Here is a 123,672-nt window from a genome sequence, read left to right on the forward strand (position 1 = left end):
ACTGTAAAAACACAATTTGTGTTCTCCTGAATTGCATAACATACTGTAACTATCATACTTAATGTACACAAACAAAACAGGATGCGCACTGATACTGGCTTTCTGTATGTGCAGTGCCAATTGTATTCTTCTCTCTGATTGGTCAGATTATCAATAGATGGGAAACTTGGGCCAATCAGAATAAAGAATAAAGAAAGGGATTTAGCTCCTTTTGGTTGAAATCTGAAATGGAAATAGCGCCTTTTGGTTGAAAGCATAAATTTCATATCACTTTTTTTCATATTTTTTAAAATTTCAAGACCAAAATATGTGATTTGGATACACATGACAGAGGTCTATTCAACTCATGAAAAACATGCAACTTAGTGAAAATTGGATTTAGCGCCTTTTGGTTGCAAGCTCTTCATATACATATGTCCATAGAATGACAAAAAATAAATACATGTAGCGCAGCTGGTAGCGTGTTTGGATTTGAATCCGGAGAGGGTTGGTTCAATTGGTTCAATTCCTGATTTGAGCTCAAACTACCTTTTTGCTCTTACTTTCATTCATATTTCCACAGAATTTCAGCCCAGCTTAAGCTTGCGAACGGCTCCCGCATTCATTCTAAGTTTCGATTTTCGCACCTTTTCGAAGCATTCACACCTAATGTCTGCTGACATTGCATCATCTAGTCGGCTGATAGGAGCAAAACTGTTCAACATGCCTACAGTGGATGACACAAGGTGGCAGGAGTGCCTAATCTAAAGGTTTCCAAAAGAAATACAGCAACATAGCACAGCAACCAGGAAGTGAAAAGGCACAGTCTTGTAGCGTTGTAGAGATTGCACATTGAGGGGGAATTTGACCGCATTCACACGCATGCATACGCACGCCAACGCCTGCACACACACACACAGTTCAGTTGCAAATGTGAAAATTGTAAACAGTTCATGGTGTTATATTTGTAAATAAATTGTTACTTTTATGTAAAACAGAAAAGTTATGCATGTAACTTTTCACTAAAAGCTGGTTTTCTAATGCAGATTACTAAAGAAACCAATTTTGTTTTCTGATGAAAGCTGAGACTCTAACATTTATTTCCGTATATACCATGTCTATGTAGCCCTACAATATAATAGTCTGTGTGTCTTGAAAAATCAGTCGAAATCATCAAAAATGTCTGATACTGAGAGAACCGGCTTTTGAAAAATGGCTGGGATTGAATGAGTTAATGAGATTAATTCTTAGCTATAACACTAAAAACGAATCCAGGTAACTTATCATGTAGGGTTTAGCATCTTTAATGCTAAATCTTTAAATGTTTGGGTGCCCCTTCTCTGGAATTATAATGGCAGCAGAACTGTTGTTGTCGTCCATGAACCAGTTTGAAGCAGAGAGTGACTGTGAGACAGACATTTGTCTATTTGTCTATTAGTCCACACCGTGACACAAAACACTGGGTTGAAGACATGCTGGGACTCACCTGCTGCTTGAAGCTCTTTGGATTCGTTGCAGCCCACCGAGACGGGAAACAGGCATAGCAGAAGCCACAGCATCCCACCGCCTTTCGCACAATCTGTCAATAGTCACAAACAAAACATCAACTGCTCCGATCTCTGCAGGAAAAGTTGGCAACAGCAACATGAGCGCGTCCCCCAGTCATGGGACATATCACAAGGATGCACACCCCTCCTCGTCTGAATGGCCCATTCGCAATGGAGTGTTCAGCTTCCAACATTAATGTAAAACAACAAGTTGGGCACCTACTCGACCCTGTATCAGTCCATGAAGTCCATCTGAATTAAGCGATTATTAAATACATTGTGAGGAATTAATTCACATGTCAATCCAAGTGGACTTTTGGCTTAAATGTCGTGACAATTTGAGCATGGAAATGGGCCTTTCAAGATATCACTATCTCGGGTCTACTTTCAGCCCTACATCCTAGCCTACATCCTAGACTTTTCGTCTCGCCCAAGCTTTAAGCTCCTTCCATTAAAGGGATAGTTCGGATTTTTTGACATGAAGTTGTATGACTCCATAAGCAGTGAAGTCCGTCAACAGCGACTCTTCAGGTCGTATTCCAGTGCTGAGGAAAGTAGTTTCAGCTCGTTGCTGGGGACAGTTAAGTTTGGCTTCTCAAAACAATAATGAATTTGCACCACAAAAATGCATTAGAGCCATTTATGAGGTCTGATTTTTTTCTAGAAGGCATTTTTGTGATGCAAATGTATTGTTTCTTCACTTAACTGTCCCTAGCAACTAGACACCCTTTTTTACATACAGTAATCCCTCATTTATGGTGGTTAATCAGTTGCAGGATTGTTAAAGTATGACTCCTTATTAATGAATGGAATATGTTTGTAGTTTGAGCATAGAAAATATTAGTCTTGATAAGCTTTCCACATAAAAAGTTCCAGCAACCAAGTTGTCACACTGTTTGTCATTTCTTTTGCATGTCCAGTTTATCCAGTCAAAGCTGACTGTCCACTACCAAGCCCTTAAGGAATGTTCCTTCATTCATTTTCTACCGCTTATCCTCAAGAGGGTCGCAGGGGGTGCTGGAGCCTATCCCAGCTGTCTTCGGGCGAGAGGCGGGGTACATCCTGGACTGGTGGCCAGCCAATCACACGGCACATATAGACAAACAACCATTCACACTCACATTCATACCTATGGACAATTTGGAGTCACCAATTAACCTAGCATGTTTTTGGAATGTGGGAGGAAACCGGAGTACCCGGAGAAAACATGCAAACTCCACACATAGATGGCCAAGAGTGGAATCGAACTCGGGTCTCCTAGCTGTGTGGCCTGCACGCTAACCACTCGGTCCGCCATGCAGCCCTCCCATTAAGGAATGTCATTTTCTTAAACATGCATGAATGCTCGTCGCATGCATTTCTCTAAAGGTTCATCTGATAAATTAATGCAGCATCCATACTGGCTGTCTCCGTCTACCCCCACCCTCCGGTCCTGACTGATGCAAAGATATACATCCACATCTTGACATTCCATGCTAAGTAACTGGTAACTTAAAAAAAAGAAAGGTGTGCGTACAAGTTTCACTTTGTTATTAATTAACAGTTTCTGCACATGGTGGCACTGCAAAGCATCGCAGCCCATAATATGACCTGAGGAGGGTCAAAGTATAACCACCCAAGAGTTTTATTGTGCATTAGCTTTATCTAACAAAGATTTAGTCTGCTATGTCACTGCTAAGAAGGGGAGAAAAAGACCCTGAAAGACGCAATGACTACAATCTTCGTCCTGTTCTGCTCTGGTGTCTTCGGAACCGCTGGTGGTGTTGGCTGTTTCTACAAACAACACTTGGAAGTACCAAGTACCAAATACCCACAGGCCAACTTTAATTTATCGGTGAAAAAGTGAAGCGTTCTAATTGAGACCCTCAGGGGTGGTCAGCTGACAGTGCAATGGCGCATTTCAGTACATACATCCTTGCATACGCACATAATCTACAGCAAATGGATGAATGGAGAGTACATGGATGTCATATGCAGACAATGTTCCCTTACAGCAACGGGCCTGAGGCTGAACTGAAGGTACTGTACATTCTATATGGCCCTATGAAATCCGTTTTATGCATTTTACACTTATTTTTTACTAGCATGGCATATCTGCTTTTTGGGTAAGTGAATAAAATGTCCCCCTAATTAAATGCAAAAGTCCTTATATTTATTTATACAAGAGATCAATGGACAATTTTGCGTAGACAACGAACTGTAACACCTGTGCTTGTGATTAATGAAGATGTAGTCACAGATACAATTCCAACTGCGGATATAGCATATAAGATATGTTTTCATGACACTGTTTTTTGTATGACGATCTTGCAAGTGCGTTCTTGTGTTCTGTGTGTGTGGATAAATGTCCAAGATGAGCTGCATTAAAAAATAAACATGCTTCTTGTACTTCCTCTCTTAGAACCTGCATGTCATCATCAGGCACTGCAAAACGTTCCTTACATTAAAACCGTATATAATAATAATAATACAACGTGGTGAGGCTGCATGGCAGCCGAGTGGTTAGCGTGCAGACCTCACAGCTAGGAAACCCGAGTTCAATGCCACCCTCGGCCATCTCTGTGTGGAGTTTGCATGTTTTCCCCGGGCACTCCGGTAGGTTAATTGGCGACTCCAAATTGTCCATAGGCATGCATGTGAGTGTTTGTCTATATGTGCCCTGTGATTGGCTGGCCACCAGCCCAGGCTGTACCCCGCCTCTCACCCGAAGACAGCTGGGATAGGCTCCAGCGACCCTCGTGAGGATAGCGGTAGAAAATGAATGAATGAACAACCTGGTGAAAATATCCTCATTGAACCCGAGTCACACACACAAAACCACACTAACGTGCTAAACTAAGCTAACCCTCGTTGGCTTCCATTCACTCCCCGGGCTGCACGAAAGTTTGTATAAAACACTTTTTCCATTGCTTTTACCATTGGAAAGCTTACGGTGAATTATGCAGTTGGGAATTGGTTCCACGTCAATAGGACTATTTAAGGACTATTAGATAGGTCCTATAAAATAGGACTATTTAAGAGTTATTTGTGAAAAACGCTTTTTCCAATGGCTTCAAACCGGTTTAAAAAATCGCATATCTCCTGAAACAAAAGTTGTAGAGTTGTGCTTGAAACAATTGGAAAGCTTGCGGTGAATTATGCAGGTGGGAATTGGTCCCAAGTCGATAGGACTTACTATTCGAGAGTTATTTGCGAAAATCGCTTTTTCCAATGCCTTCAAACTGGTTTACACCGTTTCAAACAAAAATTCATAAAAAATCGCATATCTCCCGAAACAAAAGTTTTAGTGTTGTGCTTGATACCGTTGGAAAACTTGCGGTAAATTATTAGGTGGGAATTGGTTCCAAGTCGATAGGACTTACCATAAGGGAGTTATTTGTGAAAAACACATTTTCCAATGGATTCAAACCACTTTAGACCAGTTCACACAAAAAAATCTGCTGAAATTGCATATCTCAGGAACTGACAGTCGTAGAGTCGTGCTTGATACCGTTGGAAAGCTTGCATTGAATTATGCAGGTGGGTAGGGGGATATTTGAAAAAAGAAAGGCTTTTTCCAATGGCTTCAAACCATTTTACACCGGTTCAAACAAAAATTCATCAAAAATCGCGTATCTTGGGAACCAAAAGTCATAGCGCTGTGCTTGATATCGTTGGAAAGTTCACGGTAGGATATAAGAATTGCGGAGGTGGGAATTGGGTCCAATTCAAGACTTATCGTTAGGGAGTATTTTGGTTACATATTTTTTGGGTCAGATCAAAGGCATCGCAGTCCCCAAGACTGTCTTTTCTTGTTTATGTCGACGACGGATTGATCTGAGACGGAACCTAAACATGAGAATTTTATTGTACAGCTTATATGGAAATATGAATCAAGGCAACAATTCACTTTTTCTAATGTTGGGGTCAGTCATCAAATTTTAAGTCGGAAAAAATATTGTTTAGGCAATTTTTTTTTGTTTTTTTAACACAGTGGTGGGTCATTTGGAGGGTTAAATTTGTCCTTGCAACACGAGTCAGTCATATGAAAGTTTTTCCTTGAGGGGTCAATTTCTAAGATTGTTCTCATAAGATTCAGGATTTAGCAGCTAAAATAAGAATAACGACCCATCACTTTTCTCTGAAGTCAAACCTCCCAAGTACTGCGGCAAAACTTCTATGTTTTGCTATTAGGACACAGCACTGTCTTGCTTCCTCACAAGAGTGAATCAATGACCACAATCCCAATCCCTAAAACCACGAGTCATGTAACAAAGGCACATCATTGTTACTTTTCGGTTTCAACACCGGAGCAAAACAATTTGATTATTGGACACATGGAAAAACGACAATGAATGGTCTGTCTTTAATAAAGCCCAACTACCAGCTAAGATGGTCCTCCTCAGAACCTAGAACACTGTTGTTGTTGTTTTTGTTTTTAAGAATGAAATATGGTAGTTATTAACACAACAAAATACATCCTTTGGACTGGGGAAGCGTAGCATAGCGGGTGTGCTTCAGTATTGTCAAAATGTTTCTTCAGAGATCTACTATATGAAAACGCAGAACGGATGTGTGTAGCCCCCAGCAGAGATTACATAAATCTCAGAAATGTCTCTAAGGTCATCTGAAAAGCAGCCCCCCCCTAAAAACCTACCAAGACCCCAGGGCAAGAAGCTAGAAACCATCTGAATGTGAATTATGATTATGTAGTTTAAATAGTACAGTAAAGAGGGTTTATTTACTTTATGCTGACAGGCAGTACTACTACATGCAGGAGGTTTTTTTAATAATCTAATATTTATAATAGTTAATATTTATTAATTATATTAATAAAATAAATATAATTTATTAATAATGTAAATATTGATTAATAATAATAAATAATTCACATAAATCATATGCTTTTTGTGACATTGGTGACAGATTTATTATTAATTATTATAAGAGCCATTGCCACGTGACTCATGAGGCAAAAGACACTGATAAAGTGTAGTGTATTGCTAGTCACTCTCAAAAAAGATTTTGTTTTGTTTAAAATTCCAGCTGCAAAACGTTTCATAGGACCATTAATTGCTGATGAGCGCATTCAAACAACGAAAGCGCCTATTTGTGTCATTTGCTCATTATCCACGCGTGGACTCGACTGGTAATTATGGCGAATTAAGCTGTCAACAGCCAATAAAATGCACCCACCTTCCCGGTGAACTATTGGCGCACCGCCCGGGGTCGCTTTCCAGGTACAAATTCCTCCGTCCTACTCCTGCTGCTGGCACTTGCAGGTTGAACTCCCAGCAGGAACGGCTGATGAGTGACGGCTTGTGGGCGTGTCTAGACAACTGCCCCGCCCCTCAGAAGCCACCTGATCCAGCAGTTGATGTGGATGGAGAGAAGCTGCTGTTCAAAGTGCAAAGGCATTGGCAGCTTGCAGCTCCACTTTTGCTTGTATTGGCTCGGGTGGAATATTCTAGAGAGGGAAATTATGATGATGGATTATTATAACATTATGGAGGATGATTCGTTGAAATATTGAATGTTTGGACAAGATGTCAGTATATTTAACAGGGTGGAGGGGGGGGGCATTTGGCCTGCAGCCCTTGTCATATTCTACAAATAGTTCATTCATCTTTGTCACGTGAGCAAAATGTCCTGAATTTTGAATATAGCCTTAAAATTAGATCTCTCAAGCTACTGTTATTTTATTTTTATTTTTTAATTATTTTTTGGGGGGCGGCACGGCGGACAAGTGGTTAGCACACATACCTCCCAGCTAGGAGACCAGGGTTCAATTCCACCCTCGGCCATGTCTGTGTGGAGTTTGCATGTTCTCCCCGTGCATGTGTGGGTTTTCTCTGGGGACTCCGGGTTCCTCCCACATTCCAAAAACATGCTAGGTTAATTGGCGACTCCAAATTGTCCATAGGTATGAATGTGAGTGTGAATGGTTGTTTGTCTATATGTGCCCTGTGATTGGCTGGCCACCAGTCCAGGGTGTACCCCGCCTCTTGGCCCAAGACAGCTGTGATAGGCTCCAGCACCCCCCCAGACACTCATCCTGATGGCTTCTCAGTTGTATTCCAAAATATACTAAATATACAGGCCATATTCATAAAGCGACAAGAACACCGTATAATGATGATAATGAATTCCGGGGCACAGACAGGGCTGCAGCACGGCAGGAGGTGAACATTGAAATGCCTTCAGTGCACGGTTTGAATGTTAGCAACACATTGATTAGCTCCACTGTGTTTTTGTTGGCAGGGACAGACTTACTAATGGCCATGGTCCACTTGATTTCCAACGGCCCCCATCCGTCTCATGAAAACTGATTATTGATTTTTTGCTCATCAATTTAAAGTGGATATTACTGTTTTGGTCTTAATTAATATGCTTAAAGGGGACCTATTATGCTCATTTTCCGGACATTTGTATTGAGTTGTGGACTTCTGTAGAGCAGCTACATACAATAACCAGCACACAAGCTTTATAGTTCTTCCAGAATCTGCACCAGTTGTATTTTTTGGGGGGATTTTGTGGATTTTTTGTGGATTTTCTTCCCGCAAAAACGGTCTGCAGGCATGCCAACTCAGTTGTGGTTGGTCACACTCGCTGCTAAACTAAACTACACTATGATGTACAGTATCTTTTCATAATGTCAGCTTTTAACATACAGCTGTATATGTGTTGGATTCCGAATCCGATCCGGAAGCAGAGACTGGACAGTCAAACGTGTCTTAATGGTAATTTTAGCATTAGGTTTTCTACAGCATTGGTAACGTCTAATGTAGCCGCTAATTGTGGTGGGAAACGGCTATTAGCAACCCCGCTCCTGTATGCAAACGCTTTTGCTCCATGGCTTACATAAAAAAATATAAATAAATAAATTAATTAATTAACATAAATTGTTACTTACTGCTTGCTCTTCTGATTATGCCACACGATCAAGTAACTTTGGAAAAAAGTTAGCTTGTCCAGCTGCGTACATAGTGGCCCATGTTCACTCAACAGTCCTGTGTCAAATGACATTGACAGATTAAAATGCATTTCTTTTGCTGGTAGGGAATCAGGAACTCCTGTGTGAGCCATTGCGAGCAAGTAAACAGCTTCGCCGGCCTACAGCCACTCCCATATAAGGAAGTTCGCCACCCTGTGACATCACAAATGAGCAGTTATCCCACGCCTTCTGAAACCGAGCTTTTTGAGCCATCCCAAACTTCTTTCAGGGCTCACTTCCAAATGTCCAAACCTCATTATCTGAAACTTTGGCATCGTTTAACACGAGAATACAACATTTTAACAACATTCATAGGTCAGAAAAGTGGAAAGAGCATAATAAGTCCCCTTTAAAACTACTTAGAAATGTGCCAAGGGGTAGGGAACCTATGGGTCGGGAGCCAGATGTGGCTCTTTTGTGGACATTGTGGATGTGGACATTTCTTCCATCCATCCATCCATCCATCCATTTTCTATACCGCTTTTATGCTCACAAGGGTTGAGTGGGTATGCTGGAGCCTAAGCTGTCTTCGGGCAAAAGGCGGGGTACACCCTGGACTGGTGGTCAGCCAATCACAGGGCACATATAGACAAACAACCATTCACACTCACATTCATACCTATGGACAATTTGGAGTCGCTAATTAACCTAGCATGTTTTTACCCGGAGAAATCCCAGGCAGGCACGGGAAGAACATGCAAACTCCACACAGAGCAAGCGCATGCTGATAAAATAGTAATATATATTTATTATTTTCCAACTTTGTAAAGTTAGAGAGCATTCTCATGGAAACTGTGACGAATGACAACAGCAACACTTCAGTTGTCTTCACACCAAAGTTGTCTATACTTGTCTAATATTGTGTTAGTCTAAGTCAGGGGTCCCCAAACTACGGCCCGCGGGCCGGATACGGCCGGCCCCACCTTTGGTCCGGCCCCCTGAGCAACACCAGATAAATACCCCTCCCGCCTCCCAGAAAAAAAATCCTTGACTCACCCCGTCAAATAGAGCGGAACAATGGCGAAAAGATTAGGTAAGAGAAAAATTGATTCAGAATGCAGGGTATTTAACCTGCAGTGGACAAACGATTATTTTTTTGTTCAATGCAAAGAAAAACGGTTTGTCTCATCTGTCAAGAGACAGATTTTGTATTTAAAGAATACAATCTGCGCCGACACTATGAATCCCGTCACAAAGACAGGTATGGTAGCTATTTATAGTATGATATTTATTTCATAATTGTGTTGTTAAATATTTCCTGACTTTGTTTTTTCTTTGAAGTCCCCAGAGAGAGTATTTGGTTATTATTTATTCATAATTGTGTTGTTAAATATTTCCTGACTTTGTTTTTTCTTTGAAGTCCCCAGAGAGAGTATTTGGTTATTATTTATTTCACAAATAGTATTATTTATTTTATTAATAGTGTTATTATTTATTTCCGACTTATTTTTTCCGTGAAGATCCCGGAAAGGGTTATTAATATTTGGTTTTGTGTGGTTTTCTGGAAAACAATAAATGTTTATGTTTAGACACCCATGCAATCGTTACATTTTTTGCTACAAACTGACCCCGGCCCCCCATCAGAGCAGGGAAAAGCTATGTGGCCCTCACAGGAAAAAGTTTGGGGGCCCCTGGTCTAAGTGAACAGATTTCTATAAGACACGCGCGTAACTTGGTCAGACTGGACTGGAGTCCGTTTTCTGAAAACTGATTTAACATACCCGCATGACGCAACTGGAAATTCCCCGCCTGTACAAACGTTTACTCAGAACCGGCTGGCGCATTAGGCAACGTAGTAATCCCTCGTTTATTGTTTACCACTCGTTTACCACTTAATTGGTTCCAAATTTCTGCAAAGTAGGATTCATATTTATAAATTGACTATTTTCGTAGTTAGAGCACAAAACATGTTTACCACCTTCTAAGTACGTTTTTGAACATTATTGGAGATTAAATAACATTCATTCATTTTCTACCGTTTATCCTCACGAGGGTCATGGAGGGGGGTGCTGGAGCCTTTCCCAGCTGTCTTCAGGTGAAAACCCACGCATGCACGGGGAGAACATGCAAACTCCACACAGAGATGGCCGAGGGTGGAATTTAACTCGGGTCTTCTAGCTGTGAGGCCTGCATGCTAACCACTAGGCCGCTGTGCAGCCTACATTAAATAACAATGACACTCATATTCATAACAGAAAATAAGCCGTATTACTGACACCTAGTGACCAGTGTAGAATACTACAATTCATCACGTCTTTTGAGTGCATGTTCTGAATGCCTTATGTTTGTATTTTAGTTCAATTTCCATTTCTATACATGAAAATGCTTAATGAAAAAAAACCACAATTTGCTTATATACAGTATGCATTTATGATCATGATTTATTCATGACAAAGTTTGGGCATCTCTGTGTGGAGTTTATGTTCTCCCAGTGCATGTACTAACGGGCACATTCATAATAAGTGGACTTGATTTTACAACCACCAAAGTGCAGGTAAAAAGTCTTTTATGAATAAAGATTGCAGTGCTGGGTGGGAAATCCTTTCGCCTGTGTACCAACCCCCCAAAAATCAGATTTCAAAAAGATGCACCATACAGCTCTACTAACTAATGTTAAGGACTTGCTTGTAGTCATGTCAGTTGGAGTTCTTGTGGTAGAGGGCGCTGTGGCATCAGTATTGTTTGTATGCTCTGTGTTCATCATGAGGCTTCACTTTCACAATTTCACAATTCAGAACATTCATTCATTCATTTTCTACCGCTTATCCTCACTAGGGTTGTGGGGGGTGCTGGAGCCTAATCCCAGCTCTCTTTGGTACAACCAATCACAGGGCACATATAGACAAACAACCATTCACACTCACATTCTGTCACGGTTCGTCATGCAGGTGTTGCGATGCGACCCCAGGATGCAGAGATGAAACGACTGGTGCAGGTAAAAGCTCAGCTTTTATTTCTTTCTTTTTTAAACACGGCGAATGCAGCACTGGCATACGACACGTAGTAAAGGACAAACAATGAACCAACAAAAACAGGACGCACCTGGCTGAACTAAATACAAGAAACAAATTGGAAACAGGTGTGCGTAGAAGAAAGTGTAAAAGTAACGAAACACAGGACAGACAAACACAGGAAGAACTACAAAATAAGAGCATGAAAACCGGAACTAAGGCAAACAACGTGAAAAACAAAACTGTCACACCGGAGGCGATGCAGATTGTGACACATTCATACCTATGGACAATTTGGCGTCGCCAATTAACCTAGCATGTTTTTGGAATGTGGGAGGAAACCGGAGTACCCGGAGAAAACCCACGCATGCACAGGGAGAACATGCAAACTCCAGAACTCCAGAATAGTCCTCCTAATTAGCGTCCATCCAAATGAAGTGAAAAGCTTATGATGATGAGCTCCAGCATTTACGTAGAAAATCTAGCAATTTAACCTCAACCGCGGCCGTTGCCAGCAGACAATAATAATTATTGAATATGAATTCAGGACGTGACATGCATGGAAAAGATGGATTTGTCGCTGTTGTATCTCTGCCTGCACCATGCTTGAAACAGGAAACCTGAGGTAATGCCTTTGCTTGGAGTTGAGAAATCTGCCACTTCCTCCGCAGTGTCACCATCCGATGTCTACTTCCTTCTCAACAGTCACCTGAAAGGTGGTGCTTGTACGGGCCCGTTTAAGGTGGGCAGCGGGCACCTTCTTGGTTTCTTTGCTTGTGAGTCTGATGGTGGACGGGTGGTTGAGAAAGCCCATCATGTCAGTCAGGATACCAACGTTCATAAACCTTTCGTTCATAAGCTGTGACGATGACGTCAATCAACCCAACATGTTCTGCACCAGTGGCGTCATTAGGCCTATTTTGGGGGGGCTTCAGCTAAAATAATAAATAATTTGAAAAATAAATTAGATATTGCTAAATAATAATAATACTAAATAATTTGATATTTTTTATAGTTAAAAAAAATGGAATAGATTTTTTTTTACAAAAAAAGGATGTAATGTTGTTTAAATAATGTTTATGTTTTTTTTATAGATTTTTTTACTAAAAAAATCTCTGACAAATTTCATATAATAGGGCAAAAGCAGGCTAATAAGCAAGCCAATGAGCTGGCTAATACTAGTCTACTGCTACTACTACTAGTAGTAGTAAAAATCAGAAGAAGAAAAATGATGATAGTAATAATAATAGGCTAATTAATAATATAATAAAGATTATGATATAATTTATCACTGTCCACTGGACAGAATGGTTGCAGAGTTTTGCAGTGTAGATTGTGTGTACTTGTGTACATTTAATGGCGGCCTGAAACAAATGAGTATCTCTACTAAATCTGTTATATCCCGGTTCTTGTTTGTTATTTGTTTTTTGTTTTTTTTTTGAATGTCTACCCCCCCACCCCCACCCCCGTCCTCAGAACCTAGTGACGCCCCTGTTGTGCACACAGTGTAGTGGAGTCCACTTCCCTATTTGCCCCAAAGAAAAAGTTGAAGCGTTCTAGCAGGCGTGCATTCACTCTTAAAATCGCTTCTACAGCATCACGCTCAGCATGGGGAACTTGGCAGCCAACGAGGGACTCTCCATCTTTGTCATTGTGAGATTGTTTAATGTTGAATATTCCTTTTTTATACAGCATTCAAACCCAAACCTTTATATGGATATTTCTTTGACTGATGTATGCTGGAGAGTCCTTTTTCTTCAGCTCAGACATGTGCACTAGTTCAACGGGATCATTTATTTCTAAGTCTAATTAGTTCCAGTCGAATTAATCAAAAGATGGAATTGAAAATGGACTGAACAGTCATCAGGTGGACTCAATGTTCTTGTTATTGTGTGCTTAACAGCTTGTTTGGCTCGGGATTAATGCCTTCCTCTTCGTCCACTTCTACATGGCCTTTCTAGTCGATAAGTGGTTCTACACACGAGTGCTGCTCGGGGTGAGTCCGACTTCTCAGCTCATGACTTCTATTTAGTGTTTATATATATATATATATGTGTGTGTGTGTGTATATATGTATTTATATACATATATACACATGTATATACACACACACATATACACACATATATGTATGTGTGTGTGGATATATATATGTATGTACATATATACACACATATATATATACATACACACACATACATACATATATACATACATATATACATACACACATACGTACATACATACAGACTTATATATATATATATAGACACACACATATATGTACATATATATATACACACACACACACATATATATATTTTTATATACACACACACACACACACACACATATATATATATATATACATATATATATAAATATACATACATACAAAACAGGGCAAAAATATTTGCTTTTGTTCCTCAGGACTATTTCTTATGGCGGTTGTTAGAAACTGGGTATCATAACATAGAACAACTGGAGGCAGCGGGGTGTAACAAAATGTAGTTTTGGTAATAGTAGTACGAAGAAATGAGAAGTAATAAATGTAGTAATGATTAGACATGTAGACAATGGTTCAGGACTCTTCTTCCTTGTTCCTCCTGTTTCTTAAAATGGATAATTTTGTTTCAATGTTTGAGTAAATGTAATTTTACCTAAGGTTATATTTATATCCTTTGTTGTGTGCTTCATGCATCAATTTAACTGTTTGAAGGTCTACCAGATCAGCAATAATTATGATTCTAGTATATTAGTATGATAGACACCAAAGAGCATGTGACCAAAGGTTGTGGGAGTGACTTAAACCGTCAAAATAAGGTCATTCTGCAAATTATTGGCCATGACTGCAGTGTTTACCTCCGGGACGACTTCCACGCCTCTCGACCGAAGACAGCTGACAGCTGGGATAGGCTCCAGCACCCGTCCCCCCGCGAACCTCGTGAGGACAAGCGGTAGAAAATGAATGAATGAATGAATAAGCGTGACGGATTAAAAACCTGCGTAGGATTATAGGAGCTGTAGTTTGCCCATTCCAGGACTAAGGAAGTTTCAAAGCATTTTCTATGGGCTGTAGTCCAATTACATTCCAAGTAACAACTGTCTCTTTCAGCACGCTCTGTCATGGGCTCGAGCTCCTGCCGCCTGCCTCAACTTCAACTGCATGCTCATCTTGCTGCCGGTCTGTAGGAATCTACTTTCCTTCCTGCGAGGCTCCATTCAGGTACCAAACCTTACAACTGTCTTCAGGTTCAGGTCCTTGTTCATCTAACTGAATAGGTCCTTAGTTCTGCAGCCGCACAGCTGCTCGCCAACTGGACCGGAACATCACGTTCCACAAGCTGGTGGCTTATATGATTGCCTTTCACACAGGTATTGTCATTGCGATCTGCTCATCGGGCATCTATACTTGTTACCCGTTTGACTTTGACCTGTCCTTGACTTTAAGCCGTGCACATCATTGCACACTTGTTCAACTTTGAGTATTTCATGGATGCTCAGCTAAAACGGAACAGCAGCTTCCTGCCCTTCGTTCTGTCGGAAATTGGCAATGGTGACAATGCGTCCTTCCTCAACCCCATTAGGTCCAATGAAACTGTGAGTCAAGGTTTTGTTTTTTTTTACAGGTGGCCACAGAAAGAGACCACAGTCTGAAACTGTTACTTTGTTGTAGAACCCGACCATCGTCATGTTTACAACCATCGCCGGGGTGACGGGTGTGGTCATCACACTAGCCCTCATCCTTATCATCACTTCTTCAATGGAAGTCATCCGAAGGTCATACTTTGAGGTGTTCTGGTACACGCATCACCTTTTTGTTCTGTTCTTCATTGGACTGGTGTTCCACGGCTTTGGGTAGGAAAGAAACCAGTCCAACAATAACTTCCTCTTGTATTACCTCAATGCTGGTAATCAGTATGTGGCTTTGCGGTTTAGGAGGATCGTACGAGGACAGACACCCGACAGCCTGAACACAAATGACCCACTGGTCTGTGCCGAAAGGTTTGAGGACTGGGGCAGGAACGGGTCAGACTGTGCGGTTCCAAAGTTTGCTGGAAACCCGCCAATGGTATGCCACCAAGTGAACTGACCTTAGTTAGCGTTGTGTGCACAATTCCGTCTCACATTGCATTTCTCCAGACCTGGAAGTGGATTGTGGGGCCCATGATCCTCTATGTATGCGAGAGGCTCCTTCGGATCTATCGATCCCACCAGAAAGTGGTGATCACCAAGGCGAGTGCACTGGTTTAGTAAGAAATGTGAAGTGATGGTAATCTAACCAAATGTGGACCGCAGGTGGTGATGCATCCCTCCAAAACTCTGGAGTTGCAGATGAAGAAGAAAGGTTTTCGCATGGAGGTTGGCCAGTACGTCTTCATCCAATGTCCATCTGTCTCCAGACTGGAATGGCACCCCTTTACCATGACCTCCGCCCCCGAGGAGGACTACTTCAGTGTCCACATCCGTATTGTTGGGGACTGGACTCGGGCTTTGTATGAAGCCTGCGGGGGAGACAAAACTGAGCCTCAGGAGGCCTGGAAACTGCCCAAGTAGGAAATTACTGTTTTTCTTGAAATTGCCACCGATTATGTTTGATTGTTGCCACCAGCAGTTGTTTGATAAGAAATGCAAGGCTTATCTTCACGCCGGGTGGCCTATTGTGTAATTGTTTACCTCTCAGGAGCAGATACAGACTCACGGGTTGATAGCATCCATTAATCAGTACGTTTTCATCTGAGCAGCATCTAAAGGTTTATCTGCTACGATCCTGCTAGAAAATATAACAAATATCCTTCAGGGACCGGAAAATATCCACAATTTGTGTATTGTTAACATGATGAGTCTTCGGAAGTGCAACAAAATGTTCTAAGTTGTGTTTAAGGACTCCATGGACATTTACAGGGTGGCCATCGATGGGCCATTTGGCACTGCCAGCGAGGACGTGTTTCGGTACGAAGTAGTCATGCTAGTGGGGGCGGGAATTGGCGTGACGCCTTTTGCATCCATCCTCAAGTCTGTGTGGTACAAACGCATCCAGGAAAACCAGGATGTCTTTACCAAGAAGGTGAGACCACCTCACATAACATCTGCTATAGTGAAAGATTCCAACCTGTGACTGTTGTACCACACCTACGTTACGAGCACCGCCACTGCAGGTGAACTAGTAGCTTTCTGTGAGAAAAGAAACCAAAATTATCTCCCTAATGGTCCTGTCTAGATCTACTTCTACTGGCTATGCCCGGAGACGCAGGCTTTTGAGTGGTTTGCCGACCTGCTACAGTCGCTGGAGGGACAGATGGCGGAGAAGAACGTGACAGACTTCCTGAGCTACAACATCTACCTCACCCGCTGGAAGGAGGCTGAGGTAGCAAACGCCATGTTTTTTTGGTTTTTCAAGGCAGGAACATTCACTATTGAACTGTTGTTACTCCTAGGCGGCCCACTTCTGGGTGCACCACGAGGCGGAGAACGACCCAATCACAGGGCTCAAGCAGAAGACTCTCTACGGGAAGCCGAACTGGGACACGGAGTTCACCACCATTGCATCAAAGCACCCTGGGTGAGATTACACACTCATCTATCCAGATTTTGGGACGGTCCCATGAATTCACTAGGGTTCTTCCACAGAACCAAAGTCGGAGTCTTCCTGTGCGGGCCGCCACAACTGGGCAAGTCGCTGGAGAAACAGTGTTTGTCACACTCAGAAGCTGACGTCAAGTTCATTTTTAACAAAGAAAACTTTTAACATGGTGGCCAACACAGTCAGCAAATGGGCGTGTCTTCAGACCAGTGGTTCTTCACCTTGTTAGAGGTACCGAACCCCAACAGTTTCGTATGCGCGTTCTCCAAACCCTTCTTTAGTGAAAAATAACATGATCGTTTTCAGAACCAAGACATCCTGTATAGGTTTGTGGCTTTCCGTGATACATGTCAATCCATGTTGTGCATGTCTGACCACATGTCCATAAATTCCCAGCAGCATTGATTGACCCAGAAATGCAGAGATATCCGATATCAGCGATAAATGCAGCAGTGATATCCAAGCAGGGCGTGTCGCCGCCGAACCACTGAGACCGACTCACCGACCCCTTAGGGTCAAGGTTAAGAACCACTGCCTTGGACTTTTACAAAGACCAAGAGTTTCAGGTGGAAGACTGACATTTGCATCCCACCAGAAGTTTTGCAAAAGTGCCGCTGTTGCACAAAAGCGGAGAAATGAACTCTGTGGTACTTTCCACACTGACGTTGTTCTGCTTTAGCAGTGCATCACTAGTCGGTTTCACAACCTTGCTTCTGTTTTTTTTGTTTTCGGTTAGTTGCTTATCCACTCTCATGGTGCATTTTATATATCACAATGTCAAACGGGAAAATATTCACTTCTTCATTTCAATTTGCTATAGAAGATCTACTGTATATTATCAATATCGTTTTGGAAACATTGGAGCCTTCCAAATGTTTTCCACCGAGGGCTGTGTACATAAAAATGTGTGCATTTTGTGATGCTAAAACCAATCCACTGTATTATAGGTGAACATATGCTAAGCTAACTGAACATATAATCGGCATCTAGGTGACAAAGCACTTTTGTGTAATATCTAATAATACATGTTCTTAATAATAACTTATTTTAATTCTTAAATTATATACCAAGGGCCAATACAAAAACAAACACACACAAGCACACAGCTGCATGCAGAAAATGGCACCTGGGCAACAAGTGGTTGTTTCACTTCTGCACTGCACTTCTATGCACATTTCTTGCTGCTTTCGTTTTCATCTTTGTGAGTCACATCGCTATGCAGTTAGAACAATTGTTCTAAATTCCCACGTTGGTATGCTGAAACCGGAGGGGGTCAAAGTGCCAGCCTCACTTTGTGATGTACTGGCACCCTGCATATAGCGTGGCACATATCGACCTACATTACATTGGTTTTCATACATTTATAGCATCTTTATATCACAGAATGCAACAATTTTGCTGTCATTTTTTCTTGATGGAAAAAATGCGAACACCCCTGATCTAAGAAAATTGTCTCGGCTCAACAATGTAGCTAGATAGATCCTTTACTTGTGTAAGAGAAAGGCCCATTTCCAGCAACTGTGCAAAAATGTCATAGTAAGCTTAACCACAAGATACTGGAGAAATAAGTTAAAGAATGAAGCTAAATTACTACAATTGAGATTGAAATTGTAAAAATATTTGCTACAGCCACAGCTATCATTGAATGTATACTGTAGCTCAGTGATTACCAAAGTGGGGTAGGCGAATAAAAATGAAAAAACAATTAGGGCCTAACACTCAAAATTATGACTGCGCCTGAACGCGTCACAGTGTGAGGAGACCGTAAGTTTGAATGATTACTTTGTGCATTAAGAGTGTTTCATCTTGAAGATTTCATTTATATGTACTGTATATTCCAATTAATTAATCCCCGCAGAATTTGAAAATTAGGCTTTATCTGTGGTTGTATGTATTTTTGTATTTCAGATACTATTAAAAAGGGGGCAGTGATTATTTTCGAGTTGGGACACCATGGAAAGATTCCAGTCAGATAATGGACAAGCAGGATTAAAACTAGCAAAGTGCTATCAGTGCTGCTGCAGTATTTTTCTAAAATGGTGCATTCAGGCGCATCACATAACTCCTCTGACACAAGTTGCTGCTGCATTCAGGGAGACTTGTGCACATGCAGATGAAGCCCAAAATAGGTGATATTTACAAAACCAACCACTTGTTGCTCAAACAAGAAGACAATGTTACAAAATGGTCTACTTGTAACAGACATCAACATTAAACCAATCTTTGGACGGATACGCTTTCACATGTTTGTTAAACTCTCCCCTTCAATTTGCTATTAAATGAATATGAAGACTTAGAACCCATAGCCATCCTGAGTGGAATGAAGTGAAGCAGTATCTACTATTACTACTATCAGTGCTCATGTCAAACTTTATCCTAATGTCACCATGCAGAATAAACATTTTTCACTTGGAATTACTTTTACATGAATGAACCAATTAATTATGTATGATATCTCAAGTTAATTAACTAATTAATCAAAGTTTCAGGAGTAGGGGGTACATGGTTTCATGTCAAATGTCTGAAGGGGGTAGGTGACTGTAAAAAGTTTGGGAACCACTGATGTAAATTAGCATAACATGACTGAAAGTTACTTGGCGCTGGTGAGAGGGTATTTGTGTATGTGTACTCACTGTGGACTTGAACAGTAGGGCTGTCAGCACTTTGTCCAGCTTCAGGCCACTTAGTGAAAAATGAAAGGATGCGAGGGCCACTTTGATATTTTGTAAAGCAAGGTACGTACGTATATATACACTGTATTTCAAGGAAAACATCTCCACTTTGGGATATACGTATATAGATGAAAAGGCCTACTTAATGTTAGTATCAACTTCAGTCTACGCTCTTTTGCCCAAATTTTTGCTGCTTGCTGTTTTTTATTTCATTTTATAAATGTAACATTCTTCTTGTAATATTGACTTTATTCCTGTAATATTTCCATAGTACAACTTTTTCCCCAGCCTAATTCTCCAAAAATTACAACTTCATTTGGTTTTGTTTCCCGCATTCTTAAATATATATATATATATATATATATATATATAATTTCCTATATTTCTGTTTTTTCTATTTTTTTCTTTAATATTTTCAACTTTGATTGCACAGTGGATCAGCGGTTAGCATGTTGGCCATGCAGTCAGTAGATGGTGGTGTTTGCATTGCTCCCACATTCCAAAAACATGCTAGGTTAATTAGCGACTCCAAATTGTCCATAGGTATGAATGTGGGTGGGAATGCTTGTCTACGTTTACCTCGCCTCCCATCCAAAGTCAGCTGGGATAGGCTCGAGCATATGCCCATGACACCAAAAGGATTATTCTGTCGAAACACCAATATTTATGTAGTTTAATTTGTAATTGTGACAAATATAGACATTTTTATTTGCACAATCTTTGTCTTTTAACCCACTACTGGTGTCGTATGTGGCGGTGGAATTCTTAGACTATTTTTGGCCGCACCATTGACATACCGCATCATTAAATTAGCTGCCGTAACACATGCTCCTGTCCCAATTAGATACAAACTCCTCCACAAACACTGAACTCACTCAGCTTAATTGGCGATGTATATTGTTTTAATAATTAGACGAGTTGCTCATAAATAGACACGCATTCCTTCTGATGTGTTCAACTCTTCTATAGCGATAGCCTGAAGACAAATTGTAGCTGCAGCATGCAGTCCCATTATTTTTAAAATTCTTTTCAAAATGATACACATAAAAAGCTGCTGCTGTGGGGCATACGGTCACAGCCTCTGTGTGGAAGTGGAACATGGAACATCTGCCACCACGCTACGCGATGGCCACGGCAAACGCACTGACCACACAGTACATGGTGCGGCTTTCCCACCTCACTGTGCAGCTTCCTGCAAACACACGCATGAGTGAGACAACGTGCACGGATCGTTTAAACCAGCCTGGCTGATGCTCCTCAAGTACCGTCCATGGCTGTGTCCCAGTAGCAGGAGTTTGCCGTGTGCAATCCGGCGCCAGTTTTCTGCATCAGGGCACATGTAACTACAGACAAACAATGGCATGTACTGTTTAAATGGAAGATCGTATCGACGGGGTCATTTATTGTATTATTAGACTCTAACTCACCGATGTACTTGTACTGTTTCCCCAGTTTGACCAGCTGTGTGAGGCAACGCTCAACTATAGTGGAAGTCCACTTGTTGACCAAACTTTGATTGTAGTCCTCGTTACCTACTACATTATCAATACACTGAAACACACACACACACAAGTCAGATGACAGCATCATGTAAGAGTCACAGGGTGCATTACATCACAGGCCTACTTTCATCATCTGGGAGTTTCTTATAACAAAACACACAATTGGTTACGTTAACTATGAACTAGTATTTTAATATGTTTGCACAGGACTGTAATGGCTTCGGCAACAATCAACATAGGTACCTCTTTGACAATGCTGTCAGCTTCCTCCGTGTTGAACGAGCCCTGCGAGAAGCAAGATTTAAGATGAGGCAAATATGGGAGTAGTGGAAAAATAGTAGCATCACCGATGGATGTTTACGTGAGCTTTACGTATGAGGAACACAGCAAAAATAATGGAAGGCTGGAGCCCATTATCAGTGTTTAAAAAAACATTCAAATACAATGATCAATCAAATTCTACCGCTTAAATCAGTGTTTTACAATATAAACAGGATTAACAGTTACACCTAACATACTCTTACGTCGATGGCTAGCTAATACTCCCGGTACTGCATGTATGTGGATGGCTAGCCAACAATCCTGGTACTGTATGTATGTGGCTGGCTAGCTAACACTCCTGGTACCGTATGTATGTGGCTGGCTAGCTAGCTAACACTCCTGGTACCGTATGTATGTGGCTGGCTAGCTAACACTCCTGGTACCGTATGTATGTGGCTGGCTAACTAGCACTCCTGGTACTGTATGTAAGTGGATGGCTAGCTAACACTCCTGGTACCGTATGTATGTGGCTGGCTAGCTAACATTCCTGGTACCGCATGGATGTGGATGGCTAGCTAACACTCCTGGTACCGTATGTATGTCGCTGGCTAGCTAACACTCCTCGTACCGCATGTATGTGGATGGCTAGCTTAACACTCCTCGTACTGTATGAATGTGGATGGCTAGCTAACACTCCTAGAACCGTATGGATGTGGATGGCTAGCTAACACTCCTAGTACCGTATGTATATGCATGGCTAGCTAACACTCCTGGTACCGTATGTATGTGGATGGCTAGCCACCACTCCTAGTACCGTATGTATGTGGATGGCTAGCCAACACTCCTAGTACTGTATGTATGTGGCTGGCTAACTAACACTCCTGGTACTGTATGTAAGTGGATGGCTAGCTAACACTCTTGGTACCGTATATATGTGGATGGCTAGCTATCACTCCTAGTACCGTATTGTATGTGGATGGCTAGCTAAATTAGTTCTAATTAACAAGCAAGCCATTAGCTTTCCTACCGTAAGAGAAAAATGAGTGTCAAACACAAACCTCGTTGTGATATTCATCCATCATGTCTTGGGATATGTTAAGTATTTGCTGTTATAGAAATACAAAGACGAAACCGGGGCATTGCCTTCGAATCCAGTCAACGAGATCACGGAAAAGAACAATATGACGAGAACACTTAGAGCAGTGCCATCTATTGGAGAAAAGCCGTATATACCGTATACATGCAGTTTTAAGACACTACTGCGCATGCTCAGTACGTATGCGCGCCATGGTCTGTCAATTAAAGTCTTGCAAGAACTGCAAGCGATGGTTGTTCTGTTGGCCGCCATGATAGTGAGCAGAATCCAAAAGGTATGCATTGAAAACATTCATTCATTCATTCATTTTCTACCGCTTTTCCTCACAAGGGTCGCGGGGGTGCTGGAGCCTATCCCAGCACCCCCGCCAGACTGGTCGCCAGCCAATCACAGGGCACATATAGACAAACAACCATTCACACTCACATTCATACCTAGGGACAATTTGGAGTCGCCAATTAACCTAGCATGTTTTTGGAATGTGGGAGGAAACCGGAGTACCCGGAGAAAACCCACGCATGCACAGGGAGAACATGCAAACTCCACACAGAGGGTGGAATTGAACCCTGGTCTCCTAGCTGTGAGGCCTGCATGCTAACCACTCGACTGCCGTGCAGCCCACATTGAAAACACTGCTCAGCTATTAATTGCTGTGGTCACCCCAATGGGCATCTAAAAAATTGAGCTATCAACTTATGCCTCCCCTATATGAGTGATGGTCTCACCTTGCCCAGCCCAGGGAAAGATTTCTGTCCCCACCAATGTCTATATGTGACCTATTATTGGTTGGTGACCAGTCCAGGGTGTACCCTGCCTTTTGCGATAATACAGCTGGGATAGGCTCCATCATACCTGACAGAACCAATTAACTGAAAAAATGAAAACTGTACACAAATTTAACTTAGCATAATCTGAACTTTGGTTGGTTTTAACATTGTTTATGAATGTACCACTGATATTTAGTATATTAAAGATATGAATCTAAAATCTATCAAAGTGGGCCCTTGCATCTTTATTTTTTCTGTGGAAAAGGCTTGGACACCCCCGATGGACTATGTAATATACCCTGTTACCAAGTTATAATAAATAACACATTGAGCAAAATTTCTTGGAAAACTTTAGTTAGTTGTTTCACTTTTGCTTAAAAGTGCTCAGGTGCTAAAAACCAAAACATTGTCACAACAAATAATGTATAAACCAGGGGTGGGCAAACTTTTTGACTCGCGGGCCGCATTGATATGACAAAATTTACGGGGGGGGGGGGCATACTATATATTTTACACGTAACAGTCCACCTGGTATTATTGTATCTGTAAAATTGTCATGCAATCTGCTATTATTATTTATTATTTTATATTTAAATATTTAAAAAATAATAAAATATTATAATTACAATAAAATTAAAATAATTATTATATTATTATTATGTAAAATATGCAAATATAACAATAATATTATATATAATTAATATAATAATTAGCATTAATATAATAATTATAATAATCATAATAGTTCTAATAATAATTATAATAATCTAATAATAATCGAATAATAATAATACTAATTATTATTATTATTAAGACCAGGGTTCAATTCCACCCTCGGGCATCTCTGTGTGGAGTTTGCATGTTCTCCCCGTGCACGCGTGGGTTTTCTCCGGGTACTCCGGTTTCCTCCCACATTCCAAAAAAACATGCTAGGTTAATTGGCCACTCCAAATTGTCCATAGGTATGAATGTGAATGTGAATGGTTGTTTGTCTATATGTGCCCTGTGATTGGCTGGCGACCAGTCCAGGGTGTACCCCGCCTCTCGCCTGAAGACAGCTGGGATAGGCTCCAGCACCCCCCGCGACCCTCGTGAGGAAAAAGTGGTAGAAAATGAATGAATGATTATTATTATGTGCTTGTGTCCCTTTTTTCAGGAGCACTTTGTAAACAACAGACCATGTCAAAAAACGAAATTGATAAAACCATCATAAGGTTGGCTCAGGCCATGATGCCAGGTTGTATGTTGAGTTTAAATGAAATACTTTGGAAAGATTGGGCGGGCCGTATTCAAACACTTGGCGGGCCGGATGTGGCCCCCGGGCCGTAGTTTGCCCACCCCTGGTATAGACACACACACACACACATACACGCACACACAATGAGGCTCGGCTCCATCCAAACCACACCAGCAACATGTGTACCTTCCTGGTATGCAAGGTGGCTCTGTTGTAGGCCACTTAGAGGGAGAGCGTGATCAGAGCAACTTTAACGGAATAGAAAGATCACAAATGGTCTGAGTTCTCATCAATTTGGCCTCTTGGTATCAGAGGACGCTGCAGGTGCTGGAGCGAGGCCCTTTGCTATTTTCCGGGCTTGTGTGTGAACCAGCATGGGCTTCAGCCAGGGATGGGGGCTGTGTCTGGACCTGCTGTGTCCGAGAGTTGGATAGCCGCCTGAAGAAAGACAGCTGGAACAGACCACAAGGAATTAGTCGACCTTCATACAGTCCAACAATCATTGTATTTTATCTCTGCACCTTTTTGGTGGAGCCTGATTGGCTCTTAGGGAGGATGTCTGCTGTCCCATTGGCTGGTGTGGTGCTGCCATCTGTCTTATCTTCGGCCCCATTAACCTTTGGTGCTGCGTTGACTGGTCTCTTCAGCGAGTCATCTTCATCATGAGCAGATTCTTCGGCCAGCTTGTCAGGACTTTGTACAGATTCCTCCAACCTTTGGGTGGACATGTGCTCTGCATCCTCCTTTTCATCATCCTCCTCCTCCTCCTCACCTTCACTGCTAGTCTGACCAGGTTGTTGGCTGAAATCCTGTAAAAGGGGGTATATTAAAGAACCAAAAACAAGGACAGCATCAGTGTTTTGATGTGGAGCTGGAACTACTATGGGATGGAGAGACTACACACAACAACTACAGAGGGGACTAGAATCGCTAATATGATTGGAGGAAAAAAAAAGTCCCACCTGCTGCTGTAAGCGACCAATCAAAAGTGTTCCCCTGGGAGCATCATTGATGTGGCATTTATTATTATTGCAAGTGGCTACTTTATGAAAAGCATTTCATGCAATGAGAGGAAGGTTTATTGAAAAGAACACAGCAAGTACAGTACATCCATGGTACGTGTATGTTATTTCAGGTTGAGGTACTGAGGTAGAACATTGTCCCAGAACTCCTCAGACTCTCCAGCTGCATGACCTTTGACCCGCGACTTTGGCCCACCATGTTTTTTTGCACTTCTGACATTAGATTTTTTCTTCTTGACAACCTTTTCCTCCTCCTCCTCCTCCCCCTCCTCCTCCTCCTCTTCTTCTTCTTCTTCTTCTTCTTCTTGCTCACTTTCTTGCTCTTCTTCTTCGCTGTCTTCCTCCTCCTCCTCATCTTCCTCTTCTTCACTGTTTTCCTCATCCTCCTCTTCTTCACTCTCTTCCTCCTCGCTCTGCTCTTCGTTTTCAGTCTCCTCCTCCTCTTCCTCGCCTTCTTCACTTTCATTTTCGCTTCCTGCTTCCTCACTATGTTCCTCTTCTTCCTCACCTTCAACGCTGCCTTCTGAAGACGCAGACTCCTCTTCCTCGTCGTCCTCTTCTTCCTCAATGTCCTTGTCATTTTCAGACTCTTCTTCACTTTCAGATTCAAGGCTAGACTCTTCCTCATCTTCCTCCGTCTCTTCTTGGACGCCCCCACCCGGGCTCTCCTCCTCTTCATCCTCACTGTCCCTCTCAGATGTTTTCTCTTCTTCTTCCTCCTCTTGAGCACTTTCGCTTTCTTCCTTGTCATCCGTTCCTGACTTATCTTCTGGCTGAAGAGTGTCGCTGTCATCCGCTTGGCTGACTTTCTCACGACTGGCCTGCTCATCCTCTTCCTCCTCGTCCTCCCCCTCTTCCTCTTCGCTTGCATCTGATCCCTTCTTGTTCTGGTCCTCTCCCTCACTTGCATGTGCACTCGGTCCCGTCTCAGCCTCCTCTTCCTGACTTGCATCCACACTTGGTCCTGTCCCTTTCTGGTCTTCCTCTTCCTCACTTGGTCTTGTCCCTTTCTGGTCCTCTTCCTCACTTGGTCCTTTCCCTTTTTGGACTTCTTCCTCACTTGTTCCTTTCCCTTTCTGGTCTTCCTCACTTGCATCTGCACTTGACCCCTTCTCCACATGGTCTTCCTCTTCCTCACTTGCACCTGCGCTTGTCTGCCCATGCTGGTCTTCCTCCTCCTCATCCTGGGTGCCCGAGTCCTTCATGTTTTGTCTTCCTCTTTGATCGGCTGTCTGACTGTGGGCGACAGGACTGCTGCTGATGCTCTCCGTAGCGTGATGCTTGGCCGACGGGGTGACTCTGTCTGTGGTCGCGTGGCGGCGGCTCTCAGATGGGAAAGGCGAGCTGAATGCCACCACCTCCTGGAGCAACAAAGCCGCTCCAGCAAGCAGGGGTAAACTTTGCGCTTCTTCAGAGTTTTCGGACTTTGGTACTTCCTTTTTGTTTGTCTCATTCTTTGATGCTTTGGGATTTTTGGATTTTGAGTTCTTTCTCCCCCTAGGGCTCGTTTTAAGTGCATCTCTTAAAGTGAAGGCTGGCGACTGACTCGTGACTGTAGTTGGTTTGCTTTGATCGTGCACATGTGTTCCAGAACCCGCTTCACTATCTGTTTGCAGTTTCCTGCCAGCCTTCGACTGCTGACTCCCGAGCTGTTGTCTGGACGGCACCTTCCTGATGTCTCTCACACCCTCCCTCGGCTTAGTGGAGGCTGTGACGTGATTCTCTTTATTCTGCTTGGCCATAATCATCTTTTGAGAGTGAGCGCTTGAGCTCCTGAGAAGCTTGGTGAGTGCCTTTCCATCTTTTAATGGTTTCTCTTTCTGACTCGTTAAAGTCATACCATCCTTACCCTTCTTCTATCCCAGGAACAAGAAAGCAAGAGGATAGAGAAGAGGCATGCATTACAGAGTGAAGAAATTAAGTATACAATAATGGATATCAAGTCCTAATACCTGAAGATATATAAACATCACTACAGGCTCAGCGGTTTGTTAGCATTTTGCTATTCATCTCAAACAACCAAAGACATGGATTCTGCAGAAACCCTCTGCAGGACATATAGCAGGGAGTCTCAATATGCACACTTCCGTACTGATGCTTTTACCTTTTTGAGTGCAGTTAAGCTAAGAAAAATATCAATGCTAAAACCAATAAGTTGAATTGGACCTCCATTAGTGAACTATATTTGTCCTGCGTTGAGGGCCCATTCAACGCTACTTGAAGAAAAAAGGCATATTGTATTTTAGAAAAAAATGTAATGTTAAAGCCAGACATTAATAATAACTAGATAAGGACCTGCATTATTTGTCTCTTGAGGAGAGCCCATTAAACACTGCTTGAGGGAAAAAAAGCAAAAATATGTAACTACGAAACAAATAAAGGTGCAAACCAATACCACTAAGAATAATTAGAATTGCACTTCCACTGTAGAGGGCCCATTCAATGCTACACCGCATTTTGAGATACTGTTTTCATGTCAAGAGTGCTCAAAATGTCCAAATGCGGCCTTGGGGCCATTTTCTTCTTTTTTTATTGGCCTCTGACGTATACAAAAAATACAGCTAACAATAAAAAAACAGCAAAAAGGCGTCATTTTGTAATGTTCAACCAAGTAACACGAATAATAACTAGAATTGGACCTCCATCGAAGGATACTCACTCCTAAATTCCACTGACACAACTTAGAGTCCATAAACATTGGACATGTCCACCATTAAGTGCGAGCTTATCGGGAGTCTGCAACACAAAACGATGGGTTCTAACCATAGTAGTAGTCTAAAAATAGTCTGCTTCCTGCGCATTTATGAACGTGGGTTACGCTGACGTTTTTGTTCATCCTGTCGCGACAGACGTCTTCCACCAGATTTCATGTTGATCTGTGAAACCGGTGGCAGGTTCCAGGTTTTAAAGGTTCTGTATGCAGACCTCAATGGGCCCTGCGTTATGGATGAAGACCTCAAATATGTGAGTTACCTTATGAACTGGAGAAAGTGTGAGGGTTTTATTGCCAGGGTCCATCTTCATCACATGTGTCTATCAGCCCAAAAATAGGGGAAACATTAGCGTAGCCATCACAGTAAACACAATAAATTAGCCATAGGGGCTAGGTTTAAATTTTCTCACCATGTTAAGGAAATTGGTGGTTTCTCCCAAACCTTTCATGCTGTCTGTGTCACTCAGGCTCTCCACAAGGTCGTCAGCCAGTTCTAGACACATACAACATGTTAAAAAATGCTGCATTTGGATCAGGACCGGAGAGAAGAACATTAAAAAAGCAATAAACCATTCTACCACTGTGAGAACATTTGGGTGTATTTTACAGTTATCGACTACTAAACCAGATGAGAAAATGGGTGTGAGGTAATTACCCTTGTGGATTGACCCAGCGTTGCCGTGTTGATGAGCGCTATGGAGCACCTTTCTGGGGGCTAGCTCTGATGAAGGTGGGATGTTGTGGCCGGACACAGGAAGCGGTGGTTGCAGGTCGCCTGATGTGACGGTGCTTAACGTACTGAACATGGTCCCAAACTGGTCCGGTGATCGTTCCTTTGGAGGGTGAGCCAATTGAAAAATCACAAACAAATATGGTGGATCTCAACACATGCAGCATTCACAGTCCTACTAATTTGCAGAAAATAAGAACATTTGCAGTAAAACGTGAAAAGATACATTTCAAGCATAACTTTCACTTTGACATATATTTAGCCAAATGTCTACAACATAAAAAATGGTTTTACATGAAAATATATTTTTCCCCAAATATAACACCATAATGTATTTACAACTTTGCAACTGTGTGTGTGCATGCGTTAAAATGTCCCTTTAATGTGAGACCTCCTTTGAGATGCCTTTTCACTTCCTGGTTGCTGCACAGTGTATTTCAATGGGAAAGTTGTTTGTCTATATGTGCCCTGTGATTGGCCGGCAACCAGTCCAGGGTGTACCCCGGTTCTTGCCTGAAGACAGCTGGAATAGGCTTCAGCACCCGCGCCCCCAACCCTCGTGAGGATGAGAGGTAGAAAATGAATGAATGGATATGCAGGCCATGCTCTTATAAGTTGCACTTCTGCCACCTTGTTGCATCATCACCTCTATGGCTGTCACGCAAACAACATAAAATACAGTCCCTGACAAAAGTCTTGTCGCTTATCCAAGTTGTAGGAACAACAAATAATAACTTGACTTGTAGTTGCTCAATTGGAATCAGAAATGACTTATATGAAAGGCAAAGCCCTCTAGATTATGCTTTTTATATCAAAATAAAGTTTTGTACCATTCATTGAGTTTTATCATTTAATTAGGACATAAAGGTCAGATTTTGCTTGGACAAAAGTCTTGTCGCATACAAAAAAATGTAGAAATAATGCGGGTTCCAACAGGTCTTCTGCAGTATAACCGGCATGGACCCAAGATTCACCCAGAAAACAGTCAAGTTTGGTGGAGGAAAAATCATGGTTTGGGGATACATCCAGTATGGGGGTGTGCGACAGATCTGCAGAGTGGATGGCAACATCAATAGCCTGAAATATCAAGAAATTCTCGCTGCCCATTACATTCCAAACCACAAGAAAGGGCAAATTCTGCAGCAGGATGGCGCTCCTTCTCATACTTCAGCCTCCACATCCAAGTTCCTGAAAGCCAAGAAGGTCAAGGTGCTCCAGGATTGGCCAGCCCAGTCGCCAGACATGAACATTATTGAGCATGTCTGGGGTAAGATGAAGGAGGAGGCTTGGAAGATGAAGCCGAAAAATCCTGATGAACTCTGGAGTCCTGCAAGACTGCTTTCTTGGCCATTCCAGATGACTTCATCAATAAGTTATTTGAGTCATTGCCAAGACGTATGGATGCAGTCCTCCAAGCTCATGGAAGCCATACACAATATTAATTCTTTTTTCCAAGGTACATATTTGTGTATTCAAAATTAAGTATATGTATTATTTCTAAATTTTTTTGTATGCGACAAGACTTTTGTCCAAGCAAAATCTGACCTTTATGTCCTAATTAAATGATAAAACTCAATGAATGGTACAAAACTTTATTTTGATATAAAAAGCATAATCTAGAGGGCTTTGCCTTTCATATAAGTCATTTCTGATTCCAATTGAGCAACTACAAGTCAAGTTATTATTTGTTGTTCCTACAACTTGGATAAGCGACAAGACTTTTGTCAGGGACTGTACGTATATACTATAAATAACAAATTAGTTAATATTTCAAACTTTTTGCTACTAAGATGACATTATTTTTCCTCATATTATGTTATTCTTGGCCGAGTGGTTAGCATGTTGGCCACACAGTCAGGAGATCAGGGAAGACGTGGGTTGCATGTTCTCCCCGTGCATGCGTGGGTTTTCTTCAGGTACTCCGGTTTCCTCCCACATTCCAAAAACATGCTAGGTTAAATGGCGACTCCAAATTGTCCATAGGTATGAATGTGAGTGTGAATGGTTGTCTGTCTATATGTGCCCTGTGATTGGCTGGCCACTAGTCCAGGGTGTACCCCACTCCTGTCCGAAGACAGCTGGGATAGGCTCCAGCAGACCCTAGTGAGGAAAAGTGGCATAGAAAATGGATGGATGATGTTATCCTTATTTCCATTTTTTTTTCTTAACATTTTGGCATTGTTATAAATTTCTTCAGATTTTTCCATTTTTGCTGTTGCCTTTGTTTTTGTGTTGCTACAGGAACAGCGGCAACCTATATATTATATAATTTCAAACGCGGCATATTGAAGAGAGACGGGGGAGGTTTATGAAGCTGAATCTAATCTATTAATTCCAACAGTCACTCTTACTCTAAATGTTGATCTGAAATCAGAGGAGAATATCAATGTCAAGCGTCACGGTAGTGCGCTGTGTTGTCACCCAAAAGTGGAGACCCACTGTACATTACAGGAGGCACACCGTTACAATTCTATGAACGCACCCTCTCCCTCCGGCGAACCCTGGCTGGGACACTCCGCTGCAGGGTGGAGGTGTCTGCAGTGTCCCCCAGTAGCTCCACATACGGTCTCTCCAGGTAATCCTCTGTCACGTCGTCGTCTTCGAGCACAGTGTCGCTGCTCGCATCCCTGGGTCGAGCCAGCACCAGCATGTGACAGCCACCGCAAACAGCCTGCGAGCAGCAGCCTTATGAGGCTTTGCAATGGAAAACATGCATGCAATTGAGAGGGAAGGTGAACACGCCCACCTCCTGGACCTGGTACTTGAGGAAGCGTGGACACAGAGTTGGCTTAAACTGGTTGGTGAAGTTTTCTTCTCCCAGACCTAATTTGCCGTGTCTACCGTCACCAAATGTGTACAGCAGACCACTGTCTGGAAAAAGAAAAAAAAAGCCGACGGGAGTCACTTAAACATCGCCAATGATGACAGTGATGGCAAAAAGAGCAAAGGTGTCATAGACCTGTGATGACGGCTGTGTGATTTTCGCCGCACGCCACTTGGCAGACTCTGCCCTTCTTGAAGTGATCTATTGGGCGCGGTAGCCGTGACTCAAATATGAATGTCCCGTGTCCCAGCTGACCAAACTGACCCAGGCCAAAGGTGTAAACTCCAGTCTCTATTACAGAAGAACACAAAGAGCATGTTTTGGTGTACTAACCACATTACTGTCTTGAGATTTTCCCTACCTGTGATGGCCACTGTGTGCCCGCCACCGCAGGCCACCTGAGTGACGGGATCGGGGATGGTCTTCACCAGCTGAGGGACTCGATGCCGAGACAGCTGGTCTGTTCCCAAACCCAATTTACCACTGTCGCGTTCTCCAAATGTGTACAGTGCTCCATCCGCTGGTGGGTCACACAGATCAGTTTCACAAGACCATGAAAGACAACATCAGATGTTCTGGCTTACCTGTCACATAAGCGGAGTGGTAGTAGCCACAGGATACCCACACGATTTGCTGTCCTGCGCTGACCTCCTGTGGCAAGCAGGTGTGGCTCTCCTTCCCTAAGCCGACTTGACCTTCTGAGTTGTCCCCCCACATGAACAGCTCCCCGCTCTCTGACACAAGCAGATGAACCAAAAAGAGGAAAAAAGCTCCATTGAGTCATTGCAGCCAAAGCTGCCATCAACACCTGACACCCTTGACCTCAAGGGTCTCACCAGTTAGCACAGCTGACGTGTTTGAACCAGCAGCCAGCATTCTGATTGGCCCACAGGATTTGAAGAACTCCAGTCTCTGGAAGGATGTCCTCTCCTCACAGTCACCAAGTCCCAGCTGACCCTCGCTGTTGCCGCCTGCGGCATACACGCATCCCTGAGCTGGAGCAGAAACAAGGACGTGAGATGCGAGGCAAGAAGGTTGAAGAAGATCATGTGATGCTCACCCGTGCAAATGAGCGTATGATTTCTTCCACAGGCTACGAGATTCACCTTTTGTGATTTCAGAGCTGATTGCACACAAACACAGCACAATGAATCGGTGAGATAGCATTACATACATTACATTAAACAGTTCATGGAAGGCAAACCTTTGACACAAGTGGGCTTGTTCACCGTTACTTTGGACCCCAGACCGAGCTGGCCCCAGTTGTTGCTGCCAAACATAAAGAGTTTGCCATTTTCTGTGACGACAAACACAATCACTGTCTAACAAGTAAGTTACAAGGGAATATTGTGTATCGGATGTTAAACAAATGGGTATATGAGCGGGTACCCGTTATTAAGGCGGTGTGTTCGTCCCCACACGCTATTTTCAGAGGAATGTCGTTTTTAAGCCAAAATTTACTAGGAACGTTGTCTGCAAATTTACTCTTTCCAAATGTGAAAACTGCTCCAGAACCTGTAAGACAATGTGAACATAAACAAGAAGGATTTATTTTTAATTTGCGTCGTGAACAAACACATAAAAATAAAAATGCTCTCATCTCTGTATCGGGAAAGCATTTAAATGACAATGAGCATTTTGTATCAACTCAACGTAACGTGAGTGTTATTAGCATGAAATAAGTTAGCGTCAACACGCGGACTGAAGCGGGAACTAACATAACTGTAAGGACGACTTATTCCAAACATTAGATTTTTTTAATGTAGCATTTTATTTACCAGGGATCTCGTCCTCCGCCTCCCCTGCCATCTTTACGGCACTTTAATCCGCTTTGCTCGGTGTCATGGGCGTGTGTCCTCCCTCTTGTTTTGCGACCCGACAACCCGGAAGTAAACACAACATCGCCTTGGCTACAGCCATGGGGACGTTAAAGGGACAGTACAAATTGGAGAAATAGGAAGGAAGCTTTAGCGACAGACTCTTCGGTCACTTTAAAGAAAATACGAGTTTAAGGTTGGCCTACACAAAAGTAGCTTATTTTATTTGTTATTTAAACATATTATTTGTTTTATCTTATTTTTATTTTGTTGTATTCTGTTAAAATGTCGTTTATTTATTTTCAGGTCACTGGTATGGCACAATTATTTCCAAAATCATTACTCTTAACAAGTGTATTTTCATTCATTCATTTTCTACTGCTTATCCTCACGAATGTCATGGGCGTGCTGGAGCCTATCCCAGCTGTCTTCGGGCGAGAGGCCGGGTACAACCTGGACTGGTCGCCAGCCAATCACAGGGCACATGTAGACAAACAACCATTCACACTCAAATTTGGAGTCACCAATTAACCAAGCATGTTTTTGGAATGTGGAAAAAATCCACTCACACACAGGGAGAACATGCAAACCCTACACAGAGATGCCCAAGGGGGAAATCGAACCCAAGTCTCCTAGCTGTGTACAAGTGTATTTAAAACCTCAAATGTTTATTTGTCCTCCTGAAACCCACCAAGGCATTTTTGCTTAATGCAGTTAATGTTTCATCAGTGTAACTGATGCCGTATTGTGACCAGAATACTACATGTGACTTGTCTTGCAATATTTTTTGACTAAAAATATGACATTATGTAGTGTCTTTGAATGATTTTATTGGAAAATGAACACAAATGCACCTTGTGAATCATAGGATTGCACAGAAAGTTGTTGGTGCTCCTTCTGTCGTGTTTTGAGTTTATAATGCATCCTTACATATGGAGGGCAGAGAAGAAGCATGACATTGCATTTTACATGGCGCCCCATTCCGTACAGTGAAAAACATGATTATATGAAAAAAACTTTACTATGAGAAGCTTGAGAAGGTCAAATATTGATTGAGTGTTGCTTTTGGAAGGTGTTCAGTTAATACTCCTCCCCCTCTTCCTCTCCTTCATCCCCGATGGTATCTGTGCCCACCTCTTCGTAGTCCTTTTCCAGGGCGGCCATGTCTTCTCTGGCCTCAGAAAACTCTCCTTCCTCCATCCCCTCGCCAACGTACCAGTGCACAAACGCCCTCTTGGCATACATCAGGTCAAACTTGTGGTCCAGTCGGGCCCAGGCCTCAGCGATGGCGGTGGTGTTGCTCAGCATGCAGACGGCCCTCTGAACCTTGGCCAGGTCTCCTCCGGGAACCACAGTGGGGGGCTGGTAGTTGATGCCCACCTTGAAGCCAGTGGGACACCAGTCCACAAACTGGATGGTGCGTTTGGTTTTAATGGTGGCTATGGCGGAGTTGACATCTTTAGGCACCACGTCACCACGGTACAGTAGGCAGCACGCCATGTACTTGCCATGGCGAGGGTCACATTTGACCATCTGATTGGCTGGTTCAAAGCAGGCATTAGTGATCTCCGCCACAGACAGCTGCTCATGGTATGCTTTCTCTGCTGAGATGACGGGGGCGTAAGTTGCCAGAGGGAAGTGGATGCGTGGGTAGGGCACCAGGTTGGTCTGGAACTCTGTCAGGTCCACATTCAAGGCGCCGTCAAAGCGAAGTGAGGCTGTAATTGAAGAGACAATTTGACCAATAAGCCTGTTGAGGTTGGTGTATGTGGGACGCTCAATGTCCAAGTTTCTCCTGCAAATGTCATAAATGGCTTCATTGTCCACCATGAAAGCACAGTCGGAGTGCTCCAGGGTGGTGTGGGTGGTCAGGATGGAGTTGTATGGCTCCACCACGGCGGTGGACACCTGAGGGGCCGGATAGATGGCAAACTCCAGCTTGGACTTCTTTCCGTAGTCCACTGAGAGACGTTCCATCAAGAGAGACGTGAAGCCAGAGCCGGTTCCTCCTCCAAAGGAGTGGAAGATCAGAAAACCTTGGAGGCCAGTGCACTGGTCAGCCTATGTGGGCAGAGAGCTTCATTTATCTGGAAGTCTAAATCTAATCTAAGTCTAATCTGGACTTACCAGTTTGCGAACCCTGTCCAGAACCAGATCAATGATTTCCTTGCCGATCGTGTAGTGACCACGGGCGTAGTTGTTGGCTGCATCTTCTTTTCCTGTAATCAGCTGCTCAGGGTGGAAGAGCTGGCGGTATGTTCCCGTACGCACTTCATCTAGTCGACATATATGTTACTTTAGGCTTCGTTTTACTCTGAGACTATTCGTGCCAGTCTTGTCTCACCAATGACTGTGGGCTCCAGGTCCACAAAGACCGCCCTAGGAACATGTTTCCCAGCTCCGGTCTCACTGAAGAAGGTGTTGAAAGAGTCGTCTCCTCCTCCGATGGTCTTGTCACTCGGCATCTGGCCGTCTGGCTGGATGCCATGCTCAAGACAGTACAACTCCCAGCATGCATTCCCAATCTGGGCTCCTGCCTGGCCGACGTGGACGGAGATACACTCACGCTGCCAAGAAGGGATTGACAGGTCAAGAAATACCCAGTATACTATAGTTGTATAGTTGTACCCCCTTTTCGCACAGCTCAAGCACTGGAATTAATCTTATTGACTGTGTTGACATCTTACCATAACTCTTGAAGCAGTAGTTTTCTTCTTCACCTGAGATAAGTGCTCGCCTAAAAGCAGCACACTGCTTTATAGTGCAGTGTTTCCTGGCAACAGCACGGCATGTTGTGGTAACCGAAGGATCTGCAGAGGCAAACATTAACGTTGGAAGTGACATAGGAGGAGGGGCACGGAGCAGCAAGAAGTCTGACCTTTGACAATGGTTGTCGTTAGTAACGAGCAATGAGCGGACTTAATGTGAAACACGACACAGAACTACTGCGTCTCCTCATGTTTCACAACCAGTGACGGTATGCAGGGACTGAATTTCTGTCTTGTTAAAAGGACTTCATGATTTGACTGTAAAGGAGAGATGTTTCTTCTTAGGCACACTGATGAACCCAGAATTTGCTTACGGGAACAAAATTGATATCACATTATGGGTGGAAACTGTCTCAATGTCAGCTATATCAACTATATATTTGTTTTTCTGAAAAGTATCAAACTGCAGATGGGTGTAAGGGAGTGATTTTGGAACTACTGTGGAAGGTTGAGCAGAACAAATATCCTTATAGGAAAAGGATGAGCTGCTAATGTTGATCATAAGGAGGAAGTCGCCAATTAACATAGCATGTTTTTAGAATGGGGGAGGAAACCCAGAGAAAACCCACACATGCACGGGGAGAACATGCAGACTCCACACAGAGATGGCCGAGGGTGGGACTGAACTCAGGTTCATAGCTGTGACGTCTAACCACTCAACCTCCTCCCACATTCCAAAAACATGCTCGGTTAATTGGCAACTCCAAATTGTCCATAGGTATGAATGTGAGTGTGAATGGTTGTTTGTCTATATGTGCTCTGTGATTGGCTGGCCACCAGACCAGGGTATACCCCGTCTCTCGCCTGCAGACAGCTGGGATAGGCTCCAGCATACCTGTGACCCTTGTGAGGATAAGCAGTAGAAAATAAATGAATGATTAAAAGATCATGTTGTTACCAGAGCTAGTTTTTTTTTTACTTTGGGGAAGATTGATGAACAAATTGGAGGTCGACTAGCTCCCGGAATTTTTTATGCTTAGAGATTTACTTTATAATGAGTTTTCAAAATAAAAAATGAAATAAATCATGCTCTTTTTTTGGTTGAATATGGTCTATTGGTTAACAAAAATATATATACATATTTAAATTAACATTTTCAGGCATAAAAATGGCTAAATAAACGCCAATACAAATGCAAAGCATTTGGAAGACTCAATGTGAATGTAGTATTCCACACTGGTCACTAGGTGTCAGTAATGTTACATTCATGCCTGTCATGCCTCCATTGGAGGATAGACATGCTTTCACCCTCCCCCAATTTGAAGTACAATTGAGACTGATAATATCTATTTATTTATCTGTACTCTACAGACTGAACTTGCAACTGAAAGCAGCACAATGCAACATAATGTAGAGCTGTAAAGCATACAAGTCAAAAGTCAAATTGTATGTTGAGTGCGACAATTGTTTTTTATGGGACACAGAATTTCTGCCGGCGCCCCTGCCTGACACCCTAATGTTTGTCAATTTTTATCCAAAATGGTAAATCCCAAGTGTAATGAAAAGACAACACAGGCTTCATCCATCTTTAATAACTATTATGTGACTGCTTTATGTAAGTTTTCATCTAAGTGTCCTTAATGCACAATAATAGACACACTGACATTTCCATCATTGAACAATCTTGTGGTGGTAGTGGTAGTGGTGTCCTTCAGGGTACTGGTCTTGGACACAAGTCACTTCCCTGTCATCATCTCAACATGGCCTCCTGATGCAAGTTCTGTTTTTAATGCAATATTCAACGCATGGCAGTGACACACCACATCCATAGAGTCTTGCCTTTGTCACTTGTTTCCAAATTGTAGCTGATCTCGGCACAAATTGCTGGGTTGTATGTGATCGGGTACGCATCCGGGTGGAGTCGTCACTGGCTCAAGCAGTTGGGTGTCAGACAAGTGTATTTGTAGCTAGACGTCACGCCAAGTCAGTGGAAAATTTTGGAAAAAAGTTATTACTATGATAGTTATTACTACAATGATAGTCCATCATAAAGGGAAAAAAGAACACACCCGAGTTTGACTGACAACAATGCAAAATTGATACTAAAATATTGTTGGAACTCGAAAATACTCATAAAAAGGTAAACACAGACACAATTGCCTCACAACAGAAAACTATAGATTAGTCATTTCCTCATACTGCTTCATCCAAAACAAGGGTGAACACTTTTTAGAAGGGGGCGCTTATACTCCTGTGGTCATGAAACAGAACATACTTGCTCACAGTGCAACAAAACATACATCACATAACTGCTAAGTGGGTGATAAACAACAACTAAACGCTAATCAGAGCACATAACTTAAAACTGTGATTTCCAAATGCCCGCAAGGCATGCTGGGTCATCCAACTGCAAACAACAACACTATGAACAATACAAAATAGGCTATCAAGATTATGTTAACTCCTCCTTGTTTCCTTTTCTGAAAACCCCAAGTTACTCAGCATGCCTTGCGGCAAGAATACTATACGTGGATGTTTTCTTGGTATGGGTATAGTACATGGATATTATATTTATGCCCACATGGTGCAGTACTTTGTGTGCCCTATGTGTTGACACGTTGTGTTGTTTGGATCACTTATTTGTATAATCTATGTTGGTGACACAAGCGTGCCAGAACAGCTCTGCAAGTCATGTTGCCTGCTACAACTTCCATGTTAAAGGTGTAAAAAAAAGGAATTTGGAAATGCCCGGTGGGCTGGATTAAATGCTTGGCGTCCATTTTAAACACAATAAATATACCGCCAAGAATGCAAGAAAATGTTCAGACGCTACACCCTCATGGAAAACAACGCAGGGAAACGATGGACACACGAGAATGGAGCCATGCACACCGACTTGGTGTAAAAAATACAAATCCATATGTTAAAAGCGCTATTTTCATCTGCTATGTTGACACCACATTCATTACGTGATGCGGAAGGTAAGCTTTCACCGCTGTTTTACGTCTATTTTATGTTATGTCTTCATGCAACACACCATGCACACTCACACAATTGGAGCAAATCATTTCAATCTGCTAAACATTGTACCTAGATGATACTGAGTTTATATCTGGCCGTATTGAGCAAGTGTCATACCGGAAGTGACGCAGACTGTGGTTCCAACCCAGCCATATATAAAACATGTGAACTACAAACAGTAGCGGATACCTTCCGTGAATAATTACAGTTCAAATGCATATTCAGTTTAATTTAGCCTTGGATGAGGTCTAGATTTCTTTTTGTAATGGCACCATTTTCAGACACAAAAAACAATCATTTGCTATTTCATTTGTTCTATCCCAGATATTGTACATCTTCAAACTCAAAACTTCTGGGTAAAGTTCTCGGGGAAGACGCCTTTGGATGAAATGTCTTTGCTGCGTTTCCAAACAGATTCCTGCACACCCATGAGCCAGCCGTCATCCTGTGCACACACACACACACACACAAATTAAACCAATAATGCATGCCTCCCCAGTGTGTCAAGTATTATAGAGCGGTGCCACTGACTTGCTCATCTGGGTTATCAAAGGCCACAACCAGCACAACATCGCCGATGGTCAGCTCCAGCTCGTCACCATCAGTGGCAGCATATTCATGGATCGCTTTCACCTGGGGTTGGAAGTTAAAAAGTTAAAACCAAAAATCGCAAATTGCACCTTAGACTCCTGCAGAGACGTCTCACCTTGTAGAGGAATCCAGGAGGAAGCTCATAGTCCGAGCTGTTGGATGAAGAACTCTGTCGTGAAAGAAAATGTGTGTGATCTGAGAGGAAGTTGTTAAGTTGATTAAAGTAAGTAAAGTAGGTAGGAATGTCCAATAGTCGGCGAGAGATGAGATATCGGATTATATCGGTATAGTTTTTTAAGCTGATATAGACATCGGAACACACGTAATGACGTGCTTGACAGATCTGTGTCCACGGCTTCCGGAGTGGGAAAATCTGACAATGTCTGCAGGTCATTTCTGTCTAGACAAGCAGCCCCTTCATTTCTGAAAATGATGACTTCATTGATCCGTGGCCATCATGTGACCAGACGAGAGCTTTGCTGACAAGCCTACATAATGGTATCTGAATATTTCGACTGGCATGACCTACCCCAGTGGACATTCTCCTGATATAGCTCCTCCCAAATGACTCGGAAGTGCACTTCTAAGCCGAGTCAACTTATGCGCATGCGGTCTTCTATAGTTTAGTGTGTGATGTGGTTCCGCCACACATAGGTGTGCCTTGCGTAATATATCCTTTTCACCCAGTGATTGGTCTTTCAAGTCTTTCACATGGAGACGTTCAAGACAAGTCCAAAGTCATAGGCTGGAGATTTTCAAGTCCTTACAAGTCATAAGCAGTGTTTAGTGTTTAACAAATAAAATACCATGCCAAGGTAACAATCTATTAGATTTGACAAATACTATGAATGCATTCTGAATTTTTTTTTTTTTTAATAAAACCAGTGTGACAAGGCGTAGTTCCTGCTGACAAAACATTCAGGATTTAGCCAGTCCACGGCGAAACAATCCACACCCTTGTTTGTTTGTAAACCTGATTGGACGTTAAAAGATGCATTCCATGAAGCAGATTCTGTGGGGGAATTTGTCTTGCCAGAAATTACATGATATAATAACGATCATGTTAATTGAATACTTAATTCAATAATTGAAGCTAGCCGAAGTGAGCAACACACTTCAGGTTATTTTCACAAAATAAAACAGATAAATCACTACTTTTACTTTGACAAAAACAAGAAGCGAACCAACTCGCAATATATTCTGTTTGACACCGCCATTTGGTCCATGCTGCTGCTCAGTGTTCAACCAACGTCGCGTTGCATCCTGGTGTAATTTCAGTGTGAGTAGTAAGCTGATGATACATATCAGCAGCAGATAGCCGAAATGACAGCAGTTTTTTTTTATTAAGGTCCAAAAAACAATGCTTCCTAACAAGGGCTACTGTTGCAGCCGTAACCCACCCCTACAACTCTTGAACATGCGGGTTCTGCCTCACTTCCTGTCCATCACCCCTATCCCTTCCCAACCCCGGAACATATCTCTCCATGGCAACACATGCGCAAATACAACACATAACACAATACACATATTAGCCCTAAGATTACAATACAATACATACTCAGCATGTCTGGCGAATGCAGTATGCATCCGGGAAATTCTCGAATACTAAAAATCGCATACTGCCCGTGTAGACACACTGCACACCCCATACTCAAGTTAGTATGAGTAGTAAGTAAGTATGCGGTTTCGAACACAGCCATATTCAGTACTCACTGAAAAGTCATCTGACTAAAGTCCGAGTTAAGTGCCAAGTCGTTGATGTCAAAGTCCAAGTCTTTGATGATTGTCCACGTCAAGTCCAAAGTCATCAAAATTGTGAATTGACTCTGACTTTAGTCCAAGTCCACATCTTGGTCAATATGGGTAAAGAAGTGCTGGACTTTATTGGGTGTTGCTAAGAAATCTCTACTGCCGAGTACGGTCATGTGACTTTTGGATCTGTGAATTCCCGACTTGGTTTTAACTCAAAGCTGAACTTTACCTGCGCTTCATCATGTCCCCAGCCCCCCGGCTCCACACTGGCGTCGTTAGAGTCCCAGTTGGTCTGAGCATTATAATCCCATCCAACCTGAAGCTGCTCTTGGAGCCGCTCCTCACCATCGGCAGCCGTCTCCTCATGCTGGAGGTTAAAGTTTGTGGAATGTTGCAGGAGAAGGAAGGGGGTTGGATGGGAGGAGTTTAGTAGGTGAGTGGGCGTCAACATGCAGAAGACATGTGAAGTGACAAGTGAAGCCCAAACTAAAACGGAAGAGTCCATTCTTACCCACGAGTCCCAAGAGCCCTCCTTCATGCAGCAGTAAGGCAAATATCTCAATGAGTCATGTACACGCGTCACGGACACACATTACACCACGGGCTGTCCAACAGTCAGCTGACCTGTGGTGTTGTGGGCTCTGCGTTAATATCAGAGATGTCATCATCGAGCGACTCGTCCTGCTGCGGCCTCTGCGACGGAGGAGGCCGGCTGGGAGGCGGGCCAGGCCTCTTCCAAACACACGTGCACATGCAGAACAGCACACTTTAATCCACACACGGCAGTTTGGGGGATGCAGAACCCCGAGGTCAAAGTACAGAGATGTTTTTGTTTTTGGTACCGTCGGTGAGGTGGCCGCCCGGCTGTGGTTGGCTTCTTCACTTTAAGACACAAAGACAGGAGAAGGACAAACGTGACACACTTGAACATAATCAACATGCAAAATGGCACACTCACTTCAGCGCAAAATAACTCAATCCAAACAAGCTGCATGCACATTGCCAAGACACAACATTATGAACACCTGACTTTGAGATGCAGTAACAGCTCAATTAAAAATGATGCCCCAAAATATATTTTGATTGTGTTAATCAGGGGTGTCCAAACATTTGGTCCTAGTTAAAATTTGGTAAACAGGCCAGACAACAGCATTACCTTAAAGGGGATCTATTATGGTCATTTTTCGACCCTTCGTATTGAGTTGTGGTCTCCGATAGAGCAGCTACACACAATAACCCGCACAGAAATGTTTTTAGATCTTCCAGAATCTGCACCTCTTCCAGCTGTATTTCCTTTGATTTGTGCTTCCTGCCAAACTGGTTTGATTTCATTTATTCCACCCACGGCCCACCTCTGGGCATGCCCACTCCGCTGTGTTTGGTCACACGCCCAAAGTGGTTTCTAACTATGAACCAAAAAAGGAAGTCTGCCCTGCTGTGACATCACAAAGGAACGGTTATACCACACCTTTTCAAACTGAGCATTTTGAGTTATCCCAAACCTCTTTCAGGGCTCACTTCCAAATGCACGAATCTCTGTGTGGAGTTTGCATGTTCTGAGGATAAGCGGTAGAAAATGAATGAATTTTCTACTGCTTGTCCTCAAAAGGGTCACGTTTGTGATGGAGCCTATCCCAGCTGTCTTCAGGCGAGAGGCGGGGTACACCCTGGACAGGTGGCCAGCCAATCACAGGGCACATATAGACAAACAACCATTCACACTCACATTCATACCTATGGACAATTTGGAGTCGCCAATTAACCTAGCATGTTTTTGGAATGTGGGAGGAAACCAGAGTACCCGGAGAAAACCCACGCATGAACAGGGAGAAGATGCAAACTCCACACAGAGATGCCTGAGGGTGGAATCGAACTCAGGTCTCCTAGCTAAGTTTGATTAACTCTAACTCTAGAGTTAACTCTAGGGGTTGTTGTTTGAAAAATGGCCGGGATTGAATGAAATGTTTGGGTGGGTGCAGCTTCCATCCAGGTCTCATCAGGTCTCATTAGAGACCATTGGATGTCTGTGAGTAGTTGTTCATAACTTCCCAGTTATTTTTGTAATTTTTTTACTGTATAAAAACAATTCCCGGATTTTTTCTAAGCATAACACTGAAAGTCAGGTGTTGCGGTGCAGCAGCCATGCAGCACTTATTATATACCTCTTTCCAGCAAGTACGGTCTTGGCTGCTGTAGTGCCATCTTTTCTGCAGTAGGAGGCAGTGTGGGTGACATTGCTCTTCGGACATGTCAGATTCTGCTACGCCTAACGGCGAACGGTTTCTCAGCACCAAATAGTAAGCCTCAGTAGCGCTTGGATGTGTCAGAACCATCCCACTGTACTTTATGTACTATATTGTCATTATCAAAGTACTTCCTGTCAAAGAATGCAATTTAAAAACTGCATCAACTTGACTAAAAGAAAAATGAAAGGCACAACACAAAGAAATGATGTAGTCCCCTAAAACAATATGACAATACCAAGGATTGAAAGGATACAAAGTGAAAAAGTGTCTTTTTTTTGCATGTTTGTCACACTTAAGTGTTTCAGATAATCACAAAATTTAAATATTAGTCAATGATAACAATTTAACGCAAAATGCAGTTTTTGAAAGCTTTTATTATTAAGTGAGAAAAACAATCCAAAGTGATTGCCCCCTCAACCTAATAACTGGGTGGCCCACTCTTACAGCAACAACTGGAATCAATTTTAAAGGTCATGCCATAGCATCTCAATAGGATTCAGGTCAGGACTTGGACTCGTCCACGCTAAAGTCTTCATTTGGTTTTTCTTCAGCCATTCAGAGGTGGACTTGCTAGTGTGTTTTGGATCATTGTCCTGCCGCCAAACCCAAGTTGGTTTCAGTTTGAGGTCACCAACAGACGGCCGGACATTTTTTAGTAGACAGAATCCATGGTTCCATTTATCACAACAAAACAGCCCCAGACCATCACACTACCACCACTATATTTTACTGTTGGTATGATGTTCTTTTTCTGAAATGTGGCGTTACCTTTACACCAAATGTAATGGGGGACACACTTTCCAAAAAGTTAAACTTTATCAGTACCACTGAGTAGTAAAGCTCTTTTTGGTCTACCTTAACTGAGGCAAGTGAGGTCTGCAGTTCTTTGGATGTTGTTTTGGGGTCTTGGATGAGTCGTCGCTGCACTCTTGGGGCCATTTAGGTGGGTGGCCACTCCCTGGAAGGTTCACCACTGTTCCATGTTTTCACAATTTGTTGATAATGACTCTCACTATGGTTTGCTGGAGTCCCAAAGCTAAAGAAATGCTTTATAACATTTTCCAGACTGGGAGACTTCAGTTAATTAAGTTATGAATTAACAGAGTCCCCCTATTAATCACTCAAATGACTTTTTTCACACAGGGCCATGTAGGTTTGGATTTTTTTCCTCCCTCAATAATAAAAAGTTTCATTTAAAAACTGCATTTGTGTTGTCATTGAGTAATATTTAAATTCGTTTGATGACATGAAACATTTAAGTGTGACAAAAAAGGAACAAAGTAAGGAATCAGGAAGGGGGCAACCACTTTTTGTGTGGTTGGGGCATAGAAAACAAGTAGGATTAATTAAGCTCTGCTTTTTCGTACGTGTTGAATAGCTTATAGTAAATAAACTATGACCATTAATTGAAACCTTTAACAGACTTACTTGAGCTGCCGCTGTTCTTCCAGTTTGGTCATGATGTCATTCAGGTTTTGACTCAACTGAGGGATGAGGAAATAGAACGATGAAGAAGGAACATAAAGCTGTGACCAGAAAGGTTCATCATTTGCAGTCACCTTGCTCATCTCTCTGTGGAACTTCTCCTGATTACCCGCCAAACTCTGGAATGTGTTAACATAGACGCCAACACGACTGCATGCACACACTCTCTGGTCAGGATGAATGCTTATGAAACATGTTGGTTTGTTGTGGAACCATCTCACCTGTCCCACAGCACTGGAAGCTGGTCTTGTAACTCCACATTCAGCTCCTCAAAAATCTTCTGAGCGCGACCCAGCTCCTCCTCGGCCTACACACACACACACACACACACACACACACACAGAGATAAATGAATAGCAGCACAGCTATTACACAATATAATTCAGTGGTTCACATGTAAAACAAACAAGTCCCCAATGAACGGAAGTGAGACCACATAAGGACACAAGCTGTCATGTCTTCACCTGGTTGTAGGAGAGGTTAGTCTGAGCCACCTGGTGGGCAGACAGCAAACCCTGAGCCCAGCTCGGCGCCGCCATCTCCAACAGGGCCGCAGGCTGAGCATCACACCATGCAGAGGAAGACGATTGGGAAGGGGGTTGGGGGTGGGGGTTAGAAGGCGAGGAGTTACGAATAAAGCAAACGTGTTAGTGAAGAATTACCAGCGCAACACTTTGGTAAAGGTAATAGTTTTATTTCATTTGAACATGCATCAGATTACAAGTGCATCCCATAATCAGTTCCCAGTTCCACATGTCCAAAAGGAGTAGGAAGAAGCAAAGCTTATTAAATCCTACCCCTCCATCTGGTACTTTTACAATCAGTAACTGTTACATTTGTTCACTTCCTGCTTTCCTAATATAGTATTTTTTATATTTATATTTTTTCATTTATTTATGTATTTATTTCTGTATTGATTTATTATTATTATTATTATTTATTAAAAAGATAAAAACACAAGAAATATTACTAAAAAGCCTGATTAAAAAGGTGTGTCTTTATTCTTTTTTTTTTTTTAAATGTCAACAATCTCCGCAGTCCTGAGGCTCTCCGGCAGGCTGTTCCACAGGTGGGGGCCATAGTGGCTAAATGCTGCCTCACCGTGGGTTTTGGTATTGTTAAAAGGCCAGTGCCGGAGGACAGCAGGGTCCGTGGGGGTTGATATGGTAAAAGCAGATCAGATAAATAAGAAGGTGCAAGGCCGTTAAGACATTTAAAAACCAGTAGGAGAATCTTAAAATCAATCCTGAAGCCTAAGAGAGAAACGGGCGGACTCTGGCTATGTTCTTAAGGTGATAAAAAACTATTTTTGTTATAATTTTGATATGTGGGATAAAATTTAGCTCAGGGTCAAAAATCAAGCCCAAATTTTTAACTTATTCGGCTGGTTTAAGATCCTGTAGTTTTGGTAAAAGTTTCTCTCTCTGGCCTTCAGGACCTATAACTAAAACCTCAGTTTTGTACTGGTTGAGCTGTAGGAAATTTTCTGCCATCATGACTAGTGGCCCTGAGTCATCAGGAGACACGGCGATGTATAGCTGTGTATCATCAGCATAACTATGGAAGCTGATGCCGTGCTTCCTGTTGACGTCCCCAAGGGGAAGCATGTAAAGATTAAAAAGGAGTGCACCTAAAATTGAGACTTGGGGAACCCCACATTCAATTTCATGGGTTCCTGAGGACATGTATCCATACTTACATAAAAGCATCGATCTGTGAGATAAGAACAAAACTAGTTAAGAACAGTACCGGAGAGGCCGACCAGGTGTCTGAGTCTATTTAATAAAATGTGATGGTCCACCGTATCAAAAGCAGAGCTTAGATCCAGTAGAACCGACACTGTGAGCTTTTTATTATCTAAATTCCACCTCATGTCGTTTAAAATCTTTAAAAGTACTGTCTCGGTACTGTGGTTCCTCCTAAAGCCAGACTGATGTTTCTCTAAAATGCTATTTCTGTTTAAAAAGTCATTAAGTTGGTAAAAAAAACAGTTTTTCTAAAATTTTACTTAAAAACGACAAGTTGGATACGGGTCGGTAGTTATTAAGAACGTTGGGGTCTAGATTGCTCTTCTTCAGAAGGGGTTTCACCACCGCCATTTTAAAGGCGGTGGGGAAGACACCCGTCTTAAGAGAGCAATTCATGATGTTTAAAAACTGCTCCTCAAAGAATCCATAAAGTGATTTTAAAAGTGATGTGGGAATTGGATCTAAAAGGCAGGTTGTTGGGCTTACTTGGGAGAAAACTCGACCAAGTGTCCTTGCATCAACCAGGGCAAAACTCTCCAGTCTCTCCTCAGGCAAGGACAACAGTCCAGGTGTGGTAACAGAAAAAACTTTCTGGGGTAACAGGCAGGATCTGATGTCCTTGATTTTAGTTCTGAAGTGGTCTGCAAAGTTTTCACAAAGATCATCTGTTGGTGTCTTAAAGACTTTATTAAAATTAGTGCCAGTTAAAATATTAAAGGTGGAGAAGACGAACCGGGGATTGTTTTTGTGGTTGGTAATGAGTAGTGGGAAATGGGAAATTCCTTCCCTTTTTGACTGCGTTATTGTAGATTTTGAGTTGTTGACGTAAAATCTCGTAATGAACCGTCAATTTACTTTTTCTCCATCTTCTCTCAGTACTCCTGCATTTTCTTTTCAGTTATTGATTTCATCGTTTTTTCTCCACGGGGGTGTAGGTTTTCTTTTTATTGTTTTTGTTACAGGTGGAGCTACTGAGTCCAGAGTTGACTTCAGTTTACTGTTAAAATTATCAACGATAAAATGACAAGGTGCAGGTAAAATTTCAGCAGGAGTGCGCTGTAAAATCTCAATAAAATCTGCAGCCACTTCAGAAGTTAGATAGCGCCTCCTCCCGGTTAAAACTAAAAAAAAACTTAAACCAATCCAAGACGCTAAGAAGTTACGTATATTTAAAGACAAAAACAGCCTGCATGTCAGGTTGTATTTTTAGAATGTGGTATGAGCCAATACAAATTGAGCTGCGGACCACAAATGGCCCGGGGCAGCGCTTTGGACACCCCTGAAATGAAGTAAACAAAAGCTTGCAAATATAAAAGCCTGCATACTTTTTGGAAAAAGCTGGAACTTATTCATCAATTCGTCAATATTATTTGTAATTACGTCCTGTATTGTTTGAATGTTGAAAGCAAAATGACAGTGACATCATCTAGGTCAGGGGTGCTCACACTTTTTCAGCATGCAAGCTACTTTTAAAATGACCGAGTCAAAATGATCTACCCACTACAAAAATGCAAAACATCTATTTATTTTCAAATGTATTGAGGATTATTTGTACGTACAATGTATGTTGATGTACCTTACATAACCAAATGAGCCAATATTGCAAAACACACATAATTAACTATTAACATTTTTTGTAATTACCTGAGTTTACTTTGATGACTTGCACTGAATTGAATCAGCCAGGGATGCATAGTCCGGACAGTAGCTGCTGATAGCCAGGTTAGCCAGGCAAACGCACTTCGAAAAAGACATTGTGAAAAAAAAAGTCCACCTCCCATTCCGTATGGAAGTGATATGTTTTTGCCTTTTTACTTGGTCCAGCTACTTCACTCATTTAGTGACCATAACCTTTAGCGAGGGCTTAAAATCTGACGCAATTCGCCGACCTAAAGGTCAAAATTCAGTTGTCATCTGATTGGTTGTCCTGTATGTCAATCAAGTAACGGGGATGGATGATAGGCTGACATCGTAAGTTCTGCTGCACTTAAGACGATGTTTGATTTGATTGGTCACCCGAAGGGCAACATTCAGTTGTCATCTGAATGGCTGCCCTGTATATCAATCAAGTGACGGCATTGATGCTAGGATGATATTTTTTTAATGTCACGCCGCGATCGACCAGCGATCGACCAGTACCACCTCCGCGATCGACCGGTAGATCGCGATCGACTTAATGAGCACCCCTGATCTAGGTCATATCGCTCAGGTAAACACACATGGTAGTGAAAGGTAATGGTAAGTTGCTTATCCTTCAATTATTGTTTTAAATTGGCTTATTGATTGTAAAGTGATTTTAACAGTATCACTCGAGTTCTTTGAACATCCAGCAGCAACACAACATTTTAGCATGACTACTGTTTGGATGAAAAATATACTGAACCAAGTCGACGAGCTACTGCACCTCCAGAAGCGTTTCATTACTCTGCTTGAGCTAAGAGGTGTTATCTCAATGACGTCATAAATGTCATTTTTAGGAATTTACTGTTCCCTTCCAAAAATCAAAACAATGTGGAACATAATTACGCACAATATTTAACAAATTTAATAAGCCAAGCTGATGAATCAAGTCAAAATGTTTACCTTGGCGATCTTGGCCTCGTCCTTCTTCTTGCCTTTCTGTAAGGAAGAAAAGTGATGCCTGGCGCTGTCAAAGTCCACCATCTTCCTGTCACGCTTTGCAATGCGAGCCTTTGAAAGAAATCAGCGGACTCTGTCAAACAATCGTACTTAATACATTTTCACCCTCAGGTTTTCACATTTGGACTTACACACCTTGATGTCAGGAAACTGAGCCAGGTAGGAATCCATGCTGAGCACCGAATTGTCTGTGATGTTCTGATGGAAGTCCAACCACTGTGTGTCTGTGTCCTACAACACACACACACACACACACACACACACAATGGAATGTCCATTTAGTCAAACATCCTCAGCTCCCTTAAACCTCACACGGGAATGACATCGCATCTTTTTTTATCCCGTTGCCTTTAATCCGTCTACACTTTTACCTCCAAGTTATTGTCCATCTCCTTCTCTATCATCTCCTTCAGCGGGAAGGACACACGCATGCACAAAGAAAGTGACAACAGAGTGAAATGAAGGTGATTGAGGGAGTGCTGATGTCATGAGAGAAAGACGGAAAAAGGAGGATGGACGGACAGACCAAAGACCTCACCTCCACCAGGGTGTCCATCTCTTCTTTGCCGAACCATTCAGGCTCGTACATGTCGGCCAGACAGTCCTGTAGCCTCCGAGATGTCTCGTGCATCGCTGAAACATGTCGGACATCAAGTATTTGTTTCAAACATAAAGTCACATCACTTGGTACTCCTATTATTCTTTGTTTACACCAGATTGAGCAGTTAGCTTACAGCTCTTATGCACAGGCTATAGGATCACTGCATAACATAATGGACCGTTAAGTATTTCATGTTGTCTAATTGGTTGTTTAGCTCTCTTCCTGCTTCCGCATCCTCATCCTTCCACGTCCTCCTCCTTTGCATTCACATCGTTGCCAGTGAGCTCCTTTGATGCTCGGATGCCAACGACAGTTAGTCTGTGTTCCTTGCTATTAGCGGCAATGGCGGCAACCTTTGTATTGAATTGTGTACTCCTATAGAGCGGCTTCACAAGATAACCTGCACAGAAAGCTTTCCTTTCTAGATCTTCCAGAATCTGCACCTATTCCGGCTGTATTTCCATGGTCTGTTTTAATTCATTCCACCCACAGCCCGCCTCTGCTGTGATTGGCTACACGGTGAAATCACATTGGAGCTTGTATTCGGAAATGCCCATATAAGGAAGTCCGGCTCACTGTGATGTCACAGGGAGCCATTGTTAGAAAAAACTCTCTGAAACCATCCCAAACTTATTTCAGGGCTCACTTCCAAATGTGCAAAGCTCATTATCTGAAACTGTGGCATCGTTTAACATGGGAATACAACATTGTAACGATTTATAGGTAAGGAAATTGGAAAAAGCATAGTAGGTCCCCTTTAAGTGAAATGTGCATCTATTCAATTGTCATACTTGGAGGTGTTGAAAATCTCTCAAGTCTTTATATATAAGCATTGCATAGCAGTTACCATAGCAACAAAAATGAAACCATTCTGCCCCCCACTCGGGGCCGGTGCTTTTAAAAGGCTAAGAGTGTCTTACTCTTCACTGCTGTCAGGTAGGCTTTTAGATCCTTCTGCAACTTGGTACCTTCCCCCTAGGGGTGAAGAAGAGCAGAAAAGCAAAGTGAAACCATCGCGAGCGACAGCGATGGTGCTCATGGTGCTCACCATCTGCTTGTTGAAGTTGGCCACCATCTCCTCAAAGACCTCATCTCTTGTCTCGTCCGCTTTGCCGAGTTTCTGCAAAACCTGAAAATCGCAACTTGTCAAGTCATTTTTATTTCTATAGAAGCAGGAGCCTAGAACCGTGCTCCTTGACAAGCTGAGCCCACATGAGCAAACAGTTTGCGGCGGTGGCAAGGAAAACCACATCTGCCCTTCTTCGTTCTACGTTCCAATACATGATAAGGTCACCCAGGTCACCCACAAACTATAGGACTGGAAATATAGAGCTTTTTATTTAACAAAACAATGCGAGTCCATTTTGGGATGTTTTATAACTTTGCATTCATGACGTACAGTACGCATGATCGTGTAGCTTTTTCCCACTGATTGAAATTAAAACTTCTAAAACCTAAAATAATCATATGTTTTCATAGTTGTTTTATGCAACCATTGTGTTTTGATCTGACAAATCTTAAGAAACTTTGAACAAATGTACTTTGATCAAGCTGTTTGGACCACTGCAGCTGTTGGACACCAAGTGCAAGGTTTATAGTCTGAGTTAAGCACTTTGTGTGTTTATTATGCTCCAGTCCTGCCTGGTGCACTGCCATTTCCAAATTCCATGTATGACAGTAGTGAGCCAGCTAGGCCTTCTCTGCAGGCCTAAAACCATGAGAATAATTGTATAATTTTTCTGGTCTCAATACATGCTGTTTTCCTCGTTGCTCTCCTCCAAACAGGAAGAGAGTTCATTCATTCATTTTCTACCGCTTTTCCTCACGAGGGTCGCGGGGGGTTGTGGGCGTGCTGGAGCTTTGTTTTCCCAGTTTTCGGGCGAGAGGCTGGGTACACCCTGGACTGGTGGCCAGCCAATCACAGGGCACTTATAGACAAACAACCATTCACACTCACATTCATACCTATGGACAATTCAGAGTCGCCAATTAACCTAGCATGTTTTTGGAATGTGGGAGGAAACCGGAGTACCCGGAGAAAACCCACGCATGCACAGGGAGAACATATTTTTAGCCTTATGCATTATTTTAGCTGTTTGAAGATGAACTATATCAGCAAGTTTAAGTATTTGTGATTTTAGAAATAAGGAGTTAGAATGTTCTCTGTAGGCGGCATTATGAATTATAAGTCGGAATCAGAATCTGACTTGGCTTTATTACGTGTGTGAATGTACTGTCCAGTGAGCATGCATGCCATGGATTATTTTGTCTTTCTATTTCATCTGGAATAAACTTCCTTCCAGGACGTTCCATGAAGAATGACAGAAAGACAGGACAGTGGTCCCGTGGAATGGTGATCTCCAACCTGCTGCCAGGTGATGAAGGTAGCCAGCAGGCCATGATTAGCAGGCTGACCGGGACTTCCCCAGTGCCGCCTGCATAACGGGCTCATGTTTCCTTCTCTAGCACCACCGTGGGGTTGATCTAAATGCACAAATAAAAGCCGTTTAGCAAGATTCCCCGTGCCTGTGGCATTTCGATAGCCTTGAAAAACGGCATAAAGACCCGCTTGTATGCCATTCACACATGCCTGCAGTGCACCGGTGTTCCATTTCAACATCCCAAAATACACACAGACACTTTGTGGCAAAGGGAGAAATGGGGAGGTGGGGGTAAGGGGCTATTCATAGTTGTGCGACCCCCCCATCGCCACAACTGTAAGGCATGGTTTGAACCCCTTGATTATTTTACATCTACCCGACTCATCTCTGAGAGAGTAGATGCCAAGCAAAACATTTCAGTTTCTTTCTTCGCCGCACGACGACGGACTCGGCTGCAAGATGACGCCATGGAGCAGACAGCTGCGGACAACGCCCACCTAACCCCCACCCCACGACGACAGCCGGCAGCCTCATGGATGCCGATGACCCTCTGACCTTCTTTCACCAGGATGCATTGATGCTGATTGGCAGCTTTTTCTAACCTCATTAAATATCAATGCGTTGATCATATGCTTTACACTGGGCCTCCTTTTATGCAGGGATGGCACATACAGTATATATATATATTTGCGTGTGTGTGTGCGTCACGTGGCTGTGAGGTGATTAAAAGCTAAAGGAGCAGCAGACAAGCTGGACAAAGCAGTTAGACACGTCACTTCACACTGATAATCTACTTTCTTTTCAACGTTTTACGACTTCCTCTACGCAATGACAAATCATTTGCATATTTGTGTTAAATGCGCCAATATTAAATTATCTTATATTATAGTTTTTTTTATATATTCTTAAATTAGTTGCTCATGATCTTGAGTAACGAAATCCACATCAATACTGGCAATGCTGGCCCTGCATTTAATTGATATCAGGTCGATAGCAGTATTGGCAGTATCAACACACCTTAGTGTGTATTTCTTCCGCAGTATCAATAATACTGTGATAAGTAGAAACATCAAGTTTATGGTTGTATTTATGTAGTGTTGTACTCTTTACAAACTCTGGGAACACGTCCTTGGACACAGGAGGGCATTTGGGATAAAAGGGGTTTTGTTATTTTCTATTATTGACTTTATTTTGCTGACTGTAAAAAAACGAGAATTGTATTCTCTGTTATTATAATCATGATCAAAAATCCGGGTCAATGAAGTAAAACCTTGCAGTACAAACTTACTAGGAGTAGGAGCGATCTCTATTGTAAATGTCTCCCTCGGTGGAAGGAAGCGTCACTGCAGCGGTTCCACAGTTGGGATGTTGAATTTGAACTTTGAAGAGTATAAAAATGAAGAAACATTTTCAAGTGCGGCTTGACGGGATGTGGAGAAACGCGAGAAGGACGAGAATTATTCAATACTCGAACAGACCCGATGCATAGTCTGGCTGATATTTGATATCACGCATACACTTTGTAAGCATCGGCACAAAGCCGAGGTCAAGTGACGTGGTCCACCGGAACTGTTTGAGTTTCGGTAAGAACTTTATCGTACCTTCTCCTGCGCTCTGCTCAACCTCTTCTGGACCGTGATGGCCAGTTTCCCGGCGGTGACCCCCTTCCCGGTCTCGGCCATGGCGTGCTGCGTTCGAGGCGGTGCTGAGTGGCAAGTGTTTCTGTGAGTAAAAGCCACCGGACGCGATTTGGCTCGTGCGCGTAACTCTAATCCCGGTGCAGCTTCTTAAAGGAGCCGTGCGTAACTTAATCCGGATTTTGTGCTGTAGTCCAGAGTGAACAAGAGAAATAAAGTGGATCTGGAACAGAATCGTACAATTATGACCTCTCGCTGCTAATTCATGAAGCCTTGCGCCCCAAATGGGCGACCGATCATGTTTCCCTCTTAAAGGCGCAGCGCTGCTAGTATTATTAGGCGACACCTGGCGTGAGGAGCCTTTAGGTCCATACTTATTTGTGTACACGCACTTTTCCAGTCAGATGGGAAGCTAAATCAGTCCCGATGCGCCCCCACCGTACAAGCACAGAGCAGATACAGTGGCACCACCAGGGGGCAGTAATGAAACGATGCCGTCATTTCCACAACCTTTATTTAAAAAAAATAAATACAACTTCATGTTTACTTTCTCTCAGCAAAAAACGCTTAAATATGTAAATTTGTGCTATAAAATCATTTTTATGTTACAAAGATTAAAAAAAAGAGTGTGCAAGTCATCTTATTTAGTAAGAGCTCACTTTTGCTTAGGACATTTTGAAAATGACCTCTTGTTTTACAGCAGGGGTGTTCACTCTTTTGATATTTGTCAGTTGATAAAATATATTTAACAGCGACAAAGCCTATTATTAAAGTGGAGGCCATTTTAAGGAGGATGATCAAAGGTTATTTTTTGTAATGATGAACACGTTTTGGTTTGATTTCAGCTTCCTGTCGAATTGTTGAATTGGGAATTTGGTAATAGATGGTATGTTATTATCCGGCATAACCTAGCTGTGAGGCCTGGGTGCTAACCACTCGTTCAGCGTGCAGCCCTTATATTGTCATATATTTGGAATGTGGGAGGAAACCGGAGTACCCGGAGAAAACCCACGCATGCACTGATAGAACATGCAAACTCCACATAGAGATGGCCGAGGGTGGGATTGAACTCGGTTCTCCTAGCTGTGAGCCCTGCGTGCTAACCACTCGCCCGCCGTGCAGCCCTTATTTGTCATATATTTGTACATTTGAAGCCCAGTTTTGTTGGTTTTGTTTACTAAATTATTTGTTTATTTATATTGTTATATATTTATTGTTATAAAATATAATAAATAATATTATTATACCGATTTAATCGCATTTTTGAGGGCCTGAAATCTCGAAAATGCATATCCCAAACATGAGCCCCCAAAACTCACTGGGTAGCACCTCCTTTCATTTTTTTGTTAAATAGACCCTGCCACCATTTTCACAGACCCTTTATCACCTTTGGTGGAGATGTCGATCATGACAGGACGCACATAAATGTCCTAAGAACTCCAAAATAAACAAGAAGTCGGCCATTTTGGTTTCGGGCGGTGATTGCAGGGCGAAAACAAGTGGTTGCATTTCAACAAACTAGTCCTTGGCACTTTGACCAAATGAGCATAAATGAAAATGACAGATACGAGACGGACGGGTGATCGGGTTATATCAAGAACCTTTGTAGGCTGTTCTGTAAGATGTGGGTGGGGCATGGCGACACATTTTGATGATGAATCAGCGAATTCGCCATTAAAAATGAATAACTCATTCCACAAGGTCAGATCTTCATCATAGTTGGTGGATGAAGAAAACATTCGAAGCCATGCATACAGTAGGTCACTTCCTGTGTATGTCTCAGCGCCACCCAGTTGCAACAGGAAATGAACCCTGAGTTGTGTCCAGGGGCAATTTAACGTTGCTTGGAGCTTTGTATCGTACCAATAAAGGCCAAGAACACCCCCCCTTTAGAAGCTGAGAGGCTACTGTACAAGTAGTCGACAAGTTTATATACGACCAGAAGACCCCCCCCCCCATGTGTTCCAGGAAAATGAAAGTTATTCATGGAATTGTAGTTTTTCATTCTGAAAGCAGGTGGAGCTCCCAAGAGGCTTCTCATCTTTGCCTCACCTGAGAGCTGGAGCCATGCCGAGTGGGTGGAGCTGTCCCGAGTCCAGCAAAATCCCCCCCAGCCAGTGTAAAAGCTCAGCATACCAGTGGACCCCATCGCCACGGTAACCACTGGTGCCGGTCCAGCTGTGCATCAGCCTGAGTAGCGAGAAGGCCCAGTGAGCCAAGGAATGCTGGTCGACCACCGCATAGCAGGACGTCACCACCCCGCCCACCACTAGTGTTCCCTGCGCCGTCAGCGGGGCGAAAGCTCCCCTCTTCTTTGTCACAGTGATCCTAGCGATCCCCGAAAGACGCCTCCTCCCTGGTCCAATGCCAGCCACAAGCACACACATGCCTGGCCGGGCGGCGGCGGCGTACACCGTCCTCAGGGCGGCGTGGGCTTCTGAGCAGTTCCCCTGCGACACAAACAGCAAGTGCGCGGCGGTGAGCGAGAGGCGGGCACCGTCTTCCGTCTGCACTGTGTAGAAGAACTTGTGGCTCGCCGGGTCATGGTCCAGGAAGGTCAGGACCTCGCTGTAGGCCAGTTCAGCACCGCTGTTGCTGCCAGATAGGGTCAGGACTCGCTCGCCAGGTCGTAGGTCACGCATGAACTTTGGTGGGCCGTTTTCCACGGTGACCAAGGCGTCGCCGGGGAAACAGCCTCCAGATCTGGCCGCCACAGAGTGGTCTGAAACACAACAAAATCAATTCAGTACTTAAAGTTTGTTTACAGAAAGGGGGCGTCTGAACTTTGTCCAATGACGGGGCACTTTGATACATTTTGTACATTAAAGATGCTAAAAGCCGCCCTCTCTTAGCCTTGTGATAAGGATGCCACACCAAGTTAGTGTTCCTACAATATGCCGAAGGCCAACAAAAACCAGGCAGCGGTCCAAATATGGTCACCCGCCACACTTTGGACAACCCCATATGTATTTCTTTCAGCAGTATAGAAGAACCTCCATGGATCTTCATTCATCCTAATGAACTTACAGAATGATTTTTAACCATTTCAAGGTCAAAGGGGGCCTATGGTATTGACTTGTGGACTCCTACAGCAGGTACACACGATAACCCGCACAGAAAGCTTTCTAGATCTTCCAGATTCTGCAACTATTTCTGCAGTATTTCACTCAACTTCCTGCTTCCGACCTGAACGGTCTGTTTAATTCACTCCTCTAGATACGCCCACTTCGCTGTGATTGGTCACATTCCCAAGCGCTCCCGAGGACTTCCAGATACCCAGGTCCGCATTTAGAAAAACCCTGTAAAACCAAGCATGCAGAGCCACCCAAAACTTCTTTCAGACCTCATTATCTGACGCTTTGGCATCGTTTAACACGAGAATGCAACATTCTAACTACATTTATAGGTCAGAAAAGATAGTTTTCATGATAAATACTACGAAACGCACCTGGTGACTCATTTCAGTCCACAGCAAGGGTGACCAAGACCAAGGTGTGACCTGGAAGCTGTTTGGCCCCCACTGTTCCTTTTTTATTGGCTTGTCGCATATTCTAGTACAGGGGTTCCCAAACTTTACCAACTCAGGGCCCACTTGAAAATCTAAAAAATGTCTGCGGCCCACCTCTGACCTATAAACAGTACACAGACGAAATGCTACGTTCTCACAGCACTTAACTTGCTATTATTATCATTATTATTATTATAATAAAGAGTCATAAAGATTCACTTTTCATAACCGCATTCAAGACTGGCATGATGACCAGAGAGCTACATTCCAATCATAAACTGTATAAGGTTCCTAAAATATTGTGACAGGTCAATAACACTCAATAGGTTATTACTTAGGCCTATGATTTTTTTTTTTATTGTGCTATAAATATTTTACAATACAAAGAATTGAAAAAATAATACTTTTTGGATTGCTTTTTGCATCTTTAATGTACAAAATGTGTCCAAGTGCCCCTGAATCCTCATCCTGGTGCAAAAGGCTCGGCCTTTACAGGAATGATGGGGTAATTCTCTGCTGCCCCCTAGCGGCCAGCTGTGGTACGTTGCTTGAATTGTTCTACCATGAACGATTTCATTCCTGGTGTCAATTGTAGGAAAAAGAGAACCCAAAAAGATACCAACTTGATTGGTTGCCCTTGTAATCAGGTCAAGGAATGCGCCCTCGCAACCCGATCTGGGAGGACAGGAGAGAGAAAGTAGGAAAAGAGGGAAAGAAAAGGAGAATCTCAGTTACTACTGGGAGCAAAATGTACTTGAAATGCTGTGCTCTTTCACGTGTGTGCGCGACTTTCAGCACACTCGGGTTACTTTTGCATGCATACAAAGTTGCAGCTTCATCATCATCATCATCATCACGAGAAGGTTAGCAGGATCAAGAATGGGAGGCGGTGAGACCAATGGAGCACAAGATGTTCATGCACAGACAGAAAGTCAGTGATCCAAAAGAGTGAAAGCGGGCGAAGGAAGGAGGAGGCGGCGGTGCAGATTGTTGGGACTTTCAAGGTCGCACACGCTCTGGTAGTCACTACAAGTAATAAGTATTTAAATAAGTATTTGAATCATTGCTGTTTTTGTCAAATTGTGCAGTAGATTTTACAAAGGTTGATCGTAGAAGCTAATCCTGCTGAAGCTACACACCCAGTATATGGTGGAACCTTGGTTAGCGTACGACCCGGTAAGCATGTTTTTCAGTTAAGGCCCAAAATTTATGAGAAAATTGCCTCGGTTTGGGAACATTCAATATGGTGGCCATCGTGTCCAGTTATTAATACACCAGGTGAGTCCACCTCTTATTTTATTAATCAACAAACGGCCTTGGTAGCATCCTATTAGCGTGCTGGTCTATGATATCATCAGCAATTTGACTGTAGCTCTTTGCTAAATAACACAGTTACGCCACAAGTCTCACAAATGTGAACATAAAACACATTTTTATAGTTCTATATGCATAGAACAATTCTAAATGCATATAAATGACATATGAAAAGGAAAAGGTCACCACCTTTTGTGTTTTGAATTATTTCTTGAACTCAGTCGGGTTTCTCATCTTCTTGATCGAAATTCTGGTACTTGCAACTTTCTTTGGCTCCATTTTGGTTTATTTTGCACCCGTGATCTGAATTCAAAAAATGGTGTCTGCGTTGATCTTGCTTAATTTTTTTTTTTTTTGCATTTTGACATTACATTTGATTTTCATGTAATGAAAACCAAATTGTGCAAAAACCAAAGCATTTTTTTCCATAAGAAATAATGCAAACTCAATGAATCTGTTCCAATACAAGTATCGTAACAACAGTACAGCTAGCATGTAAATACTAAACAGGGGTTAGCGTGCCGTCTGCTATTGGCTGATGTACCGTGGCCTGGTAGATTTGGGATTGATTCTATGTATGATCATTATTATGAACTTTTGTTTGTTTTTCATGCTGAGTTTAGTTGCATTGTCATTAGTCCAGGCAACAAACCTACTTCCTGTTTACATTCTTGCCACCAGTAACAGATGGGAGTGATTGCATCTGATTTGTGGCACATTCTGGTATTTGGATATTTGCCATGTGAAAAGGAGGAAAAAGGACCAAGGGCTAAACTCACCTGACTTGACGCTGCAATGAATGTGGGCCTTGGACTCGTAGTAGACCCAGTCGAAGCCCGCCTCCACTGCCAGTCGAGCCAGCATGGCGTATTTGTTCCTGTCCCGATCCGAGGTGGTGATGTCCACCGCCCGACCTTCATAGTGAAGCGACTCCTCAGAGTGGTGGCCGTCCTCGTCCCAGCCCTCAGTGACACGCAGACGGACTCCGGGCCAAAGGTTCATCACGGAGATGGCCAGAGAGTTCAGCTTGTCTTTGCAGCGCTGTGGCACAGATACATGGTTCTGATTCTGGCACACGGACACACACCTTGAAATGTACGGAAAACACGGTGCAAGACAAAAGAAGACGATTAACACGTGTGGCGCAAACTGTGCAACTATGCCTATATTAAAATAAATGCCTAAGTACACACTAATAACACTAATATTAGTTCATGTCTAAAGGGCTCTAATGTTAAAAACACATTTAGATGGTTGTAAACAGGTTTTCCATTTTCCAACAGGTTCCTTTTCCATTTCCACTTTCATATGTTTAAGTCATTTTAATGCACCTTTTACTCTGTTTTTTACTTAACTCTATTGTTCTTCACTGTAAAGCATCTTTGAGTACTCTGAAAAGCTTATGGGTCACAAAAGGCCCCTTGTCCGCACTTTGCGCAACCCTGCTCTAACTGTAAAAATCTTTCATTCATAAATAAGGGATGCTACTAAATTCACGAGGGATTACTGAATATGCGGGGATCCACTATAGCATGTACAATGAAGCTTTATGATTGACACTGACTGACAGACAGGAAGTCTGTTAGCAACTTGAAATATGCAGCAAGGAAAAGCTATACTACACAAATAAAGTTTATTGACAAAGACAATTTGAAGGATTGGGGGTTATGGTCACGTCTGTGGAAGTTGAGAAGTGGGATTAAATCCAACATTAACATGCCGGCGATGATAAGAATAGCTCGCTCTGGTGGCCACAGTTGCCTTTTACACAGCCCGCGGATTCAAACCTTGGTGTTTTCTTTGTGCGGTCAGGCTTCATAAATTAGACACCACGTTTAGCACACATGCACTGTGCTTGTGCACCAAACCGCTGGCTGCGCAAACATCGCAGACGCAGGCTGACAAGACAACACGCACCTTTGCACACCTTCAAAGGTGGTGCGGGTGGGCGGATCAATACTATGTTGGACCCATACTAGTTCTCTCTATGTTTTTTCTCACAAAAAAAGTTTTTGTTGTGTTGTCGATATTGTTTTATAGTTTGCCAATGACGGCTTTGGCGTCAAACAGCCAATAATTTTTGCTTTTGTGAACTTATTTTTCACTATTGACCTTATTTACCTCAAACAATTGTATGCAATTAAACAAAACTGTTGTGGTGTGTTCAAGGACCACCAACAATGTGGGAAATCTTAGCACTTGACAAAAAGACATGATCAGTGAAGCACATAAATGTATCAAATTTGTGAACGTTCTAGCATTTGACCTGTATTATCATATTCAATAACAGATTTCATCTCGCTCGTGAATTTATTGCTTATTTTAAGCTGTAAATATTTGTGACTTTACGTGGTGTAGGAGTCTATAAATCCAAGGTAGTTTCGTAGCCAGAGCATATAAAAACCTGTTTACCTTCTAAATATGGGTTTTAACATTATTAGAACATATTAAAACATCCCTATCATCATATTTACTCTCGTGTTACCCAATATACACTGATGTGAAAAAGTGTTTATTTATTTATATATATATTTTTTGCATGTTTGTCACACTTAAATGTTTTGGATCACCAAACAAATGTAAATATTAGTCAATGACAACACAACTGAACACAAAACGTAGTTCTTGAATGAAACTTTATTATTAAAGGAAAAAAAACAACCCAAAGCTACATGGCCCTGTGTGAAAAAGTGATTGCCCCTAAAGCTCATAACTGGTTGGGAACCCCTTAGCAGCAACAACTGCAATCAAGCTTTTGTGATAACTTGCAATGAGTCTCTTAAAACTGAGGCAAGTGAGGCCTGCAGTTCTTTGGATGTTGTTGTGGGGTCTTTTGTGACCTAAAGCTAATAACTGGTTCGGCCCCCCTTACCAGCAACAACTGCAATCAAGCTCTTGTGATAACTTGCAATGAGTCTCTTACAGTGCTATTTGGCGGAATTTTGGCTGACTCATCTTTGCAGAATTGTTGTTATTCAGCCACATTGGAGGATTTTCCACCATGAAGCCTTTTTAAGGTCATGCCACAGCATTTCAATAGGATTCAGGTCAGGACTTGGACTAGGACACTCCGGAGTCTTCATTTGGTTTTTCTTCAGCCATTCAGAGGTGGACTTGCTGGTGTGTTTTGAATCATTGTCCTGCTGAAGAACCCAAGTTGGTTTCAGCTTGAGGTCATTCGTCTTCAGGATTGTGTGGTAGACAGCATAATTCATGGTTCCACTAATCACAGCAGGCCTTCTCGGTCCTGAAGCAGCAAAACAGCCCCAGACCATCACACTACCACCACCATATTTTACTTTTGGTATGATGTTCTTTTTCAGGAATGCAGCATTACTTTTTAAAGAGTATTTTAACATGAAGATGTTTTCTGGCAAAATTGAGATGAAATTGAGATGTTCTTTGTGTTCCGCGGTGGTTTTGGTCTTGGAACTCTGCCATTGCAGACCGGTTTTTGCCCAGTGTCTTTCTTATGGTGGAGTCATGAAAAAAGACCTTAACTGAAGCAAGTGAGGCCTGCAGTTCTTTGGATGTTGTTTTGGGTTTTTTGTGACCTCTTGAATGAATCGCCGCTGCTCTCTTGGGGTCGTTATGGTTGGCCGGCCACTCTCTGGAAGGTCACCATGTTTTCGCCATTTGTGGATGATGTCTCTCACTGTGGTTTGCTGGAGTCCCAAAGCTATAGAAATGCCTTAGTAACCTTTTCCAGACTTATAGATGTCAATCTCAGTTATGTTTTAACGGGAGGCAATCACATTTTCACACAAGTGTAATTTAAAAACTGTATGTATTACAATATTATAAATATTTAAATTTGTCTGATGATTCAAAAAATGTAAGTGTGAAAAACAGGCAAAAAAAAAAAGGAAGGGGGCACATCACACCGCTGGAGCATCATATCGTTTAATAAATTGTTAAGAAATGAGTTTGTTGATCATTTTCTCCCTTGTGTTTCATTCTGGTTCTAATCATGATCAGCATATTAAAGCCAAAATCATTCAAAAATCTTGAAAAATGCCAAGTAAAAAGTCTGAATATCGGTCATAATGACGTTGCATATACTTGAGACTGGATGGATGCTGAAATCGGCATCCTGGCCCCACCCTACTATCTCATCAGTGAGTGAACGATGGCTGTGGAATCTGCTGACAGTTTGACAGTCTGCAGAGAGTTTCTCAGTCGCAATGGATTTGTCTGTGGTCAACTTGGACATTTGTGTCGCCACAAAAGTGATGAAGTGGGGTCTGGAACAGGGGCGTCTGTATGTGCAGCGGCGCGCAGGAAAAGCGAATAAAAAAAAACCCAAGAGGTGAAAAATTCACTTTCATTAAGGCTTCAAAAGGGGTGAAATGCGCTATTTCTGTCCACGTGTGCTGCGAAAACAAGCTAAAAGTAACACGAAACAGTCAAAGCCTCACTGTGTGCTGTAACGGTGGAGCTCATAAATTGCGAGCTGGTCAAAAGCGTGGACATGCTGCAAAAAAACACAACAACCCCTCGGTCTGCGTACGAGTGTCTTTTCCTACAATGGTGATGTAAGTCGAGTCTTACTGTAAATCGGAACTTAAACCTAACTCCTAAGTCCCTCAGACTGTACACAGAATGCATGAAGGACATATAAAATACAGTGTTGCCTTGTTTATTACGGTTACTTGGTTCCAGGCCCATTAAGCTATTTAAGACATAAACAATACTTCTGCTCGTGTGTTGCTGTAAATGTGTCAGGGGGGCCGAGTGTGTGTTGGACAGGAAGTGACGTCAGAGGTTCAGAGGTGAGTTTTAGCTTGCCGTAAGTTACGGCCGCAGGAAAAAACGTATTTAAAAAACCCAAGAGGTGAAAAATTCACTTTCATTAAGGCTTCAAAAGGGGTGACATGGGCTTTTTCTGGCCCGTGTGCTGCGAAAACAAAAGTAACACTAAATAGTTAAAGGCTCACTGTGTGCTGTAACATTGTTGTGTAAAATGTCTTAATGCTACTAAAATTAGGTTATTTTTTCCTCATAATATCATGGTATAATCACACAAGGCACTGAGACCACTACACTGCATAATTATCACTGTCGACTTTGACTTTTCACTTTCCTTCTCTTGGGAGACATTTTGAAGGTCAAAAGGTCAACTATGAGCAAATGTGACATCCTTCCTGAATATACGGACGTAACTAACGTTTTTTTGGGGGGGGGGTTTAAGTTCGAACAAGGAAGGCAGGGAGGGAATGGGACGGGACAGGAGATGATATTTCTTGCAGTGTACACAGGTCAGGATTCCCCTTACCTGTGCAAGAGTGCAAGAGTGATTTGTCTTTAATTGGCTGACAAATTCTTATTATTACAAATTATTTCATTACACAATTGTGTGAAAAATAAGTAAAGCAATAAACTTTTGTCTATTGTCTTCAAATCTTTTGGCTTTTAGCCCCCAAACCTCTCTGAGGAATGTCAGAGGAATTTGCAAACAATATAACAATATCTATATACAACAATGTAACAACATGCAAAACACACACTACACACAATGACAGTCTCTGCACGCTGGTATCGATTCGTTATTGATAGCATGACGTCGCTACTATGAACATTTGGATCGATCCACACACCCCCATAAAGGGAATCTGGGAGTCCAACAGACACTGTTGGCTGGTATGGATGTCTCAACCGGGAAGCGTGACGTGAAATGTGTGTCTGTGTTCATCCATCACCAAGTGGTTTGACACAAAGACACAACAAGGTTTATTCGCGGCCTTGAGTCAACAAGGAATGTGGGGAAAAAACGAGATAAGCGCTTCCACGCGTCTCGAGACTGGTCAAAGTGCGCCATGAAAGTTACAAGTGCCGCAAAAGGTGCACGTGTGCGCCTCACCTGCGTCATCATGCGGTCTGCACCTGTGTTCTCCTCATCCTTAAAGATGATGTCGGGGTTGTAGTTCGGGGTGAGCTCCTTGAAGCGCTCGGAGTTCCTCGTTATCTTTCCTTCGTACCTCCCGCTGGCCCCCAGCGTCTTCTCCGCCACGTTGGGGCTGAACTGCTTGTAGGCGAGCGGTGCCAACTTCCTGGGTGAGCGTCTCTTGCCGTAGCCTCGACCCGGCCCGCAGCCCTCGCAGCCCGGCGTCAGGAGCAAGGCGCACGCGGCGAGGAAGGTTATCAGCGTTGGGAGCAGCATTCCACCTGGGACCTCTGACACTTTCTACTTCAGAATGGGGCTAAAAGTGAAGGACTCTTGCCCGAGTCCTCCGAAGTCGCCATTCCCGGTGCGTAAAAGTGTCCACGCGTGTGAGAGGGAACCTGCTTGCGCGCCGCCAACTCCCTCCTTTCCCGAGTGCACTTGGAGGTTGGGGCATACATTGGAGGCTGAGGCATAAATAGGCGAGGTGAGTTTATCTTGGCAGGCGCGTTCAAAGCTGTCTCTCACTGAGACGAGGAGGCGCGCCGCGGCAGTGAAAGGGTGTCCCTGCAGCAGTGTCCCCTCATGGAAGAGGTTCCAACCCCCCCCCCCCCCCCCCCCATCTCCTCCCATCAGTGGCACCAAGTAAAGGTCCGTCTAGGTCTGCCTGCACATGGCCTTTCAACTCAACCCTGGACTTTGGAGCCACAATTTGTTCATTTTTTTTTTTTGGGGGGGGGGGGTCTGGAAACTTCTCACACACACACACCTCCTTTTTGGAATGACATCATCATTCCGCAGGTGAGGACGAACCTCACACCTGATGTCACTTCCTGTATTATCTCCCAATGTTCACTTGAATTCCCAAAGTGCTGCAACACCTTAAGTCAACATCTTCCTGTCAGCCAGAGTTTGCAGAGAGCACGGCCTTTAGGACGGGGGTGTCCAAGTGCTCTCCACCATGGGACACAAGAGAGGAAAAGACAGGGTACTTGGATATCGGTCCCATCTGTTTATATAAAACACACAACTAAAGACAGTCCAATGGGTGGAGATAAGCTTACACAAGCTTGTTTTTTAGTTGTATGGCAAATCTTTTGCCTATAGTTCTGACGCAGGCTGGATTTAATTAGTGATTATTTATTAAAAAATATATATGCAGTGTGCCGAGGGTGTAATTGAACCCAGATCCCCTAGCTGCGGGGTCTGCGCCCTAACCACAGTCCCCATTGTAAAATATATATAGTGTAAATAAAATTATTAGCAAGAAGCTAGGTTGAAATAAACTGCTCCTTTGCAGACATGTTGAATTGTAATCAAATGTAATCAAGTGACTTGTTAACATGTCTGAAACAGGTAACATATCAGGTAGATTATACTACATCTTGATGACCTGATGGGTGGAGTTCCTTTGTTAGCATTTTCAACCGTTGATGTAGCAAATAAGTTCGACATTAAATAAGCAATATCCAAGCAATTTATTGTTAATATTCATAATATGACAAAATGTCTGTGTCTCACACTTAAAAAGATTAAAATCCATCTAAAAGTGATTAAAATGTCCTTTAAAATGACGGTTTGTGTTTCGTACTGCTGGCAGTCATCGGAACAAGCCCACCACTTTCTTCTTCTTTGCTTTGGAAGACGCTCGCTCAGCCCGGCAGGGGGGGACGACAACCTGCAGGGGAGGAATTAGCATTCGATGGAAGATTTAGGTGTTAAAATCTCACACTTATCTACTTTATTTGTGGCGTAAAGAGTGTACACACGTACAGAGCTATTGAAAATAAATAAAACATTTGCTCATGTTAATATATTCATAACATGCTCTCAAATATTTGTTACTATTTGGTGTATTCGCCTTAACATTTTTCATGATTCAAATCAAGATCAACAAATTCAAAGGCACAGGAAATAGCCAGATGCCAAAAACACCCCACAAGTCGCCATGTTTGTTGCATTTTTGCTTGGTTGCAAAATATATTGAGGAGGTCGTGAAGGGACGTTAACATACTCTTATATCCAATGTTTTATCGTTTGCAGCTCATGTCGTTCCTGCTGGACTACCCAGCATACCTTGCAGGCATTTGAAAGTAAGAGCCTTAAGTGTTATGCTCCGTTAGTTGTTGTTTGTCACCCATGTGATAGTATAGTAGATGATTTATGTGAAGTGTTAATTTGCTGTGCATGTGTTGTGTTATTTGCACCGTGGGTATGTCGTGTTTCATGTCCACTCATATGTAGACGACCCCACTGCCACATTTTTTTAACCCAAAAAGTTCCCCCACCTCTGATTTAGCTTTTTAGCTTCCTTCGCTAGTGACCAATGGCAATTGAAGAGAGAAAGGGATGTTTCTGGACTTCAACCTAATATAATCATTCCAAAAGTCACTTTTATTGCAAATGTTGACTTAAAATCGGAAGAGAAAGCCACCATCAAATTACCAGGGGGAGTTTGAAGGGATAGAATCAATAGCAAAATGTGCAGCATCGCCCATCCTCCTCCTTCCACGACCTGACTACATGAGTGCCATACCTGCTGTGCTGTGGCTGAGTTCTTTGGTTCCTCCACTTGACTTGTCTGTTTCTGGTCGCTATCTTCGTCTTCTGCTTCAGCATCTGCCTTATCACCTAACCCAAACACACAAAGGTTTGAAGACTGACACCGTTAGCAAGACAAAGACACAACAAACCTGTGGCTTGTGGGAGGTCAGGATTCAGCGCAACCTGCTGGTCCTGCTCAGACAGTTTGCGCTTGCGTGCGTTCCCATGCGCCACAACCGCAGCGTAAAGCTCCTGGAGGTTGCCGCTGAAGTTCCGGGAGCCGTGATGGTCACAACAAACCAGAGGGAGAGTCTGAATGAGGAGGTAAATGGATGATGGGACAATTAATGCAATCAAGTGAAAGCCGCTTCTCTGTCATTGGTTGCGGTTGTTCTAAAGCCCGATGAGGAACAACGTAGTCACGTGTCCATGAAGATGATGACCATATCCATTCACAACAGGTATCCGTCACATGACTCATTATGTGACACAGATAAACACTCCAGTTGTAAAGTCCTTCTTTCCGCCCCGCAGAAGAGCACAGATCCACCAAATTAGCTCCTCAAATATTGACCCTCAGAAATTGGTGGTCTCCAGCTCGCTGTCGGGCCGGCGGGTCTCCTCAGCACACGTTGGTCAGCCTTCGAGGTTTCGCATTGATTTATTTTTGTGATTTGTTTGTTTAAATATCGTAAAAATAAATGGGGAGGCTTAGTTCTGCCTTGGGCACAGAGGAACCAATGTGCTGAGGGGGGACGAGTGAGCAGAAAGCCCACCTTATACTGTATTTTTATTCACAGTGCCCCCCCCCCCCCATCCATCCATCCATCCATCCCCCAGCCCCTTTTGGAGGATTGGAGATGCCGGGGCTCCGTTTGTTCTGAATATATCATGGAAACATAACACTCCCTTGGAGGAGATTGATAAAGACACTTCAGTCAGAAGCACTAAACTAGGAAGGCTGCAACCCACACAAGGCAAAAAGTTCAATAACCTCTTCCACGCCACTTGGAATGCTCTGTTCTCTCCTCTCGTAACAGAACAAAGTCCTCAGAAGAAACGGAGTAGAAGGAGTGCTCACCTGGAAGCCACGCCTCCAAAACCTGCGCCCTGTGGCGGGAAAGGTAGCGCGAGGAAGGGTAGAGCCTGTTGACGTTTGGCTATTATTAGCAAGTTAGCAGCGCTGATTTTAGAAGCTGTTGTTGTTTTAAAGGGGGGTTGGTGGCGGGTTGCGCTGGGGGTTTGCTGGTGCCGTCGAGTCTCACACTCGCTCACTTCGTCCTGCCCGCTGTTGCCGACCTTGTTTGCTTTTTCCACATCATGTGACCTCAGCTTCCTGCGCTGAATCAAAAAGTCATCTATGGCTTGCCGCTTGAAGATCCCCAAATGAAGATCCGCGTTTGACAAAAAGGAAACTCAACAGGCATCTCGCCGACATTTTGGCGGGGCCGCAACATTGTTGCACCTTGGGATTTCATGCGCTCGAGCAGCAGCATGGCGGATGAAGACACTGCAGAAAAAAACAGGACAATCTGAAGATGTCTGCACTAATGCAGCCCTGAGTGTGCGTCATGAGGTCCAAACCCTTCCTGTTAAGGCGGGATGCTAGGTGGCTACTTGTTAGCATTACTAATGACACATGTTTGATCAGGAATGTTCAAGTCAGGCATCCAAATCCGACATTCATAGCTGATATTGGTTCAATATCAGCACACAAAACAAGTATCGGCCTTCATTTACAATCCCCGATATTGCCACTCCGATACAAGCAGTCTATTCCAGCACTTCTATCCAGCAGCACATGATTCAGCATGCAGGGCCCACATAATCACAACATATGCGTGTGTTAGCGTGTTTAGCAAAGACCATTTTGTCAGTAAGGTCTGAAAAAGCTGAGTGCAGCTGAGTGCAAAACCTGTCATGCACAATTTTCCTGTGGTGGCACAGAACCTGGCAGGTTTCACACAACCAATCTCATCGTGCACTTGAAGCAGCATCACAAAAAACGGGAAGACCACAGCTTTTTCAAAACATCCACCGCTGTTTGAAACATTTGCATATGAGAAGCTCCCACGAGATGGACACTAGTTGTAGCAGAATGGGGTGAGTGATGCCAGGTTTAAACCCTTCACCAAGCACCTTGGTGATCATTTATGCCTATTGTTGATAAAACAACACTGATGATTTCTAGAAGAAGACAACTAAAAAAAAAAGGAAAAATCAGTCATTTTACAAGAACAAAGTGAAAATATTAACAAAGAAAAGTTGTAACCTACAGAGAAAAAGTCAACATTTTGCAAGAACAACTTGAAAAAAATACATATTTCAAGTCAAAATTGAGAAAAAGAGGAACATTCTAATGAGGAAAAAAAGGCAGAATTTAAATAACATTCATTCATTCATTCATTTTCTACTGCTAATCCTCACGAGGGTCGCGGGGGGTGCTGGAGCCTACCCTAGCAGTCTTCGATCGAGAGGCGGGGTACACCCTGGACTGGTGGCCAGCCAATCAGAGGGCACATATAGACAAACAACCATTCACACTCACATTCACACCTATGGACAATTTGGAGTCGCCAATTAACCATTAGCATGTTTTTGGAATGTGGGAGGAAACCAGAGTCCCTGGAGAAAACCCACGCATGCACGGGGAGAACATGCAAACTCCACACAGAGTCGATTTAAATAACAATAAACCCATATTCTGAGAAAGTACAATTTTAGCAACAGTTCTAGTGGAGAAAAAGATTTTTTTAAAGCCGTATTATTATAAGAAACAGGTTGGCGTGCGCCTCCACGTTCGCTGTGGAAGCCTGCCTGATTGTGCCACAAAAACAAATCGAACCGGTTCTGATATTCCGATTCTCCCAAATCATTCTTTTTTTTTAAATTTTTGGTGCCTACATTCTGTGATTGGCCAGCGGCATAACACCTAACAAGAAGAAGCGTCAGGAACTGTTTGTGTGCAACCATTTTAACCATGGACAGTGTGCGACGGCGCGAGCTAGTTTGGCTGAAATTGTGCAAAAAAGAGGATTTGTGCAAAGGAAGATGCACCACTCACAGGATTAAACACCTGCGCATTCATGGTTGATAGAGAGTGCCCCGTTTACGACTCACTAAATGGGACTCCCCCCCCCTCCTCGTTTTTGACGGGCTACTGTATTGTCATACATAGTCCCAGAGAGATGTAGGCCTTATGATGGCACTGTGTTTATATGTACAAGTACACAAGTTTATTCATTCATTCATTCATTTTCTTAGGGTCGCGGGTGTGCTGGAGCCAATCCCAGCTGTCTTGGGGCAAGAGGCGGGGTACACCCTGGACTGGTGGCCAGCCAATCACAGGGCACATATAGACAAACAACCATTCATACTCACATTCATACCTATGGACAATTTGGAGTCGTCAATTAACCTAGCATGTTTTTGGAATGTGGGAGGAAACCGGAGCTCTTCACAAAAGCTATCATTCTAGTTCCACGATTGCCTGAGAACATCCTCACTCGTCCATGTCATTGTATCTCAGGGCATTGAATCGTTCACCACTGGGCTATTCAGGTGGTCTTGGAAGACTTTTGGCTTCTCATTCAAGGAGGCTTCAGCAGTTCATGGCAGATAGGACAGCACTAGTCAGAGAAGATGGTGCAGGATCCAAAGTATTTGTCCTCTAAGGTAAAAAAACAACAATGGTCTTTCAAGGCAGGCCACCTACTCAAGGTAGAGAAACCATCTCTGAACATGCGGGTGAGGCGGTGTCGCACCGGTGTCCATATTGAAAGATTTCAAAATGTAGCCTCCAACAAAGTAATAAACACGACATGATAATCCATTAACCATTGTTGTACTGTAATTGAATGGAATGATAAGACTGCCATTGGCTCCACTGTGTCTTAACGACTGCTGATGGCACCAAAACGGTTCTCATTAGGGCGAGCCTCTACCTAAGGATAAATACTTTGGCTACGGCTCCTTCCCCTCAGACTAGTCTTTAATAATGAACTGATGAAACCTGCTCGGATGAGAGACGAAACAGTGCACTTGCGATTGAGTCAACGCCTTGAGAATAGTTCCGCACTGCCATCACACCAGTGGTGACATTTCAATTCGGCTGCTGATACCTCCGTGGCGAAAACACACAAGCGTCCTATAAAAGCAGTCAGTGCCACACGCCAATACCGAAACCAGACATATGCGTCACATCCCAATGTACGCCACACTGAGGCCCTCTGGGAAGCTGTGTGCGGATAAGTGGGGAGTGCAGGCTAAAAGTCAATGTTGATCTGAACACAGCTGAAGTGTGGCGGCAGAATGGAAGGAAGGCGCTTGAGAGGAAGACCGCAGGCCGCTACTCCGCTGTCCCATCACGGTCACCGCGGAGACGGAAACATTGGTCAAAAAGGACACAAACACACAGAAGTCATTTGTGTGCTGGCAGGTAAACACATCGCAGCGGTAACGGTCGGGCAAGTGTCAAAAGGTGATTCACTCATGATCACAGACTCATTCACACTTGAGTCAGATGCAGCGTCGACGTTTGCAGGAAAAACAAGAAACAAAAAAGGCACAAGGACGTGTAAAGAGTTGACCTTGGCAAACATTGCACAGACTCGCCAAATACCTACACCTGCATTCACTCACACACACACACACACACACAGAGCTAAATCTGCTGTGTGAATCCCTCTTTAGTGCAACCCTCTCTGATTTCAGTCTAATCTGCAAGCGGGGCCTCGTCACAGCTCGGTGGAATTTACCACCAGAAATGAAATTCAAAAGTCTTTGGTCGGGCCGTGCGGCCAGTCCAGTAAGACGAAAAGCGGCCACCGTGGTACCAAATGCAATTGCCTACCACTAAACAAGTTGTACAAGATGTACCTCTTACCACTGAGGTACCCGAGCTGCACTTCCTGATAATAACCTGACTCAACTCTTTGCCGTTTGTCCAAACACCACATGATGCAACTGAGCTTTTGTGTGTCATTAAGATTGAAACATGGAGGCAGACACACCTTGGACATTCCTCGGGTAGATATGAAATGTTAAATCACACACACACACAGAGGAGTCCGGGGTCAATAAAGGCAGAGATGAGAAATTCCACACCTCGGTACAGTAAACACAGCAGGTAGCTGCTATAGGGTTGAGGCAAAGAGAGACCCTGAGCTTCCAGCATGAGTCTTGTGGTCAGTTAAGACAGAACACAACATGTGTGATGTGTGTGTGACCTCTCACCTTTGCCAAGAAGCTGCTTCTGTAGGCGGGTTGGTCAAAAATATCCGTTTGCAGGCGGGCTACACGCAAGACAAAAAAAAAACAAAACAATGAGCATTAGCTACTAAATGTGACACATTTAAAAGCATGTAACTCGTTTTTCAAAAATTACAAAATACAATACAATACAAAACAAAAATTATTTCCAAAAATGTGTCTTGATTTTCCATACGCTGTGTTATGGGCCTAACAAAGTAGTCCATGTATCATTCCACAAAATAAGTTAGGAGATCGAGAAGACCTGGAATCTCCGTTGGCCATTTTCTGTGTGGAATTTGCATGTTCTCCCTGTACGTGCGTGCATTTTCTCCAGGTACTCCGGTTTCCTCCCACATTCCAAAAACATGCTAGGTTAATTGGCGACTCCAAATTGCCCATAGGTATGAATGGTTGTTTGTCTATATGTGCTACCAGTCCAGGGTGTACCCCCGCCTCACCCAGATGGCTGGGATAGACTCTAGCATACCGACGACCCTTGTGATAATTGGCATAGAAATGGATGGATGGACACTATAAACCAGAGGTAGAGAACCTATGGCTCGGGAGCCAGGTAGGGCTTTTTTGATGACTGTATCTGGCTCTCAACCATTTATTACCACAATAAAAATTTATTTTTGCTAACATTTTAAAGTAAACAATCACAGAAATGACTGTTAAAAATAATATTCAAAATCAACAACTTTCTTATGCATTTTAATTCGTCCATCTATATTCTGCTGCAATACGTCCAACCATATCTATCTTTCCTGATGATATTTTCCAGGTCAAACACCAAAACTTGATTATTACTGGGTAATGCTGTAGTCTACCTCGGTCATTGAGATGTCAAAAAAACATGTAAATGTAAACTTTCCTCCTTTAGTCAAATAGCTAAAGCTGCAGAACCAAGCCTTCTGACGAAGATGGCCAAAAGAATGAAATACATCTACGGAGTACGGTGCAAAACTATGCAGCAGCAGAAGTTGTATTAATGGCAACAAGTATTTGATTTATTATTAAACACTGCACTGCTCATGAAAGTGTGCTGGCCACACCCCATTGCCGTGGGGTAGTGTGCCTGGTCTATGTAATTAGAGCCCATTATCTAAAACTGTTGGTCTTACATAAAAATGCACACATTTTATCGCATTCAATGTTTAAAAAAAATGTATATGGCTCTCACAGATACACATTTTAAAATATCTGGCCTTCATGGCTCTCTTCGCCAAAAAGGTTCCCGACCCCTGCTATAAACAGACTATGACCAAGGGATCTTTCAGTCATCTTTATTATCTGTCTGGGTGATTTATTTGTTCATAGAACAAGCATGGTGCATTCAAGTGCATCACATACTTGAACGTTAGGTGAAAATGATGTGTGTGTTAATGCTAGCATGTATTACCTTGAGGTTGTGCACCTAACAAATATGAATATTATCACTCAATAACATCATTATACCTTATCTTTATGGATTCCCACATAATATCAGCACTTGGGACCAAATATGAATATGTTGTACTAAGCATGCAGATGAAGTCTTGAAGATGTTTGTATGCTTCACTGCTTTCCATTTCAGTCTGTGTGGTACAGATAAACAAATACACCCAGGGCTTGTTCCTATTGCAGCGGTGGTTGAAAAGTGCAGTTAGCCAGAAACAATGGAGAACAACCCGGAGAAAAATCACAAACGGGGAGAACATGCAAACTCCACACGGAGAATCGAACCCAGGTCTTCCCAATCTCCTGACTGTGTGGCCTACATGCTAACCACTGTGCGGCCCCATTTTAAAAATAATACATAAAAATAACACATATACATACTAATACAAGGTATCTGTGTTGATATCCGTCTTGAGAAGCAGGACGTTATTGGTTATCGGTATCAGCTTGAAAATAAAATGAGGCATCCCTAATTAGAGTAATGTTAAATGTTCATTTATCCATTTCATTCATCATTTTTATGGATTTTGCTTTTTTTCTGCATGTAAAACTAATTATTCTCTACCAAATGTGTGATTGGATTTGCATAATTTCTGATGGGAAAATGTCAGTTGTGTTTTTTTCAACTTTTGTCTGACCTTTTGGAGTGAATTAATGACAAAAACTGAGGTTCCGCCATATTTCTATATCGGTATCATCAAGAAAAAATGGCCAAAGGTGATTGTACATTGTACCTGACATTTAACTGGCACTGAAACACATTGTTTGCATTGTGTACCTCTGCTGAGAGTGGCTCCATTATCCTTGTAATCTTGGATCTCAGCATCCTTCCTGGCCAGCAAACCCTCCAACTGATCCACCTGCTGGTGCAGCACGTGGCTCATAGACAGCAGGGGGCGCACCAGGTGGAGACAAACCTTTTAAAAGAAAGGTACTGGTGTGTTTTATGGGCTCCAGCCAACAGATTCAAATTATTTCAGAGAGGAACACAGTAATGTCAAAACAACAGTTTCTGAAGGATTCCAACTCAGTGGGTCTTCTTTACTATACGTACACTGGATTTTCACGCAAAAACATAGATTAATAACTTTTAATTTAGCTTTCAAAAGAAAAAGTCACTTGTATTAAGGCCAATTGCACATCTGGCGAAATAAACTAAAAGCAAACATATCAACACTGTATCATATTTATATCAGTCTGGCTGCTATTATATCATGTATATTTTATAAAGTGGATTAATAGTCTTTGAAAGCAAAGAGGGACTTAAATAAATGCAGACTATACCACAGTGATGGGAGCGGGGGTGCAGCGAAACTCCCAATAGAAGGGCAGCCCTGCGAGTTTACTCTTCAGCCTCAACACCATGTTGCCGCCGTCAAGTCGCATCAAAGAGATGTGAGCTTCGCTGTCATGTGGCCGCCCACTGCCTGACAAATAGGGCTGAACCACCTCGCACAGGTGAGCTAAGAATGCTTTGACGGGGGCTTGCAAGCGCTTGTTCAGCTCCTGGAACGAGCAGATGCCAATTGTCAGCCCAAAAACCTTCACAATCGCTAATCAAATCAAATTGCAGGCCTCTGAATAGTTATCGAACTGAATGAGATGGGAAGAGATTCCCACCACTAATTTACACAGGGTGCATCTTTTCTAATTAATTGTCCTTGGACCTGTGCTCGGCTCTGGATGGCTGCCGTGTGCATCGTCTCCTCCCATACACAGTGCAGGTCAGTCAGCAGGATTCGGCACCTTGTCTCTCCAAACCAGCTCTTGGCGAGCAGATGGCAACCATCGATGCTGACAGGAAGCCATGGACGCTCAAGGAGAACATCAGACGAGACTCCGGTGGCCTCCATCCCAACACACACTCAACAGAGTGTGCTCACAGGCTGCAGATTAGAGGTCCAATAGAGAGGAGAGTACTGGTTATAATTATAAAACCATCAGGAAGCAACAGAAAAAAGTGTTTGGGGTTTTCAGTATTCTTACACCATCATTGAATATCACATAAAACTAAGTTAAACTTTCATTTTTACTGTACAGTACTGCACAGCTATCGTATCTCATGGCACACATAAACACACGATTTCAGCATTCATTAAGGGAAAAATATCACCGACTTTCCGATCAATCACCATTGAAATCACGCTTCATTTTGGAATGATTAGGAAATAGCAATGATAGCTATTTTATTTATTTTAGATCCTGCAGCGTTTATGTGCTTGAACCCCTCTCCCGCTGCATATTCTTGTGGTATACTGAATGTGCTTTTTGGGGTTGTATCATTTCTGTTTAGACGTTGCTGTGTGGTTGCCCTTATGCGCCACCGTGCAGTAGAGACGGTAAAACAAATGTCACTGACAGCTGGACGCGTTCCCGTTTACTTAATAAAAACACGGAGACGTTAATAAACTGGTTTAAATATATAGTTACACTTTGGTGAAGCTGTTCCTCCATTAGGCAACATGTTACAAAGAATGCCGAATGTTTAACGTATCGCGGAAATATATGGATTCCGCAGCGAATTTAAAAGCAGCGTCGAATATTTTCACTTCTACAAAAATCCAGTTGCAACAACTTCAAAAACAAGCTTTTGGTCTAGCTAGTATGACAGAAATTGTGAAAAAAAGGGGGGGGGTACTGACATTAGCTACCAATCCTGCTGCACCTCTGTTGACAAAGAAGATTCCGACACCGACATGAAACAAGTTACATATATAAAGGTTCCGCATTCATATACGAGTTGTGTTAGCACTGCCAGGCATTCCAACTACTGTAATGTATGTCGACTCTTCCATTTTCACCTGAAAATTAAACTACCGTATTTGTGTTATTGTTTCTTGGAGCATTCCAATTTTAATAGTTTCCCGTATTTCAACTTTCAAGTTTTCCAGGAAGTGCAACTTCCGGTCCGCTCGGCAACACTCGGGCAACATCGGCGTATTTACATTCCGTCGCTGGTAAAGTCAAGCATGTTAAATAAAAGAGCACTTTAGCAGCATTACACAGTCGCAGCACAGTAGGTCGGACTGGGTCTTGGGAAATGCCGGAAATGTTTTCTTTTGAGAATGACAATATTCACAGCCTAGAAGAAATGCTAGCAGAAATTTCCACCCATTTCCCGGAAAATGGCCCTCATTTTAATGTTGACACCTGTGTTATATTGTAACTATATTGTTAGATTTGCTATAACGTATTTTAACAAACAAAGTCAAACAAAATGATTGCAGTACTGAAACACGAAAATATTTATTTAGAATTTCACAGTTACAAAATAATTGTTTCTCATTGAATAAATATTTATTTGATTTTTTTTTTCACATTTTTTAAAGTTGCATGAGATACACGACAATACCAGTGACAAAACGTGATATGGCACAGAGAGGACGTTTCTGCAGATGTTTGTCACAAGCGGGATATCAACACCAATATCAACTCTTGTGTGGACTTATACTTGACCAAATACAATGAAGTAGATGTACTTTTCCATTCGTCTGAATCATGCACATATACTTCCTGAGACATAAACATCATGTATTAAGCAGCACAATGAACAACAAACCACACAAGCACAAGCTGTAAGGTATTCTGCTTGAGGTTCCCACAAAAAACACCACAGGATCTTTACACTGGATTTGCACAGGTATGAGTGAAACCTGAATTTGTACTTGTGGTTCATTTACATGCTACCAGATGGTGGAGGGAAATTAGGTGAGCAAGTGTAAATGCACTTTCAATTACAACACATATGATCTCACAATCCATTATGGCATAGACGCCTGTGCAAATCCTTTCCATTTTTATTTATCATTGGTGTGACATCACTGTTAAGTTTCAAGGCAAAAGGCAGTCCAGAGGTCATTAGACAGAAGGCTGGTAACGCTTCACTGAGGCAGGGCTTTAAGAATGGCGTTGACCTCCTCAGCAACAGCAGTCAGGGCGAACTCAAACTGGTCCTGAAAACAGGAACGTCAGTCACAAAACAGTACAGGTGCGCTTTGAAATGTTTATTCCCCCACAAATTGACGAAACAATATTATTATATATAGTGGTCTAAGAAAGTGTTTGCCCCCTTCATAATTTCTTACGTTTTTGCATGTTAAATGTTCCAGATCATCAAACAAATGTAAATATTTGTCAGCCTAGAAGAAATGCTAGCAGAAATTTCCACCCATTTCCCGGAAAATGGCCCTCATTTTAATGTTGACACCTGTGTTATATTGTAACTATATTGTTAGATTTGCTATAACGTATTTTAACAAACAAAGTCAAACAAAATGATTGCAGTACTGAAACACGAAAATATTTATTTAGAATTTCACAGTTACAAAATAATTGTTTCTCATTGAATAAATATTTATTTGATTTTTTTTTCACATTTTTTAAAGTTGCATGAGATACACGACAATACCAGTGACAAAACGTGATATGGCACAGAGAGGACGTTTCTGCAGATGTTTGTCACAAGCGGGATATCAACACCAATATCAACTCTTGTGTGGACTTATACTTGACCAAATACAATGAAGTAGATGTACTTTTCCATTCGTCTGAATCATGCACATATACTTCCTGAGACATAAACATCATGTATTAAGCAGCACAATGAACAACAAACCACACAAGCACAAGCTGTAAGGTATTCTGCTTGAGGTTCCCACAAAAAACACCACAGGATCTTTACACTGGATTTGCACAGGTATGAGTGAAACCTGAATTTGTACTTGTGGTTCATTTACATGCTACCAGATGGTGGAGGGAAATTAGGTGAGCAAGTGTAAATGCACTTTCAATTACAACACATATGATCTCACAATCCATTATGGCATAGACGCCTGTGCAAATCCTTTCCATTTTTATTTATCATTGGTGTGACATCACTGTTAAGTTTCAAGGCAAAAGGCAGTCCAGAGGTCATTAGACAGAAGGCTGGTAACGCTTCACTGAGGCAGGGCTTTAAGAATGGCGTTGACCTCCTCAGCAACAGCAGTCAGGGCGAACTCAAACTGGTCCTGAAAACAGGAACGTCAGTCACAAAACAGTACAGGTGCGCTTTGAAATGTTTATTCCCCCACAAATTGACGAAACAATATTATTATATATAGTGGTCTAAGAAAGTGTTTGCCCCCTTCATAATTTCTTACGTTTTTGCATGTTAAATGTTCCAGATCATCAAACAAATGTAAATATTTGTCAGTGACCACACAAATGAACACAAAATGTAGCTTTTAAATGACTATTTTTATTATTAAGGGAGAAAAAAATCCAAACCTACATGGCCTTGTGTAAACATAACTGAGGTTAATTGACATCTATCACTCTGGAAAAGGTTTTGAAAGCTTTGGGACTCCAAAATCACAGTGAGAGCCATTATCCACATATAGACAAACAACCAATCACACCCACATTCATACCTATGGACAATTTGCAGTGGCCAATTAAACTAGCATGTAGAAAAATAGCTGGAGAAAAATATATAATTATATATTATTATCATATAATAATAATAATATTATTATTATTATCATAATTATAAGTATATATTATAAATATATATTATATAATAATAATAATAATATTATAATATGGTAGCAATATTAATTGTTATTATTATTATTATTAAGTTAAGTGCTCTGAGAGCGCAGCATTTTGTCTATGTACTGGTTATAGGACAAAGGTGGGCCGCTGACATTTTTTGATTTTCAAGTGGGTCGGTAAAGTTTGGGAACCATGATCCAAGATCTCATGGCACACCGACCTTAGTGCGAACCATCCCAGCCCTCTGGTCACGAACGTGCTCTAGCGTCGCAGCAATGTCAATCTCCTTCACACCTGCCGAGCAGCAGAAAACACCCGCCGTAACTTTGTGGATGATGACTTTAAACGCTAAAGCTTACCTTTGGCCATACGATTCAGAACCATGTCGATCAGGATGTAAGTCCCGGTCCGACCTGTTCCGTTACTATGACGAGAACAAGCAAAGAAGAAAAAGTCACAGCTTGTTATCACGTTCATGTACTGCAATGGTTACTCCTGAATTTGTCATGGCACACCTGCAGTGAACGATGATGGGACACGAGCGTCCTCGGTAGCATTTATTCACCTTCCTGAGGAGAAACAAGTAGGAAAATATCATCCATGCTACACGTGGAGGGCACAACACATACATTTTCAGCGATGGGCTTCTTGCTGCAGCCACATCAGTCCATGATCATTTTTGTGACTATGCAACTGGACCCAGACTACTAGCTGCAAAACCACAAGAATGACACAGACAGACATGTTCAACATGAAACCACTGCTAGAAAGAGTGATGCAAAGGAGACCTCGATATTGTCTTCTGCATAACTATCTTTTGATTTCACACTTGCTTTCACTGGAGTTGTACCTGCGGAAGTCCAGTAGAGGGCGCGTGGATGTGGGGATACCATGAGCCGGCCAGCTGAGGAAATGGAACTGAGTGAGAGTCCTGGTCTCTTGCGTTTGAACATTCTTCAGGTAGAAGCTTCTCACCAGGAAGTCCTTGCACCAGATGTGCTCGGACACCAGGTTCACCTGCATAAAGACGAAACAGTTAGCGAGGAAACAGTCAAACAGCGCCATGTGGCAGCTGTGGAACTCACCTCATAGATATGGTACAGAGAGGAACCCTCATCAGGCCAGTAGCGGTCGCATTGTTTTTCTCCTTCCTCCACCAGAGCTGTCATCATGACGATCACCGTGCAGCCATTCTCCCACACCATCTGCACAACATCCAATCATGTCTTGGTATGACATTTCCAAGCCATATTTTGTGGCCCTCTACTGAGATACTTCAGCTTTCTTCAATTAAGATCTAGATCTTAAGATCTTAACTAAGATCCAGCACTGAACTTGTGAACAGTGAAATGGGTTACTAGACACAACACATTTTCGATGTTTGTTTCTTTCTGTCGTCTTTTTCCTGATTACGGAGTCGCCACAGCTGATCTTTTTGAGCCGCATACAGACAGACAGACTTCCTTTATTGTCATTGCGCAATAACACAGCAGCGAAATTGCCAATGAAATTTCGTTGCCTGGCTCCCGTATAATACCAGAGACAAAAGAAGATAAATAATAATAATAATGTGGGGCGGCACGGCGGTCTAGTGGTTAGCGCGCAGACCTCACAGCTAGGAGACTGGGGTTCGGTTCCCGCCCTCGGACGTCTCTGTGTGGAGTTTGCATGTTCTCCCCGTGCATGTGTGGGTTTTCTCCGGGTACTCCGGTTTCCTCCCACATTCCAAAAACATGCTAGGTTAATTGGCCAGTCCAAATTGTCCATAGGTATGAATGTGAGTGTGAATGGTTGTTTGTCTATTTGTGCCCTGAGATTGGCTGGCGACCAGTCCAGGGTGTACCCCGCCTCTCGCCCGAAGACAGCTGGGATAGGCTCCAGCACCCCCGCGACTCTCTAATGTGGAGAATAAATAGATGACATCTTATATTATATACTATATACTATTCCGGTTGCCAGTTTTTAATATTATTGGAGCCCTCTACACTTGAAATAACACTCCTATAGTCACCTTTACACTCCTTTTACCCAATGTAGTGCACATAATATTGGGTATATTGGGTAATATAATTACCCAATCGTGCACCATTTTTAATCATTTGACAGCCCTAATTTTTACATTTGTTTTATATTTTTTCAGAATACTTTTTTGTGGAATACAGCCCAGATTGTACCTCTAACAGCCCCCCGAGTATGTTGAGTTTGACTTGGCTGTTTTGACCCCTGAAGTGTCTGCACTGACCTGCCAGAAGTCAGAGATGGTGTGCGACAGGGGGCCCTGGGTGGCGATGTAGGCCGGCATGCGAGGGTCGTGTTCAATCTAGAAGGAGTGAAAGACAGGGTGGACTGACTACAAAGTTTTCATAGAACATAGACTGTCCAAACGTTTGGTTTTTTAGCCTTTTCACAAAATAAAAATGGCTCCTGCACGCTCTTGATGTAAAGGTTTCTGCAAAACGAACTGGTCCAGTAGTGACACACTCCACCAGTCAACCAGGAGAACCTTACAATGGGGCTGGCGTTGATGTAGTCCGAGCGAGAAGGGTTGATCTCCGCTTTGAGCTTCAGCCTGGCATGATCGTCTGGATGAACGACAAGAAATAAAACATTCATCATGTTGCATGGTGACACTTCCAACCTGCTGTGGGTTCCTCACAGGGCAGAGAGTTGTGACAGCGGTTCTTCTTGGCATTGGAGTCACTTTGAGCTAGGGTCACGCTGCTGGGCTCAGCCTGGTAGGAGCACAGAGCTTCCCACTCCTTAAATAGGCGGTCTTTGTTCCTCAGATGGTCCTCCATGTATGCCTTTTTAAAAACAGGCCATTTCAAATAAGTGCATCATTAAGGTTGTACTAGTAACGCTAACTCCATGAGAACAAAAAGGCATATTTAGACTGTGAAAGGAGGCTGACCAAAATCATGTGACCGGTGGAGATGTCCATGTTGACCTGCACAGGTTCCTCGCACCATGACGGCGTGCTGCTGTGGGAGCTGGGACTGGGCTGGGCCCCGTCACTGAACTGGGACGACACGCTGCTCACTCTCGAGTCGATGCCCCCGACGGCTCCTCCGGCCCCTCGCCCTATACCGGCTGCTGCTCCTCCGCTCATCCCTCCCACGGCGCCCAGGGCGGCAGCTTCCAGGCGTCCAAAAGCACCTTTTGAGGCCATATGCTGGCGACACAGGTCCTGGTGAGCCAGTTATGCACGTACAGTATTTTGTTGTATCTTTTCACTTTGAAATCCCTGTTCAATATCATATGTCATATTCATAAGTAGAGACGAAATCATTAGAAAGGTCAGAGAAAAAATGGTCACACTAAAAAGATGGTTTGATGATAATAGATTGTCCTTGAAGTAAAACTAAAATAATGCTGTTTGGTAACAGCAGAAAGGACACACACCAGCAAATACAAATAGACGTTGTAGACATTGAAAGGGTGAAGGAAAATACATTTCTGGGGATCACAATAGATGAAAATATGAGCTGGAAACCTCATATTACAAATATACAACATAAGGTGGCCAGAAGAATTTAAGTATTGAACAAAGCAAAATTTGTTCTTAATCAGAAATCACTCCACACTCTTCATTGCTCTCTGGTTCTACCATATCTTACTTATTGTGTGGAAATATGGGGTAATAACTATAAAAGCAATCTTCACTCGCTAAATGTACTGCAGTAAGGATAATTCATAATGCCGCCGACAGAGAACATACTAACTCCTTATTTCTAAAATCACAGATACTTGAACTTGCTGATATAGTTCATCTCCAAACAGCTAAAATAATGCATAAGCCTAAAAATAACCAATTAGCTAAAAATGTCATCCAATACTTCTCTACAAAAGAGGAGAAATATGATCTCAGGGAAGAACTACATTTGAAACACTTATATATGTGCGAACTACGTTAAAAAGCCATAGCATTTCAGTATGTGGAATCAAACTATGGAATGGATTGAGTAAGGAAATCAAACAATGCACAACGATGAGCCAATTCAAGAAACAATACAAGCAGTTGATGTTTGCTAAATACAAGGATGAAGAGTCTTGAACCAGTCATGATGTGCTATATATATCACTATATTGACAATTACTATGGTACCCATTATGTCATTGGATGCTCATATCACCTCGTACTTCGGTATGCGACAAAAATAAAATAAAAATAAAGAAACTTAAACTATATTAGGAAAGCAGGAAGTGAACAAATGTAACAGTTACTGATTGTAAAAGTACCAGATGGAGGGGTAGGATTTAATAAGCTTTGCTTCTTCCTACTCCTTTTGGACATGTGGAACTGGGAACTGATTATGTGATGCACTCAAATGTAATCTGATGCATGTTCAAATGAAATAAAACCATTACCATTACCATTACCATTACCATTACCATTACCATTACCATTACCATTACCATTACCATTACCATTACCATTACCATTACCATAATGGCCTCCTCACCTGGTAATCCTGGTGGCTGAAGCTGCCTGCATCCGTGCCCAGGCCCAGCTTCCTGGTCGCCAACCTGTGGGCATGGTTACGCAAGCAGGTGATGCTCAGAGCTGCCAGCAGGATGCCGCCAATGCAAGCAAAAGCCACCAGGGTAGCAAAAACCCAGCGAGAGCCAGGATGGACAGGAGTAGCCAGGGGTAATGCTTGTCCATCACTCTTCATTGGCTGATGACACAGAAATTGCACTGAATACATTTGATATATAATGGAGACACCCACTTTTTAATGCAAATGCAGTACAAGAGTGGAAAGGTCTTTTTATTTCTTCCTCTCACCTGCTTGTCGCTATCCTGCACAAACTTCAAGCCTGCTTTGGGCTCCAGGACGTTCTTATCTGCAACTGTGCAGAAATAATTCATCATTGAGGATCACGTTGTGCTACACATAAAAGGCAGGCAAACATCAGAAACATTTACCGTGTTTCTCTTCCAAATTACCAGCTGATACGTTTCTGGAGTCGGAGTCGATTCCAACCTCACTTGCAGAAGATTGACAAATGACGTTAAATGTGTTTAAACGTGGTAAAAGCTTTGCTTAAAAGGCAATGTCATACTCTTTAGACTTGTTCTTTTCCGGGTTGCCAAACATTGATGAGCTTGTCTCCTTTTGCACCTTTACTGTTTTGGAGGATTTCATGGTGGGCAGACCTTTTGGGGTAGCCATCTTGTGCTCCATGGAGGCCTCTGTGATCTGAAGAATGAGCAGAGGAAAGAAAAATGGGGAGTAACTAACCTTCCAAATGAAAGAAAATACAACCAGTGCGAAACTGATTTGTTTGCTAAAGTAGACCTGTTTATGTCGATGCCCCATGGACTGGCTGACTGAAGTCAACATAACTGAAACTAGCCATTGTTTGTACATTTCTTAGTGACATTGTCCAGAGAAATGATGGAGAATGGGCAATAAGCAAGGAGTGTGCATTTGTTGACTTGGTTTTCCTCCATTTGTGCTTATTTTTCTCTTGTTAATAAAAGGAGTTCAAGTGCACCGTCAGTCCAGTTTAGAGTACTATTCTAAACTGGTCTCTGGGTGTCAGTAACATTACACTGATGAGACAGTAGCCACCAGGAAGTAACTTGTCAAGGCTAATTTGAGTCATTCATTCATTCATTCATTTTCAACCGTGATGAGGGTCGCGGGGGTGCTGGAGCCTATCCCAGCTGTCTTCGGGGAGAGGCGGGGTATACCCTGGACTGGTGGCCAGCCAATCACAGGGCACATATAGACAAACAACCATTCACACTCACATTCATACCTATGGACAATTTGGAGTTGCCAATTAACCTAGCATGTTTTTGGAATGTGGGAGGAAACCAGAGTACCCAGAGAAAACCCACGGGGAGACAATGCAAAATCAGAGGGTGGAACTGAACCCGGGTCTCCTAGCTTTGAGGCCAGAATGCTAACCACTCAACTGCCATGAGGCCCTATATGAAAACATTTGATTCATAAATAAGGAATCCTACTTTGTGAAAATTCACTTTAGGTCTGAATGAATTAGTGTATATGTTATTAATGAGGGCCCCACTCACCTTTTTCCCAGCGGCAGCATTGTTTCCATTGTTATCTGGAAAGTGGATATGTCACATGATTAGTTGTGCTGACTGTGGTGACAAGCATCATCATTATGAGGACCAGAAGGATGACAGACCTTTTGTGGGATTATGGCTGAAGGAGCTTTCCAGCTGCAGCTGTTTGAGCATAGCCGGCAGCCTGTCCGTCTGCTCGGGGGACAAATCTTTCACATCCAAGCCATAGTGGTCCAGCAGCGCAGCCAGGCGTTGGAGAGAGCGTGCTGCAAATTGGTACATGAACTATTATGGTAATGGTAATGGTTTTATTTCATTTGAACATGCATCAGATTACAATTGAGTGCATCCCATAATCAGTTCACAGTTCCACATGCCCAAAAGGAGTAGGACGAAGCAAAGCTTATTAAATCCTACCCCTTCATCTGGTACTTTTACAATCAGTAACTGTTACATTTGTTCACTTCCTGCTTTCCTAATATAGATTATAGTTAAAGTTTTTTATTTATTTATTTATTTTTTAATTTAATGTTATTTTTGTCACATACCGAAGTACGAGGTGATATGACCATACAATGAGTTTGACAATATAGTTTTTGTATTTTTTATTTATATTTTAATATTATTATGTATATTTTTATATTATTATTATTATTATTATACTTTTTATATCATCATTTTATTTATATTTATATTATATTATATAAGTTTTTTATAATTTTTTTTTAATTTTTTGTCACATACCGAAGTACGAGGTGATATGACCATAATTATCACCATTATTGCATTCTGGTGGTCCATTTGTGCCTCAAATGAATTCATTTTCTCTCACCGTCCAATCCTGCCATGGCGTTGTACTTCAGCATCGGCTTGCTGCGCTGCTGCTGCTCCGTGCTCAGATGTTTCACTTGCGCAAGGTAGTCCTCATCATAATCCAGTGGGAAGTCCAGATCCAGGAAAGAGGAGGCCATCGCTGAAGCTGTGCCCGGCGCTCCCCTGTGGCGGGAGGAGGAGGAGGAGGAAGAGGACGGAGAGGTGAGGTAGGACAGCATGTGCTGGAGAAGCTGTCTGTCTCTGTCCACAGCTTTTCCTTGGAATCTGGAGCGTGGAGGGACGCGGAGGAATGGAGAGACTGGATTATCTTCCAGAGAGTTAAGGGATCGCTCATCCTCGTCCTCATAGCCAAACTTTTGCTGCAACAGACACAAATGCAACACAACTGCTCAAGTTTTACACACTGGTGTTAACTCTATTCCCCTACCTGGTGGTAGATGTACGGGTCCAGCAGGGGCTGTATGGAGGACTGAGAGGGGTCAAAGGTGAGATACTGAATGTACTGCTGTAGCATTTCCGGGTCACCTGACTCCTCAGCAGCTCTCTGATTTCTCCACCTGGAAAGACACATGGATTTAAAAGATCTTCACCATCAGGTGCAGCATGCCGATGGGATGGGACTTCGCTTACTGTTTGCGCTCATGAAGCTGCGAGGAGCCGAGAGTGGGAATGTGACTCAACTCTCGCCCAATTGTTGCCTGGGTAAGGTCATCCTTCCAGGTCATACCTGCTCAGCCCGCACAGTTGTCAAAGGCCATTTCCTCTTTCTTTTTTCAACAATGTTGAGACTCACCTTGCACCATCAGGTCTTTTAGGACTTCCTGCAGCTTATGCAAAGTAGGCACGGACACCAGGTACAGTATGGGATCCTGGTGAGGAGCACGGCACTGTCCGAATAAACCATCTACCCAGGGAGAGATGATGAGAGGCAACATGAAGCAGATATATCTTTGTTTATTCATTCATTAAAATAAAATAAAATAAAATAAATGGGATAGGCTCCAGCACCCCTGCGACCCTCGTGAGGATAAGCGGTAGAAAATGAATGAATGAAATTAGTTTATGGTGAGTGATTTTATTTAGTTTTTTTGTCTGTAAAGTACTTTGAATGGCCTTGTGTACGATTTCTGCTCTACAAATAAACTTGCCTATGCAACTGATGTGTGAAATCTGCGGAACAATCTAAATTCCCTCATGTTTTGGAAGGTTTTTCTAAAAAATTACATAATAATTACTTTCTTTGACAACAAATTACATTTATGAAAGAGACATTCTGTTACTAATTCAATGACTTTCTGGGAAAGTAACTACACTAGTCACTGAATCTAATGTAATAATTCCATTAGTCAAAAATGGAGGAGAATGTAAACGTTAAGCAAACAGGAAGGTTTTATGGGGAGGAGCAAGCGTGTCCAAAATGTTTCATATCCAGTATGTCACTTCGGGACTTATAAGATGTATTATTGGACGTTTTTATGGCTTAAAATGGTTGAAGTGCACCTTGATGATACATTGAGTGTAATGGCAGCAACATTTACTGCAGCTGCAACCTGAAGCAGAGCTGATGTTTTTGTGTGTGTGTGTGCGTGGTGATGAGTCATCGCCACTATCTCTGATCAGACACACCAGGGACACACAGTTGTCAGGCAGTTGATGTCACTGTCGCCATAGTAACGGCTTCCATGTAATGCAATTGGCTGGCAGCAGCTGACGGAGGAGATATTGTTTACATTGCACTTCCGCCCACCCCCCCCACCTCACTGTTCGACCTCACTGACACGGCATTCCGTATTATTCCGCACCGTTAAAAACGTGAAAATAACTGTGTCATAGCACAGTAAATGTACGTTTTCTGTTGATACTACAGTATATTCTTGAAAGCAGGTCATTTCAGTGGAACTAACAGTATTACTCTGTCAAAACACAACAGTTTGTATTTAGTTATTTTACTCTATTTATCAACAATTGTATTTAATCAAATAAGGCAATAATTGTATTCTTTCAAAGTGTGGCTCGGAGGGCATTCTCAGCCCGCAGCTTGTTTTTTGTTTTTTTTATTACATTGTGGAAATAAAATTTAACTTAAAAAGGCAAAACGCAAAGAGAAGAAGCAGAAATGTTGATACAAATTACTAAGGATGTCCGATATTGGCGTTTTTGCAGAAAACCAACATTGTCCAACTCTCAATTTCCAATACAGTATGTATCATGACTTACCTCCTGTGTGTAATGAATACAAATAAAAAACATATTGCATATTTATGCTGCTGATACTTATCCCTAGAAATCCCTACAAATAACTAATAATACAAGAAAGCTATGTTTTTAAATATAGTCAACAAAATAGGCATTAAAAATGATGTCAACAGCAGCAATACGATTTGTAAAGCTGCACATTTCGATGTGGCACAAACATCCGAATAAGAACAAAGTGTGAACGAATACAATCTGTGTATAGCTGGATACTTTTTTCAGTATTAAGGTGTGATATTAAATTAGAAGACGCCTCGCTTGCACCCGTTATTGCAGATTGCACATTTACAATCCAAAGGTGACTCTTGGAAATCAGTCAAAATGAGCAGCAAGTTGTAAAAAGCAGTTGCGAAACTCACCGTCGATGCACAAATGATCTCTGGGACAAAGCTTCTTCTCGAACAAGCAACCTGTAAAGAAAAACAATCTCTTTCAATCTTACGGCTACGTGTGGCGCTACAGGAACACAATGGCTACGTCTTGATTTGTGCACTTTTGAGTGCATCAATGCGGGATGTTGCACTCAACACTGAGTGCGCAGCGATGGAATCTAACCACCTTCCATCAAGTAGCGGAAGGGGATGGACTAACTTCAGTGGTTGCAATTGTCTATTAAAAAGGAGAGAAGACATAAACAGTAAATATTGGAATTGTCTTTTTAGGTAAGCGCGCAATTTGGGACGGCACCACCCTAACTTTTGGTGGGGGTTACATTATCCACCAGCAAATGGCAAAAATCCTTCAGCAACCTGGTGTGTGTGCACCTTGTAAACCAGGAATATCCAAAATGTGTCCCACGGGCTATTTGTGGAACATGTTTTTTATGTGCCTGTGAACCGCACATTGTAGAAAAAATGACTCATAAAAGTTTACAAAACAATAAAAAATAGCAATTTATCATCAATCCGTGTAATTAATGTACCAATTTAAGCCCCGGCCATTTCCGGTTTTTGCCCCGCCCATTCCAAGTACAGTATTGGTGAAGCGATGCGCACCCGTTTAACTTGACTGAGGTGGATTATGTATGACTGCGTCTTCACTCCCTGGCAAATAATGGAGCGTCTTATTTTGATTCATGAGGAATCCTGATTCTCACCATGTGTTGCGTTGCACGAACGTCACACTGACATCACAACTGCAGGAATGGCTGAACGGCCAAGAAAGGAAAGCTTTGGGGAGAGATGAATAACCCCCAACACACACCTCCTCCGCTCTCGTCATCTCCAGAAGATTTCAGTCTGTCACTGTTAAAATTGTCGTAAACTGAAGGGATTTCCTCTCCAATAAACAATAATACCAATAATGATGGTACTGTTGCCAAGCGACAGCCGAGGAAACAAGGTTACAACCCTTTGTGGATCAGCTGACCCTTGGACTTTTGTGTGACTGCATCACAGTGTGAGCCTTATTGTTGTTCACGGACATCCAATATGGACTCCTCCTCTAATGGACTGCTCAGCATCACACTTCCACCACAAAAGATATTTCACCCTGTGAGGCCTGCGGCTGTTTGTTGCCATTTAAAACCTCAACATCTAGTCGACCTTGATACGTATGTGAGCACCATGGAAGCTAACCTCACTGGCAGGTGGACCACGTAACAACCACACAATCTAAAAGTAACCTTTTCTTCTGATATTTCCAGCATCATACCATTTTAGTGTGTACTCTATACACAATAAAAACTTCATTCAAAACCAGAGTACCCGGAGAAGAACATGCAAACTCCACACAGAGATGACCGAGGGTGGGATAAAAAATAAAATAAAAAATTCATAAAATAAATTTTAAAAAATTAAAAAAACAAAAAAACTTTAATTGTATTAGGAAAGCAGGAAGTGATCAAATGTAACAGTTACTGATTGTAAAAGTACCAGATGGAGGGGTAGGATGTAATAAGCTTTGCTTCTTCCTACTCCTTTTGGACATGTGCAACTGATTATGTGATGCACTCAATAATCTGATGCATGTTCAAATGAAATTAAACCATTACCATTACCATAAACACGAGGACGAGCACCGTGGAAGAATGTGCAATATTGGCAGCACATTAGCTTGACTGTAGGTCAACCTGGATGTAGTCAGGACAACAAGGAGGCGGTCCATCTCTTCATGTCCTTTTCGCATACAACAGGTCACCATAACACATTTTGCATCCATAATTGTACTACAAATTATCGTTGATGTCCAATAACACTTGGTCTAGAAACAAAATGCTTCTAATATGTCCAGAGTTTTGACATAAAGGGCTTTAATTTTGTGGCACAGTGGTAATTAGGTCCAGTGCACCACTGTGCGTTGTATGCAAAATTAGTTAAATTAAATCTCTCTCTTGGAAATGAAGAAAATGCGTGCATATAGAGAAATTTCATGAACGGTAGCAAAAATTTAAACTACAAGGCAGATCATTATAAGCAGCTGGTGGAAAACCTCCTTAAGTCCTACAGGAGTTGACTGAAAAGGTACACTTTTTGCATTCCCATCATAGAGTTAGAAATCTCACAGTTTTTCAATATTTAAAGTGAGCGGTGACTTCTCCCACTTTGTTTCAACAGTCCCTGAACACAGCATTTAACTTTCTCCCACGCTGCACAGGTATGCTACTATACTGTATTTTTACAGGTAAAATCCGATGACCTTATTGAGTGCTAATGTGCATATCTGTATAGTGCACAAACTCCAGGCTGGTACTGGTGGATGTGTATTCATTTAGTGCTGTTACTTAAGTTTCCTGTCATAGTTTTACACAATACATAGCTTTGCTAGAATGTATATATTTTGCTGATGTGTTATATTTCCAGGTGACTAGCTAGCACGCTGCTAATGCCACTTACATCTGTTCTCATCTTCAGTCATGGTCACATTGACACAAGCCGCCAAATACTAGCTGTCCACTAGCTGTCCACAAAAAATAGTAGCAGTAAATTGTGCGCACAAAATCTCCACTTCTTGTTTTGATTTTGTTTATTCAACAGGGACAGTTTCAGGGTAAAATAAACAACTGAAAAAGCAGCAGTCACCATGGTGCTGACAGCCCGAGCTCATTTGCAGGCTTTTAAAACATCGAAACTTCCTCAAAGCAAGGAAGCCAGGAAGTTGAAGTCTGCTAGTTTCTGTCCGTGGTGCTGAAACAGTAATCTCTCGTTCATTGCTGTTAATTTGTTCAAGACCTGACAGTGACAAGTGATTTTTTTGCGAAATAGTATTCCTTAGATGTATATTTATATATAATATTTGTACTTTTTAATACTTTGTAGTGGGCGGCACGGCGGACTAGTGGTTAGCACACAGACCTCACAGCTAGGAGACCAGGGTTCAATTCCCACCCTCGGCCATCTTTGTGTGGAGTTTGCATGTTCTCCCCGTGCATGCGTGGATTTTCTCCGGGTACTCCGGTTTCCTCCCACATTCCAAAAACATGCTAGGTTAATTGGCGACTCCATAGGTATGAATGTGAGTGTGAATGGTTGTTTGTCTATATGTGCCCTGTGATTGGCTGGCCACCAGTCCAGGGTGTACCCCGCCTCTCGCCCGAAGACAGCTGGGATAGGCTCCAGCACCCCTGCGACCCTCGTGAGGAAAAAGCGGTAGAAAATGAATGAATGAATACTTTGTAGTTAGCGCATAGAAAACCTGTTTATGACTTTATAAATATGTTTTTTAACGTTATAAGAATTTAACGCTATAAGAATCCAGGGAAACACCCCTGTAGTCAACTTTACACTGTATAAGCCAATATAGCAGACATAGTAAGCATAAACAATCTATTTAAGACGCATGTGTCATGTGGTAAATGTGTTTAGGGGAACTAAGTGGGGGTCAGACAGGAAGTGATGTCAGGGGTTCAGAGTTGAATTTCAGCTCGCCGTTGGTTAGTCTTTGTTTTTATTAGGGACTACAGTGACTGATGATTCAAACCTGCAATAAAAGCCTGTTGTTCTGGAGCTTGTGTGTCTAAGCAAACATAACAGTAACATTACTGACACCTATATATAGTAACCAATGCAGAACACTACATATCATCCACAGCGTCTTTGAATGCATCTTTTAAATGCTTTACATTTGGATTTTAGATATTTTACTTCCAACATTATGAAATTTTCCATCAAAAGTCTGCAAAGAAGCTCGTCATGTTCTTTTTTTCTATTTTTTAATAAACTATTTCAGATCGTGTCTTGACTTAGTTTGCTGTGCTTATTGCAGAAAAGCTGCTTATTTATTAACTGTTTATTTTTTGCTTAATATAAAATGATTACAGCAGACAGACACTATTTACAATAAAAGCGACACACTCGAAGATCAAAGCAAGATTTCCAAAACTGTGCAATTTGATGTGCTGTGGAATTATTAGAGCCGCAATGGATGAATGAATAACACGCTCACCGGGAAGCGCCGCCATAGAGAAGCGGATCTTACCGTGTCTGGCGGCCGCGTTGAGAGGGCAGGCGGCGGTGAGAAGGAGGCACACAGCCCCCCACAGCCGCCAAGACTTCATGGTACCGTACCCGGGAGGCACCGGAGCTCAGGAGGAGAGAGAGCCACCTGGCCGCAGTTCGTCTACCAGCTCTCCATGACGGAGGAGAAGCTGCTCCTTCTTCTGATGATGCTCCACTCTGATTGGAGTCGTGCGGAAGATCGCCACAGAGGGGCGCTGTTACCCGCTTGCAACGCACCTCTAACTTGAATATGTCAAGTAATCGGAAGCATTCACTTTCATTTTCACTTCATTTTGGGCGACATTGTCCTGTAAATGATGGCGGTGTAATAGCACAGATGGGTTGTACAATCAGATGGCGTCTGTCCTTCTAAAATAGAGCTTGTGTTTTCCAATTAGTAAATGTTGGCGATATGCCCCATTGTGGGATCAATTCGATACTCTGTAACTCTACAGCCAGTCTTGCCGATACCAATACTCTTTATATTGTGGTTTATCACAAAGTTCAATTTCTCAGGAATGATTGGTGTCACATCTGTTCTCAATCAAGAAATCACTTAAATAGGACCTGCCTGACAAAGTGAAGTAGGCCAAAACAACCTCAAAGGCAAGACACCATACCGAGATCTAAAAACATTTCAAGGACAAATGAGAAAGAAAGCTATATCAATCTGGACAAGGTTATAAAGCCATTTCTGAAACTTTGGGACTCCAGCGAACCCCAGTGAGAGCCATTATCCACAAATGGTAAAAACATGGAACAGTGGTGAACCTTCACAAGAGTGACCGGCCAAATAAAAGAGCAACTATCCAAGAGGTCGCAAAAGACCCCACAACAACATCCAAAGAACTGCAGGCCTCACTTACCTCAGGTAAGGTCAGTGTTTGAATCCACCATAAGAACACTTGGCAACAAGTGCATGGCACACTTCCAAGATCAAAACCGCTGCTGAAGAAAATGAATATTAAGGCTAATCTTAATTTTACCAGAAAAAGAAATTGATGATCCCAAAGACCTTTAAGAAAATAACATTTTTGGAAGGTGTCCCTTAACATCTGGTGTAAAAGTGACGCCGCATTTCATAACAAGAACATCATACCAACAGTAAAATATGGTGGTGGCAGTGTGATGGTCTGGGCTGTTTTGCTGCTTCAGGATGAGAATCAGTGATGATGGACATAATGACGAGGCCAGGAAGGGCTGAGAAGAAGGTTAAGAAGAAAATGCTTTGAAAGAAGCGGCTGCCAGTCAAGATGATTGGCATTTACAGTATATCACTTGCCTTCCCTTTGTGGCACCGCTGCTGAGCAGCATAATTCTTATGCTAATATTGGCCTATGAAGAGTTCCAATCTGCAGTCATGATATCCCAGTGTCTATGCCCTTACACCTTTTAAATGGCATGCCATTCAGATGAGTCATGTGTTTACCTGTGAATAGGCTGGGAAATACATTTTTCTTGAATTTGGGGAGGGGGGCCCTGTTCCCTAGGAGTGACCGTGAGAAAAAATAATTGGGTCGCTATTGCAGCCTATTGCTAAGCCACCCCATGTGCTCTGAAAAAAAAAAACGCTTACTATGTTTGTCTCAAAGGTTACTTAAGCCCAAATATGGGATGAAGCAGGAGCGAACCCACACAAAAATGTTTGATTCCAAGAAAACATGGTGTACTTCTGAGTGCTGTCTTATTATTTTTCCTCAAGAAAGTGGAAAAAGTACTTGATCAATGTTTAATGCATATAATTACAGTAGTGCGCAGCCAGAGGTGACACCTGTGCATGGACAAATTTTACATCCAGGATGTGCTGCAATCGCTCCACCTCATGTCCGGCATTTCCTTCCTTCTAATCCACCACCAGTGAGCTCCTCAAATGAGGAAACAACTCAAAGAAAGCCTGCAAAAAACACACAGAACGGCACGTAATGTGACTTAAAACTCTGATTCTACCATATCTTACTTATTGTGTGGAAATATGGGCTAATAACTATAAAAGCAATCTTCACTCGCTAAATGTACTGCAAAAAAGGTCAGTAAGGATAATTCATAATGCTGCCTACAGATAACATTCTAACTCCTTAAATTAAAAATAAATAAAAAATAATAAATTATATTTATTAATTATTAATTTAAAAAAAACAAACTATATTAGGAAAGCAGCAAGTGAACAAATGTAACAGTTACTGATTGTAAAAGTACCAGATGGAGGGGTAGGATTTAATAAGCTTTGCTTCTTCCTACTCCTTTTGGACGTGTGGACTGGGAACTGATTATGTGATGCACTCAATTGTAATCTGATGCATGTTCAAATGAAATAAAACCATTACCATTACCATAAAACATAAAGAAGACAACAAAAGTAGCTCATAAGAGTTTAATGCTACAGTTATTCATGTAAAAATTATGATCAAGAAACCTATGGAAGTTGCAAGATATTTTTGTTATCGTCATAAAATCTGTCCAAAGAAATGTACCTTTATAGTTGTACCAGGCATTAAAATGGCTACCTTAAAGAGGGTGGTGCTTTGCAATACGCTGGAGGTGCAGCACATCTCCCGGATGGAGTGCATGGACAGCTGCGGAGCGCCAATGTCCACCACAGGCACGCCGAGACGAGCGGCCAGAATGGGTCCGATGGTGGTTCCGCACGGGCTGTCGTTACGCACCATCACATCCTGCAGGATGAACGAACGACTGATGAGTGTTCCGCTATAAAATGAATTGGGTAGTCACGTGACTACAGAGAGAAACAGCAAGACGCAGACAGCACCTGAAGAGGAACACCGACTCGGCTGGCGACCTCTCGGACTACGGCGGCGGTCACAGCCGTGGTGGCATAGCGCTGGTTGCTGTTGAACTTGATCACTGGGCCCTGACAGATCAAAACCACAAATCATTTCATTGTCAGCATCCTAATTGCTATATCATCCATTATTTGGTTTGCTATTTCACCTTATGGAAGAATGGTCGATGGTTCTCCTCGTGTTTCTCTCTAAGATAAGATAAGACGTTAGATTAATGAACCCAGCTCCAAAAAGTGTCATCTGCGTTTTACTGACTGGTAGTTGGGGTGCACGGCGTGCGCCATGTCAGCACTGATCATGAAGGAGAGTGGCGCCGCCTGCTGGAAGGCGGTGGGGTTTGAGGAGGAGGCAGCCAGGCGACTGAGGATGAGCTCCGTTAGGTTTGACTGCGCCCCCTGAGCGCTTTCTGAGCCCACCTACACGACACAAAGACATGAAACGGGTCGGAAACACTTCCTAAGTAACAATACCACACATGGTAATGGTTTTGTTTCATTTGAACATGCATCAGATTACAATTGAGTGCATCACATAATCAGTTCACAGTTTTACTTTATTTATTTGTATTTTATTTTTCTATTTTTTATTATTATTTTATTTATTTTGTTAATTTAATTAAATTTTTTGTCACGTACCGAAGTACGAGGTGATATGAGCATCCAATGCCATAATGGGTACCATAGTAAGTGTCAATATAGTGATATATATAGCACATCATGACTGGTTCAAGACTCTTCATCCTTGTATTTAGCAAACATCAACTGCTTGTATTGTTTCTTGAATTGGCTCATCGTTGTGCATTGTTTGACTTCCTTACTCAATCCATTCCATAGTTTGATTCCACATACTGAAATGCTATGGCTTTTTAACATAGTCCTAGCATAAAAAATGTACTTCTTCCCTGAGATCATATTTCTCCTCTCTTGTAGAGAAGTATTGGATGACATCTTTAGCTAATTGGTTATTTTTAGCCATCAACATGAGGCTGCACAGCGGCCTAGTGGTTAGCGTACAGACCTCACAGCTAGGAGACCCGAGTTCAATCCCACCCTCAGCCATCTCTGTGTGGAGTTTGCATGTTCTCCCCATGTATGCGTGAGTTTTCTCCGGGTACTCCGGTTTCCTCCCACATTCCAAAAACATGCTAGGTTAATTGCTGACTCCAAATTGTCCATAGGTATGAATGTGAGTGTGGATGGTTGTCTATATGTGCCCTGTGATTGGCTGGCCACCAGTCCAGGGTGTACCCCGCCTCTCGCCCGAAGACAGCTGGGATAGGCTCCAGCACCCCCGCAACCCTCGAGAGGATAAGCGGTAGAAAATGAATGAATGAACACAAACATGATCCATTTTTCAAAGAAATGACCCTTTAGATCTAATTAATCCAATTTTTGTGATAAGAAAGCTGTGCCCAAGCTGAAAGGTGTCACTGTAATAATAATCCCCAACAGGAATGACTCACCTCTTCGTTGTCATACAGCGTCACCATGCGGATATTGGGATCTTTGTTCAGCGAGTCCCCCAAGCAGGACTCAATCAGCCCCTGGGAAACGGCAGAAAAAACAGCATGACATAATAGGCTGTACGAAGGAATTCACCTCAGGCCATACCTGCAGGGCGCAGTAGCAGCTGTGGAGGTTGTCCAAGCGAGGGGAGAAAATGAACTCTTCGTATACTCCACCCAGCGCCTGCATGCATACAATAGAAAGGGAGTCAAACATCTCATAGGTTTAGAGGCTGTGGAGGCAGACCAAGATGGCCTCACCGCTGGCAGAGTGTCAGCCAGACAGAGCTCGAAGTCCAGCAAGGCTTCAGGGTCAACTCCCAGCTCGGAACACAGAATCTTCACCAGTGCTGGGTGGTGTTTCTCGGCCTCAGAGGGAAAGGAAAAACACATTTAATGTCAAATGACTTTTTGATGGGAGATGTTTTAGTGCTCCACCCTCGGCATGTTAATTGGCGACTCCAAATTGTCCAGGTATGAATGTGAGTGTGAATGGTTGTTTGTCTATATGTGCCCTGTGATTCGCTGGCCACCAGTCCAGGGTGTACCCCTCCTCTCGCCCGAAGACAGCTTTGCTAGGCTCCAGCAGCCCCGGCAACCCTCATGAGGATAAGCAGTAGAAAATGAACGAGTAAATGCTTTAGTGCTGCTTTCACCGTGTTGGAAGAATTGGTGGCATCTCCTGATGATGTATTGCCCGTCTCCAGCTCTTCCTGGACAGCCGTGGCCAGAATGGGCACACTGACGCAGAAAGCAACATGTGTCAGCAAAACTAGACCATAATGTACATACACTTTTCTGCCAACTACCTGTGTTCATTATTTTAGGAATGATAAAAATAATATGTAAAAACAGACATAGGTGTACAGACACACAGTTTAGTTGGTAGAGTTCCTTTTTTTTCCTGATGAAAGACGAGAGTCTAATCTTTCTTTTGGTAGGTTCCATGTTTATATAACTATGTAACACAATTGACTTGAAAAATCGGCCAAAATTGTCTATAATGCCTGGTAATGAAGGAATTTGGCTAGGATTGAATGAGTTCATGAAACTAAAATGCACCACAGTAATCCCTTGTTTATCTTGGACATAAGTGAATGTCCCACGATGTAGAACTCCTTATTTATAAATAGAATATTTTCATAATTAGAGAATAGAAACCCTGTTTATGACCTCTTAAATACATTTTTAATAAAGCCCTCTAGTCCTGAAAAAAGCACCCCATTATCACCTTTATAATATTTATACTGTATATGCCAATATACTAGTAGTAGACATAATAATACAACACAAATGTGTTTCAGTGCGAGGGAAATTAAATGGTGGGTGTCCAGGAAGTGAACGAAAGTGAACCCTCTGCTTTGCAAAGCAGCAGCAGACACCACTACGCTCAAGACAATTGACGTGTCAAATGCGTCACGGCAGCGATGCGACCTCTTCAACACCCAGCAGGTGTCAGTATTGAGCAACACAGCAGCGGTAACGTGTGCAAAGCTTCAGGACGCCTCATCTATCCATCACTACTGCATACAGTATCACCACAACAGCTTTGAATGTGGCTTATATTTGTATTTTAATTAATTCAGCCATTTTTATGCTTAATTTAGACAAAAATGTGTCAAGGTTTGGCTAATAATAGGCTGTGTTCAACCACAAAACAGCATAATTTAATGTCAAAACCTGTCATTAAAGCACAAAGTAGCGAGGGGTATCCTTCACCTAGATCATGGACTTGGTTGTGTACTTTAGAGGCAGGATTCCAATCATACCGAGCATCATCTACTATTTCCTGTTTTGCCATGTCAAAATAACTGCTTTAAAACTTTCCTACAACTGCAACATCTTCTCAGTTACTCACAGGTGATTCTCCTTGTTGGGGCCAAAGGAGTCATTGACGTCCCTCTGTAGATGAATGGCCAGGTGAGGAATTCTCAGCAAAGGACGCGGCACATGCACCAGCCGCTGTACAAGCTTATCTTCTTTCTACAGGACAAGACACCAGCGTGAATGAATGTCTCTGATGCTGACCTGCAGCATGTGATTTGTACCTTAACCATGACACGCCCCGCAATGGTCAGGTCGCGATCAAACCATGTGTTCCAAATGCCACCACCGTAGCACTCCACGCCAACCTGCAGGCAGCCCTGCTTCGTCCTCTTAGACCTTGGCTTCACCTAAAATGCACTACGTTGTCATTTCACTTCAATATAAAGACGTGTCCTTATTGGGAGTCATTCTCACCCTGAGACAGGGGCTGTCTGTGTGGGCGCCAACCATGGAGAAGCCATTTCCAGGCAAGTAGCGCCCCCCCACAACAAAGGCAATGACACTGGAGAAGTTCCTGGTCACAAAGTACTGAAACGATGCAGAATTTCACTTCAGCGACCGCCATCAATACAAACCGCAGGAAAACATGGCTGACACCTTGCTGGATGGCTTGATGTCCCACTTCTCCATCTCCTTCAGCTCGACGAATCCTGCTTCCAGTAGACGTCTTCGACATTCTTCCACCACTGAAGAAGAAGCACACCTTTGAAATTTTTTGCAGATGGATGGATTGTGGGTGACTTAGACCCCCAATTAAGCCCTCCTGTGTCTTATTCCATGAGTTTGTAAACAATATAGAAATAGAAATATACTGTATCAGCAATCTAACAATATAAACAACACACCAAAGCACAAAAAAGAACTGGAAAAACATCAATTTCATTATAGACCGGGTACTGATACTAACCTTAGTATCGATGTTATCGATATTTGGGTCAATTTGCCACCCCTATTTCGTGGGTGCTCGGCTACAGTGCAAAGGTGACATGTCTAATCTCGATAATCTTATCTCGATGTAGTTTGACCTGCACACAACTCACTGTACTAACATCAGATTAATTTTAAGCATTTAATTCCAGAAGGTACATAATAATATATTTCAAAAAATTCAAACGTTACCGTGAAATGGAGACACCCCTCTGTTGACAAAGTGTAAAAACTCTTTAGCAGCTGACTGCACGGCTTCCTTGGAGGTCTTCATTATTATAGACTAGAAAAAAAGAGCAATGAAAATAAAATACACAATAAAATACACATATAAATACATTTAGTTCAACATCGGGTATATTTGTACCATATTAATTCTAAGTACTTGAATTGTGTGCCCAGCCTAAGTTTACGCAAACATTAGCTTACGCGACACAACAACCTTCTTCTTCGCCTCTCTTGTTCTGCGAGCTCAAGTCAAATAATCGAAGTCAAAGTCGAAGATGCACAGCCACATTCCACACATTCCACGGGAAAACCTCGTCCTTTACGTGGATCTTACCTGCATTCGATGGACTTTGAAATCATGAGCTCTGATGAGCTGAAAGGGAGCCGGTGACAGGAAACCGATTGGTTGACTAAACAGTAGACATCAGAGAGGACTCTCACATGGACATCTAGCGGTCAGGAGGTATAATTACACGCTTTACGTTTCTGTAAAAATAGATATCGGAGCAAACAAATATTTTTCTTCACCCATGTCAGCTCCACAGAGGTGAAACTTTAAAAAATACATTTTAATCACAAATGCCTTATTTTCACATGACAATGACGATATGGACATTACTGGTTCTGTTTAGCCATATTTTCATTGCACTTCTCTTCTTTTCTTTGAGAAAAGACAAAGTAACAACAAAATTAGTTTTTGGCTTGTGAAAAAATAATGAATAAACAATTAAAGTGGCGTTGTAATGTAACATCAGTAGCATCAATGGGCTTAGTGCTTGTGAACAGAAACCAGCCCTGAGCACCAGCATGTACCACCAACATGCTTTCTAAGAAAACAGTCCTAATCAAGACCATAGAGACACACACAGACACACTGACGCAAGAGTGGCACGTTGCTGCAACATCTTCCCTAACATCTTCACAAACTGATCATGGCAGTTGTAAAAACATCTTGCTGGATCCAAAACTATTCCAGCTGGGATTTGAACAAACTTTCATAGAGCTTGGCTTAGTGATGGCTAAAAAAAACAGGTTTCAACTTTAGGATATTGAGTTTGTGCCATGCAGCAAATCAAAACAGCGGCAAGAAGAAAGCATGTGGCAAACTACACAAAAAGAGATAAACCCAACTGAAGCTAAAGTCAAGAACATGTTATCAGGAGCAGACAGAAAGATGAAGGAGATTAAATTGTGTGCACGGAGGAGAGGAATTGAACAAACATGCTACATGCTTTGCTGTAGAAAAACGATCACTTTTGATTGTCTTATGCCTCTTTAAGGTATTACTTTGTACAGACGGGTGTAAAAGTTTAAGAGCTGTTGTTTTTAGTCCAGTAAGGTTGGTCTATGATTCATATTTTATAATTGAGCGGTTGAAACTGCCATCTATGGTCTGTATTTCAATGTTGCTAAAAGCGGTTGACCGTGTATTGGCGTCAACTTAAGTGCTTGACAATGTCAATGTCGACAAAAGTGATTAACCACGTATTTCAACAAACATGGTTGACTGTGTACTCAACGTCAACTCAAGCATTTGTTGACGGCAACCTAGGATGTTGACCATGTACGTGATGTTGACAAAAGCGGTTGACCACTTGTGGACTTAGTGTGTTGGTTGACTTGAGACTAAACACATAAATAAACCTCAGACTAGCAAGGATGTGTGTGTGACTTGGTGTCAAGAGACAACACACACTGACAGTACAGTAGCCCACAGGAAGGCATGCTTTAATGAACTACATCAAATGGAAAACAACCCGTTACCTTAGAAATTCCTATCAAAGGAAGGTATTGAAGGAAAAAAAGAAGATCTTCTGTACAAAGTTGACTTGGGTGCACGTAAAAGGGATTTCTGAAGCCTAAAGGAAGCCACCATGTGGGTTGAGCTCATGCAAATATATTGTACATTCTCTCTTTGCGATAAAAAGATCTAGACTTTCACATTTTTACAGAATCGCCGTAAATAAGATCTTAACAGCCTTGTCTTCTGATCCACTTCAGGAACGCCACAACTGGACGTTGGAACAGTGCGACAGTGTAGCGCCTCATACCCAGTGTGTCAAGTGCTTACTAGAGTCCGGTAGAGATGATCTTTGGGGAATTTGGGGAGGTTTCCAGCCCCTGTGTGAGGAGAGTTGTGTGAGGCAGGGTGCCACTATACATATGGCTTTCTTGCAGGTGGCTCCTCACAGTCAGGCGTGGTGAAGACAGTGAGCCAACCCCTGAATGTGACCCTGTAGCTCTCCTGTGAGCACCCAAACACTGGCGACGTGTGAGAGATCTGCCAGTAACACCCCTCCCGTCACAGGAAGGGCAAGGCACCCGTTACAGCAAAATCCACTTGAAGACATTACGGTCCAGCACCAAGTGGGACAAGGCCCATTTAAAAGGTGGCAAATGGAGTCGAGATGGCACAGAGAAGAAGGGCCTGCAGGCTGAGGATCACCACTGAAGATGATGCTGGTGCCTGAGGTGGGTCGGCACTGGGATCCCTGATCCAGTCTGAGGTGCTGAAACACGAGTCAACCCTCAGATAGGAGCTGTTGCTGGGTGCATGTGTGTGGGTGTGTGTGCGTGTACGTGCAGTGAGAGGAAGTCATGAGTAAATGTGTTTTCCATTCACTCTACATAAAATCCAGCATGAGTACAACGAGCACAGGTCAAGGTGACATATTAGGTTCGTAGTGAAGGTCCCGCAGCGGTGGTGAGGGGTGCCGTCGAGCCGCAGTCGTAGCCCAAATCCACAGCAGAATGTGGTCCACCGAGGAAGTGTCTCGGGAAAGGCTGCGCCTGCAGCTGCCGGTCTCGGAAACTCTGAATGTAACTCTGGAATAACAAGTGAATGCATCATTTTGGAGCTAGTGGAATGAAAGGTAGCACAATTCCAAAATATAAAACCTGTGTTCAAGCTGACATCACAAGATGTCACCTCAACTGGCGTACCTCACAAGAGTTGCGTCCAAAGATTAATTAATTACAATCGGTCCTCGGGTTACGAATGTGTTCTGTTCCTAGACTGATGGAAGTCGACTTTTACTGTAAGTGCTTCTCAATCATTTCCTGTCATGCAGAATTTTTTTTGCACCACCCCCGATTTGAAATTCTAGAAAACTGCTAATGCCGTATTTTTCGGACTATAAGTCACACTTTTTTTCATAGGTTGGCTGTTCCTGCGACTTAGCAGTTAGCATATCTTACACCTATTCTGTCTGTTTTGGTCAAATAGTTTGTGAAATACCGTATTTCTGGACTATAAGTCACTCCGGAATAAGTCGCACAAGGTCAAAAATGCATTATCAGGTAGAAAAAAAACATACATAATTTGCTTTTCTTTTGCAGGTAATTTACCGTATTTTCTTGACTATCGCACTTTTTTTCATAGGTTGGCTGTTCCTGTGACTTATACTCCAGAGCGACTTATAAATGAAAAAACTGTTTATGTTACATAAACACAGGACACCTTTTCTGTTTATGTTTATTTTTTGTGTAGCTGAATAACCATTGTGTTAGCATATCTTACACCTATTCAGCCTGTTCTCTATTCTTTTATTGTTAGAACTTGCCTTCCAAGAGGACGTAATGTCTGTTTTGGTTTGGAAAATAAATGCGACTTATCCTCCAGTGCCATTTATGTATGTTTTTTTCCACGTAATTATGCATTTTTCACCTTGTGCGACTCCGGAGCGACTTAGAGTCCAGAGAATACAGTATTTATTCATGTTTCTGTACTGTACAGGGGCTGCACGGCGTTCGAGTGGTTAGCGCACAGACCTCACAGCTAGGAGACCAGGTTTCAATCCCACCCTCGGCCATCTCTGTGTGGAGTTTGCATGTTCTCCCCGTGCATGCGTGGGTTTTTTCCGGGTACTCCGGTTTCCTCACCCATTCCAAAAACATGCTAGGTTAATTGGCCACTCCAAATTGTCCATAGGTATGAATGTGAGTGTGAATGGTTGTTTGTCTATATGTGCCCTGGGATTCGCTGGCCACCAGTCCAGGGTGTACACCGCCTCTCGCCCGAAAACAGCTGGGATTGGCTCCAGCGCCCCCCTTATGAGGATAAGTGGTAGAAAATGATTGAATGAATGTTCTCTACTCACCGGTGAGAGGACGTCGGTGTCGTAGCGGCGTATCGGGTTTGGCTTGCGGCGGTAGGCGGGTTCCTGGTGAAGTTGCTTGGCTTGGTGTTGATTGGAGGATGAGCCCTGAGGCTTCTTCTTCTTCTTCTTGTGACGGTAACGGTCATCCCTTTGACGAATCCGCATCACCTGCATCCTCCTCTGTTGACGACTGATGATGACTAAGCGGAGGAATGTGGCTCAGTTAGGTAATTGTGATTAAAGCGCTGAAATGAGTAAACATTAAAAGGCTTAGTGAAGGAAGTGAAGGAATGTAGCTGTGTCACAATTCAGGGGCTGCACCCTTCGGATTTGAACATGTCAGCTTATTCTTTTTCAAGCATGTACATGACTTTTTTGCTTATATTATATGAGTCTCATTTGCAAGTATGGATTCATGTTCAGTTTGTTCTCTGTATATTGCCGTAGTCAGGAAGTAGCTTCTGCCATTGGGACAGGCTATATGCCGGTCACTTCTCATGTTGAACCCTCTGTATATTAAATTAAATTAAAGTATTTTATGCTTGGTATTAATTAGGGCTGGGCGATATGGACCAAAACTCATATCTCGATATACATATTTAGGTAGAATATCGATATTACAATATACAGCTATATGTTTTCCATAAACTGAATGTAGACAAATGTATTCTCATTTTAAAATAAATATAGAAGATAATGTTCAATCTTCAGTTCAATCATGCTGCATTCCAGTAGTCTCTGCAGCCGGGTTAGCGCCGTTAGTGCTTCCATCTCACGTTCCCCATGATGACAAACGGTAAACATGGTTGATATCTTCTTTGAATACCTTTATACCGTCTTTTTCACCGTTCATTCCCGCTATGCAGCCTCTCCACCTCCATATTTTCGCTGGTATATCCGATCATTCGACGTATAACTGCTAACAGCTGCTAACAGCTGCTCCTGAGTGTCAACAATGGCGCAAGCGGCAAGCTACAAACGTAATAAGATGGACATCCATAGCCGCCCACTTGCTTAAAGGGTCGATATGGCAGAAAACAATAAGGAAGTAATAACACTAAAAACGCTACAGGAGACACGGAGCTGTCGTAACTATCTGCCACTCGGGCGGCGCCATCTTGAAACATGAGACCTCTGCACCAAATCCAGTCTATATCCATATGAACGATATGCTTGTTATTGATATCGTGCTTTTAAAAACATGTTGATATATCACCCAGCCCTAGTATGAATCATCTTTTTAAGTGGTGTTCGAAATCGCCAATGCTAATAGGATAACATATGGGATTTCCAATGTAAGTTAGCATTGAGCCACTGCATTAGCATGATTTATTTTTGTATGCTCAGTTTTACAGAGATTCAAAGTAAAGATTGAAGTGGCTCTCATCTGGAGGCTTCCGTTAGAGCCAGTTCGCTGTCGACTGAGCGCGACCAAAATACTCAAACACTTTACCTCGAGTCATTTGAACTTGGTTACTTTCCACCTCTGTTTAAAAGTGACATTGCTGGGGTTGAAAGGATGCAGCCCTTGACACCAGACATAGCCACCGTCATTGCTCCTCACCCTTGGTATGCGAGTAGCCCTCGGCAGTCACCTTCCACTGGACCACGACACCAAGCAGCGTGAGCGCAGGCCACACCCCCAGCACCACCCACGTAATCCAGCAAACTGGCTTGCCGGGCACTGCCTTCATGCGCTCATACATGTACAGAACGAGCGCAAAGAGCTCCACAAAGTAGTCCAGCGCTACGGTGATGACTGCCGCACCAAAAACAGCTGTGGACAGCGTGGTGAAGATGCGCTGCCACTGGAGCGTGAGCACGGCAAAAAGCATGCCCAAGCCAAGCAGGACGCCCAGAGGCACCCAGACGGAGCGTGGGGGGCTGTCGGAAAGCTCCTCCATGCCCACCAATGTGGCAACGGCCACCAGCAGGCCCAGCAGCAGACCCACCATGAAGAGGCCCACGCTGCGAACCAGCATGGTGACCAGGCCGCAGAGCGTTCCGATGCCCAGGCCGATGCCCACTGAGGCCTCCACACTCAGCTGGGTGTCCAGCACGCGCTCCTTGTAGCAGAGCATGAAGATGACAACGGAGCCAAACATCAGGCCTGTCAGGAACATCACAGCCTTGAAGCAACGATACCCTGGGGGGAAGGTGACCGAGAATTGCATTAGATCAACATTAGACATCTTCACATCCGGAGTCTTCATGGACACATTACTTACTGCACCACTTTGTGTGCTTCCCTTCATGTTAGACTCACCGAAGAAGCAGTAAATGATGCCAAAGAGGCAGCACATGGAGCAGACAACAGAGGGAACCACCTTGTAGCGGCCAGCCGAGCCCTCGCATCCATCAAGCAGCCTGGGGCTCAGCTCCAGGTCAGGACGGACCTCCTGCAGCGTCTCCAGTGGGGTCGTCATGACGAGTGGAGGAATAGGGGACAATGCAGGAAATGGAGGATGAGAGGTAGTCAGAAGAGAGGCGAGGGAATGGGGAAACTACGGAGTGTCCACCGGCCGCATGCCTTCACCTGAGGGAACAAGCGCACGTAACGACAAGATATTTTTAACGACAGGCTTTTTTTTTATCTTGCGCCATCAGAGCCACATACAAGCATGTTAATAATAATCATCTTTTTGGTGAAGGATTATCAGGACACCGTGTGTGTGTGTGTGTGTGTGTGTGTGTGGTAGCGTTTAGCCATTTTGTATCATGGATGTCAATGTGAATCATCCTCTTAGACAAATACAACAAAATCCCATAGACGACTTTTCATCCTGATCTCCTACATAAACACTTACCCGTAACCCGCCTCCCTTCATCCCTCCCCACTTCCTGTCTGTTGCCATGATCACGATGGGATGCCGACAGACTGTATACTGATGATCCCTCATCTGTTGCCTCAAAAATGAACAAGCAACAACTGCCATAGCAACAGCTCCAGAGCCAATCGCAGGCGCCGCATGTGTGTGATGGCGTGACCAACAGTAGGGTGCACGTGTTCGTTGTTGATCAATTATGATGCTGATGTTTGAGACACAGCCACCAAAATCATGCGGATCTATCAGTCTTCCAATGAGTCAACAAGCTCACATGCACAAATACTCTTTCATAATATCAGGAAGATGTTGTTAACTGTGGCGGTCGAGTGGTTAGCGCGCAGACCTCACAGCTAGCCTATCGAGCCTATCCCAGCTGTCTTCGGGCGAGAGGTGGGGTACACCCTGGACTGGTCGCCATCCAATCGCAGGGCACATATAGACAAACAACCATTCACACTCACATTCACACCTATGGACAATTTGGAGTCGCCAATTAATCTAGCATGTTTTTGGAAAGTGGGAGGAAACCAGAGTACCCGTAGAAAACCCACGCATGCACGGGGAGAACATGCAAACTCCACACAGAGATGGCCGAGGGTGGGATTGAACACAGGTCTCCTAGCTGTGCACCTCATTCTTAAGTTGTGTCCTTTCTCTGTTTCGATGCTGTCCAGGCAGCATCTGAAGTCACAGGAGAAGAAAAGCTGACCAGCTGATCTGGACCAATATTAGCAGGCTGTTTGAAAATGTGACCATGTGGTGGCATCACGTGTTCAGACAGCACCAGACGCTCTGAAGCGTGATACAGAGCGCACGGCGGTGGCACCACACCAACCAGACAAATCCACAACATGTTCACTCTCTCCTCCATGGGTTCCTCATTCTGTGCTGTCGCCAGTTCTTCTCAGGCCACCCACCTTTGTATGTGATTACTCATTTCAATGCAAGTGCTAACCTCCTCCAGCAAAGCGTCCTCTTTTTCCATCGTCTCAGTATGAGTGAGTTGAACCGGGCAGCCTATGTGCAGCATGAGCCAAGGAATGTCAATGATGCTTGTTGCCACGGACAACACATGACACATAAAAGCTGCTATTGTGACACTCAGCTGGGACAAGACGGAGCGAAGTTCCTTAACGGGGAACTAAACTGAACTCTTCATCGTCATGATGGCATCACAAAATGAAAAAGGGGGTGATGTCGATGAACGGATCTGAACTGACATGTTGTGTTTTTTCTTTCTCACAAACACTCAGTGGCCCGCAGGGCTTGTGCGGTGCTGTCTGACCACGTTTATACGGCAGCTGCTTGCACACATCCCCAAGCCTTTCACCATGGACACACATCAGAATGCTGTCAACGTTCCTCGATGTCAGAAATTCTACAAAAAGCTAAATGTGCCTCCTATTTTATTTTATTTTTTACCATTTCAGGATTTCAGCTTCTCCTTTCAGGGTTCAGAGTTTCTTGTTGTTTTTTATGATACAGTAAATTCAACTGATCACTCAGTTCCAGACCAGTCCAGGGTGTACCCCGCCAGCTGGGATAGGCTCCAGCATAGTGAGGATAAGCGGTATAGAAAATGGTGATCCAAAAGAAGTGATCCATCAGAAAAATACAATGTACCGCTTTGCTGCAACCAGCAGAGGCGCTGTTGATTCAAATTCAATTACTTTGGGTCGAAAAGCTTTCTTGGATCTGTAAACAATCTCATAACCGATAGAAATATAGTCAAATTATGCTCCGCTTATCCTCACGAGGGTTGCGGGGGTGCTGGAGCCTATCCCAGCTGTCTTACCCCAGCCAATCACAGGGCACATATAGACAAACAACCATTCACACTCACATTCATACCTATGAATAATTTGGAGTCGCCAAACAACCTAACATGTTTTTAACCACTTGCACGGTGGAGTGCAGCCTAAAATGAAAATAATTATTTTAATTACTCATACCATTTCCATCTGGGTAGGTGAAATTCATTTAGTAAATGCCCCCTTGTTGCTGAGTTAAAGATATGCTGTCTATGCATTTTAATGTTAAACCGGGACCAGAGAGTGTCACGTGGTTGACACCCACGTGAACATGAAGCAAAAATAGAAATACAGAAAACACTACAATCTTGCTGTTTTGCGCGTTAGCTGGCTGTTTTCTTTAAAAGCGGATTCCCACTAACTTCTTCCTCACTCTTCACCCATAATTCAGTATCTGACGTCATTGACTTCCAAATGAGAGTCTTCAATTGTATCCACTTTTGCTGTTCCACTTCCACTTCACGCACCACTGGGAGACCTCCACGCTCCCTGACACATACTGAAACACATTTCTCACGTTGCAATTTGCAGTGACGTGCGGAACCATCGACCACGATGCGGCCATCCGGGTCACCGGAATCGACCTCCATCCTCGACTGACCTCGATTCAAACCAAAAATACCCCACATATTTAAACAACGAGCCCCGTCTCTTGGCTACGACGTCCTCAAATCAGCCCAAAATTTGACAGCAGGTGCGCGCGCCCGTGTGATAACAGGAGCGTCGCGAGCTTTAAAAGGACGACTCACCATCAGCGCGGACGGGGTAACGCGCCATACCCGCGTCCCCGCGTCTGAAGCCCCGAACACCGGCCATTGGCATCCTCTTCGACCTAGAACAGCGTGTGCTCCGTCGGCGAAGGGCAAGCCGTGTGCCCCACCGCGGTGGTGAGTCGAGATCTGATTAGTCTTCCATGACTGGAGCAAATAGGACGGCGGAGATCCGGGTTACAGACTATGTCGTGCTTCTCATCATGAAGGTTGGCAGCAGCTCATGCACGCGCATCACGCTTATTCCGTAAGGCAAAACGGGCCCCCTACCGGTTGACTATCAAAACGCACCTCCCTTAAAAGGTGGAAAAAAAGAACAAAAACAGCAAACGTTTTCAGTTTGTTGAATTGTTATTTTGTCGACGTCACATCCTTTCACCGCTCAACAGTGAAAAAAAAAATTGTGAATATAAATGTTTCATGCAATATCCCAAACGTCCAAAAGGAGGCGTCTGGCACACTACTGTGGGAAGTCCAAACCTGCATAAGGGAAAGTGGCACGCAAAAATAATAATTCTAATAATACAATTCATTAATTCATTCATTTTCTACCGCGTATCCTAATAATACAAATTATAAAATATACAAAGAAACAAGCAAACCTAAAAGAATAACACAGTAAAATAGAAAAAATGAAATGCTGTTACTACTAATACACAAAATAATGTTTATCACCGATACGACAAAGCTAGGATACAGACTGTATAGATATATTTGTATTTGTATGTGTTTTTTTACCCTATTTGTTTTTTATGTTCTGTGAAGCTCAAACCTAGTTCTAATTATATTATTCATTATTCATTCACTCCTCAGTCACAAACTGGTAGAAAGTGGTAACGTACATCTGTAGTCACAGGTGCCCTGGGGTAGTCCGACGGAAACGTGGCTGCCAGGTTGTGCCTCTCCGACAAACACCAAACATTCATCCACATTCATACACCAGTGTGGGCAGCACTGGAGGCGAGATGGGTGAAGTGTCTTGCCCAAAGACACAACGACAGTGACTTGGTGGAAGGAGCGAGGATCAAACTGCCAACCTTCCAGTTTCTGGACAACCAGCTCTTATCGCTGAACCTTAACAAAAATGACCATTCATTCATTCATTCATTCATTTTCTACCGCTTATCCTCATGAGGGTCGCACTGGGTGCTGGAGCCTATCCCAGCTGTCTTTGGGCGAGAAGCGGGGTACACCCTGGACTGGTGGCCAGCCAATCACAGGGCACACTCCATTCATTCACACTCACATTCATACCTATGGACAATTTGGAGTCGCCAATTAACCTAGCATGTTTTTGGAATGGGGGAGGAAACCAGAGTACCCGGAGAAAACCCATGCATGCACGGGGAGAACATGCAAACTCCACGAGGGTGGAATTGAACTCGGGTCTCCTAGCTGTGAGGCCTGCGCACTAACCACTCGCCCGCTGTGCAGCCCACGTTTGTTGGGGGGTTTTTTAGCCACAAAAATGACCAATAGAAATGAAATGACAGTTATGGAGGATTAACCTGGCACTGGGGTGGACGATGCCGTCATCTTCCTCCAGCACTGTGAGAATCATGTTCTTTGATTTCTCCAGTGCGTTCAACACCATCCAGCCAGCACTTCTGAGGGACAAGCTGGAGCACACAGGGTGGACCTGCACCTCACATCGTGGATACTGGATTACCTCACCAACCGTCCACAGTATGTGAGGACACGGGACTGTGTGTCCGACACGGTTGTCTGCACTACGGGGGCCCCGCAGGGAACGGTCCTGGCTCTGTTCCTTTTCACCCTCTACACTGCAGACTTTTCATACACACACCAACACACCAACCTGCCACCTGCAGAAGTTCTCTGCCGACTCTGCAATCGTCGGCCTCATCACAGATGGGGATGATTTGGAGTACAGAGGACTGACACAGGACTTTGTGGATTGGTGCCAGCAGAACTGCCTTCAGATCAACACGGGGAAAACCACCAACTGGTGGTGGATTTCCGCAGGCGCATCCACTCTCCTCAAACACCAGTGAACATTCAGGGAATGGACATTGAGATGGTGACATCCTACAAGTACCTGGATGTTCATCTCAACAATAGACTGGACTGGACTCATCACACGGAAGCACTTTACAGGAAGGGTATGAGCAGACTCTATCTGCTCAGGAGACTGAGGTCTTTTGGAGTGCAAGGGGCACTCCTCAAGACATTCTATGACTCTGTCATGGCTTCAGCCATTTTCCAGGGAGTAGTCTGCTGGGGCAGGAGGAGACTGGATAAAATCGTCAAGAAGGCCAGCTCTGCCCTGGGTTGCCCCCTTGACCCAGTGGAGGTGGTGGGAGAGAGGAGGATGTTGGCAAAGCTATCATCCATGTTGGAGAACGACTCCCACGACCTGCAGGACACTTTGATAGCACTAGAGAACTCCTTCAGCGATAGACTGCTTCACCCCAAGTGTGTGAAGTAGCGATATCGCAGGTCCTTTCTTCCTGCAGCTGTCAGGCTGTACAACCAGCACTGCTCCCAATAGACTTCTACACCGCTATGTACCTCTGTGCAATACTCTGTTTTTTATATACAGTATAGTTACTCCAGACTCCATTCTCTGTGCAATATCTGATCAACCTCCACGTGCAATATTAAGGCTCTAAATGCAATATATTAAGTTCTATGTGAAGTATTTCTATAATGCCTCACTCACTCACTATAAATACTCACTTGCAAGATCTCATAGTGTATAGACAGGTCATATATTTCATCTCGTTTCATATTATCTACATCCTGTATTTGTACATAACTCTGGGTAAAACTGTTGATTTTGTTAATACTTGGGTTGTTTATATTGTTTATTTTTCTATATTGTGTATTTTGTACTGCTTAACTGATTCTGTACTCTTGCTGCTGCGCAATGCAAATTTCCCCACTGAGGGACGAATAAAGGCATATCTTATCTTATCTTTAGCCATACTTTGGAACCTTGATGAGGAAGAATTTGTGGAATTAGTTCAGTTTACCAGTTTCCAAAGAAGGTATAGTTTGGTGCCTTTGTTTTCAAATTCATCATCTTAGATTTAATTTACAAAAATATATAAGTCTCCTCATGGTCGCTTTTTCTTTGTCTTTGTTTCTTTGACTTTGTCTTGCCTCTGTGTGCCAGTGTGGTCAGATGTTTTCTGTTTCCTCTTCACAATCTCGAGTGTCTTGTTCCATACGCACACACAGCAGAAGGCCAAAGAGCACATATACGTACAAAGATAAAACTGAAATGGGTTCACAGTCAAATATATGATAACTTCCATGAACATGAACCTATCACGCGGTTAGCCAGGGGTCTCCAACCAGTTGCTCCTAACCAAAGAGGTGATTGATTCAGTTATTATCAACTTCTATATCGACAAAATTAGAAAGTGGGATTTGGCAGTCGTCAAGAAGTCCTAAGGAGCGCTTGGCAGTGGGACCAATCACAGCGGAGTGGTCGTGGAATAAATTAAAACAGTTTTGACAAAGTTTAAAATAGTTTTGGTAATCCAAGGAAATTCTGCAGATTCCAGATTCTGGAAGATCTGTAAAGCTTTCTGTGCAAGTTATTGTGTGTAGCTGCTCTATAGGAGTCCACAACTCAGTACAAAGGGCTGAAAATAAGTATAATAGGTAAATAGAAAATGTAACTGTTGAAGTACATGGGACATATGTAAGAAAAAAAAAATTTCAATTTCAATTTAATTTAAGGAGAAAAAGCTCATACACATCCAGAGCAGTCCAAGCTGTGAAAGTCTATGATGACATAAGCCAATGAGCAAGCCTCAGAGGTACTATGCTACAGTTTATTGTCCAATGCAATAAACAGTGACGGGAATAACGGCGTTTAAATAAACTGTTTTACTAATAGTTACTTTTACTGGTAACTAGTTACCAGTAAAAGTAGTGGAGTTTTGTAGTAGAGTAACCCAGTTACTTTTTTGGAGAAGTAACTGGTAACTATAATTACTTTAAAGTAACGTGCCCAATACTGGCAGTAAATGTAATGAATGAATGAGTTCAAGTTCACCATGATATGCAATACAGAAGAATCACGTTTTTGTAGACATGTTTCGTCACTCAGGCTGCCAGTGAGAGCTAGTGTGCTAAGAATAGCTTAAAATGAATATTAGTAACTACACTGAGCTGTTATAGTACATGCATTTCCATATGAATCCAATCATTTTGAACATTTTCTTGAGTAGAATTCTGAATGCGTGCAGGACATTCTCCTTCAGGATTTTTTGGTAGACAGAGTTCATGGTTCCATTTATCATAGCTTCCAGGTCATGAAGCAGAAAACAAAACATCCCCAGACCATCACACTACCACCATCGTATTTTACCGTTGGTATGATGTTCTTTTTCTGAAATGCAGTGTTACTTTGACGTCAGATGTAATGGGACACACACCTTCCAAAATCTTCAACTTGTCTCATCAGACCACAGAGTATTTTCCCAAAGGTCTTGGGGATCATCAAAATTGAGATGAGCCTTAATGTTGTTGTTTTTTCAGCAGTGGTTTTTGGTTTTGGAACTCGGCCATGCAGGCTGTTTTTGCCCACTGTCTTTCTTGTTGTGGAATCATAAACACTGACCTTCACTGAGGTCTGCAGTCGTTTGGATGTTATTGTGGGGTCTTTTGTGACCTCTTGGATGAGTTGTTGCTGTGCTCTTGGGGTCATTTTGGTTGGCCGGCCACACCTGGGAAGGTTCACCATTGGTTTCGGCATTTTTGGCGAATGGCTCCCTCTGTGGTTTGCTAGAGTCCCAAAGCTTTAGAAATGGTCGCATAACCTTTTCCACTTGAACACAGGTGTGATAAATCACAGTTATTTTTTAACGGGTCACTTTTTCACATTGGGCCATGCAGATTTGGATTTTTCTTCTCTCTTAATAATAATTATTTCTCAAAAACCTACGAAATCTGGAAGGATGTCACTACTGTAAATGTGTGATATCAGGATTTTGGAAAAGAAACTACAGAGAAAATTCACAAGGTGAGGCAGTTCTCTGTCAGGCTCTGAGCAGGAAGCGGAGGCTGATGGGCTTCGCAGGGACGAGCAGCGTTCGTGTTTTGGCCTCGATGGCGGCACCGTCATCTCCCGGCTGTATCTCGTAGTGCTGCATCAGCTGTCAAGTTCAAATGTGATCCAGTTCTTAGTTCTGGCCACAAGGGAAGCCAAACATGCATGCCACTCACCCTACACAGAGCCAAGTACATCTCCATTTCTGCCACCCTTTTCCCCACACAGGCTCGCACACCCACACCAAAGGGGATGAAGCTGTATGGGTGGTGCTGGAAGACCTGAGTACGAAGCCACCGCTCCGGCATGAAGACATCAGCGTGGGTGAACTGTGTCTGGTCATGGCTGACAACGTAGTGGCACAGATGAAACTGAGTCTGGAATGTGATAGAGTGCACAAATGTTTCTTCTGGAGCTCACAGGAGAACCCGAAGGCATCAAACTGTACCTTCTTTGGAAACCGGTAGTTGTCCACGATGACCTCGTTCTCTGCCGTGAAGCGTCCATTGCCAGGAACTACGGGATATAAGCTGGACAAGACGGTCTGCTGACATGCTTTGTTACATAATACTTGGATCTGGATGTCGTCACATGTTTGTACAAGTGACACAAATGATCTGTGAGCTCACCGTAAGGTCTCCTTAACGACAGCCTTCAAATAGGGCATCCTCCTCAGGTCATCTGTATCCGGCTTCCGTCTGCTGGCACACACGGCGTTGACCTCACTGTACAATCGATCCTGAACACGCCGGTCTCTCGCCAAATGGTACAAGGCCCAGGACAGCGTGTTGGAGGTCTGTGATCATCACCATCACATCAGCTGGTTAGCAACACCAACATACAACCACTGATTCTACCAGTTACGCAATGTGCATGCTGGTTCCTGCATGGCTCATGTCCAGACATATTGGATCTTTCGAGTGGGTGCTCCAGTGAGACAAACAAGCCTTGTCATGACCCAGGAATTCATGCAGGCTGCTATTTGTTTTGTCTGAGCATTCCTTAGTGGAAATATGCTCAATGCCCTTTCTCCCCTTACTATTCCAATACAAATAAGAAATTCCCGTCCATTTGAAATGTGAAGTGTTTTGACATACAACATATACTCTATACAAACACTTTTGGATATGAATGAATGTAGTAAACATTCAAAAAAATCCAAAAAACAAATAACAAACAAGAACCGGGATATAACTTTCCCACTTTTAGACAGATTTAGTAGAGATACATCAGTAAAAACATCAAAAGTCGCAAACGAACAAGGTAGTGCTACACAAGATTGTGGACTCGCGGCGACAAAAACGTACGGCTCATGAGTTTTCTCACCATCTCTTGCTATGCTGTATCTATGACCCACTTTGGATGTGCTCTAAAAACACCCGCCCACCCAAGTTCTCTGATCGGCTGAAGATGCAATCTTAGCCAATCCTCATCGCTTATGTGCTCTAAATACCCGCCCACCCAGGTTCTCTGATTGTCTGCAACACTCTCACACATGAAATGTAGAATAAATGTAGAAATGTGTAGAAATCTATTCACCAACTGAGGATGAATGAATATCTTACCGTGTCGACTCCGCCCAGCAGCAGTTCTGTCACACAGGTGTAGATCTCCGAGTGGCTCAACTTGTCGCAGGACAACAGGTAAGTCAGGTACAACCCACCCGTCAGTTCACCTCGCTCCATTTGCGCTTGGAGTTCAGTCAGTCTTCTGTCTATGAGTGTTCGTGCTGCAGGATCAAAAGTTCCTTCAAGTCAAAAACCACAAGAACCTCCAGTCTTCTGCTGTAGCCCACCTGTGCCATAGAGGTCATCCCAAGCCTGAACAAAGCGCTTCCAAAATGGCAGGACACAGCGCGTCCAACGTGGAAAGACAACTACAGTCTCGGACAGCGTCAACATATCATTGACTGCAGTGATGAAACGCAACGTGTCCTGAGGAATGTCTTCCTGAAGGCATCCCAGCCTGGTCTCGAACAGGATGGATGATATACCTAAATGATGTGGTTCAGGAAAGGTTCAATTATATGCTGTGCCCTCCTCTATGCCCCCCAGAATCACTGGAACGGGGTGTCACCTTCAAAGCCAAATTTGTAGAGCTCAGCAGCCACATCAGAAACAGTAGTTTGGTCCGGACTGCGAATCCGGAGGAACTCAATGCGGTGCAGGAGATCTTCAACCACCTGTTGGATGATGGGAGCATAGGCCCGCACTTCCTGCAGCTTCAGCAACTTTGAGTTCAGAACACTCCGCATTCGGTGCCACTCCAGTCCTTTGCTAGAAAGTCATAGAACTTTGGTCTTTATTTATGACGGTGGGTAGGATGGGTTTGGGCACTAGATCTCAAACGGGGGTTTATAAAATACGATGGTTTACCCCCTTTATTTTTTGTAAACACATCAGCATAAACCAGCTGGAGCCACAAAAGGAGGATGAAAAAGTCCGGAGCCACGGATTGCTGAGCCTTGTGTTAGGAGGTATGGCCTCCACAAATCCTTCCACACTGGGTCATTTACGTATAAATGCAAATGTACAGTAGTATGAAAAAGTTTGGGCACTCCTGGTCATTTTCAAGATTTTCCTTTATAAATCACTTATTGGATTGCTTGGATCAGCAATTTCAGTTAAATATATCATACAGCTGACCAACACACTGACAAATGAGAAGCGAAATGAAGTTTATAGGATTTAAAGAAAGTGTGCAGTAATTATTTAGAACAAAAGTAGGGCCGGTGCATAAATTTGACCACCATTGTTGTTTTATTGGTTTGAATACCTTTATCACTAATTAACTACAAGAGAGGAGAAATATGATCTCAGCGAAGAACTACATTTGAAACACTAATATGCTAGGACTACGTTAAAAAGCCATAGCATTTCAGTATGTGGAATCAAACTATGGAATGGATTGAGTAAGGAAGTCAAACAATGCACAACGATGAGCCAATTCAAGAAACAATACAAGCAGTTGATGTTTGCTAAATACAAGGATGAAGAGTCTTGAACCAGTCATGATGTGCTATACAGTGCATCCGGAAAGTATTCACAGCGCTTCACTTTTTCCACATTTTGTCATGTTACAGCCTCATTCCAAACTGAATTAATTTAATCTCATACCTCAAAATTCTACACAAAATACTCCATTATGACAATGTGAAAAAGTTTTTTTTGGACTTTTTTTTAATTTATTAAAAATAGAAAACAAAAAAATCACATTTACATAAGTATTCACAGCCTTTGCCATGAAGCTCAAAATTGAGCTCAGGTGCATCTTTTTTCCACTGATCATCCTTGAGATCTTTCTACAGCTTAATTGGAGTCCACCTGCAGTAAATCCAGTTGATTGGACATGATTTGGAAATATAATAACTGTCTATATAAGGTCCCACAGTTGACTGTGCATGTCAGAGCACAGACACCAAGCATGAAGTCAAAAGAACTGTCTGTAGACCTGCGAGACAGGATTGTCTTGAGGCACAAATCTGGGGAAGGATACAGAAACATTTCTGCTGCTTTGAAGGTCCCAATGAGCACAGTGGCCTCCATTATTCGACTAGTCAGGATAGAAGGAAAAATGAATGCAGTAATATTTTCATCCAGGATATCTCTATATATTGCTGCATTCATTTTTCCTTCTATCCTGACTAGTCTGCCAGTTCCTGCTGCTGAAAAACATCCCCACAGCATGATGCTGCCACCACCATGCTTCACTGTAGGGATGGTATTGGCCTGGTGATGAGCAGTGCCTGGTTTCCTCCAAACATGGCGCCTGGCATTCACACCAAAGAGTTCAATCTTTGTCTCATCAGACCAGAGAATTTTGTTTCTCATGGTCTGAGAGTCATTCAGGTGCTTTTTGGCAAATTCCAGACGGGCTGCCATGTTCCTTTTACTAAGGAGTGGCTTTCGTCTGACCACTCTACCATACAGGCCTGATTGGTGGATTGCTGCAGAGATGGTTGTCCTTCTGGAAGGCTCTCCTCTCTCCACAGAGGAACGCTGGAGCTCTGACAGAGTGACCATCGGGGCCTTGGTCACCTCCCTGACTAAGGCCCTTCTTCCCCGATCGCTCAGTTTAGAAGGCCGGCCAGCTCTAGGAAGAGTCCTGGTGGTTCCAAACGTCTTCCATTTACGAATAATGGAGGCCACTGTGCTCATTGGGACCTTCAAAGCAGCAGAAATGTTTCTGTATCCTTCCCCAGATTTGTGCCTCAAGACAATCCTGTCTCGCAGGTCTACAGACAGTTCTTTTGACTTCATGCTTGGTGTTTGTGCTCTGACATGCACAGTCAACTGTGGGACCTTATATAGACAGTTATTATATTTCCAAATCATGTCCAATCAACTGAATTTACTGCAGGTGGACTCCAATTAAGCTGTAGAAAGATCTCAAGGATGATCAGTGGAAAAAAGATGCACCTGAGCTCAATTTTGAGCTTCATGGCAAAGGCTGTGAATACTTATGTAAATGTGATTTTTTTGTTTTCTATTTTTAATAAATTCAAAAAAAGTAAAAAAAAAAACTTTTTCACATTGTCATAATGGAGTATTTTGTGTAGAATTTTGAGGTAAGAGATTAATTTAATTCAGTTTGGAATGAGGCTGTAACATGACAAAATGTAGAAAAAGTGAAGCGCTGTGAATACTTTCCGGATGCACTGTATATATCACTATATTGACACTTACTATGGTACCCATTATGTCATTGGATGGTCATATCACCTCGTACTTCGGTACATGACAAAAAAAATTTAAAAATTTAAAAATTTTAAAATTTAAACATTTAAAAATTTAAACATTTAAAAATTTAAACATTTAAAAATTTAAACATTTAAAAATTTAAACATTTAAACATTTAAACATTTAAACATTTAAACATTTAAAAATTTAAACATTTAAAAATTTAAACATTTAAACATTTTTAATTATTGTGTTAGGAAAGCAGGAAGTGAACAAATGTAACAGTTACTGATTGTAAAAGTACCAGATGGAGGGGTAGGATTCAATAAGCTTTGCTTCTTCCTACTCCTTTTGGACATGTGTAACTGGGAACTGATTATATGATGCATTCAATTGTAATCTGATGCATGTTCAAATGAAATAAAACCATTACCAACTATTAGACCACAATTCTTTTTATCTTTGCAAAGCTCATTTTGGGGTCAAACCAAAGACCATGAATGTCTTGGGCATTTACGATTATTCACTTGGGGCCATAAAGATAATGGGGTTGTGATGGCCCCTGCCGCCAGGTTGTTTTGCTGCTCTGCTCTCCTTTGCCCCACATGAGGGGAGAGACCGACGGATGGAGCTTGGTCGTAGTTGTGACCTGTGTTGTGCAATTGACACACTTTCTGTAAATCGTATTAACATGATTTCACTTCTCATCTATCATCTATTTGTCTTTTATATATTTAACTGAAATGGTTGATTCCGACAACCAGTCATTTGTAAAGGAAAATCTTGAAAATGATCGGCAGGGCGGGGCGGGGCGGAGGGTGAGGGGTCGTACCACTGTAAACCTGCGATGAAACTTTTCTTGTCAAGTGAGTTACAGGAGTTACAGGAAGATATTTGGAGTGTGGAGGAAGATGCACTCACTCTACATGCAGCCCATAGGCTTGTCCCCGCAGGTCCAGGTATTCCTTCCAGTGTGGCAGCACAGCTCGCACCGGGTAGCGTCCTTCTTGTTGGATCACCTGAGCAATGAGCTCCGGACTCGCCACATTGACCAAGTCAAATGGGCCAAATCTGGAGCGCCAGATTGGCCCGTAGAGATTCTTCTGTAGACCCTGAATAAACATAGGTACTGTTCACCATAACTTTGCAACAATGTATTGAGTTACTGTTTTTACATTAGCTGAGGGATGGACCCATAATGTCAATGTAGTTAGTCTCACTTCTGTTTACCTGTAGCAAGTGGCTTTTGTCCGCATAGCCTTTGACAAATAACCAGTAGAGCGTGGTGAAGAAGGCGGGGCCCGGCAAGTCATTGATGGTCTTCAGTTTAGCCGCTTCAGTCGTTGCCTGGATGAGTGTTCTGGTGGAGAAGGTGACCAAGCCTCTGCCGTGTGCAGAAAGACGATGAGGCCAGGGCTTCATTCTTAGAGTCCGGTTTTACTGACACCCAGCAGCATTATGGCAACTGCACTTCAGGGAGTAAGCCCCCCCCATCCTATTGCATAACAATCATAAACAATGGGTGAGAAAGGGGGAAAGAGAGTGACATGATTATTTCTTTTATCCATGTTTAGATTTCAATTTAAAGGATATTGACAGTCCAGATCTTTTATGCTATGTTTACTTTAACAGACAAAGACAGAAAATCCAGACAAAAACAATGTTAAAAAAATTGAAACTGTATTTTAATTTAGGAATACATATTTATTATAATCCCAAAAGATGGTTCTTGAATGTACTTTTATTTTATTTTAGACAGCAATAAATCAGATACTGTATTGCTATAGCACTGTTTTACACCAGTGTGGATTTTGCTGGCACCCAGCGGACGTTATGTGCAACTGCATGCTCGGAAGTACGCCCCCGTAAAATCTGTTATGGAGTATATACACAAAAATTTAGATTTAAGATTTGATCTCCTGCTGATTTAAATATTATTCCCTTATGAAGAAATGAAGGCACCAAAAAGGGCGGAAAAGTTAAGGCAATTCCAAAATAGTTCCAAATTAAAATGTGACTTTACTATGTGGGTTGAGGGTTTTTTTCCAAATAGAGTCTTATAAAATATCTTTGTTTTTATTGTTTTTTGACAGTAAGCTTTAAATCCACATGAACCAAAAAGTAAACATCCAAATCAATGAGCCATATCTCTATGAACTCCTGATCAAAATATTAAGACATTTTGCTCTGTTGGATCTAAAAGGGGACCTTCTGTGGTCATTTTTCTGCCCTTTGTATGAAGTTGTGTACTCCTACAAAACAGCTACACACAATGACCTGGTTCTGCACTGGTTACCGGTGCACTGATAACTGATAATGAGATATTCCAAAATCTGCATCTATTCCACTTGTATTTCCTTGAATTTCCAAAACGGTCTTTTTGAATCAGTTCCACCCACGGCCAGCCTACTGGCACACGCCCACTCCACTGTGATTGGTCCAACTCAGTGTGTTCCATATAAGGAAGTCACATTGAGCAGGTTGAAAAAAACTTTGAGACATTGAGAAAAAACTCATAGGTCCCTTTTAAAGTGGTTCTCATTTATGCAAAATGCTAAAAGAAATGGGAGGAAGAGAAAAAAAACATGTAAGCAATTTATTGCAAACATAATAATAATAATTATTATTACTATTATTGTTATATTTTATACAATACATTATTATAATAAATAATTTCTTATAAATTAAATAAATAATAATAATAATTATTATTATTATTAAGTTAAGTGCTCTGAGAACGCCGCATTTCGTCAATGTACTGTTTATAGGACAAAGGTGGGCCCTAAGTTGGTAAAGTTTAGGAACCCCTGTTATAGGGAAAGCTTTTACAACCGAACGTAAACATCAGCAAAACTAGTTGGTTAAGGATATTTCATCTCTGATACAATGGTAGCCAGGTTGTCTCCCAGTTTGACTGGTTTGCTTAATGACCCCGTGGCAAAAACCTTGACCACCAGTGAGCACTTTGCCGAAAGTGTAGGTCATCAATGAGTCATTTACAACTCAAAGAGAAAGGAGCTTCCTTTATAGACAAGAGACCGAGACAGAATTAAAAAAATAATTACAATTTGGTTGAAGAAATTAAGTATCGAATCCCAATTTTAGTTCTTGGTGGTGAAACCCAAATTGGCAAGCAGAAGTCAGACGTTTTATTATAGTTGCTCAGTCATAGCCTTAAAGTAGAACGTGTCCCCCTCCATGTTTGACAGTAGTGATGGGGCCGTTGGAGTCCTTCAGCATTTCTCTTCCTCCAAACATGTCAACTTGAAGCGGAATTTTGACCTGATCCGACCACATTCTCCAAAGCCTTGTCTGAGTCATTCAGGCATTCATTGGGCAACTGTGCATGCTGTTTTTGTGTTCGTCTTGAGCAGGGGGGCCTTGCGATTCAAATTCGTCAAAAGCGATGGCAACAAAAAAAAAGTCAACATAACAGAATAAAAAAAACATAACCACCTGACCATCTTTTCCCATCAAAAGCTGCACTTTGAGATGCCGAGCCGTCGTTACGACAGTCAACACTCACTGAGGTGTTTGGTCGACCAAGCAAATATGAACGGAACAATAGAAAATGGTGCGCGGTCACAGAAAGAAATGCTGCCTTTTGATCCAATTAAAGAGCCGTCATTTTGTTTGGCACAGAAC

At 42.7% G+C, this 123,672-nt stretch overlaps 12 protein-coding genes across 29 annotated transcripts in view; 1 reads left to right on the plus strand and 11 right to left on the minus strand.

Annotated features, from left to right (window-relative positions):
- Positions 1–6,781, minus strand: part of crfa4 (cytokine receptor family, class I receptor 4) — a 15,693-nt gene extending 8,912 nt beyond the window's left edge. For both annotated transcript variants that reach the window (XM_058051736.2, XM_058051734.2), the window contains exons 1-2: positions 6,702–6,781; positions 1,466–1,558 (exon numbers count right to left, since the gene is read on the minus strand). In XM_058051736.2, the coding sequence (XP_057907719.2) occupies positions 1,466–1,538 (73 nt within the window). In that variant the 5' untranslated portion in view covers positions 1,539–1,558; positions 6,702–6,781. The remainder of the gene's footprint in view (positions 1–1,465; positions 1,559–6,701) is intronic.
- Positions 6,782–13,000: 6,219 nt separating this feature from the next.
- cybb (cytochrome b-245, beta polypeptide (chronic granulomatous disease)) lies at positions 13,001–18,742 on the plus strand. Its single transcript, XM_058052275.2, has 13 exons — positions 13,001–13,103; positions 13,354–13,446; positions 14,566–14,676; positions 14,741–14,825; positions 14,902–15,050; positions 15,127–15,308; positions 15,390–15,522; positions 15,594–15,686; positions 15,750–16,003; positions 16,356–16,518; positions 16,672–16,818; positions 16,889–17,013; positions 17,082–18,742. Exons 1-13 carry the CDS (start codon positions 13,059–13,061, stop codon positions 17,197–17,199), a joined length of 1,698 nt encoding a protein of 565 aa, XP_057908258.2. The 5' UTR covers positions 13,001–13,058; the 3' UTR covers positions 17,200–18,742.
- Positions 18,743–19,606: 864 nt separating this feature from the next.
- dynlt3 (dynein light chain Tctex-type 3) lies at positions 19,607–22,696 on the minus strand. Its single transcript, XM_058051986.2, has 5 exons — positions 22,528–22,696; positions 21,452–21,493; positions 21,134–21,257; positions 20,972–21,049; positions 19,607–20,898 (listed from the first exon to the last, which is right to left on the minus strand). The coding sequence occupies exons 1-5, from the start codon at positions 22,549–22,551 to the stop codon at positions 20,825–20,827; spliced, it is 342 nt and encodes a 113-aa protein (XP_057907969.2). The 5' UTR covers positions 22,552–22,696; the 3' UTR covers positions 19,607–20,824.
- A 2,541-nt stretch (positions 22,697–25,237) lies between these two features.
- Positions 25,238–33,775, minus strand: rpgrb (retinitis pigmentosa GTPase regulator b). Of its 4 annotated transcripts, XR_013629890.1 has the most exons (15): positions 33,637–33,775; positions 33,248–33,373; positions 33,063–33,176; positions 32,919–32,981; positions 32,695–32,853; positions 32,443–32,592; positions 32,220–32,378; positions 31,994–32,149; positions 31,781–31,905; positions 31,517–31,705; positions 28,960–29,137; positions 28,715–28,797; positions 28,565–28,624; positions 25,532–27,447; positions 25,247–25,378 (listed from the first exon to the last, which is right to left on the minus strand). XR_013629890.1 is itself a non-coding variant. In XM_058051984.2 (14 exons), the coding sequence occupies exons 1-14, from the start codon at positions 33,665–33,667 to the stop codon at positions 25,696–25,698; spliced, it is 3,324 nt and encodes a 1,107-aa protein (XP_057907967.2). In that variant the 5' UTR covers positions 33,668–33,775; the 3' UTR covers positions 25,238–25,695. The 4 variants fall into 4 exon arrangements, 3 of the variants coding, with proteins under 3 accessions (XP_057907967.2, XP_057907966.2, XP_057907965.2); XM_058051984.2 differs by having other exon boundaries at positions 25,238–27,447; positions 33,063–33,155; XM_058051983.2 differs by having other exon boundaries at positions 25,238–27,444.
- A 795-nt stretch (positions 33,776–34,570) lies between these two features.
- On the minus strand, positions 34,571–36,217 carry LOC131104271 (tubulin alpha-1A chain-like). Its single transcript, XM_058051276.2, has 3 exons — positions 36,020–36,217; positions 35,803–35,951; positions 34,571–35,736 (listed from the first exon to the last, which is right to left on the minus strand). Exons 1-3 carry the CDS (start codon positions 36,138–36,140, stop codon positions 34,756–34,758), a joined length of 1,251 nt encoding a protein of 416 aa, XP_057907259.1. The 5' UTR covers positions 36,141–36,217; the 3' UTR covers positions 34,571–34,755.
- Positions 36,218–37,955: 1,738 nt separating this feature from the next.
- On the minus strand, positions 37,956–54,891 carry bin1b (bridging integrator 1b). Of its 7 annotated transcripts, XM_058051026.2 has the most exons (19): positions 54,450–54,887; positions 51,516–51,596; positions 51,388–51,442; positions 50,405–50,499; positions 50,238–50,273; positions 50,002–50,097; positions 49,810–49,917; positions 45,943–46,035; positions 45,700–45,785; positions 45,553–45,628; positions 45,422–45,477; positions 43,910–43,954; positions 42,590–42,629; positions 42,372–42,479; positions 42,259–42,279; positions 41,977–42,114; positions 40,111–40,164; positions 39,936–40,037; positions 37,956–39,849 (listed from the first exon to the last, which is right to left on the minus strand). In XM_058051026.2, exons 1-19 carry the CDS (start codon positions 54,528–54,530, stop codon positions 39,748–39,750), a joined length of 1,473 nt encoding a protein of 490 aa, XP_057907009.2. In that variant the 5' UTR covers positions 54,531–54,887; the 3' UTR covers positions 37,956–39,747. The 7 variants fall into 7 exon arrangements, with proteins under 7 accessions (XP_057907009.2, XP_078652913.1, XP_078652915.1 ...); XM_078796787.1 differs by lacking the exon at positions 50,238–50,273 and having other exon boundaries at positions 54,450–54,889; XM_078796789.1 differs by lacking the exon at positions 45,943–46,035 and having other exon boundaries at positions 54,450–54,889.
- A 135-nt stretch (positions 54,892–55,026) lies between these two features.
- Positions 55,027–65,790, minus strand: LOC131104154 (indian hedgehog B protein-like). Its single transcript, XM_058051030.2, has 3 exons — positions 65,168–65,790; positions 60,087–60,348; positions 55,027–57,207 (listed from the first exon to the last, which is right to left on the minus strand). The coding sequence occupies exons 1-3, from the start codon at positions 65,465–65,467 to the stop codon at positions 56,534–56,536; spliced, it is 1,236 nt and encodes a 411-aa protein (XP_057907013.2). The 5' UTR covers positions 65,468–65,790; the 3' UTR covers positions 55,027–56,533.
- Positions 65,791–66,644: 854 nt separating this feature from the next.
- On the minus strand, positions 66,645–77,207 carry nhej1 (nonhomologous end-joining factor 1). Its single transcript, XM_058051031.2, has 8 exons — positions 77,068–77,207; positions 76,093–76,311; positions 75,710–75,931; positions 75,204–75,342; positions 72,968–73,026; positions 67,882–68,044; positions 67,725–67,819; positions 66,645–66,866 (listed from the first exon to the last, which is right to left on the minus strand). Exons 2-8 carry the CDS (start codon positions 76,276–76,278, stop codon positions 66,789–66,791), a joined length of 942 nt encoding a protein of 313 aa, XP_057907014.2. The 5' UTR covers positions 76,279–76,311; positions 77,068–77,207; the 3' UTR covers positions 66,645–66,788.
- A 1,502-nt stretch (positions 77,208–78,709) lies between these two features.
- LOC131104246 (receptor-type tyrosine-protein phosphatase-like N) lies at positions 78,710–93,710 on the minus strand. Of its 2 annotated transcripts, none has more exons than XM_058051229.2 (22): positions 93,507–93,710; positions 89,450–89,500; positions 87,631–87,741; positions 87,468–87,564; positions 87,265–87,394; positions 86,836–87,196; positions 86,126–86,269; positions 86,007–86,041; positions 85,028–85,164; positions 84,891–84,952; positions 84,750–84,814; positions 84,424–84,639; positions 82,872–83,132; positions 82,617–82,764; positions 82,469–82,542; positions 82,203–82,280; positions 81,046–81,165; positions 80,811–80,977; positions 80,476–80,529; positions 80,320–80,384; positions 80,181–80,254; positions 78,710–79,434 (listed from the first exon to the last, which is right to left on the minus strand). In XM_058051229.2, the coding sequence occupies exons 1-22, from the start codon at positions 93,583–93,585 to the stop codon at positions 79,363–79,365; spliced, it is 2,601 nt and encodes an 866-aa protein (XP_057907212.2). In that variant the 5' UTR covers positions 93,586–93,710; the 3' UTR covers positions 78,710–79,362. The 2 variants fall into 2 exon arrangements, with proteins under 2 accessions (XP_057907212.2, XP_057907210.2); XM_058051227.2 differs by having other exon boundaries at positions 82,872–83,147.
- Positions 93,711–95,243: 1,533 nt separating this feature from the next.
- Positions 95,244–101,267, minus strand: dnpep (aspartyl aminopeptidase). Of its 6 annotated transcripts, none has more exons than XM_058051325.2 (15): positions 101,148–101,267; positions 100,778–100,868; positions 100,256–100,344; positions 100,073–100,186; positions 99,880–100,005; positions 99,690–99,814; positions 98,488–98,572; positions 98,093–98,200; positions 97,938–98,015; positions 97,790–97,870; positions 96,583–96,743; positions 96,476–96,515; positions 96,294–96,395; positions 96,031–96,198; positions 95,244–95,420 (listed from the first exon to the last, which is right to left on the minus strand). In XM_058051325.2, exons 1-15 carry the CDS (start codon positions 101,151–101,153, stop codon positions 95,370–95,372), a joined length of 1,425 nt encoding a protein of 474 aa, XP_057907308.2. In that variant the 5' UTR covers positions 101,154–101,267; the 3' UTR covers positions 95,244–95,369. The 6 variants fall into 6 exon arrangements, with proteins under 6 accessions (XP_057907308.2, XP_057907310.2, XP_057907311.2 ...); XM_058051327.2 differs by having other exon boundaries at positions 101,015–101,154; XM_058051328.2 differs by lacking the exon at positions 101,148–101,267 and adding an exon at positions 101,028–101,143.
- Positions 101,268–102,509: 1,242 nt separating this feature from the next.
- On the minus strand, positions 102,510–110,590 carry tmem198ab (transmembrane protein 198ab). 2 transcript variants are annotated; one of them, XM_058051712.2, is made up of 5 exons: positions 110,302–110,587; positions 107,180–107,449; positions 106,478–107,059; positions 104,914–105,113; positions 102,510–103,639 (listed from the first exon to the last, which is right to left on the minus strand). In XM_058051712.2, the coding sequence occupies exons 2-5, from the start codon at positions 107,337–107,339 to the stop codon at positions 103,487–103,489; spliced, it is 1,095 nt and encodes a 364-aa protein (XP_057907695.2). In that variant the 5' UTR covers positions 107,340–107,449; positions 110,302–110,587; the 3' UTR covers positions 102,510–103,486. The 2 variants fall into 2 exon arrangements, with proteins under 2 accessions (XP_057907695.2, XP_057907694.2); XM_058051711.2 differs by having other exon boundaries at positions 106,478–107,449; positions 110,302–110,590.
- Positions 110,591–113,066: 2,476 nt separating this feature from the next.
- Positions 113,067–121,498, minus strand: cyp27a2 (cytochrome P450 family 27 subfamily A member 2). The gene is made up of 9 exons (XM_058051710.2): positions 121,258–121,498; positions 120,949–121,139; positions 117,425–117,624; positions 117,144–117,341; positions 116,914–117,077; positions 115,978–116,144; positions 115,797–115,878; positions 115,525–115,725; positions 113,067–115,454 (listed from the first exon to the last, which is right to left on the minus strand). Exons 1-9 carry the CDS (start codon positions 121,447–121,449, stop codon positions 115,338–115,340), a joined length of 1,512 nt encoding a protein of 503 aa, XP_057907693.2. The 5' UTR covers positions 121,450–121,498; the 3' UTR covers positions 113,067–115,337.
- Between the last annotated feature and the right edge of the window lie 2,174 nt (positions 121,499–123,672).

This window comes from Doryrhamphus excisus, linkage group LG15, assembly GCF_037039965.1.
Source record: "Doryrhamphus excisus strain RoL-2023G ecotype Guam linkage group LG15, RoL_Dexc_Guam_v1.1, whole genome shotgun sequence".
Taxonomy (NCBI): Eukaryota; Metazoa; Chordata; class Actinopteri; order Syngnathiformes; family Syngnathidae; genus Doryrhamphus; species Doryrhamphus excisus.

Bases quoted from the DNA above. Each gene is read 5' to 3' on its own strand.
- cybb (XM_058052275.2), top strand. From the start codon at position 13,059: ATGGGGAACTTGGCAGCCAACGAGGGACTCTCCATCTTTGTCATT. The intron at 15,687-15,749 runs GCGAGTGCACTG...TGTGGACCGCAG, and splicing joins AGAAAGTGGTGATCACCAAG to GTGGTGATGCATCCCTCCAA. The intron at 17,014-17,081 runs GTGAGATTACAC...GTTCTTCCACAG, and splicing joins ATTGCATCAAAGCACCCTGG to AACCAAAGTCGGAGTCTTCC.
- dynlt3 (XM_058051986.2), bottom strand. From the start codon at position 22,551: ATGATGGATGAATATCACAACGAG. The intron at 21,494-22,527 runs GTTTGTGTTTGA...TGCTTCTCGCAG, and splicing joins TGGATGAATATCACAACGAG to GGCTCGTTCAACACGGAGGA. The intron at 20,899-20,971 runs GTACTTGAGGAG...GTGTGTTTGCAG, and splicing joins CTGGGACACAGCCATGGACG to GAAGCTGCACAGTGAGGTGG.
- rpgrb (XM_058051982.2), bottom strand. From the start codon at position 33,667: ATGGCAGGGGAGGCGGAGGACGAGATCCCTG. The intron at 32,150-32,219 runs GTAGGGAAAATC...CTTCTGTAATAG, and splicing joins GCACACAGTGGCCATCACAG to AGACTGGAGTTTACACCTTT. The intron at 31,906-31,993 runs GTCTATGACACC...TTCTTTTTCCAG, and splicing joins TCACACAGCCGTCATCACAG to ACAGTGGTCTGCTGTACACA.
- LOC131104271 (XM_058051276.2), bottom strand. From the start codon at position 36,140: ATGCCGAGTGACAAGACCATCGGAGGAGGAGACGACTCTTTCAACACC. The intron at 35,952-36,019 runs GTGAGACAAGAC...TATGTCGACTAG, and splicing joins CCTGGAGCCCACAGTCATTG to ATGAAGTGCGTACGGGAACA. The intron at 35,737-35,802 runs GTAAGTCCAGAT...CTGCCCACATAG, and splicing joins TGGACAGGGTTCGCAAACTG to GCTGACCAGTGCACTGGCCT.
- bin1b (XM_058051026.2), bottom strand. From the start codon at position 54,530: ATGGCCGAGACCGGGAAGGGGGTCACCGCCGGGAAACTGGCCATCACG. The intron at 45,786-45,942 runs GTGAAGACATGA...GTGTGTGTGTAG, and splicing joins CTAACCTCTCCTACAACCAG to GCCGAGGAGGAGCTGGGTCG. The intron at 40,165-41,976 runs GTAAAGTTCAGC...CTTTCACGACAG, and splicing joins GGGGACATGATGAAGCGCAG to AGTTCTTCATCCAACAGCTC.
- LOC131104154 (XM_058051030.2), bottom strand. From the start codon at position 65,467: ATGCTGCTCCCAACGCTGATAACCTTCCTCGCCGCGTGCGCCTTGCTC. The intron at 60,349-65,167 runs GTGAGGCGCACA...TCTGTGCCACAG, and splicing joins CAGACCGCATGATGACGCAG to CGCTGCAAAGACAAGCTGAA. The intron at 57,208-60,086 runs GTGAGTTTAGCC...GTTGTGTTTCAG, and splicing joins TCATTGCAGCGTCAAGTCAG to ACCACTCTGTGGCGGCCAGA.
- nhej1 (XM_058051031.2), bottom strand. From the start codon at position 76,278: ATGGAGGCCACCGGAGTCTCGTCTGATGTTCTCCTTGAGCGTCCATGG. The intron at 73,027-75,203 runs GTACACAATGCA...TCTTGCGTGTAG, and splicing joins TGGAGCCACTCTCAGCAGAG to CCCGCCTGCAAACGGATATT. The intron at 68,045-72,967 runs GTGAGAGGTCAC...CTCCTCATTCAG, and splicing joins GAAGCAGCTTCTTGGCAAAG to ACTCTCCCTCTGGTTTGTTG.
- LOC131104246 (XM_058051227.2), bottom strand. From the start codon at position 93,585: ATGAAGTCTTGGCGGCTGTGGGGGGCTGTGTGCCTCCTTCTCACCGCC. The intron at 83,148-84,423 runs GTGAGGAGGCCA...CTGGCTCACCAG, and splicing joins TCAGCCACCAGGATTACCAG to GACCTGTGTCGCCAGCATAT. The intron at 82,281-82,468 runs GTAAGGTTCTCC...CACTCCTTCTAG, and splicing joins ACATCAACGCCAGCCCCATT to ATTGAACACGACCCTCGCAT.
- dnpep (XM_058051325.2), bottom strand. The intron at 98,201-98,487 runs GTGAAAGCAGCA...TTTCCCTCTGAG, and splicing joins CCACCAATTCTTCCAACACG to GCCGAGAAACACCACCCAGC. The intron at 96,516-96,582 runs GTCAGTAAAACG...ATCTTATCTTAG, and splicing joins GCCGTGCACCCCAACTACCA to AGAGAAACACGAGGAGAACC.
- tmem198ab (XM_058051711.2), bottom strand. From the start codon at position 107,339: ATGACGACCCCACTGGAGACGCTGCAGGAGGTCCGTCCTGACCTGGAG. The intron at 105,114-106,477 runs GTGAGGAGCAAT...TCCTCCGCTTAG, and splicing joins GGGCTACTCGCATACCAAGG to TCATCATCAGTCGTCAACAG. The intron at 103,640-104,913 runs GTGAGTAGAGAA...TTGTTATTCCAG, and splicing joins ACACCGACGTCCTCTCACCG to AGTTACATTCAGAGTTTCCG.
- cyp27a2 (XM_058051710.2), bottom strand. From the start codon at position 121,449: ATGAAGCCCTGGCCTCATCGTCTTTCTGCACACGGCAGAGGCTTGGTC. The intron at 117,342-117,424 runs GTGACACCCCGT...CACATCATTTAG, and splicing joins CTACAAATTTGGCTTTGAAG to GTATATCATCCATCCTGTTC. The intron at 116,145-116,913 runs GTAAGATATTCA...TGATGATCACAG, and splicing joins TGCTGGGCGGAGTCGACACG to ACCTCCAACACGCTGTCCTG.